Genomic DNA, 125,417 nt, shown 5'->3' on the forward strand with positions numbered 1-125,417 from the left:
GTGCGCCCCGTGACAGCGGGTTTGCGCTGCCTGGGAAGCTCCAGGGCGCTCCCGACCCACCACAGCGCTGCTGGTGCTTGGTGGGGGGAAAGGACAGCATGAGGCATCTTGCTGCAATTCAGGAATTCTAGACATCCCTCTTCGTTAAGCCCAAGCTACTCGCTCACATTTCTGAACGTGTCCATCCTCCCAGGAGGCTGGAGCTTTGTCTGCCTGCGGTCAGTCCAGCTGCAGTAGCAGAGCTGAGGACTGGAAGCTGCAATTGCCCTTTACCCCCCCCCCCCCGCTTTCTTCTCCAGCCAGAGAGATGGTTTCCAAAACTGAGGGCACGTGTTCATGTCAGGAGTTTCAATCCATGCTGGTCCCTTTCCTCATTTGTCCTGGCTTTCTAACACAGCGTCCGCTCTGCCAGAATTCCCAAGCTATCCTTAACTAAACTGCAAAAGGCACTTCGCCCTAACAGCTTCCTGCACATCAGCCTGTGCAAAGGGCAGAACTCAGGGGTCTGGCCGGGCCCATGCTGAGGAACGCTCGGTCATGGTCCCAGCCCCAGAGAAGCTGCCTGCAGCTCGGGGACGGAGCAGGCTGAGGTGCAGCCACCCTGAGCACACCTCAATTTTTTGGCTAGGAAGCTGAGCAAAACCCCCCTCCTGCTTATTCCAGCCATCTGAGCAGGTTTCATTGATGTTCTCGGCAGATGCACAGGCCACAGCCCTGCACGAAAACAGAACCCTTTGCACACACAAATGCAAGTAAGTGCAGCAGAGATTCAGTACAGACACGCCGGGGAGATGCTCAACATTACGGAGCCTGTACGGCTCAGCAGTACAGGGCATCGGGGAGTAAGTTACAGCCATGGAGAGAAGGCAGGAATGAAAATACAGCCCTTCTAAAGACACAACTGACTTCCAGCCCAACCACCTTGGCTTTTCCTGTAGCGCCTGCATGACAAATTGGAAGCTCAGAACTAAACTGGATCCGCCGCAGTGGAAGGGAATAAGTGAGGTGGCCGCGTGGGGGCTCCGCAAGGCTCCAGGCACGCGGCCACGGCGCTCGCCGTGCGCTGGACAGTTCTGCCCGGGAGCTGCGCGCTCCGCACGGCAGCAACGGCGGCTGCACGGCCCTTCCTGCAGGCCGGGCACAGACCTGTCACCTTCCTGGCCAGGTAACAACTGCCAGGGACAGTGACGCCACCAGCAGTTAGTGGGAGTTCCCACCATCATCCCTGCTGTGGTACCTGGCCTGCTCCTTCCAGCATGCATCAGTAAAAGCTCTGGAAGCAGAAAGGATTCTGTGGGGTTTTTTGTTTGTTTGTTTGTTTTTAATGAACTAATACAGAAGTTTTCCAGTAGTTCTTTATTCATAATGTAGGCTTAAGCAATCATTACAATGTAGAAGGGAGACACACTTACAGCAAGTATTTATACCAGTTTAGAACAAAAAACTGCACAGGGAGAGGTCAACTCTCAGTACAAACTAGCAACTAAACCACAATAATTTACCATTAGAAACATTTTATTTTTTAGCTGTGACACTGCTTTTACAATATGCAAAAACACAAACAATAGAACTATCCCAAGTGTTTTGTCACATTCTTTCTACATTGAATTTGGCAACATTTTATATTAAATTTTACTGATTATACTAACGTTTAAGAACTAAACAAGTGAAAAGCTGTACTCAGGTACAGTTACAGCCATTTATTTCAAAGGTTTAAATAACACTTGTAACTATTGAGATTATCTCCTAGCAGGTTCTGTTTATGTAAAAACCATCTCCGAGCCTCATTTGCACAATGCATCAGCTACTGTATCAAGATTGGTGGGCCACACCACAGGCACTACTGTTGATTATATTCTGTAGTAAGGAGCTTGTTTTTCAAAGAAAGGAAGGTTTAACATTTTCTAAGAATCATGCCTTTTTTTTTTGCCTTTTTTTTTTTTGCCTTTAAGCCATGACCAAAAAAAAAAAAAATGTTTGCACCACAGCAGTGTAAAATGTCCTACCAAACACAGCGACTACACAGTTACGAGGAGGTTCACATCCAGTGCAGTTATGTATTAAAGCATAGAGGTTATGGAGCAAGCCCAGAGGCAACAGAAATGTGCAGAGCGTTCGGCGGACGCCGGCCCCGCGTGCGGTACTTGCTGTGGCTGGAGCAGCCCCAGGGCTGGCACCACCAACGGGCTCTGCAAACTTCCACCAGCTCCAGGGGACGGGGACTGCAGCGCTGGCTTGCTTTTATTTTAAGGAAAAACACCCAACTCTTATTAGTTCTATCAACAGTGTTCCAAAAAACATGGGCTTAAAATACAAAAAAAAAAAAAAAGAGGATATAGTGGTCGGACTCCCAGGAACACCAAATAAAAAAGAGTATCGCTCCCCACCCCCCGCCCACCTCCCTGTTCTTGTCAGTATTTAATAAAAGCCAATCAACTGCCATTGAAAAGAAGGTAAGAAAAACAAGCCCCTGTATTGGAAAGAAACATTCGCGGTTTATTCGAACACAAGCTGGTTACACCTGTCAAATTGGTACACGTTTTCTCAAAATATTTGGGTTTTCCAAGGCGCCCAGCCTGCTGGGCACGGTCAGAATAAAAGGCATTTTGATAGTAATAGCTAAGAACTCCCTGCCTGCATTATTTTAAAAACGTTTTCACACTTGTAACTGCCTTGAGCCTGTCAGCCTTGTCGGTACTCAGTGAAGGGATGAGCGGAACAGAAAGCGGCGGTGGAAGGACCAAGCCTACACGTGAAGGCTGCATGCATGTGACTGAGAGTTGCTGCTGTGCAGTCGAAAAGAAATGTGGAAAAAAAACCCAAAGTCTTTAAAACACTCTACAAAACAAAACACTGCAATCCAGTATGGCTTATTCTGATGCATTTACCATGAAGCTACTAGTAATTAATCCTACTAGCCTACTTTTGTGCAACAGCATCTGCTATTTTGATGGCATCTCCCTCCCCCCACTACCCCAAATACTTTACACCAACTGCAGGTTTCTTCCTTGCATTATATATTGCTTTTATTATCATTTTTCAGTCCTGCTTTTCAAACTTCTTAATACTTAAATGAGGATCTAATTCCTTACTGCTTGACTTACTTAAACTTTAAAATAAGTCCCATATTGTTTTTCCTTTAACCTCACTATTACAAGGCGCTCTACAAAAGCTTGCAAAAAAAGCCAAATTCATTAAATCCCTTTGCTGAAGTTAACTACTCAACATTTTTTTTTCTCCTATGATTCAAAACTTTACAAAGAGTTATAAAAAAGGTAAATGGGATTTGGCACCTTCAGAAAAAATTAAAAGTGTAACTTAGATCAAAAAAATGCAGAAACAAAATCATTGATATTTACAAATTAAAACACCAGTGAAGATTAGGTCTTACTATGCTCTTTCACCTTGGTTTCTTTTAGAGTACTGTCTGTTACCGAGTTTCCTAAAAAAAAATTCGCTGATTACGGGTTGGAATGGATAGAGACAGATTCGCTTTTCCTCACAGTTCCTCCTCGGCGCCGACGGCTCCGCTGGCTGCCGGGCCCCTAGGAGAAGCGCGGCGCCGAGCGGTCGTTGGTCGTGGTCTTCTTGAGGCGCACGCCGCGGCGGATGGCGTGCAGCATGTCTTCGCCGTGCGCGCCCGCGCCGGCCTCGCCGCGCTCCGGCTCCGCGGGGGGCGTCGGGGCGCCGCCGCCGTCGCGCTCGCCCTCCTCCGCGTCGCCCTCGCCCGGCGCCGCCCGCTGCTCGTCGGCCGCGCTCAGTTTCTGGCCCGGCGGCGGGTTGAGCGAGGCCTGCCCGCTCCATGAGGCGGAGGGCATGCTGGCGGCGCCCTCCGCGCCCGCCGGGGACTCGGGGCTCGGCTCGGCGCTCTCCTCCATCCCGCCCAGGGCGCCGGGCAGCCCTCCGGGGATATCGGGGACCGTGGGCGTCTTGACGGGAATCACCGGCGTCTTGATGGGGATGGGGCCGGCGCCGATGGTGCCGCGTCGCACGGAGGGCTTGGTGGAGGGCGTCCGTCGGATGGTGGCCACGCCGGGCGTGACGATGACGGGTCCCAGCGTGGTCGGCAGACCTGCAGTGGAGGCAGGACGCTTGGTCTGAAACATTCTGCGATAAGACTGGCTGATGTCACTGTTTCTTGGGATGGTGGAGGATTTGTCAAACTCTTGCTGCTCTGCCTCCTGGTCACCACTCACAGAGAAATAATCATAATCTGAAACTGAGGCCAAAAGACACCGTTAGGAACGAGCTGGAGAAGACAGCTGTGTCGTGTCATCGCAGCACTTGTGTGTACCCTAAGCAGTCTGGAGGTCGGTATTAAGAAAGGTTTCACCTCTAGGAGGAAGAAAGACCAAAATAGTGTGACCAAGATTCAAAAACTAAGTGACTGAACCCAGATGGGAGAGTGGTTTGAACCCAAAGCTGCAGTGGGTCAATGTCTCTGCAGAGAGAGAAGTTGCAACTGCACCTTCAGGACCTCCCCTGAAAAAGAGCTAATTAGGTAACAGACACTCTATGTTTGTTACCAAAGACTTAAAATCTTCAAAAATTGCATCCATCCTGTATGATACTTCTATAGATAAAAATACTTTAAACTGTCTGTGACCAAAAAGCGTATTTTAAAGTGGGGCACCTTGGGGCTTAGGGGACTGTGTCCAAGTGACTTCAACAGCAAATATGCTCGTTTTGTAAATCCAGTCTATCTGGCAGTTCTGAAATCTCAGTCTGAGCCAGGATAGCTGCATCTGGGTCCTTCCTTGCGTACGGGTGCTGAGCCAGGCTGCCGAACCCAAGCACCACCAAACTCGGCCTCTCTCACCTTGCTGCTACTTCCAAAAACAGGTACAAAAGATTTAAGACCTTACTGTAAGTTCCCAGCCAGGCCCACTTAAGGTCTCCAATGGAGATTTCTGCTTGCGTAGGAAATGAAAGCTCGTGAGGGGAAACCAACGGCAGACTCAGAGTTACTGACAAAGCAAAACGCGGAGTTCGTGAGCGCAGCTTTGCTACGACAATCGCCCAGAAAGGACATTGCCATCGCAAGAGGTGCAGGATGCAAACCCCATAACACTCTGCTTACCCATTAAATGTAATTCCAGCATTTTCTTTAAAGCCCCATAGCATCCTTATGCTAAAACTCTTTCTAGTAACGTAGCACAGAATACGGAAGTTCAGCGTGCTCTCTAGCAATCCAATCAGTTCGGTTAATAACCCAGATTGCTTTCAAGCCAGAAAGGACTTCAGGAAAGTGAAGCCCACCCTTTTTCCTCCCACCTTCCCCCCGGCACCCTCCAGGAGAGCAAGGGCGGCAGGATGCTCTTCCCTGCTCCCGAGGGCCTTCGCGGGCGCACGGACGCGGGCACCTTGCGACGGGATGGTGTCCTCGGAGCAGCACGGCGTGGTGGTCTGCGTGCTGTAGCCGCTGGAGCACTGCAGGGAGTCACGGCTGCTGCGCTGCGTGTCCAGCTGGAGGCCCCTGCTCAGGGCCAGGGCCAGCTCCTCGCAGGCCTCCATCTCCTCCCCCTGCTGCGCGCGTGAGGAGACACGTTACCGTCACGGGGCTCAGTGCCCGCCGATTTTCAACCTTCCTCCCTCCCACGCAGGGCTCGTCACCATCCCAACCATACAGGATTGTGCCCAACAACTTACTACAGTTCGAAAAACCTTTTTTGGATGTCTTTGCTCTACAAACGCCGATACACTCAACTGCCCAATGTCCTGTACCCACATGGCTCCCATCCAACCACCCCACTGGGGCTGAAGGCTCTGCCAGCTCACAGTGTCCCAGAAAAACACCCGAGGAGCAAGGAGCTGGCGCACCCCTGAGAGAGCTGGGCCTGTTCAGCCTGGAGGAGGCTGAGAGGGAACCTGCTCAGTGTCTATAAATACCTCAAGGGAGGGAGTGAGGAGGATGGGGCCTCTTTTCAGGGTGGCTACTGATAGGACTAGAGGAAATGGCCGGAAACTGAAGCACCAAAAGTTCCACAGGAACTTAAGGGAAAATTTCTTGACAGTGAGGGTGACAGAGCCCTGGAACAGGCTGCCAAGAGAGGTTGCGGCATCTGTTTCTCTGGAGATCTTCAAACCCTGCTTGGATGCAGTCCTGTGCCACGTGCTCTAGGTGACAGTGTGTGTGCAAGGGGGTTGGACTAGATGACCTCTAGAGGTCCCTTCCAACCTTAACGGTTCCATGGTTCTACGATCCCTCACCCTCGTGGTGGCAGCCGACACCGTCATGCTGCGCGGCCGCTGCGCCTCCTCCGCAGGCACCGCTGCTCCGCTTGGGCCTCCTCCATTGAGCTCCCCGTCGCGCTTCTCCTTGCGCCGCTGCAACGTGTTCACCATGGGCTGGTCGTACGGGCCCGGCTTGGCCCAGTCCTAAGGAAAGGAGCTCGTTAGGGGCAGCCTGTGTTAGTCGGCATCCTGTTACATAGCTTTATTTACAACGAAAGTGCGATTTTAAAGCAAGAGATTTATGCAGCAAATGGGAGATGCCCTTCTGAATCAGACTAGATGTCAATTAATTTTGAAAATACTAAAAATGTTCTATTACGAAAAAAAAATCTCCTTTTCTAAAGGAAACCTAATTGTTTTAATCTACCTAAACTTCCTTATACAAAGATATTTAACATGTTGGTGTTATTATTTTCTTTAGATGAAAGCCCATTCTGTTTAAAGTCTGTTTTCAGAAGCTCAAATGCAGAAACTACCCATGTAAACGGACACAGGGCAGCAAATACACCCGAGCTTCCAATCGCTGACTTCCCTGCCCTAGGTGTATGCCAGCTGTAACACCATGTGTTGTTACATATGTTGGCAGCTTTAAAAAATTAGCCCTAAATAGACTTTTGATACATATTAGAGGTGAAAACTTATTCTATGTAATCTCTCGGCTCTCTGACTAGCTGATTTCTGGTCTGTCTGAAGACAGACTAACTCCACGCTGAATCACTGACACCAAATGTGAAGCAAACTCCCCAGACCCCTGGGCCCATGTTCACTTGGGGCTCTTTTCAGCAAAGTCCTGCAGCTGCCCAGGCAGGAGTACGGCTTCCCTCACCTTCAAAAATATAATAATAAAAGCAGAAGACACATCACCCCACCGCTGGCAGCTGCTGACCAGCTTCTGCACAGCCTTGGGATTAAATAGTTAATGATAGACTATGACCATACTTTAGATTTTTAGTGACATGTCTCAGTGTAGGACATGGGAAGTACAAGGGAGCTCTGTGGAAGGAAGCCGCTTGTGTAAACGGATGCTTCACTTTTATTAAGCCAAGTAAAACTCAGCTTTGCCTGAACAATTTTGTCTTTGTTGGGTTTTGCTGCAAAAAAAAAAAGGAATGGCAAAGTGTTTCTAGCACGGGCACAACTGCTAACGCTGGAGACTGCGATCAGTGTGGCCACAGTGGGGTTCAGTCTCCAGCACCAGGAAAGGGACATCTGGGAGTCTGCAACGAGATACCTCTGGTCTTACATTTACACAAAGCACCCGATCAGGGCAGAGGCGTCGCGATGCAGAGAGACCCTTGCAGATCCAGCTGGAGCGACTCAAAGAAGTTACCAGTTTCTGACATTTGGGATTGTATCTCGAGACACCAGAACAAGCTGAGCGCTTCCAGCCTGGGGTGCACAGCATAAACCAGCATCTGCATCCAGCAGCCGGGGGCGGGCGACGTCTTCCGCCGCTCCAGCTGGCTCTGCAGGAGCGGGGCAGCCGCTCCGGCGGGAATGCCGCATGGCTCCACATACGCTTGCACTAAGCACAGGAGATGCCAAGGACACGAGTGTGTCCTGCACCAGCTCTTGGCACTGAATAGAGCCCAAAGTGCTTTCAACAACGTCATGTTTGCTCCAGACTTTCCTCTCTGGGTGCTGTCAGTTTTAATATCTTTTAGGAAGTACCAGCACAGAGCAGAACATCCAGAAACGCCACCCTCTCTACGATTACCACCATGCAGTGCCCATTCAGAGGGATGTTAAATAGAGCAAATCAACAGGCAATTACAGGAATCAAGAGACAGCAACTGGCGCGAGCACAGTGCTGAGAGGAGGAGGAGGAGGAAGAGGAGGTGAGGACGGCCACAACAAAAGGAACACAAACCTTCCAGCTAGGGATCTTAGATGATGGCAACATGCCTGGCCCAATGGTGTAATAATGAACGTAGTCTGGAAGGAGGGCTGAGGGAGCCCGAGTCCACGCGCGGGAGACAGGCGGGAAATGAGGGAAAGGACCTGCACCAACTGAGGCTACGGATGGGTCACTTGATAAACTACAGTGATAAAACCCATTAGACAACTGGAAACGAAACAAATAAACAAAAAAACAGAAATTAATATAAACAGAATGAATATGAAAATACACTGTGACTTTGATGATCTAGGGAAAAAAAAAAAACTTCTGTATCTTAAAACAAACCAAAAATGCACTTTGCTGCAAATAAACAACAGAAAATTGATACAATGCTGGCTCAGAAGTGAGATATTGCTTGAAAATTGTTATGAGGTATAACAAGTTTCAGACACCAGCGTGGCAGTCACTGCCGCCAGGCTCAGCAGCTCGGCCTTCTGTCCAGGGAAGCAGCGCCCCACGAACGAGCCCCGACAACGGAGCTGCCCTGCAGGCTGTGGACACAGAAACAGAACATCCCCAGCACTGAAAGCATCTGCAGGGGCGGCATCTGTGCAACCGGACAGAGAGGAGAAGCACACGGCCCTCGGGAACGACGTGGCAGCCACGTGATGAAGAGAAAAAACAGCAAGGATTTACCAGATGAGAATGGACACCGCTGTCACTATCTCCCCCAATTTAAAGTGCATCCCATACAATTTATTCCAATTGTGCTCTATTGTTATTATTTTTATTTTTTTGATCAAAAACACGCTCAAATTCCTTAAAAGTGCAACCCAGGCTGCTAATGGGAGAGAGGGGAGAGCCCACAAGCAGCACGGCCTGGGTGAGCGGCCCCTCAGCAGGTCACCAGCTGAGTTTAGGCAGCGTTTCACAGTCCCTTTGAGCGGAAAAGGTGGACAATGAATTTTTATAAAAAATTACCTCCTTGCAAACCCCCAATTTGTAGTACCCACCCCGTCCCATCAGCTCATTTAAAGAGAGTGTTAGTGCAGTTTTTGCAAACAAACACATTCGCTCTGCAGGGAGTGTGTCACAGTTGCTATTCTCATCTCTGCGGGGAGGAATCCTGGCTGTGTCCCATGCACGCTTGTTGTTCGGAGGTTGCTGGGTCTGGGTAATGAGCTAATAGGTTTGAACGTCTTTGAGATGAAGTTTTTCACCTTCTCTGTGGAGGCCCAAGCCCCCATGGTGGAGCCTGAGCTGACTGAGGTGGGGGAACTGCACTCGCTCACTGACTGGCAGGTTTCAGAGGCTTCGGAAGAGGCAGAGCTGGACGAATTCTGCAGCGTAAAACAGCACCGCAACGAGGCAGGGAAAGGAGACACAAGCCACCGAAAAGAAAAAAAAACAAAACACAAACAAAAGAGAGACAAAAAGCACATACACAGAGACACACACAGGAGAGAGGGAAGGATGAGAGAAGCAGAGGGTTAGGGTTAAAAAAAATCCATTATACACTGCTCAAAACCATTGCTAATGCTCAGGAAATCTGCCAGAGCAACGACAAGCCCCTTGCTCAACGCGAGCCCTGGCCAGGCTGCTTGCAAAGGAGGCTGTCGAGGGAGCTCTCGACTCCCCACTGCAACTGCAGCGGCTCAGCTGCGTTTGGCATCTCGGAGCAACGGGCAGAGGGCCCTGAGGAAACCTGCCGTCCAAACATGCGATACGCCACAACCAGCAGCTCACACAGAGAAGCAGGCTGTCCACACCTCAAGGGCACAAAGCTCGGATTTAAGACATGGAGCAGCAAATGCCGCTTGCATCCACCTGAATTTGAATATCACAGAACAGAGAAAGAGCGAATACTTACCCGAGCTGGAGCTGCCCGCAGGGCGCTGTGCGCGCGGGTGCCCCGCGGCAGCACGACACGCTGCGAGCACCCGGCTCACACTTCCCTGCCCCGCAGTCACCAGGAAGGTGCCCGTTCTCTGCTGGGGACACGAAGGGTGGCCCGGGCCTGCCGCCCGCTTCCCTCCACAGCAGAGAGCAGCAGGCACCCCAAAGGAGAGGAAAAGCAGGACACGGAATGCGCAGAGAGGCAAAATGCACCCAAACACCCCACTCCTGGCAAGCTGCTGGCTCCTATGTGAACAACCAACGGGGCTGTTACACTAAGTGCAAAGCTTTTGTATCTCTCCCTCTTGAAAGCAGCACCACTCTCCTCCAGCTGCACCCAGTCCAACTGGGTCCTTTGAAATCATCACAAATATAGGCTAAGTTGTCAGGATAGCAACTAGTTCTGTTTGCTGTCGGAAAAGCCAGCACTAGCACCACGATTTAATTCATTGTAGTCCAAGACCTGAGGAGACCTTTGTCATTTTATGACAGTAGAGATGAATGGCTGAGATTTCCAAAACATGCTCTCATACCAAGGTAGTGTAGCAAAGCCTTGGATCAAGGACTGCAAATTTTGAGAAGAAATCTTATTTAAAGTAAAAAAAGTCACCAGTAGCCTTAGGTGAGATCTTGCTGTGAGTATACAAAAAGCATGATAGCTAGATAAGAAATAATGTAGAGGAAGAACAGCTGCTAACACCCAAAATGCATCCCAGAGCCCACCAAAATCTATGTGGAAAGAAAATATATACATAGGTAACTTCCTGAGCAAGAGGAGATGCCGGTCTCCTGGGATGGGACATCGTCACCGTAAGGATTTTGGGGAAGACTCCTATGGCTGCTGAGCAGCCAATACAGGATCAGCATCTTGAGCTTATGAGTGAATGTGGATTTGGGGGAGTGCTATGAAACTTCACAAAGGTAAAGTCAAAGGGGAAAAATAAAGCAAGTTGAAAGGGTCCTGCCCCGTGCCGAGGAGCACGTCGTGTCTGCAGGTGACTTCACAAGTCTCTTCAGGGTACAAGCAAGCTCAGCTGACAAGGCCTGTGCTCCACGGGCTGGAAAGCGTTGAGGAGAACACAATACAGAAAGAAACTGCAAAAAATGATGACATGCAGCTACTAAGCACAGAAGTGAAAAGTATCTACTGGGGGTACTCTGTGCTGCAGTGGTTTGATGTTTTCTGCAATTTGTCACATTCTTCTTGTTTTAAAGAAATTCCCATTACAGAGGAAAAAGCTCTGAAGATGATCCAAGTGAACCTGACAAACATGAGCTCCGGGAGACTCTGACACAGGACAACTCATGCTCATAACCTGAAAGAACAGCTGAAAAAAACATTGGATTTTGGTATTCTGCACGGGACAGGACAGTGCAGGAGCCTGTGTTCCAAACGGCGGATCAGGCCAGGCTGTTTCTGCAGATGCCTTGATGGTGATAAGTGAGAATTCCTATTTATGAGCCAGAAACTTCAGATTATGTCAAGCAATGGTGGAAATAACCCAGAAATGGGCTAGCAATAGCACTGCATAAAGCAAATGAAGGGGAAAAGACTAAAACTGCAAATTCTGCAGATGCAAGGATTTGTTCAGTTGACTTGATATATGGAGAAAAAAAGGCTGGAAATTGCTAACTTGTTACTGCAATAAAATGGGCTTTGCATCCAAGGACAAATTGGGATACTGACAGCAAAGGGAACACAGCTGCAATATCACCCTTGTGGTGAGGAGCTGGGATGGTTTGTTGGAAGATAGGCAGCTACAAGCAGCGTGGACATGCTCAAGAAGCACGGGCAGACCTACCACTGCTCGCTGGCTGTAGTCTCCTGCCCAGGACCCGCGGAGGAGCCACTGACTCCTCTCTCAAGCCATGGAAACCAACCTCATCACCCCTCCTGGACCAGGGGATGGGAGAAAGGGCTCCCCCAAGCTTCCTATGGCCACCTGCAATGCGCAAAGGATGAACCACGATACCATGGGGAGAAACATCCCAGGAGCAGAAGGAAAGGCTAGAAATGGTGGCAGGAAAACGAGGCTTTCTCGGCTTAAGGAATTCAGACAACCCAGGTTGAGGGAGGCTCCGGAACGGCCAAAAAAGGATGGCAAAAGTGAGAGACCCATGGAGAGGGAGGCAGCAGAATACCGACCTCCTGAAGGAAAGACACACAAGAAGGGCCAGTGAGGCAAACGCTACCCGGACCAGACTGCAGAAACCGCCTCGAGCTGAACCCTGGGGCAGTGGGAGCCCCCTCCAGAGCCCAGGGACACTCGGAGCACCCGGAGAGCCGCACACTCCCCCCGGATGTGGCTCCCGACGCAGGCGCTCGCAGCTCCCGCGTGCCGGGGCCAAGGGAGTGCACGCAGACCAGGGCTGCTAACCATTTTCAAAATAAAATTCATTTTAGCTCTTTTAATCATTTTTTTTCTTTTTTTCCCCTCCAAGGCTGCAGTAACTGCAGTTGTAGTGAGCCCTCAAGGTACCTCTTTGAAGAAGGAGTTAATAGTTAATAGTATTAGCAGAAACCTAAAGCAGCGCGTGGTACCAGCTGGTTCCTCCGGTACACACAGGAGCCTGGTGGCTGGTGTCTCACACAAGGCCCTAGGGCTTGTTCTTCACCTGCCCCCCTGCTTGGGCTGGGACACACAAATCCCAGTGAGGACAGACAAAAAGCTGCATTTTGGGCCAGACTGCATGGTTTTTGTTCTCCATCTATTCTCCCACTAGGCTACTAAAGGACAGCAGCCATCCCATATCACTTGCATCCTTTGGTTGCTACATTTTGCATTTAAAAAAATAGTAGTATTGCTTTCTTAGCCCGTTCCCTTCCTCATACAACAGAGCTTCCTGGGCAAGGTTTCTCCAGGAGACTGATCCTAATGAAAAGGCTGGTCCAAAATCCTTCTGAAATCAGTGGGAGGCTCAGCAGGTACCTTTCAGGAAGCTGTGGACAATGACTGAAGGTCATTATTTGATTTCTCTCATTTTCAGGAACACGTCTCTACCGACCTCTCTTCTCTAATCAAGAGCAAACCCTTAGGAAACTCATTTGGAAAGGAAGTTTAGGAGAAGCAAACACCTGGTGGTAATTAATAAACTAATGGTGCATTTCTGCTTTTGTTTAAGGTCTAAATTAGGAGGAATTCTCAATTTACATGGAAAATGGAATAGCTATAATAAACTATTTCCCCTAGGCTAACTCCATTTTGCTTCAAGCAACAGAATCTTCTGAAATGCAAAAAATCTCATCAGCTTCCTAATTTCTACATGCAGGAACAAATTCACATGTAGTTCACATCCCTCTACTATGGAGGGAAAGCTATTTCAAGAACATTGTAACAATGAAAAAATCAGCAGTCTTCTGCAATTTGACAGCTCCCTTTCCTCCTTTACCAGCTCCTTTCTCTTCATTCAACACTTGCTTTCATCCCCATGGAGGCAGAAGCTTTAAAATCCACCTGCACAATCGTTTCCCACCCTGCTCTCACAACGCAGCTTCTCTCCCCCTCCAGTCGATGATCCTTTTCTCCACCTCCTCCTAACCCAAGCACAGCTCTGCTCGGATCGTACGACTGCCCCCACACCAGGTGATCCCTCCTAGACCCCGTTTCACTCCCCAGACGCTGCGCGCAGGTCGGGCAGCACTAACCAGCTCAGGGAACACCCAGGAGATCACAGAGCCACAGAATGGCTGAGGTTGGAAGAGACCTCTAGAGATCATCTAGTCCAACCCCCTGCTCCAACAGGAACACCCAGAGCACGGGGCACAGGGTGGCATCCAGGCGGGTTTTGAAGATCTCCAGAGAAGGAGACTCCACAACCTCTCTGGGCAGCCTGTTCCAGTGCTCTGTCACCCTCACAGGAAAGTTCTTCCTCACATGGAGGTGGAACTGCCTGTGTTTCAACTTACACCCGTTACCTCTCGTCCTGTCACCGGCCACCATGGATAAGAGCCTGGCCCCATCCTCCCTACAATCACCCCTTAGGTACTTGAACATGTTGATCAGATCTCCTCTCAGTCTTTGCTTCTCCAGGCTAAACAGGCCCAGATCACTAAGCCACAGAGCAGAGATGCTCTGTTCTCCCAAGCAGCCAGTCTGCTGCTCAAGGACAGGCCGCAGGCAACGCTGGCCTTCAACCTGGCACTTAAAGAAGCTGCTCAGCTCCAGGAAGAGAGCTGTCCTGCTCCTCAACGGTTCAGCTATATCCAAATGCATTGCTTAATTAAGATTTGAGCATTTTACAGCAACCTTTCCAAACTTACAGCTGTCTGGCAGGGGAAAACACCTTTGCTCCCAGTGATGCTAATCACAACACTGCAGAACGGAGATTGCACTAATACAGGATTAAGGACAGAGGCTGGTTTTAGAATCCCTCTTTCTCCTTTCCTCTATAGAGGATAATAAAGACATAAAGACCTACTACTCGAGGACTATAATCTTCCCTGCACCAGTTATCTCTCCTTTCACAAAATCCGTATCTTGTTTGTTTAAATCCCTAGTTATTCTTTGCTTGGGAGTTATGCTGAAAATTAAACTGATTTTATTCAGAATCAGATGGGGGAAAGGTGTCTAAAACATAGATGAGAACAAAAAATCTCATATAGCTCTCATGATTGCACTCAGATGAAATGTGAATTTTGTCTCCTGCTTCTGCCTTTTTTTTTTATTGAAAGAAAAGAGCTTTGTTGCTGCTGGTAGGTTCCAATGCATGGAGCTAGCAAACACCATCAGCAAAGCACCCATCTGTGCAAGACATACAGCTTTTAATTTCCTTTCCTGCTTCCAGGGCTTGCTTTGCTGCTTTCCCAGCATCACCAGGAACAAAGACACCGGTGTTTCAGGAACGGGGCAGCCCAGCTCGCTGCTCCTCCCTGGCCTCCAAGCCGCAGCACCGGAGGAAGAGCTGTCAGTCGGTTAGACACACAACACGACACGCGCGGCCCCCGAGCAGCTCTCGGCGAGCTCACGGTCAGGGCTCCCTGCCAGCAGGACACACACGTTTCACGTAGTGCTGAACACACAAAGCGGGACACGGAAGCGCAGCTGAAGCGGCCAGGCCATGGTCTGTTACCTTCCCTCTGCGCAAAGGTAGACAGAGCCGCAGACGTACAGAGCACAGACCCACTTGCTACACCAACAGGCTGCACTTGGCAGGCAACGTCGCGCGGCCGCAGCCTCCTACAGCTCATGAAGAGCTCGGGTGATGTTGGGGTCAGTTTGCAACTTTAGGGGTAGTGTCTAAAATGAAGTAAAGGCAGAGGAACAAGGTTCCTAGCTGGGGTAAATCAGCACGACTCCAACTTCAGGGGTGTTCAGCTGGCTGATATCAACCTAAGTTCTCTCCCCATCTTAAAAGGGAAATTTGCAAAGAGGGACTTTTTAAATTCTTCTTCTTATTCCTCTTCTTCTTATTCATTCATGTTAAGGATAATTGCAAAATTAACCACCCATCTGCAAATACTGCATCACTGTGTAGACTACCACTTTCTTATGCCAGTGCAGTGGATACTATGAAATGCAAAGATGATGCTAGCAAGTAAAACTGAGGCATGTATCTTAAAAATCAACTTCCTTACCTTGTTACTATTCCAGTTTTTATGTGTTCATTTACTTTTTTTTTGCATTTCATTTAGGTTAGCCATAGCCCATCTAAATAAAACATTCATTTAATTAGTCTGCACAAAGTTCTACATCCAGCTGTTTCAGGATGTTGTCTATAAAACACAATGTTGATGTGTCCAGACTGGGGACACTGCAGAAGAAGTATGTGCTTGAAATCAGAGCATTTCTATTAAAATGAAAGAGACAAATAGAAAAAAATAAAAATGTTGAGCTTTCCCTAAGAATATGATCCTGAATGAACCAGGTTGTTCTGGATGATATCCTAAACGTTTCACTAAGTGGTGCTGACTGAATAAATGTTTCTGGAAGGATTGGGGGGCAAGGGGCCCTATATCCGGTCAGAGGTGGTCTAGAAGTAGCCAGCTTGGCAACTGGTGATGCTGAAGTGGTCAGTGTGAAAATTAAAGTTATCGTTGGCCTGCAGCCAGTCACCAGTGTCAACAGCAGTTGTCACAAGACTGTTCTGGCATGGATATGTGTCCATCAAGCAGCAAACAGCCACCAGATCGTCATAAATTGCAACCTGTGAAGGACTTTTAACGAGTAACCTCATAATTACTAATCTGGGTGGGTGAAGTGAGTATCGATTCCCTCCCCTGCCGTGGACTGCCCTCACTCTTTCCCACCTGGATGTATCTGAAACTCAGGCATCTAGGACCAACAGAGATCCCACAACCAGAGAGTGACTGTCCCATCCTGCAGTGCTAACCTTTGAGGGGGCAGCATCAAGATGCCAACGAGAGGCCCAGCTTTTACAGGAATGAAGTTCAGTGAGGTGGGAATTACCTTCAGTGCTCAACCTAACTCCAAGGTACCCCCAAAAACAGGTAAGAGGTTTTTTTTTAAAGAAGGTGTCCAGCTCACGTCTCGTTCCCGTGCTTGCACGTACCTGGTTAGGTGCTTCTGGTGGCATAGGGGATGGCGATTTGGACTGGAAAGCATCCTGGGACATGAATCCAGAGTCATGGGAGGACACACTGGACAGCCTCATGGGGGCCTGCTGAGGCAGATTGGAGCTGCGATAGCGATAGTGTGAACTAGGTGAGTGCGAGTGCGAGCCGCTGGAGCGGGAATCACTACTGTTAACGCTGTTCAGACTGCTGTGAGAGACAAAAGGAGCAGAGAGAGGAAGGGGGAGAGGAAAAGACAAGAGGGGGGGTGGGAGAGACCCATATACGGTACAATTAACATTCCACGTGTTGCTAGCAACAGGCAGCATAAACCGGAGGAAAAACAAAAGAGGTTGGCAAAATAAATTTTTATATATATATATATATGCACATATATATCAGTAAAGTATGAGAAGCAGTTGCAGTATCCTTTGTGAGCACAGAGAAAATGGCACTTTTTACCCTGAACCTCACTCAAACGATCCCACTTCTTTGGAGGGCAGGCCCCAGGAGGCTGAGTCAGGCCCAGCAGAGGAGATGGCTCCGTGTCCTGCCCAGCCTCGACACCGGTGCAGCCTCCACACACCCCTCCCGCTCCCAGGCCTTGTGCTAAGGGCCAAACTCCATGGCGATCCCTTGAGCGGGGCGCTCAACACCTCACAGGGCATCCAAAAGGCTGCACTGGGGCGTGTGGCTTCAGCAGGCACAAGGCTAACAGGTGAGATTGCTGAAAGCAGCCCCAAAGCCCCGACCTTCAGCGTGCCCGTGAGCAGCTTCGCTCGCACGACAGCTCCCGACCAGGACAGCAGGGCCCGTGGAGCCACCTCGCGGCACGTAGGGAGGGGATCAAGGAGAATCAGAACTTCCCAGGTAGGGTCTACGAAAGAAGGGTTCTGACTTCCGAATCACAGGGATTGGTTTTTAATCTCCAGTATCTGTCAATGACGCAGTGATTAATTAGCCACAGTGTAGGAGCTTTTAAAGTCCCCTTCTGCTGCGGAGGTGACCGAGTGGCACTAGCAGGATACATCCATCCGAAGGCAGACTCCTACTCTCGTTGGCAGAACCCACCTTCTAGCTGAAGGGATGGCTCTAAAGGATACACGGGCAAGGACTGCACTTTCTATCCCCAAATTTCGTGTAAAGTGAGATGTACAAGGCTGGTGCAGATGAAAAGGAGCCCTTCATTTTTTTTTATCCATACACAACAGCCTCTTGCCACAGATTTTACTGCACAAGATGAGGTTGATTAGGAACAGGTGATGGATTTTCCAGCCATTTTCTTTTACAGCTTCAGGATATTGCATCTTTAAGCCTGTGCTCAATGCTTTAAATATGTGTGTTTTCACATATATATAAAAGTATTGCAACTTTTTTTTATATATATCTGCATGCAGAGGCAAGTACATACATATAAGTAGTCATGTTCACTTGTTCTGACATGCTACAGGTAACTTTGCTCATACACAGGGAACCTGTAGTACATTATTCATAGAGCAAACCAAAAGGTCATCACTTGAGAGCAGCTACAAAGGTGTTAGAGCAGAATGCACAACACAGTATCTTCCTTTTCAGTAAAAGGAAACAGTGAATGTAGACATCAGGGTCCAGGGGTAACATGCTAATAAACTGTTTTATGAGAGAAAACAGTTTTTACAGAGAAAGCGTCAACAGGATCCAAGTGTTCCAACATATCCGGGGACAGCATTAGACAGCACTAAACAGTCAAAGAATTTGTATCAAAAAAAAGCATTTCCATGTACCACACTGATAGGGTAATCGGCAAGGATGTTTTTCCTTTTCAAACTCTTTAACTTACTAATTAGTAACGGCTACTTAGAATAATCTAAAAAGCTATCATATGAAAAACAGAAAAGGAAATTATGAATGAACAATCTCAGAGCTTAGATCAGTATAGTCTGCTCTTGGATCTGGAATGGGTTCAAGAGAACTGAATTAAAAGCATCTTCAAGTTGTCTTGAGTTCAAAGTTGTTCAGTCATGTCCATCCTTTTTAATATTCTTAGTCACACATGTAAACAGATGAAGACCATGAGGGATTGATTTCATTAAGAGTTCTTATTTAAGTTCTAATTATGCACACAAATCTGTATTACAGTCTGAACCTTCCTCCCTTTGCCCCCAAAGAGGTTAAAATGAAGTAATACCCATCTACTTACCTGCAAACACTGGATTTTCTGGACATGGTAGTACTGGGAGAGGATGGAGGAGTCTGATAAGACCAGCTGTAATCAGAACCTTTCAAATCTAAAATTACCTGATAAAAGATAATCAATAGCATCAACAACTTAAAATATAGATTTTCCTAGTAACAGAAAGAATCTGCTTGTCTCCAGCATTCCTCATCACAAGTTTTCAATGCCTATTAAGCCAGTCTCAGTTTTCTGCTAGAATTGGACTGTATATGCCACTTCCTATGATTCAGCTTCATCCTTGAGTTCCCTAAAACTAGCATACTTCAATGCTATGGTGCTACAGATGGACAGTTTAAGTTTGAACAGAAAAAAATCTTTAAAAAGCACACCTAAGATCTAATTTATTTAAACATTTAACTATAAATATTTCCTTATGCATTTTAAGGGTAGTAGATATTCAGTCAATATTTCTCCTAACACTTAAAATAGTGCAAGCTGAAAGATGAAATACTTTCCCAGTAACAAGAGCTAACCTGTTCACTTGAAGATGGCAATTTGTGTGGATCCATGGTGAGACTTTTCAGGTCATCTGATATGGTTTGTAAATGTGTTATTTCTCCTAGCATTGATATTTCTTCTTCCTGAAGAGACAAATCAGCAAGACTAATGACTGCCTTGGTTTTATAAATGAGGACCAAAACACAATATACAATCATCTTCTGCGTTTTGCTGGTGATTGTAGTCAATCCCAGGGGAGTTGCTTTTTCTTTGTCCATAAATCATGGAAAGAGGCTTGGAAACATTCAGAGTTTTATGCCTACTTTAAGATTGCCTAAGTTCTGAGGCTTAAACATCCTTTCTTGTCAATGAGGTAAGTAAATCTCAGCACTGTTTTGGTCACATCTTCAAAAAAAAGAGTCACAGTCACTGCATTTGGAATAGGTTTATCTCTTTCTATGCAAACTCACTAACGTGTCTTAAGGAGAGAAGATTGAGAGGGGATCTGATCAATATGTACAAATACATGAGGGGAGTATGTAAAGAAGATGGGGCCAAATTGTTCTCGGTGGTTGCCAGTGACAGGACAAAGGGCAAGAGGTACAAGTTGAAACACAGGCAGTTCCACCTCCGTGTGAGGAAGAACTTCTTTCCTGTGAGGGTGACAGAGCCCTGGAACATGTTGCCCAGAGAGGTTGTGGAGTCTCCTTCTCTGGAGATCTTCAAACCCGCCTGGATGCCACCCTGTGCCACGTGCTCTAGGTGTCCCTGCTGGAGTAGGGGGTTGGACTAGATGATCTCTAGAGGTCCCTTCCAACCTACACCATTCTGTGATTCTGTGATTTTAACCCTGCAGGTAAACAGTGGTTAAATTCATACTTCTTGCTGGGTTTAGAGACGTTGACCAAGGCCCTGTGCCAGCGACTCATGCTGGCTCGTAGGACATGAGGAGCTGGCTCTCTGCTGACGGTATCGGCACCGTAGGCTACCACAGAAATCCTGCCGCTACCCTGGCAATTTCATCCAGGTCTTGTGGGTGTGCAGTTCCCCTCCTACCGCTCAGCCATCAGCTTCCTACTTCTCTAACCACATTTTTCAGCTGAGGCTAATGCTCTTTGTGAACAAACACCAGGAATGTTTTACATGGAAGCCTCTTCAGAACCACGTCAGGCTGACACAAAGCCACAAACGTGCAGCTCTGGGCAGCAGACAACCTGGGATTATGAAAATACACTTAAGCTTTTGGAAGGATTTGAAGAAGCTGTCATGTGGGTGGGAAAGAGCTGCCAGGAAACTGCATGGGAGCAGGCCACAATCTGTCAGATAATGTCATTACACACACAGGGGAAGTCTTGAAACAGTTCAGTCCTACTGCTAGAGTAGAAGTGAAGGTGTTTTACATTGAAATGTGATGTTAAGAAAAAAAGAGTGGTGGAAGCTGCATGAGTGGTGCCTCAGGGCCACATCTGTAGGGACTCAAGATCCACGCTAGTCTTTGTGCCCTATCTTTCTGTATGAGTCATCTTGAAAGTTTCCAGAGCCTTTGGTCTCCAAATTACTCCAGGGCCCCATGAAAAAGTGCCCAGCTCTTGCCACAGCGTAGACAGACATGCAGGTAGGATTTTGGGTAGTTTCTACGTCTCTAGAAATTCCAACAAGCTTGTGCACAGTGACCAACGTGAAACGAGAGCTCTTACTATGACAGGCCGCAGCATGGAGATGAAGGCGCAGAAGCGGCCGCGCTCCTCGATGAGAGCCTTCCTGACAGCTTGCTTCTCCGTCTCCTCCAGCAGCAGGTACTTGTCATTGACGTCTTGCAAAGCGCTATCCAGCTGGGGCTGAATGTCACCCCGTCCTGCACACAGGGAACAACCAGGAGGGCATTTTGTCAAATCTTTGGTCTAGAGAGACAAATCCCTTGCTTTCCGTCAGCACTGCTGCCGGACTGCTTTTGCAATTCAAGTTGCAGCCAGTATTTTCCCCTAATTCAAATTAAAAGGTCTTTTTTCATTGAAATTAAACTTTTCCATCATTTTTCCCTTTTACCCTACGAAAGAAACCCATCTCAATCCAAAGAGAGTTCCACCAAGGCAAAAGCAGCGTTTCATGTACGGACTCTCTCAAGCTCTTAGTTGTTACAACCTCTCATGTCATCCTCCCTGACAACCAACATCTTACTGATTAGGAGGCATCCATCACTAATCCCAGGCATTTTCCTCTTCCTTCCTACCGTCGTGCTTGGCAAGCTCCTGCTGGCAACTTTGGGCAGTGTCTGTGTGAGTGAATGAGTCTTCTACACGACATGACAGTAGGGACATTCTCCTGAGTGCTGGACCCAAGATTCAACTGCTTTACCCAAGCAACCAGCAAAACACCTTTCTTCATTCCATGGTTCAAAACAAATAAAAATAACCACTGACATCTAAAATACGCGAGTATGTCCAGTCCTGAATTTGTCTACGAAAAGTTAAAAAGAAGAAACAATATATTGTTTTGCCAACACAAAGCTTCACCTAGTTTACCCTGAGCCAACTCATACATAACACTGAAATTTTCTAGCAGTTAAGTATCTTACTCTGCAACAACTGCTAACTCTGCATCATGCCAAAAACTCATCCCTCTAGTAACGAAGAGCTGCTTAACTCTAGCAATATTGACTCAGCACTGTTGCAGTTAGGAGATTTTTGAAGCAACCTACAACTCTGATTATTTTGAAGAACCTGAGTTGCATAAATTTCTCTCAGCTCTTCCAGAGACACCACAAATGAAGTATGAATGAACAATTTTTATGCACAATCCATTTTATGGACAAATTTTGTGTGTGCATGACTTACTTAAAGCCATGAGCAAGAGAAAGAAAGCAAGCCTGATGCGCGCAGTACAAAACAGCCTGTTCCACGAGATGACTCAAGGTGAGAGCTACCAAAGGCAAACCTTAGCCTTAGCATCATACCTCACACTTATTACTTTCTGTAAACCCAGAGCAGCCTGGAAATGGTAGCAGGTGAAATAAGCTCGTGTTCTTTAACCCTGGATTGTTTATATGGCTACAGAAGATGCAAAACATATTAACTGATAACTAAATCATGCACCCAGTGCTTTGGCTCGGGAGAACTGCTCTAACCACCTCTCTCCAGCATCCGCTGCAGCAACATTTTGTATTTTGTAACATTTGTATTTTACACCTTTAAGTAAATCAGGAAATCAGCAGTCACACCGTCTACCACAATGTTATGGAGCTGAGGCTCTTGGGTGCCTGTGCAGGCAGTGAAAGCAGCTGAGCTCTCCAGGGTGTAATGCAGAGCTCTGAGCCGGCTCAGGTGCTCTGAACGGCCTGGAGGAGCTTCTCCAGAATGGCCAGGATGAGCTTCTCCAGAACGGCCTGGACAAGCTTCTCCAGAACAGCCGGATGAGCTTCTCCAGAACGGCTGGATGAGCCATTCTCTAGAATGGCTAAGATGAGCTTCTCAAGTCAGAGGTTTATAGGGCACAAAACCAGCTCGCTCTCAACTCATTTCGTCTTCTCCAAAACAGCTCTCCTACACACGGGCATCATTCCCCATTCCCCATTCCAACACTCCAACCTTCCTTGGTCTGAATTTGCTGTTTCTCGGGAGGAAAGGTCAGTGTCAAAAGCCTTTGCAGACACCAGGTCTCCAAGCCCTGCTGGCTCCGCACCCGCCACATGACAGCGATGATGGGTTTTCCCCTTGGATTGCAAAGGGAAGGTCACTTGCTTAAGGGTATCCCTGACAACTGAGTGCACTATTTTTGCAATCTATTGGAAAATCTATCGCAATCTCTTTTTGTGGACACGAGGTAGACCTTCATAAGGAACATAAGCATTGATTATTCTCTCTAGTGCAGTAAAGGCTTTAGGTTACACATTTGGAAACATTTCCAAATCCATGCAATTTTTATAATGACAAAAAATAGCTCCAGGACAGTGTCATTATTAACACCTGGATGGCCAAGGTGGGCAAAGGTGGACCTGAAAGGACACTCCTACCCCAGCCGGAGACCGGTTTGAATGACCCATCAAAACACTCAGCTCTAGAGATGGTCAAACGTGTCCACCGTAGTCACTGATCTCTGACCTGGAATCGGCCAGAAATGAGTATCTGCAAGGATGGCTCTGCAAAACACATCCACCTGCACGCAGAGGATGAGTCAGTGACCTGAAACGCCAGGAGAAACGCAAATCCCCTTTTTCTCCAGTGGGAGCTTCAGCGTTGCAGCAGCGAGGAGCACAAATGCAGCACCAGAAGTCACAGCCTGCCCGCAGCCTGCCAGGCCCAAAGCAACACGGGGCAGGAGAGAAACTGCAGCGGTGGAATCACTTCTCAGCAGTATCGACAGGAACCCATCACTACTCACCAAGTGGTCTCACGACGTGACCTTCAGAGAAGGTGCTTCACATCACTAGCATGACATGCAAGAGCTTTGAAGGACTGATGTGCATTCAAAGATCAGTTTTGCAGTGGTCTACAGCTAAAAGCCTCATGCAAATTCTTAAATAACCACAGTTTGAAATGAAACTTCAGTCAAAGGAACATATTAGGGAGAAGACAAAAGGCAAGTTTGATTTTCAACCTAATTTCATGCTTATGTTTCATAATGCAACTTAAACTAGCAAAACTGTCAACAAAGAGCAGCTATGATTTTAAATGCTCTCATTCTCAGTGCGACTGCTAAAGCTAATGATATTATTGGTAAAGGAGATAATGCAATAAACACTGCTGAAATTGCTATTTCCCAGCTCCCATTCTCACCTAAGGACTGTTCCTTGCACGGACACTTCACACATGGGGCCAGCACTGACCCTGCGTAACCACATGTCCATGTCTAGCAGCGCAAACCAGCACGAGCTCAAAGCCATCCGCCCCCAAACCCTTCTCCTCACTGCAGGGACCCGCTCAGCCTTGCAGGAGGAGCGACCCCTTGGCCTCCCACACAGAGGGATGTGATGCTGAGAATGACCATTCTGCAGCAGCTTTCAGAAGGGTGGAAAACCTCATTTGCTGGGGGGTAACTTTAGAAGATAATTCAAGAAATTCAGCAACCAAACCTGGCTCTTTCCAGTGACTGCTGCAGATCTGACTCAGCTGCTGAAGTCCCCAGGGGTTACGCTGTCTGTCTTAAAATGTCCAAGTTATCAAATGAAACTCATAGATCTAATTGCAAAGCAAGAAAACCAAAGCACAGTTTCAAACTAGGTATCCTGTGGCAGGTCCCCGGAGCCCAGCTGAGGCACCTCGATTAGGAACCTCCCTGTCTGATCAATCTAGGCTCCTCCACAGGGCAGGATTAAGCAACCCAGGACTATTCCTACTGCTCGAGGCCTGATACTTCCTCTCAAACACACTATATTTCACATCAGAAGATCTCAAAGCAAGTACATTTTCAATACAACTACTGGAAAAAAAATACTCCAACTTAAACAGCTTTAAGGTGTGATCAAGCAGCAGAAGAGGAAACACTTGTGAGGCCAGTTCCCCCCCTTCCCAGCATGGAGTTATATGTGATTTCTTATCTATCACTTTAGAATGGTGCATGCGAAATTAGGAGAAAGGGATTCGGACCACAGGTTTACAAAAAAACAACACTAAGGACTTGAAGCTCTAGACTTTAAAAGTCATATTGACAATGAGATATTCCATTATTTGAATCACCTTGATGACATGTCTGTACTATTTAGCTTCTCTTGCAACCAGGATATGCTTTAATCAGTCCACGATAATCCCTTTCTAAAATAAACCAGAGATTGGGCTACAAAACCAATTTCCTTCTTTTACAAGGGCTCCAATTAGATGCCAAAAGAAGATGCAAATCAAAAGATGGTTTGTTCATTGAGAGTAGGCCACGTTTTAGTCTCATTAGGAATTAAAGTCTAGGCAGTTAGTGGAGACCAGACACCATAAGGAGGCCACAGCAAGGGCTACAATAAACCAGCCACCAGGGTTACCGCATGGCACAGACTTACCCAGAGCCTCAGCTGGCAGGCGGGTGCGCATGGTGAGAAATGGCAGGACACAAAATTGACACAGAAAGGAAAATAACAAAAGTCAAATGGCTGTTGCAGCACTCCGAGAGCAGTTCAGACATTATCATCAGCTCTGAGACAAGAGGGGAGCAGTTTGGAGTAGCCTACTTTGACTTCTGCTGCTGCTGAAGGCAAGCGCATCAGCCTTGCTCACTGACGAGCTGCTGTAAATCAAACGCCCGGTTATTTATCATGCACTTTTAATCAAGAAATTTACATCAGTTTAGGAACCCTGTTTAGCTTGCAGATTCTTAGGCAAGAACATGTAATTTGTGTCTCAGAGCAAGTGCACAACGCAGACAAGCTCTGCCCGGGCGGGCGCAGAGGAACCCGGCGCATCCCGCCGCGCGGCCCGGGAGCTTGGCGGCTGCATCAGCAACCGCAGAGCCCTGTGATGTTCCCCCTGCAATTACAGCAATAGATTGTTAATTAAACGGAACACTAATTGCTGATGCAGTGTGGAAGAACATCAGAAAGATTAACCACGATATGCACATTTTAATTAAAAAAACTTTATATCAAGCTCTGCATAAACCTGGCTGCCTGTCAAGAGGAAGAGAAGTGTCAAATGACATTCAAACCCGGGGAAGGAAAATGAAAGTCGGAGAGATCTGCGGTCACTGAGTTGGCAACACGTCTTCACTCACGTTCTCTGAAGTGGAGCTCACATTACAAAGGTTTTGGGAGGCAAAAACTATCTCGGGCACTACAAAAATCTACACAGGATCTCTCCCTGAAGCAGATAAGGATAGTTTGCTAATTAGCTCCCCTCCTCCTGAGCTATATCGTATCAACTGCAAAGCAAGGCCTGGCTCTCCCTTCACTCACCTCCCCAGCCTTGACCCATTTGAAGAAATAACCTAGTGGAGTTGGGCTCTGCTCAGAGGTCCCCCCTCTGGGAGCGCTCAGGATGGGGACCATGCAAAGTATCTGAATGAGGTGGTCTGCATTTGCTTAAAAACAGGTATGTTCCTCAGTTATGACTGTGTGGAAGAGTTTCCTGCTTTTTAGCTAAGAGTCATAGGATTTGCACAATCCTTCCTGAGGACTGTACAGCAAGTGTCATGGTTTGTGAGCAACAGAAAACAGCTGCAAAGGCTCCGAAAACATAAACGTGTAATCTCAGCTAAGCGGGAGGAAGGAGAAGAAAAGGCACTTTTGACAGTATTATATTAAGTTAATCATCCTTCTGTTCCCTCAGTTCTGTTAGAAGGCTGGTAAGAGCATGTTCAAACCCATCGAACAAGGCAAAGCACAGGCTGCGCATCGGGATACCCAATACGGACAGGACAGGACTCAGGTTGTGCTGAATGTTTATGGCACTCTGCAGAAACATCTCTGGATGAAGGCAAAATGCAGCTTTCACATATAACAGCCTCGGGCTTCTATTGGCACTGAAATATAATTCCTTTGCAAAAATGCCTTTGGATTTAAACGTTTTTCCCCTCCAAGCCGGCTCTCAGTACCATGTGAAGAGCCCCAAAGTGAAATCTTCCAGATATGCCATGAGCAGAACTGAAACCTGCCTGCTCAGTCATAAACATCCAAGGCCAAAACACAGGTGCACAAGGCCAAAACACATCCAAGGTGCACACCAGACTTCACATGATATGTTGTTATATTTTAGTTAATTTGAGTATTACAATTCGATCCTTTATTTCCCTCTTTTTCCCCTTCCCCTTTTTTTTTTCTTTTCATCTTGTTGATCTATGGAAGTGATAACAGGCAGAGCCAAAGCTGCTGCAACCTTTCCTCCGAGCTCAGTACAGCTGCAATAGCTTCTAGTAGCACAGGAAGCCTTGACTCAGCATAAAACCTTCACATGCATCTGGTCCTCCAGGCTCCTATTTAGACAGCATGGATTTATATTTCACAAGGATTTCTTACTGTTGAAGATAGCAAAAAGAATGATAATTACCCCTGAAAGGTCCTTCAAAATACAGCACTTAGATTTCCACAAAGATTTGTCATTTTATCACTTAAACTCCAGCAAGCTTCCAAAAAGGACCCAGAGATCTTTTGGGTTTCCAAAGACTGCTATTTTCCTAATCTCTTCTTGCTTTGGAAGTATTTTATTGCAATAAAAAGAAAAACTCAACAACAACAAGAAAACCTGACTCTGCAGCCATAATTTCTAAAAAACGATCTCCAACGCTGGGCCTGAACGTTGAGCTTGGCCACCTGGGATCGGACCAGACAGACCATGCGAAGCTGGAGAAGGTGCAACCCAAAGGTCCCTGGCCCCGTGGTGCTCCGGGGTACTGACCTGCCCGCCGGGACGAGCCCCACGGGCCAGGGAGCTCTCCCCAAGCCCCAGAGATGCAGGAAGGAGGCAGGAGATGCCATGCGAGGGGTAGAGCAGACGCCACAGCCCGATGCACCAGGGAGGGAGGGCACCACCATCCCAACACATGCGAGGGAGAAGGGCAGGGCTGGGTCTCAGCTTCCAGAGCTAAAGCTGCCCAGAGGGAATCGCTGCCCATCCAGTCCCAGCAGGAAGCTGCCTTAGGAAAAGCCTGATTTTTAGTAGCATGCACAGTATTTCACCAAATCCAGAGCCTGGCAAACATCTCACTTGCCCACAAATGATCGTAAGGTCTGTTCAAAACCATTTTAACAAGCATTAGGTAGGGAAGAGGTCTGTGGGTTTAGAGGTCCCGTAGGTGAGTTAGTAAAAAAAATGAAGAGCAAGACAGCACTCGAGGAAAAGCAGAACAGAAGAACAAGTCTGACCAACAAGGAAAGGGGGGAGCCAACGACACAGCAAAAGGAGCATCCATGCGCTCGGCCACATGCAGGGTGGCTTCCCTGGAGGCTTTCCTGGCCAACAAGCTCAAGCCTCCCTTGTGCCCCAAAGCAAACTCAGTTCGAGAGAGCTATCATTTTGTAAATAAACCCCTTCTTGGTGATGTTTTTGCCTCAGTGACAAGAGCAACACATTGCACCACGTAGCACATCAAACAGGCCTGCCAGAAGACACACAGCAACGTCTGCACAGTAACATCTGACACCGCTCTTACAAATCCAAGCAAATGCTTTCCTACTTCAAGGGAAGGATCAAAAAGGCAAAGAAGGGAAAAGGGACTGCTGCTTTCTTCCCTTCCATATTTAACTAGCCTGTCAAAAGGTGGATTTTCCTCCCACTTCCCTCCCATGTGCGCGGGGACCCGCCGGCCTGGCAGGTTTGGGTGTTGTGCTCCCATCTGCAGCCCTCAGCTCCTCCAAAGGTTCCTGCAGCTCCTCCTCCTCCTGTTCGTGTTGGCTACCTGGGCGCCTTCATCACTCCTGTCAGCCCCAGGCGCCTCTCTCTGCCCCGGCCTTCCCTCTCCCTCAGCTCCGTTCAGCTTCTGCTCTGGACCCCATTGTTTCATGCTCTGGAAATACAGGAGCTTCCCTGATAGCCCTGGGAGCATCTCCTAGCACTGCACTGAGGGAAAGGCTCTAAGAAATAATGCAGATACTTCAACCGCAGCAGGGCTGCCATAAAAACCATGGCAAAATGAGGTCTATTCCACTCCCCACTTGCAGAAGTTTAATCCTGAAGGAGGACAAGACACTGGTGGGCCAATCTCCTCTTGCTTGGGCATGGCATGTTAGCGAACACAGAGATGAACCCAAAAGTGTTAGGAGAAAGTACCTCTCCTAAGTACTTCAGTCCACTTGCTTTAGCTACTGCTGCCCACTTGTTCACCTATTGCTATTAACTATTGCTTTAACCATCTGGCCACTTATAGAAACAAGCTCCAATTTAATCACTGATCATTCCCAGGACATGGACACACTCTTCTCAGTTCCCATCTCACCAAGGGATTGCTCCTGTTATAGCGGGACAACACAGGTCAGACCAGAAAGGGGGAAGGAAGGCAAAAGGGGGAGGGAATAGCATGCTCTTAAAGAGCATGTTAGTCAGAAATGACACAACTCATCACACAAAATGGTGAACAAGTTAACAAAACAACAACAAAAAAGTCTCATCGCACACACACAAAAAATACAACCGCTGAGGACAAACATTCTGACCCAAAATACTGGACTTTTCTAGCAACACGCAGACAGACAGGCTGGGCACAGGCAGCTCAGCTCCTCCCTCCCATCAGCTCCAGCTGTGCCCTTTCCTCGTCCCTGTTACAAACCAGCTCATATAGGGGAGCAGTTTGCCAGCTGTGTGGCTCGATCAGGGCAGTAACAACTCACCTACCTGGCAGGACAGCTAGGGACCGCTCACCTATTCCGGACAAAGCACAGGTAGGTCTAAACTGAGAGGCTTTGGAAAGGTCGAACACTGAGGCTGGCAGTTTCCTGTTTCTCTCATCCCCAGCTCACAGTTTCCAGGCAGGAGGGGAAGCACAAGCTGCACCCCACAGCCCAAGAGCTTTAAAGCTGGTAGGAGCCCTGTGCCAGCAAAGGGAACGAGCTCACTTGCTTCCATACGAGGTCCCCATCAGCTTTACAAAGCCTGACAGGATTTACACCTTGCTAAATGACACCTTTAGGAATGGGTAACACTGCAAATACCTAAGTGGAGGCATGTTTCCGTGAAAATGATGAAGAAACTCCTATGACAAGGTGGTGGTGGGAGAGCAATAGAAGCATGAGGTTCAGCTGCAAAAAAAACAAAGATCCCTTTGTGGAGACCTCCTTTTTTTTTTCCTACTCATCTCTAGGTTTCTACAGTTGCCAAGTGCCCTCCCTGACAACATCCCACCTTCTCACTTCCTAAGGAATGAGATAAGACTTAGGAGATTACAGGCTGTAAAAAAGTGAGGGTGGAAAGGGAGAACAGAGAGAAATGTTAATAGTTACAGAGCATTTACATAATGGCTTTTTTGTATTATTCCAAAAGATTCTAGAAGATTTTAAAGGCATCTGCACGAGTGGTGTTACAACATCAATGCTCTTAGCAGGAATCAGCAGCAAGCATTCAGCTTTAAAAAATGACTGACTCTGTACAAACAGCTTCAAGGCTTTTGTAAAAGAACATTAGACAGCAGCATTCAGATACGATTGAAGTGACACACAGCAATTGCACCCTGCTATTCACGTCCATATCAGTAGTACATAACAGGGGACCAAGCTATGGGACTACAAGGTCCTGTGGTTGTTCAATCTGTGTCAATGAGCACAGCAAAGAGGTGCTTGAGAGCACAAGTATGGAGCAAGTTACCTTTCTTTGCTTTCTTCTGCAGCTTCAGTGTGTCAGACGATTTCTTTTTTATCTCTTGGCGGGCTTTTTTGTATTCTAAAAAAACACACAGTCTCTGTATCAATACATCTGATATTAAAAATCAAGGTTTTTCATAGAAAAGGCTATACTTAAAGATATTAGACTACAAGTTTTAAAAGGATAGCTGTTTTTAATCAAAATAGCTTAGAAGTCATGTTTTGTAGTGCCTATGGCTAAGTACGGAAGCGCAGTCATTAACTGAATCTTTCCCAAATAAACAAAGCCTCTAGAGAAATAACAGCTGAGGGCACGGCACAAAATGGGAGTATTTTTTAGTTGAGACACTCATCCACTTTCAGGAAAAGAAAATGGAGGTGATGGGTTTCTCAAAACATCTGTGCTCAAAAAGCAAGATCCCAAAACAGCAGGGTGGAGAAGATCCTACAATCCCTATCCAGCAGCAAAGCCAGGCAGAGGGAGAGGGTGCTACAACTTTGCCCAAAGGGTCACATTGCCAGCTCTGCACATGAAGTGGAGCATACTGCAGCTGTCCTCGTTTTTGCACGAGCTGCAAACCCCAGGAGCATTAAAAACCCAGAACAAAATATTCCACCTCTGCCTAGGCATGCTAATAGTACCAGATATGAAAGTTGACCAGGAGTGACCACAAACAGGGCCACTGTAACCAGTTAAAAAATAATAATAATAAAAAAGAAGATGGGAGGTATGTGTGGGTGTTCACATACACACACTTTAACACTGGAGGTCGCTATTACTGCCTTTCTATAGACGGAAAACCAGAAGCAGGCTGGTGGGGAGAACAGGAAGGGTGCCTGGACCTCCTGGACCTTCAACACCCAACTCTGCCTCCTAAACTCTGGCTCCTGAGCTGAGCTGGCCCTACATCCCCATGACAAACCAGCACAGCGCTGCTTTTCCCAGGCAGAGAAAAGCCTGGAATTTTTGCGGGCCAGTGATGAACTGGGAGCAGCTTTTAGCAGCAGTGCTACAGGGCCATCACCCACTAGAGCAGGGGTTCTGCAAGGCTGGAGCTGTCTCACCACCAGCTCTGGCCATGCAGGACCCTTCTGCCCCTGCAGCAGTGACCAGCACTGCAGCTCTGAGACCTCGTGTGCTGCGACCCCAGGGCTGGATCCCTCCAGATAGAAAATACCAGCCCCAAATGCTTGTCAAGGCTGTGCTTTCTCTGGAGAACACTATGGCTGAGACATAATGTGATCTCACAGTAGCTTCTGCTGCACCCCAGAGATTTGTGGGGATGGATGTGGCATCCTCTGCACTATGGGAGACCGTGTAGTGAGAAAACACTAACAGAATTAAACACGACGACTGCCGAGCAGCCTAGGAAAAAAACCTGTCACTTGGGGTCCTGCTAACTGTGCCTTCAAAATAAACGTCCACGAGTGAAAAAGAACTGTCAGGCACTTTTGGATGTAGTGCTTTAAAAGATAAAAGTTGCTCTACATATTTAAGTACATGTCATTCTGATCCCCAGTATAACCATTAAATGAGGAAGCAAAGCTGGTATTACAATCTTACTCCAATTAAAGAATTCTTCCTCTATAACTACCTTTTGCATGGTCTTTATCCAGTTGATTGGCCACTTTCTTCCACTCTTCCATCTGTTCTTGAAGTGGGTTTATCAGACAGTCAATTAAAGCACTAATTTTGTTGAAAAAACACAAAGAGCAATCAAATCCTGCAGATGCCCCTATTCTTTTATAGAGAACCAAGGTCAACACTGGAGTATTTTTACTTTTTGCTGTGACAGCTACTAGTGTCACAATGCAAATATCAGAACATAGAAATGCTTAAGCTGGAGAAACCAAAAGAAAAGGATTGGATGAAGAGAAGTCCCCAGCACAAGATAAACCAGAATGACTGTGTAGCAGATTGGGGCAGGGAGGAACTGAGCCTAAACCAGGAGTGACCACAAACAGGGCCACCGTAACCAGTGGGATTGCACTCATTTGGTGCTCTGCCCAACCCCCTGGGGCCTGACGGGCTTTGTGTGCCCATGGGAGTTACACACGTACACAGGACACGCACAGGGGGCAGAAAGCAGCTGCAGGAGCTATGAGCACCCTGCCCGGCACGGAGCGTCACCTCTCACCAGGCAGCGCCCGAGCATGGGGGCGAGTCAGACTCTGAACCCAAGTGGCACCTGGCACCGCTGCAGCAGCTCGCCCTGCTGCTGCCCTCACACTTGGTGAAGAGCTTAGAGCCCCAAAACACACATGGGCAGGACCCTCACCCCACCGCAGGCTGTTCAGCACTGACTGGCAACCTGCCAAGGGGAACTGGCCGCATTTGGAGTGGTTTGAGGTGCTGAATCCAAACCCCAGACGACGCAGTGAAATGCACTTGAGAGGGAGAGGAGAGAGGCTGTTCTCACTGCACCAGGGCCGCCCAAGGTCTCCGCTGCGCAGGCGCCGCGGGCACGAAGGGGAGCAAAGCGTGGGCTCCGGCGCCAGCCGCTCACCTGGAGAACTGCCTCAGCTTGGACTCTATGCTCCGGTGTCTCATGCACATCCTGGTCAGGGCAGATCCGATCTCGCGGGTGCCACCTGCAGAACGAGACGTGAGGAAGGTGAGACGCTGGGAAGGCTGCTCTCCACCATGGAGACGTGGCAATCCAGGAGAACACGCCACGTCTTACAGAGCAGCCCACGAGCACCTGAGCATCTGCAAGCAGGTGGGTCATCACGGCTGCAGCAAATCTTGTGTTTCGACCCCATTCTCCCATAAATAGATTCTTCAGCCTATGCTCCAAAAGGATTTCACTTTTCCAAAATGCATCAGCAACCCCGCTCCCTTGTACACTAACATAACTGCATCTCATGGTCGCTCCAGGCCAGGAGATGGCACTGTTTGCTCTGCACCCTGACTCCCTTCAGTTCCTCTGACAACCGCATGACAGGAGCAAGTTTTAGCAAGTCTTCCTCTTCTAGAGCTTTCCTTTCTAAACCCACAAGTTCCACTATTTCCTACTGTGATCAGCATTTCCAGCTTTGATCCGCACATTAGATTTCAGTATTATTTTGCTTTCGTTGGCTTTTGCTTTGCTAACAGCTTAGTTCCCCTCTGCAAACCAAATCTATTATCAGAGATCATCATCAACCTTTGCACTGGGCCCTTCCAAAGTGGAATATTCTATAGAACAGTGAAGATATCAGTGCGTATTTGAAGGTCTCATTTAACTATTAAAATAACCTGCGAATTATAGCATACAGTATGATACCTTTTTTAGGTTTTGCTAATTTATTTTCCTTGAAAAATGGTATGGTACAAGAAAAAAAAAAAGCACAAAACCCAAACCTTTGATATCTTTAAATATTTTACTTACTGTTTTAAACATAAAACCAGGAGTTACCACTTTCCTGCATTCTTGCAGAATTAAATTCGGCTCTGGACAAAGACACTAAATAACTGGGGCGGATTGTGGCTACTGGGTATTTTTCATTGATCAAAAATATAAACACAAATTTCCAAAATTGGAAAGGACACAAGCAGAGGAGCAAGACCATTTCTCAATGGAGAGCATACCTCTGTCCCAAAAGATGGGTACTTTTCCTTGGGGACATGCAACTTGGGGCTCAATTAAGGCCTCCAATAGCAGGTATCAAGCAAAAGGGGCTAAGAAGTGACCCCAAAAGCCCCCAAGGATGTCAGCAGAGCAAATCTTGACCAAATTTAAGTGTAATGCAATGAGACCCGCACTGAAAAACTTCAGTTACACTTCAGTTAGGACCTGTCCATGGTTAATTGACATTGCTTTTCCAACCCCACCGTCAGAAAATAAAGAGTCATTTTAGAACAATAAATAGGAAATAAGACACCATGTGTTTGAGAGAGGAGGAAACTGGGGTCAGTTGCTATTAATATTAAATTGCAAGCTAACAATAATTTAACTGAAGTGTTATATTCACAGACTATACATGAATGGACAAGGTCAGCAAAACAGCTATACAGTTACGTCTAGGGATTGGCTAAAAATAGACACACTGGTTACTTTTTTCTTTCTTTTTCTTTTCATTTTTTTTTTTAGTGTTCTTTAGATCTTTCGTAACCTCATGTTATCCTAAAGAGTTTATAAGAGCGTGGAAATACCAGGTACTAGTTATTCTAGGAATGAACGCTACCCCAACAGAGTGAGGGAAGAAGGACAGGACCAGCTTTGAAGAGTTTTTATTGCCCTTTTGCAAGGAAAGTGTTGCAGAAACCTGGCTTTGGAGCATGCATAGGAAGGGCTCTGTTCACTGCTCTCCAACTGTTTAAGCTGAGCTGCTTTGGCTCTTCATTTTCAACATGAGGACGGGATCTATCTGCTTCTCTTACACACTGCAGTAGTCCATCCGTTGAGGCAAACGACACTGGGGAACTGTGTACAGTATAAAGCCAGGGACTAAAACCATGTTCACGAGAATTCCCCACTCAGACAAAGTGGTTTAACAAAACACCCAAGCGGGATCCCAACGCGAGTGATGACAACGGGCTCACCTCTCAAAGGAACAGGTAACTCCACAGGACAAACGTGCTTTTGCTCTCCCTTCCATGCCTCTCCCTACTCCTGCCTATGCCCGCGAAAGGCCCCAAAATTTCATTTTCATGTGAGATGATTAACAGAGAGCCTGGGGGCCAAGGCACTGCAGTGACTGACTCCGAGGCCACACGGAGGCTCTTTCTGCGCTTGTCACCCAACGGCGCCAAGAAGCAACACGGAGGGCCGGGAGCCAAGAGACTCCATTGTTTCACTCCAGTCATTGTGTTTGCAGTCCACAACGGCCACGTATGAAGGGAATGACCATCTGAGGGAACGCCCGGCTGCCCAGCTCCGTGACCTCAGCTCCCTGCAGTCACCCTCTTATCTCCCTCCTCGGCCTCAGTGTCGAGCATCCCCAGGCAGCCGGAAGGCAACTGCCTGTTGGGAAGTGCCTTGAGGGCTCCCACTTATTAACCAGCTCATCTTCAGCTCCATGGGCAGAGTCCTGAGGCACCAGCACCTCGCTCATTGCCGAGAGGGGCGAAAATGATGAAAAATAGGTGTAATGTTTTTGTAATTTCAAAGTTATCAGAAAAGGCTTCCATTTTACAGCAGAGATTAAAGCAGTAGCTGAGTATCGGCCAGAATACAGCTCTGAACGCGGAGGCTGTGACAGGACAAGTAGCGTTGGGACATTTTAAGCTAATGGTCATTACTCAACCCTTACCCAAACTCACGCTGTGAGAAGAGCAAGCGCCTCCACTGCAGACTATGCAGGGAGGGACCATCACCCTGCAAACGCATTTATGTGGGTGGCCCCAAGACACCCCAGGATGATGGGGTCAGCTCTGAGGTGGACAGAGAAATGAAGAAGAGGAGGGTGTTTGCTCTAAAGTGCCAGGGACAGACACAGGCATTATAGGAAGTGCCACTGGGATGGCAACCTAGCAAACGGCCCTATGGCAGTATTTCATGTTTCAGGGTATCGAAAGCCTAAAGATAAGGTTTGTAAGCTGGAAAAACACATCAAGAACTGCATGCTGCAGTGGTGGTGCCCAATGGCTACCACATCAAAACAAAAATGATCCTTATTCCTACAGGTGCTAAGAGCCTCTCTGAGCAGTACCCAGCAAGTGTCTCCGAACGCTGCTGTTCCAAACAAGCTAGGAACTGTTTCCTAAAGTATTTAAAAATAATTTTAACTTAGACCTCTTTCAAAAAAACGAATCAATGAATGCAAATTAAAGGTCAAAAACATCTAAGTATTTTTAAATAGTCAAATTTAAAAGCCTTAAATGACAGCAGCAGGCCGTGTTGCATCCCCGTTGCTGTCACTGCAACAGAACAGATTGTTTGCAGTGCTCAGCAGAACGCCCTTTTGGTTAAGTTACTTGGAAAATGTATTTATAGGAGCCTGATACTAACTTGCATTAACCAGGACTCGCTGCAGTCCAGATGATCCCAAGAATAAAATGTGCTAGGTTCCTGCTTTGCAGACAACGCTTGCATTTGCCCATGGAGGGGCCAGCAGGGTCTTAAATTTCATTTGCACCAGTTTTCCAAAATTAAAAGAGGAAGAAGAGGCAGTTAACTAAGGCAGTAAAGAATAAGTTAAGACAAGAGGAACAGGAAAACAGAAGCAAGCCCAGGCTCCAGCCGGCTCCGGCAGCTGCCGGCTTCAGGAAGCCCTTAAAACACGTCCAGCCAGCACGTTAAAAAGGGAAACGCAGGAAAACTCGCCGGAGTTGGCACAGCTTGTGCCCCTGCCGGGCAGCGCAGCACCCTGCCGAGCTGCTGCGGAGCAGCAAAGGCCCCTGCTAGGATGGCCTCACGAACCAAAGCCTCCAGCCCGGCCACGCCGCCGTCAAGAGCGCCAGTTTGTTTGGTCCTCCCGCTCCTCTCCCGTTGGCCAACGCGGCACAGGCCGCAGGATTTCCCTTCGGGAGGTTTCTCTTTGCAGGTGCTTGTTGCTACTTTTTATTAATAGCAAGTTCCTCATCAACGGTTTAATGCCACAAAAATAAAGCATCACGAGGAGTAGAGTTGCTCAGAAGAGCAGACACTGAACTTGCATTTCCCGAGGCTGTTTCCACTCTTTGCTCCAATTACCAAATGCCACAAGGTCTGACGAACATCTGCGCTGCCCCTACCTCTCCCCATTCCTCTTTGCCTCTCCGAGACCGCTCTGTGAACAGCTATGGAAACCCCACGGGCCTAATCCGAGCACATCCCGCTGCTGTGCTGCCAGTGCCGCCAATGGCTCAGGGGCAACGCCAGGCCCCACGCTCCGAAGTGCCTCCCGAAGCCATGCGAGGACGAGGACAGCCCAGAGGGACCAGGCAGTCCCAGAGCCCCGGGTTTTGGGGCCATTTCTCACCATGCAGCACCCAGCCCTGAGCCGTGACATCGGTGACACTTAAAGAAAGGCTCTACCTGACGGGGATACTCCCCACACAGCCCAAAGACGAGGGTCTGGCTGAGCAGACTTATCTCAACCGCGACCCAACGGTGGCGGCTGCTGAAATGCAGAATCAGGCACAGCTGAAGCAAACAGGTGCAAAAAGCAGAACAGCAACATTTTTTTTCTGTTTTTAATTAAGGTCAGCAGATCTAACCGAAACCCCAGAGCAAGCAGCGCTGTGGAGGAGGCAGGCCTGTTTTTGCTCCTCGCTCTCCTCCTTGGCGTATGGAAGGGAGGACGGCGAAGGCACAGGGGGAAGCAGGACCACGTAAACCTGCCTTAGGAAATCAGCAGCTTGAGACATTTTATATAAAATCGGTTATGCCTCAGTTTGCTACGAAGGGATCCAGCGACACCAAGAAATAAAGCAGACCAGGGCCTGCGTAAGCCAGCACGGGGCCTCGCAGCCTCCTGAGGAGCCCCGGGAGGGATCCCCCTCTTCGGACACCTCCCCGGCAGCTCCGAAGCTGCTGCCGCAGAACACGGAGCACTCGCTGCCTCTTTAATCGCAGGGCAGATAACACAAAGCCTTTGCAAGAATCCAGGGCACTAATTTTGTAATTATCTGGATTGCCCTGAACCTCTTGAAGCTTCACCCCGTGCTATATTTAAAGGCAGCTGCTGGGCTGCTCAGCATACCAGCTCTCAGACAGCTGACCAGCTTTGCCCTCACTGCGAGGTCTTTTTTTCATTTTTTTTGGCAGCATCCCACTTATTTTCAACTTTCTCCACTGTACTACAGAATTCTGCCTTTTCACATTTCAAGGGAGAATACTGGCACATGGGTTTAACACCAGCTGGCCATGCAAGCCTGCAGTGCAAAGGAATTCAGTGCACAACACTGACCTCAGTTAAAAATAAATAATAAAAAAACACCTGTTATATAAAAAAGCAAAATGGGGACAGCCATCTCCAAACAGAGACACTAGAGGCTTTACATTCCTGTCCATAAGCTCAATAAGGTATATGCTGAGGAAGATAGAGCTTAACACCAAAGTCTGAATCCAAACTATTGAATCTGGAAAAGGACCCAGCATTTTCTGCTTTACTCTCCCCCGGTCCTTGGCTGTTTCACCCACACAGATTCGTGTGCTCTGCAGGCAAACTGCTGGTTATGCTACAAATCCTTCCAACAGCCTAAACTGTCACACTGAATTCAAAGCGTGTCCGCTTAAACCACGAAGAGCAGGGCGGGAAAAAAAGCTTCAAGAGTTCTTTGATTCACCAAAAAGAAGAGTATGTCTTGCAGAAAACATGAAGCGAGAGGCACAATTGCACAGTGTTGCGAGCACGGCACTTTAGCACAGATCAAGGCACGCGGCTGTGCTCACTGGCATGCAGAGCCCACGCATGTGCTTCCCTCTTCCCGGCTGGATTTGTCTTCCAAAGGGAATCGGCTGGACTGTGACACAATCCCGACTGCACCTAGCTCTGCTGCACACCTGTGCACCAAGCTCGTCTGGTCGATGTGTGGAGGGTGCTAGAGGACTGTGTAACCCTCCTCCTCAGTAAAACCAACTGCAAAAAAGGCTTCAGGAAATCAGGGTTCGACTCAACAAAAGAGGCTGAAAAGCCAGAGAAAGAAGAAAAAAAGTCAAAGTATGCACTTTGCAAATCCTGAAATTTAAGTCTGAAAGGGAAGCAGAAGCTATCTTACTTCCACAGAAGTTGCTTTACAGCTCTGCTTTTCAACCTTTTTAGCCTTTGCCTCACTGGAGCACAAAACCCTTTTGTGCCTGCCCTACTCAGCAGATCTCAAAGTACTGTTGCTTTTCCCACTGAGTCCTGCTTAATTTGTAGTCTTTAATAACTTCAAATCAACTGCGTCGGGTAGTTTTAAGTAAGGCACAGAGGGCTGCTGAAGTTTCTTAGTTACAGCTTGCAAACTACGGAATGCCCTTCCTTAAGGGATGGGCCTCCTACAGGGGGAAACCCCTTGCTGCCTCCCTTACTCCCCTCCAAATATTTGTGCAACTGGTTTGGTCAGAGGTCCTTCCTCTCAACAGCTCTTACAAAAACCCCCGTAATCGTAGAATATCTCCAGCTGGAGGGAATCTCTGGAGGCCATCGCTTTGCTCCCCCATTAAAAGCAGGGTCACCTTAGACCAGGTGCTTGATGTCCTTGTCCAGGGTTGTTCTGAAGGTCTCCAGAGGTGGAGACTCCTGGGCTCCTCTTCCAATTGTTGATTGTTGCCATTGCTGTATATTTTTTTCTTTATCTAAATATCCAGGATTCACTGATGTTTTCCAAATGCGTTTTTGGGAGGCTGCGCTTCTCTGACCCCCCTTCATCAACATACATGAACACGTAACACAACAAATTCATGCAGGAAGTGCAGCCGATGAAGCTTGTTCAAACACATCCGTGTATTTTTCCTTTCGTTGCATTTCTCAGAGTCTCTCAAAGAATAAGCTCATACTACTAAAAGCTTCAGCTGTTTGTAGGCGGCAGCCGGTCACTGGACGTTTCTGGCAATGCGCTGAATCCATCTAAATCTCGCAGCTCCACACACGCTCTGCTGCTCCCTCGATCTACTGGAGAGGCCTCATCAGCCGCCGCCTGCCCACGCAGCTGGCCATGACTTACTGCCGTTCAACTGTCTGTTAAAGACGGGAGGAAGTGTCGAAGCAGGCTGGGGGGTTTCTGACCTATGGTTTAAGTGCTGTAACCCACAGGAACAGCACATAAATTACGAGTTGAAAGGAAAGTGCTCAGAAAGGGTCACCTCCTACTCAGGATTTATTAACTATTTCCCTGGAGATTGCCTTGATTTAGTACCACATAACCTACATTCCCACATTTCACAGCGATGTCGCATAAGAGGCTTCCCTGCATCCTGCTCTGCCATGGAAAGCAGGAATGATCCATGATCCAGCTTCCTCCTAAACACGGTCAACGTGAGAAACAAGATGCTCTGAGAACATCTGTGTGCAACCGGAGGGATCAGAAAAATCCCACGCGTGTAACACGGAGCTGGATACGCTGGGGAAGAAGAGCCCTGCATCACTGAAAGTCATCCTGCCATGTGCTCTCCAGCAGAGCTGGTAACATACAGACCTTGGGCAAAATTCAAGCTATGCAGACCAAGAAGTCCAGCTTTGTTACTGCTCATTGGCCGCTAAACAATATCCCACGTACTCACACTCAAAGCCTGCAGCGAGAATTAATTTATTTAAGGGAAGCTTCTTGAAAGGGACTCAAATTTCCTCATATTATTTTCCCCACAGTAAGGTGCAGGCCGACAGATTTTGAGGAACTGTCAACCCACAGGAGCTCAACAAGATAACATTCTTGGTCCTTGCATGCCCATCATTTTCTAGGCACTACAGTGTCAACGCAGGCTAAAACTTTCACAAATTCAAAGCTACAGGTAAAGCACATCATGCTTTTCACATCATCTGTAAGCATAACTCCTACTAAGATTTAACCTTTCTCCTGCTTGGACAAACGCCTCCCAGCCAACTAAACCACACTAAATAATGAAACATGCATACTGGTAACCTGTTTACTTACCACAGCAGGTCAAAAGCTAAAATGAACCTTAATAATGTATACTGAAAACAAGAATTTAAAAGGTCTTTCTTTTAACATGGTCAGCTTTAAAGTTATGCTCTGGTAAGCATGATGCGTCACCAGTCTTAATAGACTTCCAGTGCAACAGCAGCTTCTGATTTATTTCCTCCCATCCCACATCATTTTTGGAGCCCATTTCTATTTCAAGCATCAGTACCCAGTGTTTTCAACATCTGCAGGTTGCCAAGCCAGCTTATCTATGGAAAAATGGATATGAGTTATTCCCTAACATTAAAAAAAGAGATGTGTGAACTACAGCTAGTCATGCTTTTTCTATGTATCTATAAATAAAGCAATTTCAGCTGCTAATTAAAGCAGACAGGTTCAAGTGGTGTAAGAGCACTAGCGTAGCATGTTAAAGCTCTAAATGTAAAGAAAAAGGGAAACTCAAACAAACAAAAAACTGTAAGAGAATAAGCTTTTTCACAGAGTCAAAGAATGGTTGAGGTTGGAAGGGACCTCCAGAGATCGCCTAGTCCAACCCGCCTGCTCAGGCAGGGTCACCTAGAGCCCCGGCTCGTGTCCGGGTGGGTTTTATCGCTTTTCAGTGTTTTCCACAGCGTGGGGTGAGGCGGGAGGAGCGGACGGGGAGCACCCGTGCGGCAGGCGCCTCAGGAAGGCGCCCGCGCCGCGCCCGCCGCCACAGGCCCAGAGCGCGCGGCGCAACGCGGCACTCGGCGGCCCCGCGCGCTCTTCCATTCCTAACGAATAGTAAGAATAAACGATTCTGTTAAAAGGCGCCTGAAATTTTTTTTTCCCTTTGGAGGAGGGTATAATCAGGCCGTGATATTAGCAGCTCTTCTATGGTTAAGAAAAAGCTCTTTGAGGAAAGTATTTTGTCTTGTTAATCTGCCATTTCCAAAAGGATCAAAGGGCTGTGAAAGGCGTTACTCGCAGGGAAGATTAGAGTAAAACAAGAATGAGGTACCTCAGTTGGCAACGCAGGATAAAGCAGCACTGCACGTGGGAGATACTCTACGCAATAGTCACTTTACAATCAGGAGATGGGTCAAAATCCTACCACGGCGGCGACAGGAAGCACTAAAAACCCTTTTGAGACTGATGAAGTTTAAAGGTTAATAAAAAACAAATCACACTCAAGCAGCTCCGATTTATCTACAAATAGCATTTTACAGCAATGTGCCAAAATGCAAGCAAGCTACAGGCAGATTCGGAGATGAAATAACGACGAGGCGCACTGAGTTCCAAAGAGAAATATTGTGTTATTTGCTGTAAAAAGAAAATAAAACCTAGCACTGTTTTGAAGCATGCAAGAAGGTGATTAAATCCACAAAATAAGCATGATAGAGCAGCAGCAACTACTCTTTCAATATGCCCCCCTTGCTGGAAGGCAGCTAAAGCAGCCGTTTGCAAGGTCGCTCCTTTGGATGAAGTAAAGCAGGAGATTTCAGCGGCAATTAGGAAATACATTGTTCTCTCTCCAGCCATGATTTCCAAACCTTTCCAAATTCAAGTATTTGGGCAAGCTCAAAACATGCCAGTGAGCTATCAATTTAGTACAGCCAACATTTCCAAACGGAAAAAAAACCTTCCAGACTGAAGTCATGAATAGTCTTTAACCCAGTCTCTAAAATAGGCTATTTTTTAAAACTTTATAGCAGGATATGCTTCCTGCCATAAAACACCCATATGCAGAAGATATTACAGGAAACTTCCTTCAAAGTCTATATTTAAATTGGGTTATTGGGATGACAATTTCTTGCTGATGTCTAGTAACCTGGTCACTGATTTTCTATGCTGAAGATTTATATCCTCTAAAACTGTTTGCTGATATTTTACCTCCAAGATTTCCTCTACTGACAGAAATTTCCTCCAGGAGGGCTGCCAAGGAAGATACCTCCCATCCCAGTGACTCAACAGAGTGGATCTGATGCGATATAAGCGGTAGGAATCACAAAGAAGAGCTTCTTAAAAGGAGCCCAGCATTTTCATAAGAAAAGTGTATCCTTTTTAATCTTTACAGCTCTTTTACAGCACAGGATTCTCCAGCCGAGCTCTTCCCTACCTGGACTTGCTGACAACTGTGTTGGGACCAGAGCAAGGGGAATGACAGTCTGGGGTCCAGGATCAGTCCCCCATTCACCTTCCCAACCGGCTAACTCCAAAGAAACAATATCTATTACTTTCTGGATCAACACAGTATTCTCCATCGATTCGAAAACCGGACCCAACAGTAGAACTAGGGTTTTGGTGTCTTCAGGCACAATCAAGGAAAACTCCCTTTCCTAAATGATGCTTCTTAGCCCAGTGAGCAACGAAGGACTGTTAAACCCCAAAACTCTACCCAGCAGTAGGTGTTTCAGCTCCACTTTTACACTTGGAATTTACACTTGGAATTCCCTGATAAACAAGAATGAAGCCCCTAAATATCTGTGCTTCGAATCTGAGGAGGTTTTATTCTCCTTAGCAGCCCAATTCCACACTGCGGGTCTGGAAAAATTTGACCAAAACCCAGGTGACGCTCACCAGCAGCTACCTGCGCCACAGGAGCAGGCACGAGCTGTGGAGCCTCCTCTGTGGCACGTGCACCTCCAAAGAGCATCTTTCCCATTCCCTTAACACCTTCAAACATAACACAGGGGAAGGCAGCTGTGCTATTACAATCACTGTGCCTATGACCTTTAAATGTTTAACCAGCAATCTATTCTTCGCAGTCAAGATAAAGCAGCAGGTGATTAGCTTTGCTGCGAGTCGCTGTGCCCCTGTAGTGCAATAATTCAATTAGACACTTTAACAGCCTTCAATTTTGTGCGGGATCTGTTTACCAGGACCGTGCTCCCCGAGCTGCAGTTCTGCTTTGCCTGGGGTCACGTCAGGGCAGCAGCGCCTGCGAGGAGAGTCTTGTCCCAAACCCCAGATGCTGCCAAGAGACGGGGCTGATGTTCACGGCAGAGGCACGAGGGGGAAAAACCCTTTGGTCACCATCTATGTCCCATTTCACACAGCTTGCCAATCTCTTGCTGGCTGCAAGCTTTAAGCTCAGGTAACATCCACTCATTGCTTTAGATCCAAAGATCTCGGGTTCAAACTCCACTGCTGCCAAACAGCAAGATTTCCACAGAGAGCAGGAAGGAAGTTTTATTTTACAGCCTCTACCTCTATCAAAACCATATTTAAATAGCCTTCCCTTTCCTGAAGCACATGACTCCATTTTGAAAGAACTTATTAAATATATAGTTATAACGACTCTGGATGTAATTTTAAGGCCACATTCAGTGCAGTATTTTTTTTAATCCAGAATTAGAATTTTATTAACAGAGCAAGGAGTTTCAAGGAAAATATTTACATCACAAGCTCCAGCATGCATGCACTTCACAACGCGTGACTTATAATGGTGTATTCTTCTCCTTTAGGAATAGCTGCATTAGCATAAGCACATTCAACCCAGTAAAACTGCATGTGCATTAGCTGCTGCATCACTATTCACACAGGTGCTGGAATAGGGTTCCTATTTAATGTGTGCAAAAATACTGCGACATAAGGAGCCCCAATTAGAGCTCTGCAACACTGCTTTGCAAAAGAGCACCAGCAGAAAGACAAAGGCATCTCTAGGTCTACAAACAGGAAATTTTTAGTATTACAGGGTTAAAGAGCAGAAACACTTGGTCATTTTGGCCTCCAAAGGAAAGTAAAACAAGACAAATCATCTTACATAGCAAGAAGTTGGGAAAAAAAAAAAAAAGCCAGGTAAAGTCATGCATCAGTTTTGCAACTAGAAAGAAAAAAAAAAGATATACCATCTATTTGGCTTCTGAAGTCCAAAATCTCCTATTTCTTTTGTGAAAGGGCCTTCAGCACAGCTCCTTATCTACCCTGAGCTACTTGTCCTTTGGCACTTGCAGCAGCCGCAAAAGCCCAGCTGCAAATGGAGCTTTTTCAGTTTTCACTTGCAAAATCACTTCTGATTTTCAAACTCCTCAGTATTCTGAGGAGAAAAACGCAGCGAGCCACAGCGAGCAGCCTGAAGGCCCGAGTGCTCAGAGATCGCGGGTCTCAAAATGGGACGGCTGAACGTGCGCCCAGGGACCCGTAACGACAACTTCTGCTTTCCCTCCCCTTCTTCATTGAATGGAAAAGCCAACGAGACATGTTTTCATCCCCAAAACAGAGCAATGAAACCAGGTGCCTGGCACAAGCTAGTTCTCCCGAGAACACTCAGGTCAGCCCCGTGCGCCATTGATCCCCCGGGATGTGCTCGGAAATAGGGCCAGAGAGGTGATATGTTACAGCAAGGATTAGGATAGGAGATGACAGATGAGCAGTGGGTAAGGTTGAGATCTGAGGGGTCCAGAAAGGCTGGAAAAAGAGGGCACCTGCATCCCAAAACCGCTGTGCTCCCATGGACAGCCTTGAGCACTTTCATCCCCTCTGCCACCCTTTTCCCTTCCTATTTCAGGATTTTTGTTCCTAAAAGAGACAGGGCCCTCCTGCCATGTTGCCTCAGGTATCACAGCCCTACGGGAGCCTTCGGCAGGCAGCATTTTTCCCAATATGGCCCTTCTGCTGCCAAGGCCGTGTATCCGTGCTCGGACAACGTGTCCGCAGCACAAAAACAAGGATATTCTCTTACGAATGACCAGAAAGGTTATAGAGATTTTATCAAACAAGCCTTTTCAGGGGTGGTTTCTTCGTGCCCCTCTCCAAGCCTCAAACTAAGCAGCTTATTTTCCAAACCACTCTGAACTTCTTACCGGCTTTCCAGCCGCGGACACAGAGCAGTACCAACAACCTCCCCTCAAATCACCTCTAATACATTCCTGCTCCAGGAGGTCAGTTCCCATCATAAATCCCAGAGTACAAGCACAAGCTGCACGATCAAGACTATAAAAACTTGCCAACAGATTCATTTACCTAATACGACCAAGCTGTTCAAGGATTTTTCTTCCTCAGACCCTACAGTACAGAACAAAACACAGGCAGGTCCTCAGGAAGGGCTAAACTCAGCGCTAGGGACACACTAGCAAGGGGCGCACAGGCCTTCTGGCTACTTCATGGCCACTCATGGTCTTCCTGAAAACTGCCCACGTGCACGAACTCGAAATGCAACCAGCGGTTCAAGGAGCTGCCCCCGGCAAGGGAACAGGCAAAGTAACATGGGCGACCCGGCCCAGGAGAGAAGGAATTTGCTTGGCTCCCGCAGCGCCCGTTTTCCAAGGTATTTCCCACTCGGATCAGCGCCTGGTGTAGACAAGAGACGACAAACCTGGTTCAGCTCACGTTTAAGGGAGGCCCGGCAATTTGTGAAAGAACCAGAGCTAAAAATAAATCCAGGTGACCAGAAGAAACCCATGAACTCAACACGAGGCACACGTAAGAAGATTTATTAGGTCTCACGCTGCAGCAGTGCCGGGAAACACAACGGTGCCCTATTTTCTACACAGATAAACTCGTAAGTCGGGGTGAGTTGGCTTGGGGCTGAACAGAGCGTTCAGGAGGTCACCAGCAAAAACCACGTTTAGTCCTTCCTCACTGAGCTTCTTTCACCTGAAAACAGGCTAAGTTGGTAGGAGAACAGGGAGAAGTCCCTCAGTGCCCCCAATCAAGGGCTCAACAAGCAACGTGCTCAGCTGAACTACCCTGCAGTGTCAGAGCCCAGGACACACATTGGACACAGCAGTAGGCGGTGATTACACGAGTGATAAGAGCAGGTAGCCTTATCTCCAAGAGCTCCTTTTTCCCTGGAGTTTGGGCTCTGAATGCTTGGAATGGAGGCAGGCACTGCAGGAATGGGTGCTGGTGTCGCTGAGAGCTGCGGGCCGGCCCGCTGGACAAGGCAGGGTCCTGGGGTGGCCGCTTGCAGGGTAACCAAGGGAAGCTCTGAGGGACTCTCCTACGTGCCAGGCTTGCTGCCTCTCCTTTAGGCTGTAAAAGGCTTTGCAAGAGCTTTTCATACCTCGCTCTGTACAAGCTCTCTGTAGCTGGCCACGTTCAGAGGTCGCCCTTTCCAAACAGTACTGATGATCACAACCTTTCCCCGAAGCGCCACATCGCTGCCCAGCAGCCCTTTGTGCAACCCGGCTTTGGGGCTAAACACACAGCAGCAGCACAGCCTTGGTCACTGCCCTCGAAGACTCGGTCACGCTCCTGTTGGAAGCGCCAAGGCCATATGGGTCAATCCAAAGGTACATCCGCAGCTTTGGTTCACAAGCAGGTACCTCCTTTAATGCCAAGTGTGGTGAGGGCTTTCCGGGGCGGGGAACATCTCAAGTAGGAATAGGATGGCAGCCAACCATGGAATCAATTTGCACCCTGGATTCACGTCTTTGAGCAGCCACAAGTGGAGCAATATTCAGTCACTGTCTGTTTGCTCCTAGTTAAACCACAACCAAGGTACACGTGAAAATACGCAGGCCACATTTCATCTCCCTAAATCACCTATTTCCTAATAAATTCTGGACAGAATAGTAGGTTTTAGTGGGTGAAAAGCAAAAGGAAGGATACCAAAGCCAAACTAAACCTTAAGCAAACATTGTAATTGCCCTTCCCTTCCAAATACAGCTTTTATTTGCTGATCTTGTATCCCAGTTGTGAAAACTTATCTGGGATCATTAGGGAGAAACTAGATGGAAATGATAGTTCTGATGTCTACACACTTTTTCCATGATGAAAAGGGTCTCTCTGCAGCTTGTTCAGACAGCAGCTACATGAGGTGAGGAACATCCCAGGTCTTGCCCACATTCCTTGAATCTATCCACATTCCTTGGATGCTCCCTAGTACATTTCCTTGCAGTATCTCTTATTTCACAACAGGTCCTCCTATCTGTACAAACCTTGTACAATGAATGTTTGCAAAGGACAAACAAATCTGACAGAACAGGGTGCTGCTCCCGACCAGCTACTGCATAGCTGGGCCTGGATTTCTCCTTCCAACATGGAAAATGCAGGAGAGGGAACAGGACTGCTCACACAGATGGGCTGGAACGAAGCGAACGAAGGCAAGGGGGCTTCATAACGGCCCTGACTTAACCACCAAGAGCTCCTCTGCGCTTCGCATTATTGATCATCCTCTCCTAATCCCATGATTGAATGCCTGGGGCAAACCAGGGTTCATATTATATACAGATAGATAGCTATTTAAAATCATTAACAGAGATTTATATCTCCGAGCTAGTCTTCCATTCCCTGGAGAAACCAGATGGCTGCATAGTAAGAGACTGAAAGCTGCAATAAAATGAAGAAATGAACTTCAATAAATCATTAAACGAGGGCTTATAATGTTTATCTGCAATGTCATGTCCTCATAATCTACAAAAGCAGACGTGCAACTTTGCTTTTCTTTTATCAACTATTAAACAGTCATGAAGATATTACAGAAGATTAAAACTTATTTCTAAGTGCTGAGCATCAGAGGCTGCAGTTTCTTTTCATGAGAGGGAGGATATGTCCCTCCATTCTGCGCAGGAGGAAGTGGAGATAAAATCCGTGGAAACAAACCCTCAAAGAGGAGGCTTTTAACATGGTATTTATCTTCTGCTGATGTTTTGGCAGCTAGACATGCCCAAAACACAGCTTAAAATTTCACTTGTTGATTAGTAAGACAGCTCCATGAGAATAATTTCTTAAATTTTGTTCTGTTTTCTCTCATTTTTCTGTCTTCCAACACCTTGCACCCCCACACTGAAAGGGTGACACTGGCACAGCTGGGCACAGCAGCATCGGGGCTGGCTCAGGACTAGCATTCATTTGTTCTGCTGAACTGGCCCAGCTCTATCCAAGTCAGACCCAACCTGTTCATCTACAAAGAGAGCTAATAAATGCAGAGATTATGACCAAGGCCTGCCCTTTACTGTTTTTTTTATGTAGTAAGGACGGAGTTTTGCATTGCTCTTCGTGCCCCTGGTGGCACGAAGGCAGCACTCCTGCCGTTTCTTCTCCCTGCAGACGGTGATGCCAAGTGTGACTAGGTGTTAAATCCAGCCTGGCAGGGCTGCACTGGGAGCATGAGCGCCAAGTTTGGACCTAAGAATCTGCAAGCAGACCTCAACTCTTCCCTGCGAGCCACTCCAACTACTGCTATGCTCAAGGCCTTGAAGTCTATCAAATTAACAAGCTGTAGCCCACTGTGGTTCACAAAAGTTCAGCTGCAGCTTACAAGAAGATGCAGAATTGGTTTATTTCCCTTAGAGGAAAAAAAAAAAAAAAAAAAAAAGAGAGAGGGTCATCAAACATGCTGCACAATATTTAACAAGAAAAAAAAAAAGAAAAAAAAACTAGGAATTTAACAGGCTTTGCCACCTAGATCTGTTCCTGAAGGCAACAATCATGACATGATCGTTCTGACAGCTGTGACAAATTAGGCTTCCTTTGCCTGAGAGCCAGCCATGTTCATTTAACTGCAATTACTGGCACATCATGATCCCCGCTCCGGAGAATGCACCCAGTCATCCCGCCAGACAAAGCCTCTTGTCCCGCTTCAACGGCCTTCTGGAGCACGAGGCGGCCTTCGGAAACACCCGCGTGCTCATGCCCAGCCACGGCTTCCACGGGTGCTCGTTGTGGGGCCCCTGCTCTTCTGCAGCCAGCGCAATGGGAGAAGCTGCTGCAGGCCCCCGAAGCTTGAACCTGCGCGTCTGGCTGGGCAGTGAAGTGCTCACAGGAGAGTGTGTTATCTTAAGGTGTTTATTCTGTCTGCTTTAAGCCAGGGCATTTAAAAATAGCATTTTCAAGCGTGTTTGTTAACATTTTTTTATGCTTGTCTTTATGCCGAAGTTCAGTAACATATTTGGACTTTCTGGGATCTTATTTTAGAGCAAAATCCTGCTCATAGACTTACAACTTCAGAAGAGCCTCCTCCTCATCCCCCTTACGGTTCAGCCCCACCAGAGACAACAGCTTTGCCCCGCTGGCCATGCACCCCCAAAGCATTTTTCTCTGCTGAGCATATTTAAAGAGTTCTCGTATACAGCCACCCAGTTTCTCACAAATTCGTAGATAACGTATCTTTTCTGTGTCCGACGCACTGAATTATGCCCCAAAACATTATCCTTCTTCCAAACCAACTTTATTTCATCCCGAGCTCGCGTGTTCTGCAGGCAGCAACGCAGGAGCCCTCTCATGCCTGCGGTTTCCAGCCACCAGCTGCACTAACAGGTGGTTTCTGTTTTTCTTCTCAAGAGAAAGTGCCAGTCGCTATCTTCAGTGGAATGCAAAAATAAAACCCCAACAGCCCGCGGAGGCATCCAGGCCCTGGGTGCCCGACACGGAGCCACATTCCTTTCAGCAGCAAGCGGGAAGGCGCTTCCCGCTGCATCGCCACGGACAAACCGGCACACACAGCCCCGCGGGGCGAGCTCTGCTTGGGGACGCGCGCCCCACAGCTGGGTCAAAAGCAGCACTTGGGACCTGCTGCATGGACTTCGCGGGATACTTGTGGGGGCTGAGGGGTCTTTCATGCCAGCAGCTCATTTCTATCCAGGGAAAGACTTCAAGAATTACTGCAGATGGTATTTTTTGTAAATTGCAGCGAGCCAACATAGCTCAAAATCCTCCAAACAAATAAGGGGCGCCAGAGAAGAGGAACACAGAAGACTTCAGAAAACAAGGGGCAAAGACATGAAAAACATGCAAATAGATTTTTGATTTAAAAAAATCCCCAAGGACTACAAAATAGCCCATGACTAAAGCAAAACAGCTAAAGCAAACGAACAGTGAGACATACTACCAAATTCTTCACAGGAGCAGTGAGCAGCAAGGCACCATACTCCCAAAAGCCAAGTTCAGAACACATCTGAGTTCATTTCTGATCTTCCAAGACTGAGAAATGCATTAACTTTTATTCACTGAGTGCAGTCCTGCAGTTTTACACTGGCGTAAAAATTCCAGCTTGGAGTCCTTTTCATCCTTCCCTGTACAGCGGCGCTTTGCAGACAGCCCATTCCTCACAGCGGCGCCCGACCGCAGCAGCTCGCGCGCTCGGAGCGCAAACGCAACACAAGGAAGACAAGGGCTGCCCCAAACCTAGCTGTGTTGCCCATGTTGGTGGCGCACAGGTCATGCAGACAGCTCCAGGAAAGGCTATTTCCCTAGAGGGCACCTCTGCAAACCCAAGGTTAACCTCATCACCCACCACGCACGTGTTGGGGACGCTTATATGACGGCAGGAGCTGCAAGGAGCACCACGAGGGGCCCGTCCACACCAAAGAGGTCTCCAGAGAGCCTGGCAAGCAAACCAAGAACTGTCTGGAAGTTCAGCTAACCTATTTCAGACACTCCACCCAGCTGTTCAGGTTTTTAAAAACTCTCCATTTTAAGCCAACCCCACTGAGACATTTTGCAAACAAGCCCTTGGAAGAGCAAGCTCAGAACTGAAAGCCCAGCTTCCCTGTTTACTTATTGCAGTCACTGAAATGAAAGCTGGGGTGACAGATGGAGGTGCCCGCTCTGCTTGCCTCTGCCCACCCTGGCGATACAGCTAAACCACAGAGATGAACTCGGTCAGATGGGGGTGGCTGCTGCAGAGCCCAGGGCCAAATCCACCCAGTCCCTCCCCACCAGCCCCAGCAGCTCTCAGGGAGGAAAGAGCATTTGAGGCTGGAAGGGACCTCTGGAGACCTCCTAGTCCAACCCCATGGTCAAGCAGGGTCACCTAGAGCACGTTGCCCAGGGTTGTGTCCAGGTGGGTGATGCTGAAGGCCACGGCCGAGCTCAGCGCTGAGGACAAGCCGCATCGCTGCGGAAGAGGAAGAGCCACCACGGTCAGCTGGACCGGGACCCGCGTGGGCGGGCGAGGAGCTGCAAAGGGAGGAGGCTCCTTCCCCAAAATGCAGCGACGCCGCGACCCGAGCTCCTGCTCTTGCCCAGAGACCATCACTTACCCTATACTCACTCATATTTTATACGACCTTCCAATCTGGCAATCCACACGTCTCACATAGGGGTCTCCCCATTTGGGGACCAGCGACTCACCTTCTATGATATACATATATAGATACTTAGATTTTTATTTTATTTTATTTTCCCGAAGTGATCAAGTTTTACCACGAAGAACCTCGGGAGGTTTCTGAGGGTGGCTCTCGGCTCATCACAAGCTTTTTGCTCATTTCAGCAGGTGGACAGACAGCCACACAGGCAGCCATGGAGCCTTTTCCACGACGAGACAGGCTGCACGGAGACTAGCAGCTAAAAATATCAGTTAATGGGACACTGCTGTAATATTAAAGGCATTTTTTATGCTTAAAAGCATCCAAGGCTATTCCCTTGTCAATAAAAATAAGGCAAGCTTAAAATTCAAGAGGAACCCAATTTGCCACTAGGTTTTCCAGATTTTTTAAAAATAAAGTGTTCAATTATTTATTTCTGGGGAGAAATCAGCCCCCCTCTATCCCACTTCCCCCACTGAAAGAAAAATAAAATATAATCAGTGTCCACACACAAAAAAAACACCCCCAGGCCCCTTGGGCCTGTTTTGAAGCTGCTATTTAGAGTAAGCAACATGGGCATTTTCTCTCCTCGTATTTATAATGAGGCTCCACCATCCCCAGGAGCGAAGGCAGAATGAAAATGGGTCACATATCTAATTAGCACTATTGAAGCGTGAAGCCCAAACATCCCTGAAATGTAATAGATTTTTTTAATAACTGCAGCTTCATTAGAATATCCCACAGTCACCTAAGCGACATGCCAGAACCTTTAAAAATAAAAATAAAATTAAAAAATCGTGTAAAGCAAGTACATATCATGCCGCTTTACTACTGGGGAAGGGGGAAGAGAGCTCTTGACAAAATCTAATCTACTGGCTAAAAATAAAGGCATCAGTCCACCAGCCTAGCACAGACTGTTCTTTAATCATATTTAAAAAATACATAAAATCTAGAAAACCCTGTTGACTACAAAACTAGCATACAGAGGCATGGTTGACACTGCTGGATTGAGCTGCAGTTTTGGAAGTGGAGTGCTGGATGGAAACCGTGGCAAATTCCAGCTCTTATCCAGGAAAGAAACATGGGGGAGGAAGAAGAGTGCGAGGAGGAAGAGCACAAGGAGATCGGCTCCTGAGTCTGCGCCAGGCCCAGCCTCCTGCACCCAACTCCTGTTTGCTTGGGGCACACTCATGGCACTGACTCTACGGGGCCGGCTCCCTTGGCCCCATCCGCGGCGACGCTGCGAGGAGCTTCCCCGCTCGGATCCCCTCGCAGGGCTCCTCGCTCCGCTTCCATCAAAGGCAGCCGGCCGTGAAGGCCACTCGCACGTGGCACTTGGGAAGCCACCGCAGCCTTCTGGAAATAAAAATAAAGTGGAACAAACAAAAATCCAAAGGGAGAATTAATTGAGCCTGCAGCTGCCTGCTCTACATATCAAACAGCCCCAAGTTCCTGCTGCTGCACAGGCCGGTTTGCTAGGAGAGAAGAGGAGGCAAAGGCAGCACCAAACGAAGCCAAACGTTTACTCCGTGACTACGTTCCTGCCCCGCGGGCGACTGTATCTTTTGTGAGACTTGGCACGTGAGCGCTTTGATGCGTCTCCTGCCCTGATTTTGCATTTCTGTTTCTTACACCGAGGCCCCTTTTCTGTCCTCGCGGCACCCACTGCACTTAAGTGCGACCCACAGGACTCTATGGGCAGATAGGAGAGCTGCCAGATTAAACCAGAGGGAAACAAAAACACAAAATGCTTTGATTTTACAGACGCTTACGAACATTTATACAATCTTTTCTTCAGCGGGAGAGTGCAGACACATCATCAGAGCCAAGGGAAGCTCAGCGTAGGGCAGAGCAAACCAGGCTCATCAGTGCTGACTGAGGGGCCCAGGGCCCCCAGTCCAGGCCTCAGATTATTGCTGCTGGAGCCATTTGCACTGCAGCTCTTCTTCTGTAACCCAAAGTTATTCTTAATGCCTTCATACCAATACCAATGTTAATGTAACGGCTGTTGAAAGCCTCAGCTGCTATCTCCATAGGGTTTAGGTGGTACAGTGCTACAACATACCGACTTTTTTGCCCAACCAATAGCACAGCACTTGGTTAAACCTTGCTCCAGAAGGATAACCAACCTGCTCAAACTCTAGCATCCAGCACACACAGCTTGAAAATTTGCCTTTTTATTGAGGTATCTCAGTAGATGCGAACCCACAGAGAGTTTTGTGCCGTGTTTTATACGAGGATCTCTGGGTCTGAGAAGTGGCCCTGGGGGAATTTAGCACACAGGCAAGGCGGCTTCCACATGCTCCCCACTGGGGACACGGGCACTTCACGAGGGTCACCCAGGAATGAAGCGCAGAGCCTCCGCGCCACAAGAAGGTCTCATTTACTGCGGAACAGAAACAGTCGAGGGGAGGCTTTCAGTGGAAAATGTGATGAGAATAGAAATCAAAACGGTAAAAGCCCTGTCAGCACATTTTATAGACAGCCATTTTAATGAGGAGATAAACAGATAAAGCTCTCAACCCATATATGGAGTATTTTATTTGTAAAGAAGCTAACCAAGCACATGGAATTCAATGGAAAACAAAGGCCGAACAAAACATTTTCTGACAAGCCCTAAACTTCATCTGAAATATGTCAGTTTGCAGGCCGCTCTTCCTCACTTTCCCTACCAACACCTTTTATTTTAATTACTGCCTCCTTCCAGATACCTGGCTGGGCAACAGTTAGCAAGTAGAAACAAAAGCCAAACCACAGTCGTGTCCCAGACGCCCCGGCCTTGCTGCCAGCGCAGAGCACCCTGAGCTGCTGCCCAACCCTCCTCGCGCGTCCGCGGAGCAGCCCGGCCTCACAGAATTCCCGACCGGCTCCTTTGATTCAGCCACACTCAGCAGCGCGCACGGGAAAACACATTTAAAGCATTACATTATGCAGTGCTGCAGCACAGGCTCCTGTGCTTCTGTATTCTGTAATACTTTTAAAGTGTTCTCCTGCAGTTTTGGAAGAAGGCAATAATACGAAAAAAAAAGCCTTAAAAATGTAGCCTTGCCTTTCTTCATAATACAATCATGACAGAATCACAGAATGGCTGAGGTTGGAAAGGACCTCTAGAGATCATCTAGTCCAACTCCCTGCTCCAGCACGTGGCACAATGTGGTATCCAGGCAGGTTTGAAGATCTCCAGCGAAGGAGACTCCACAACCTCTCTGGGCAGCCTGTTCCAGGGCTCTGTCACCCTCACAGGAAAGAAGTTCTTCCTCACATGGAGATGGAGCTTGTCCTGTCCCTTGTCCTGTCACTGGCCACCACCAAGAAGAGTTTGGCCCCATCCCCTTTACATTTTCCCCTCAGGTACTTGTACATGTTGATCAGATCTCCTCTCAGCCTTCTCTTCTCCAGGCTAAACAGGCCCAGCTTGCTTAGTCCTTCCTCATAAGATAGATGCTCCAGTCCCTTAAACATCTTTGTTGCTCTATGTTGCACCCTCTCCAGAAGCTCCATGCCCCTCTTGTACTGGGGAGCCCAGAACTGCACCCAATACTCCAGGTGCGGCCTCACCAGAGCTGAGCAGAGGGGCAGGATCCCCTCCCTCCACCTGCTGGCAACATCCTCCTGCTGCAGGACAACAGAGACCTTCCACAGGCTTCCACTGCCCGCCGGAGCCAGGGCCCGGCCACCCAGTTTGAACGCAGACCTCCCAGGTGCCGCGACGAGGCCTCACCCTCACCACACAGTCACCGGCCGCGCTCCCTGCCGCCCCTGCCGCCTTCCCACGTGCGAAGCAGCCGAACTGCCAGCAACAGGCGAGCCCTTCCTCACGGCTACGCGGAGCACTCAAATCAAGCTTCTATGTGAAAAGTGGGTGCTCAACAGCCAGCCAGGACTATTAAGCAGCAAGAGCAGTTTCTTCACACAAAGATCCATCTTCAAGACAGGCGGACTACGAATTATCCCCGTGAGGTGGGGACAGCTTTTTGCCCAAGCCTGCAGTTGAAAGCCCCATCTTCAGAAGCCACATGGCAGGAGTTTTCTCTCCAACCTCGAAGTCTTCTTGTGTTTGGAGCCTTCTCTCCAAACTCGAGTGCTCCCATCCTAACCTGGACTCATCACTCCTATTTGGCAGATGGCAACTCAACATCTCGTCCCCTTCCTACTCCCCATTGGGTCGCGTCTTCAGAGGAGCCATCTCCTTTCAGTGAAAAGCTCTGAACAGCCACCAAAGAAAGGCTCTCCATCCTCCATATGATGTCCTCCCGGATATCTTGCAATGCCTTAAAATTTTATATGTGATCTTTTCAAAAGTAAATGATTTATGGGCATGTTCAGCTCTTCAATCAATGAGAATCTACCACTGCAACTTTAAATATTTAGTATTATTCTATCCTTCAGTTTTTAAAAAACAGCACACACATAGCTATGGACTCCTTCCCATACAAAGGGATACATATCAACAAAAAATGCAGCCTTTAATTAAGAAGGAAAACAAGAAAACCTATCTAGTATATGAAATCCAACTAAGTGGCAAGCCAACAGAGTCTCTATGGTAAAGAAATCTCATTGTTCGGGGATTTTTATGCTTCAGAGATTGTATCTCATGTTAGCAGAAAAAAAGAATCCATATCCTAAAGAGCCACAGAAACCCATTGCGCAAACACCTGCACACTTGAATGTGTGATGTTGCTGCCAGACTCCTCCGACGACCTACAAACTTACTGCACGTTCCATGTTCTGAATTGTCCTCCGGGACTATTTTCATTGGCAACATTCAAGACATGTAAGTGTCACCATGCAGGAAGCAACACTCTCCTGTAACCTGTTACCCAGGTTGTAACCATGTGCAAGTCTCTACTTTGAAGCAGTCAGGAGGACTAGACACTGCCCCCTGCATACAGTTCTATGCAGAAAAGCAGAATTAAATAATTGCCCTATGGCAGGTGCAATAAATTCTAGCATGGTTCCTTGTTTGTAACAGCTGGGCCAATATGATATCTAGTCAGAAAGGGTGATGATGAGAGCAGCTCCCACACAATCATTCAGGTGCCAACATGGCAAGGTTCCTGCAGCAAAAGCAAGGGACAGAGCCAAGGGTGCAGAGCTGCTGGTAACATGGTCTTTGCATTACCAAAGACCTGTCTGAAGGTCCATTTTGCTGCTGCTTCTCTCAAACTTAACTTGCGCCTAAATGCATTTTCAGCACTGTATAATACAGTCTGAATACAACCCTTTCCATCTGGATTTCTTCAAATAGCTAGTTAGGAGGGTATTCTTCAGAAACTACGGTGTAAGGGAACATTTCATGGTTTGTTTTACAAATTCCTTCTTGTTTCTATTTTGCAGAAGCAAGCTGGGCTAGACTAACAAGAGTCGTGCACTAAAGGAAGCAATAAATTCACAACCACTTGAGAGTCCTGAGATTTGAATAGCCACCCCAGAAGTTTGGGGCTCAAAAGCATTCCTTTCACACCAGGGACCTCTGAGTACACAAATTCCTATGTGAAATTCTCAGGCTGCTTTGTGCACGCCATCAGATAAGACAAGAAGGACACAGGCTGTTTGCAATAAGCCTCTCCAAACGCCCTGCTTCCTGAATGGCTGCATGAGTTAACGTGTACCTCCCGAGGACGGAGGTGGACGCCTGGGCTTGCACAAATGTTCGCTCCTGAAATCACAGAATAAGCCCAAATGGATGGGAAGGCACAAAACGAAACACCCCATACTTAGCAGACGTCCAAAAGCAGAAGTAATGGTTGTTTGTCCTACTATATCCAATGACGTGACTTTAATTCTAAGGCATCTTGATCAACTATCACATTCGCCACCACAACCTATTTTTAAGCACACCATAAAACAAGCGGTGTCCAAGCTAGAAAGTATGCCAAGCATTAAAAACAAAAAGCATGGGATTTAAAATTCTCATGTCTGTTTTCCCCACCGCCACAAATGGCAAACTCTATCAGAGCAAGGAGAACGAGCCCAATGTCAAGAGAATCCTAATTCACTGTAAGAGTTGACCAATCCATCTTAGTATGAATTTGTTTTGTCCCTTAGTCTTAACTCCAAATTATACTCTCTAATGCTTGTCCTCACTATTTTTATTTGAAAGCTGATTTCAGCTGATTTCACCAGCCTATGCTACTTAGCAATTTTTGAAAAGGAATTCAACCGTTATGCACTTTTTTCCCCCCTTAATTGGGCATTCCCCCTGGTCCACGGCATTCCTCTCCCTCTCCCATCAGGAGAGGAATTTGTTAATGTACTTCGCTTCAGTCCCGCTCACTTTCATAGCGTGTGTCTACAGCAAAGAAGTTTCTACGCTGATGGCGAATTTCCAGCACTTGCTTCCAGGCTGCTCTTCATGAAAAATACAGGTATATTTGTTAAATATTATATGAACCAGAGCAGTAACTCAAAACCAGAAACAATTACCTTTTCCTGGGCAACACTCAGCAACCCCTTCTCCTCTTCCCTGGCCTGCCAGCTGCCTTACGGCCACCAGCCCCATTCCTCCTTTCAGTCACCTCTTCACTCCCTGCTTTCTCATGGTTTAGTCTTTTCCCAGTTTTCTTCTCATCTCTCCCCCTTGGGGTTTCTCTGGGGCTTGTGCCGAGCTCACTCCTCACTCTGCTGCTCTCTGCACTCTGCTCAGCTTCCTCCCACAGGACCCAGCTCCCTCCAAAATAATTTTATTGTCATCAGCTGCAGGGCAGCGTCCCCAGACCCAAGTTTTCAGTATTTTCGACCATAAACACCATTTATATTTCTTGGCACCAACGACTCAGATTACAACAGGGAACAGGGCTGAAAACGACAGTCAAACAGCTTGGACCACTTCCATTTTTTGATGATGTTCAGTCATTATTAAGTGAAGTATTGCCAAAAAGGTAAAAAGGCCAACTCAGACATGCTCTAGCCCCATTTCCCAGACACTGCCGCCACCTTCGGGGCAGACCCTTTCCCCAAAGTCCTTTCTCCAGGCCATCCCATTCAGGTTGCGCTCATCTCATGGAATTTTTTTGTTGTTGTTCTGAAAAGCAACAAAAACGCTTTTTTCTTTTCCTCTCCATCCTGGCAACTCAAGCTCATATCTAGGCTTAGTTTCTGGTGCTGCAAATACCTCCTGGTTCACTCACGCTTGGCCTCTCATCCCCTGGGTTAGCTCCACTGGCACACCGAAATCAAGGCTCCTGTATGCCTTGAATCATGAAAAAGAGCTTCCAATGGGCTCAATGCTGTACAATCTTGATCCAATCCAGGCCAAGTAACCTGCCATCTATCAAAATTTAGTCAAATAGGTCAAAAGATTCCTCAACATTACTATGACTAAAAATATTCCCAGCTATTTCACAGGAAACATTCCCTGTCTGCTGCTTTTTACTTTCAAAGCATGTCGTACTAATAGCAGCTCTGATACTAGCACATGGAACAGGCCCTTTTAAAGCTGCCAGCAAGTTTAAACAAACAAATTGCACAAGCTGAATTTTAAGTAATAAAGTTTCTTCCCAGAAACAAATACTGACATGAGATACAAAATATGAAAACGTCACGCCAAGGCAAACAGTCGACGAGACAAAACAAAGCTAGGCAGGAATGGTTTCCATTTTGGCATAAAGGGGGGCTGCTTTGTGCCTGGATCCGTCCTGGGAACTGAGCTCTCCAGGTAGGTGCCCACCCGTGGCCACGGCTGGGGGACCGTCGTGTCCCCTGCGGTGACTCGCCAGGTAGAGGCTCCTGAGCTCTTTCCCAGCACTTTGAGTCATTTCCCACGAGGCAGATGGACTATTCCCTCGCAGGGCCTTTCACAGCAGCTATTACCCAGGCAGATTACAGATGCCAGAAGTGGACAAGTGCTCCAGGCAAAAAATAGTGTGGGCAGCTTCAATGATGGAGACTTACTTTGATGTGACCTATTGGATTAGCTGTAATCCTGGTGTGACTAAATGTGTTATTTGCAATCTTTACTGCCCATGGAAGGAAATTTAATGATACTCCTGCTTATTTTCCCCTCTTCCAGAAAAGGGCTGGGGAAAAATAGGCTGGAAATGTATTGCACATTGCTATTTCACGCTCAGCTGTTCGTTTTTCCCCTTGTTTGAATGCTGAAGTAATACTTAAGCTTTTAAGAAATTATTAAAAGAGCAACCCAGGCATGCTGGCCAGTATTTCCTCTGCATGAGATGCATTCTGCTGTCCTCAACCTCATGGTGCTCAAAAAGCAGCTCCGTTTGCCTCTGAACACGCTGCAAAGGCAGCATGGAAGCTTCTTTAGGCAACGCCGCGCGCTCCCTACCACGAGCTCTGCAAATTAAACCGCAACAACAGGAGCCTGGTCTCTGAGCACCGTCATTGCATTTCCAAGCCAAAATCCAAAAGCTCCTCATTTCCACAGCAAGCTCTGGCAGAAGGAAAAGTAACCCACGGTCTAAAAATAGCAGTTCAAGCGTGCCGAATATAGCGCAGAATTTTGTGCCGTTCGTTACATGACACGATGGCTCCAGGCAAACGCTGCGTTCGGGCCCTGCGCGCGACGCAGGCAGCAGCAGGGCAGCTCACGGCTCGGCAGCTCACGTCTCAGCCCTTCCCATCCGCGGCTGAGCGGCACTCGAGCTCAGCAGCAGGGCGCTGTGATAATCAAGGTTGCTCCATCAGATGCTCCCTACGCGCTCACATTACATCAGCGAGTCAAATGAGGACACCGTCATTTAACTTTCTCCTTAAATTGACACTCTGCAGAAGAAAAGCGCTTTTCCAGGCTGCTTCTTCCCTGCTCTGGGACAGCCATCACATTCACATCCGTAGTGTCTATGGGACTCAGGACCAAGGTTGTCTCAAGGATGTCCTCTTTTTGCCCCAGGGCTCTTTTATACTCCCTTCAACCTGCATGTTGGGAGCCGAACAGAATGAAGTCATTCAAACTGCTTGATTTTCACAGTCGATACACAAAGGACTGACTTCTCAAGCACCTTCTGTCTGTATTTTCCAGGATTAACCTCTGGAGCAGAGGGCGGGAGCATCGTCTACATTCCCCGGCTTCATCCCCAGCGTGTTTTGCTTGCAAACAGCTAAGCACTCTGCCATTACACAGGAGCTACCCAGCTAGCTGTAAAACCCAGGACCGCAGGAGCAGCAGCTCCTCAGCCCGGGCAGGTGTTTCCCTGCTGGGTGCTGTTCCCAGCCCACGCGCTCGGCATTCCTCGGGAAGCGCAGCTGCTCCCGGGCACGTCGGCAGCCCGCGGAGCGCAGCCCGGCGCCGCTCCTTCCAGAGCTGCTTTCCAGCAGCGCCCGGGCAGCACGGGAGCGCCAGCAGGCCACGAGGTGGTTTAGCACACGGGGAAAAGGCACCCTATGAAAACACTCTGTGGATTCCTAGGAAGAAACCTTTTTCTTTCTTTTTTTTTTTTTCTCCAAGTATTAGAGACTTAAAGCAATGGGAAATTATATTCCTACAGACCTGCGGGCAGTTGCACCCTCATGTCAAGGCCCAAAGGTCTTAGCTGCATCCTCCTGTCCCCCTTACAGAGAAAATCAGGGAGAAAACCAGTTGTGCCCTATATGTACCTCCATAGGAGGACGTGCTTTGTTTAATTGTTTAGGCTCAGGCAGCAGTTTAATTAAGTAGCTCTTACCAGAAGCCATAATATTTCTCCAGTGTCCATTTGCCCACATCTAGCACTGTGAGTAAGGTGAACGTGGTGCTGCGTTTAGCACCAGCCGCCCTCCACGTCGCTCCCCAATGAGGCTCCCAAGGGAGCAAACCCCAGCGCGGGTCTCTGCGTGTGACCAAACGTCTCCTTCGTGGGGATGCAGAGAGGTCATCACCAGCCACACGGCCGCTTCTGCAACCCAGCCCTGACGCCGAGACTGAACTCGGTTCTGGTTCTCAGCTGCTTGCACCTTGCACAAAGTCGAGGTGCCAAGCCAAGGATCCATCCGCATGAGCTGCAGGAAGAAACTTCCTTTCTCCCGGCGAATGGATCTTCATTCCGGCTCAGGTCGCTCCATTGGCCAAAAAGCAGCTCCATTTGGGATCACCAAAGCACGAGGGCAGCAAAGCTTTGGTACCTCTAGCACGCAGCACGTCAGACATTTTCTCCAGGCTGAGGAGCAATCCCTCGCGCCCGCTATCACCGCCAGCACGCGAGGCTGCTGCAGCCTCTCGAGCGTCTGGAGGCTCTTCCTGCCATCTGCTTCCTTCCTCCACGGCGCTGCCGCTTTCCATCGCTGCTTCCTCATGGAAAACCCTCTATTTGTGTGAATCCGAAGCAGTATTTTCAGGTGGGCTTTGCATTTTGAGCCTGCCTTCACCGGCTAGGACAGCGCCACTTGCTTCATGGCAGCACTGTGGTCACTGACAGGCTTTGCGAGGCCACAGCACCAAACCAAGGCAGCTGGAAGGACAGCAGCGACGAGGCTGCTGCCCAAGGCCATGTCCTACTTACTCCTAAAAGAACCATCAACCAATTAGCAAGCCAATTAATTAACAGCAACGGAGCAAGGAGATCGATTGGCAGCAGGACCTGCTGGAATCTGGTGCAGGACGGGATTTTATCAGTGCCCTCTGAACGCCGCCGTCTACGACCCGTTGTCAGAGGTGCCTTTTCTGCAGCGCTGAGGTTCCCATAGACCCACATCCGTCTCCACTCCCTATGGAAATCCTGCCCTTTCCTTCCCTTCCTGGCTGAGGACTCCACCGTTTCAGCAAACAAGCCGCCCTAAACATTTGAGTTTCAGGGCAAAGAGCCCCGAATGCAACAAACAGCCCCTCGCGATTACAGCCAAGTCTGCCTTCAAGGGCTGTCTTGTCCCTAACGCAGGAGGTGCACAGACACACAGCAAACTGGGCTTACAGCAGCAAAAGGAATCCAGTGACTCAAATTACATGTAACACTCTTCAAAAAATAATGAGTTAAAAATCCAAGTAATTCATTTTCTGCAGCTACCAGCCTTGAGAACATAAAACTGGGGGTAGGGTGGCTGCTTAGCATTCATTATCCATTTTGTTTTACAGCGCAGCCCTCTTCCAGAGAAGGGAAGAGAGAAATTTTCAGAGGAAAAAAATAATCATTTTCATTTAAAAAATTGGCTTACAAAAGGGAATGTTCACACTAAAAATGCCAATACAAATTCAGAAACAACATAAACCACATGACACTAGTATCACATTTGTAAGTAAACCCTAAAAATCTGTTTACTATCAGTCCTCCGACAGCAAAGAGAAACCCAAAAGTGCCCCACACCAGGTAATTGAGTTTTAATACCACCACCTCTAAGTAATCTCCTCAGACAACCCTGAGCCAATCTGACCTACATGTTTTAAATAACCTGCTGCTTCTGCTTTGTTAAAGCACTCAGCTAAGACGTGGAGCTGTCTAGTGTTTCGATTTGAGTAAGATCTGGCCCCAGTTGATAAATTCTGGGAGACACATCCTTGCGAATGGAAGCTTCACAGGAAAATAAACTTCATATAGGCAGAAGAAGAATTATCCATATTCCCCACTCTTTGGGTCCTAAGCCTCTCAGTGTGACAGAAAATGTGACCTTCTGCAGCAAAAAGAAAAATAAACAAAATATCCCTCTTTCTTTGTAAAATTTACCAAAATGAATGAATGAATGATTTGGATATGTGCACAATCACACTTTATGTTCGCAGCATCCTGCAAAGAAGCCCTTTAGAAAAGCCCTCTCTAAAGCAGCAAGCAATTAGCACAGCACTTCTAACTCCTGAAGGGTGGATTTGCTTTGGGTTCAGATGTTCGGAGCGGGTTACGCAGGCTTGCTGGCTGCCTGCATTTCCCTTGAGGGCCATGATTAACATCAGGTTAAAACCCCACCTTCAGCATCGGGGAGATAATTGAAATCTAGGTAGTCCCAAGACTCTTCTCAAACCGAGGAGCTGCTAAACCAAAACGTAAAGCTGCAGCAAGATGTTTATATTAATTATACTAACCAGTCACCAAGGGGCCCTATGCGAAGGATGATTTACGGCAGCGTTTAAATGATGGCCTGTAAAGTGCTGTACCTCTTTCCACAAACCGAACAAGCTGTTGGAGCTACTCCAGGCTGCTGGTATGGAAGCACAGTGGCTGCTTAACTCCCGAAGGGACTCACTCTCTCAAACAGCATTTTGCAGCCATTCCTTTGGCAGAGCGCGCAGCATTTCATGCTTTGTTTCATTTTTTTCCCCAACCAACACGCTGCCTTAGCAACAATTCCAAGGTGCTGCATCCGCTGAAGATGCCTACGTAGCTAAGATGATGATTTTTCAGGGAAAAAATATGCCTACAAAGGTGTTTTGAAAAATAGCCCTGCTGCACTGCCCTTTGTGCCGCCTTCCCTGTCAGCGCTCTCCCGACCCAGCCTGCTGCAATCCCTCTGCATGAACCTACCCGGACAGTCACTCTGACAGAGCGGGTAAATACCTCCCCCCCATGCGAGTAAATCAATTTATTTGACTAGGTGCAAAGTTAATCAACTAGACTAAAAGCTGACCTACTTAAAGTTAGGGGGGGAAGTACGTGACGCTTATTTTCTAGCGAACAACATGCAATCCAGCACCAGCACATGGCAGGTCAGGCGCTCTAGATACGAAGGAGGCTGAAGACTTCACTGAAGGGCACACGCAGCGGTAGAAGAGTGTTAATCTCAGCAATGTCAAGATCATTCTACCCCAGAGCACTTAAATGAAGTTTGTAGTCTTGGGGGTAAAAAGTGGAGCAGGACTAAGGCTCTCCCTGGAGCGCAGACAGCATCATGGAGCTCTTCCAGCACAGGCAACGCCAGTGACCAGCACTTCTCCCCATGGATTGTCTAGATTTTCTCAGAGATCTTCAGAGTTTGTGCTTTTTCACAAGTAGACGGGGAAGGAAGGAAATAATACAATCCAGAGGGGAGAAAAAAGAGAGCATGAAGTCATGCACACCTCTATTTCACACTGTTGCATCTACTCCTTTGTAAACTCCCCATCCTGCAGCAACTATGGCAGAAAACATTTAGCAGCACCCACACTCAACCAGAGCCAACAGTTACCCCAACACTTACTGCCACAAGGTCTCACTTCAGTGATATGAATTGACTCAAATCATTACTCCAAAGGTTCAGAGAGGGGAGAAGGATGTTCAGCTTTCCACGTTGGGGTTTTTTTGCTGATGCACCTGGAACAAAGACTGGCACTGGGAGAAACCTGCCCCAGACGGAGGGTAGGGATTTGCAGCTGCACAAGCAACGCGAGCTCAACTAGAGCAGCTTCCACTCAACATTGCAGCTTCTCTCTCTCCAATTTGGTTTATCATCTGCACCACTGGGTTAAGGCAGTCGCTAGGGAGTAGAGAGTTTTTTAATGACAGTCTCCTGTGGAAGCACTTACAGCAGCAACTGCAGCTACTGCAACCCTGGTAAGTCGTTTCTGCAGTTAGTGCCAGCCTGCGCACACAGGGGTGCTTGGAGGCTGCAAGTTTGCTGGTGCAAAATGCTCTTCCTTAGCGTCGTCAATCCGAGTGTCGCAAGCCCAGCTCCTTTCAGGTGAGGTACAATGTCATTTCTAATTAACAGGACTCAAAAGCAGCAAATAGTTCCAATTACGAGCAACAACAGAACAAATGATGTCAGCTTTTGTGAAAAGGCAGCTATGCCAGAGGCAACGCATTGAGCAGCTACGTTGCATTAAACATTCTCCAGAAGAAAAGTTCACCTGCTCTCTATTAATTTACTCATTTGATATTTAAGGACTGACAGTGCTGAAAAATGTGTCATTCCGTTAGATAAATAGCTGTCCTGCCTACAGGGGAAACATCACTGCTGTAATGGAAAGGGACTCCAGACCCGTGCGCTGCCAGCGCGGGCCTGAGCCCAACAGCTGCTCCGAGACCCGCGCGGCCGCCGCGGGCTCCGGCTGCTGGAGCGGGAGCACCGGGAGCTCCCAAAAGCGAAAAGCAGCTCTCAGCCCTCGGAAGAACGTGGGTAATGCGAGAGGAGAACCAGCTGCAAGAAGGGGAAATGGAGGGAATTTCTGGTGTGGAGGCAAACCCTGCAGGAACGTCTGCTCCAAGGAGCCTGCTCAAAGCGAGAGGATGGGATGGAAGCTGCTCTGCTTTAAAAGGTAAATCAGGACAATTCACTCCTGGCTCTTGCAAATATTTACTTTGAAGGTAGTCCAGGATATTTCCACCCAACACATACAGAGAAAAATAATTTGTTTGCATTTTTATTTGCTCCCAAGAGACGGCTTCCCTCTCCATTAGCAAAATAAAACAACCTGTCATTTTGGCTGTACATAATTCATTTTGTTTCCAATTTCCCCCCCACTTTTCCCAAAGGCTCCTACTGGAACAAATTCAGTCTTGGACGACTTCAGCTGCATACTCTCCCTTCAGTCTCTGCCATCCCAGTAATCTTGAGGGCCTTCTCATGTGGTGCCGTCACACAGCTCAGTGTGTGTCACTAAAGGGTACTTGGGATGAACAAGTGTCCCCGGCCCCAACAGGGATGTCAGCTCCTGCCATGTGAGATGAAACCTAAGCAGCAGGAAAACAGATGCTTGGGGTGACTGTGTGTGTGTGTGTGTGGGGGGGGGGGGGGTCCAGCTACTTAAAACGCAGCCAGGGCAGTTTCCAGCCATTTTATTGTGTTCATATATTCTGTGATAGGGTCATCTTTTCCATGCCTGCAAAGACAGCCCTGCTACTCCCTGCTGGCAGGGCAGTATGCGAGATAAGAGATCCTGGCTATTGGGTTGCACGTTCAATATTATTTCCTAATCCTTCTGGTCAAGCTGACCATGACGGTCCTTTTTTAGTCTGGATTTGCTTCCCGGCATGTACCTATTCCCAGGCGCATGAGGAGCACTGGGCTGGATATGGTTGGAGCAATTTGCCAATACCCCTCTCGGCCCTTCCCAACTCTTCTGTCTCCAAGCAGCTGGTTGAGGGCCAGCCCCACCAGCTGGCCCTCGTGAAACTGCCTGCGTGTGACCTCTACACGGTGTCCACCAAGCCAAGGAGCAGGCGAGCAACCCAAGGAAGAGCACTAAAAATACTGGTGTCAGCCACAGGAGCACTGCTGAGAGCTCCCTTGTTCCACCTCAAAGACCTGCTGTGCCAAACGAGACCCAACTCCTCGGTTTGGGCCATTTTGAAATGGCAGAGCAGAAAGAGAGATCTTTGCTGCTGGTTTTTGTCCCGTGACCAAAACAGAGCACGACAATGTAGCTCGCAGATTGGATGGAGCAAAGGCAGGAGACACCACTCGATAGCTTCGTTGTGTCGATGCGATGCCACCCCGGGATGGGCCGTGCTCCCACTGCTGGCTAAAAACAGGCTCCATCTCACCAGCTCACCAGAGGTCTGGGCTGAGGAAACAACTCACCTGGTCCTTCTCTCAGGAGGAAATACCCTGCAGGCATAAACCGCACAAGGCTCCTATGGAAACACGACCAACAGCTACGGTAACCCGGGCTCGAGTCAAAGCAGATGTTTAACTCTCAAAGAATTAAAAGAAAACACAACATTAAGGAGGGATGGAAGCTGGAAAGGAAGTACAGGAAAATAAATTTCTAGTCCAGTTTCAGAGATTAAAGGGGGAGCACAACAGTTAAGGCAAGGAGGAGGTGACACACAGACACTAGACACAGCATAAAAGCTCCCTGCTTCACTAAAGTGAATGCTCTCCAGCAAATCGAATCCTCTCTGCATTCCCAGAAAGGCTGGTTAGGTCCTTTGCCAACGGAGAAAGGCGGCATCATTCTCAAGGTTTAGGACTTTGTTTTTAGGATTTTGTTTTGAAGATGAAAAAAAGATGAACAAGTGAAAGGGAAAACACATTAAAAAGCACCCCCAAGTGCTTGCGTTTGCCATGAGTCTCGTGCAGGCATTGGTGCGACGCCGTTATGAACCAGCACCTTCTCCCACCAACCACAGGATGCTCCCGTACTCAGCAACTAATCCCCCCCAAAATATTTTCTCCTACTGCCACAGAGCTGCTCAAAGGTGATTCCAAATCCCAGACCACCCTGATGCTACAACACACACTAACACCGAGACCTACGCACCAAACTGCCCATCTCCTGCTTGAGTTGAAGTAAAGTTGAGGGTTTTGACTGGTGTTTTCCTCCTTGCAGGAGGCTGGTCATGACCTTCCTCCCCGTCATCCTCCACAACGCTTCTGTTTTGGTGGAAACACCAACCTCGCGAGCGAGGCACACAAAGGAAGGGGTTCTTTTTCGGAAACAAACCCTGAGAGGAGCCAGGAAGAGCCACAAGCCTTAGCAGCTGCTCAAGCAAATCCAACATGCAGGCCCAGGCCTTCCTGTTGGCCCCTGGTGAAACAAAACGAGCCCCTGGAGGGGCCCCCTCAGCCCGGGACGGGACCTGCCCGGAGCACAGATGCAGCAACAACAGCACAGAGCCTGAGTATCAACATTACAGCCTTTTCAAGGACAGCACAAGAAAGGTCATTTTAATACATGTTGTTGGCCAGTGCTGTGAACCACCTCCAAAAACGCTCTCCGATGCCCACATCAGGTCTCCTCCTTTCTCGTCCCATTCTGGAGCGGGGGAAGGATGACAAACGTTTGGAAGTTGCGGCTATCCATAAGTGTCGCAGCTTCCCGTGCACATCAAGTTGCAGCAAGTCTCAGGGGGCCTTTAAAGGTCCCTCCTTCATAGGCCCCGAAAGACCCGGCCGGGCGGGCGCACATTGCTCCCCACAACCACGCGGCTATCAAGAGGCATCTTTGCATTTTAGAGAGGCACAGGGCACCCTGTGAAGTTACAGAAACGGGTGAGTGGTGAACTTCAAACTCTACTCAAATCCCTCGAGCCCTGCTGAATGGAAGGCTTCGACTGATGAAGGAGCAGCCGTATCGCCGGCTCTGTGCCAAGCAGTTGAGGCACTTGCTCACTCACCACCCCAAACCTGGGCATCCTGCACCCCGTTGCTAGCAGATACCCCTCTCACCAGGGCACACTCGAGTGAGACTTCATGAAGACCTGGAAGGTAAAGTGCCTGAAAGAAAGGAATAAACTGTTTAAGGAGCAGTGTGTACCTTTCTCTACTCAGGGCAGTCGCACGAATGCTTTCCTCTGAGATAAAGCCTTATAAATTAGCCCAATACCAGCTCTCGGGAGCAGAGACTAGGAGTGAATGCTACTTCTCTCCAGAATGTCACAGGTTACAACCTGCCCAGGCTCACAGAGCGACGGACGGTGCTTCCAGCCTCCCGCAGCCATCGTGACCCCGAGCCACAACCAGCCCCCTCAGGGAGCCCTGACCCAGCAGACCATCGCACATGGCCAAGAGATGCGACTCCTGCTGAAAAGTGGCCGCCTCTTTTCCTTTGACTCACGATAGCAGCAGGATTTGGCAACAGAACCACGGCTAGAAGAAAAACAGGACCAAAATATTTATGCAGACGGCTTGCGAAGTCTTTTGGAAGCTCTGCAGACACTGACTTGAAGCCAGCGTCACCCGCACCGCTGCCAGGCACAGACCCAAGAGCAGCCAGGCTCGAGAGCCACTAGGAACCTCTAGCTGAACCGGGCACCGCGCTGCAGCTTTGTCACCGGAGCAAAGAAACTACGTCCTGCCATGCACCAAAACCTTCATGTTTTCATTACAACTCCACATAAGGAATCAAAACTAGGTGTAAAAACAAACAAACAAGAGAATTATCAGGAGGGAAGGTGTTTTTTCCCTTAAGATGAACACTGAATTTAAGCTTCAGTTAAGAAAAGTGAGGGTAAAGTGAGGTAAGATGACACTGTGGAAAACCATAAAAGCCCAAGTGGTAACTCCCTGGGAAGAAAGTAAAGCAGGCTCAGACTTTCCAGGTCCTATGAGGGAGATTTTATAAAGTCATTGGCACAAAGAAACATTTTCAGTTGCTCAGTGTGGTCAAGACAGTCTAAATCATTTATAAGGGGCTATAGAGAACTGTCAGTCCCCAAATTAATGTTTGGAGAGATGGAAAAATAAATGCACCCTCCAGCCTAAGGTGGCTTCTCTCACAGCAAGCACGAGGAAAACAAGGGCAGCATTTTAAAATAACTGAAATATGAAAATATTCACTTCCTTGTCACGAGTGTTTTTACACTACTTGCTGTGGTAGCAAGCCAATGCAGGAACAGTTCTGGAATAAACATCAGTGCTATTTATCCTGGTGCTTTCTCTGTTTTAGGTGTAAACACATCCTCTAGAACCAAATATTGTGAGAACTACTCAGACATATGTGTGTCTTACCTGACCTTGCAGGCATCTAAATGCAAACAGTTTTACTGAAAACACATTTTAAGAAAGCCAAGATACCAAATCTACACAAGTTACACGCACTCAATAAGAACATGATTTGAAAAAAAAGTGCAAGTTCTTTTTAATATGTATTTATTTTCTGGCAGTTAATCAGAGCAGTGAACTGCATTACTTTTAAGTGGCTAAGTCAAACGTGCTCACTGCCCCTTAAAGGGCAGACAGCAACCTTCAGAAGTGAGCTGGGCAACTGGAGCAAGAGCATCAGGATACACTAAACCACATAAAGCAATTCCCACTAGCCTGTAGCAAACAAAGAGGACGTAGATACAGAATTTTAGTCTTGGTAAAATATTGCAAGTTTGTGTTCTTTATGGTTTCACTGTTCACTGTGGTCTTAAATTTAAAGCATTTTAAATTAAGTACCCAACTCCCAGGAGGTTACAACTCTGAAGACAGCTGGTTTTGGCCATTTGGCAATTGGAAATACCTGCATTTTGGGAGAATTGCCCAAGTTTAGCTTCTTACAGCTATACAAGTATTTTCCCTGGGCAATTTTTGAAGTGATCAGTTTAGCAGGCCAAGGACAACACGCTTTCATGCAAGCCCTACAGCCTATTTTAATCCTACTGTAGGTAAAAGCCAGCAGTGCTTCCTTACGCTTGTCTGACAACAACAGGATGCAGCTTTCTGAGTGTAAGCGACTGTTATCTACATCCAGGGGCTGTCTCCCCCGACACGTTTCGTGCTATTTCAGCACTAATGCTCGGATTGATGCACTCTGCCTGCTCCATCGTTAAGCCGTTTCACTCTGGTTTCCCTCCTGGGGGTTTACTTTCCTCTTGAAAACGCTGGCAAGAAAATAAAATGACCTCTCAGAACTTAAGACTCCTATAGTGATGTCCAATAATTGTAAGGTAGAAATCTCATTTTCAAAGTTATCAATTTCTGAAGATAGTTCTTTTCCTTTTGCAAATCAGTTAACTGAGCGATAAAAAAAAAATTACTTTTTTTAAAACACTCTGAGAATTGTTACAAATTGTATCGATGGTTATCAACTACACTTATTTATGATATTTGAAAGAAAAGTAACATCATATTCCAGAATTATTGCCTAGTTATTTGGTACTGGTTAAGCTTGAGAATTAAATAAGAAAATATAAAGTCCTCAGTGACAATCTATTTGAGGTGAGGGTGACTAATTATGCATCCAAAAGCTGCTTCATTTAATATCTACTTAATGCCTATTCCCCTTGAAAGAAAAGAAAATGTCATGCTTGGACTTTGGAAGAAAGTTTTCCTGGCCATGAACCAGAACTTCATGATACAGTATTGCAAAAGGAAAAAAAAAAAAAAAGGGCTGCTAATTTAGGCAGCAGAAACTAATCTGCTGCTTTGCAGAAGAAGCCAAGAGGTTTCTGTTAGCAAGCCGTGAAAATGCACAAGGACACCAAAAGCTGAAGTCAACCACAGCCTCCAGCTGCAACACTAGCAGCTTCCTGGATCCCTTCGGCACAACTTCAGCTCTGGAGAAATGTGTAGAGAGAGCAGCGAGGGGAAAGCAGTCACCCGAATCCCAAAATGAGGTTTCACTTCATTCTACTGGAACATGAAGATGTTGGAGTCAACAGAATTTTGTGGGTGTTGGGGGGAAGAGAGTCTAAATTCTACACAAACTTGAAAATGAACCTGTTTTACATCAAACAGAAAGGACAACTTTCCTTCTGCCCTCCTGAGCTGAGAAGCCTCCAACATAACCTCCGAACAGCTTTCCTCAGCACGAAGCTCAGCAGCAAATACAGCCAGTCCCACGTGGAGAACGAGAGCTCTGGCTTTCTGGCCAAGCCCAGGTTGTCTATCGTGTTGCAGAATTTAGAAACCCATTTTAGGTTGTTCGACAAGAATCTGGAGCTAAAAGCAGACACCTATTATACTTACGCGGGTGTGTAAATATAGCAAATATACTTCTTTTGTAGGGGTGTGCCTCTGGAAAAAGATGCACGTTTGTTACTGGTTGCTTCACCGGAAATACAAAATGTAATGTGCTGCTATAATTAAAGGAGTAGGGCAGAAAAAATAAATAAACCATTTGTTTAATTCTTTAAAAAGCTTGCTCCAACTCAATTCACATACTTGTTAAACCCTGACTTCTTTCACCCACACATGAGGTTATGTAGAACTTGGCGATTTCTTATTTTGTCTCTCTTTTAATACAGAGATAAAATTTAAAATACAGAGAAAATACAGAGAAAATTAAAATGCATGTCTGTCTTTTTTTAGTTTGAAGAAGAGTGAACATGCACTTTTGGGTGGAAACGGGGAAGGAGAAGTCAAAGCCATTTGCGTACTCCTAATTACACAGCAACAGGTTTCTGTTCTGTTTCTACAAAGACTTCATGACAACATTTCTCCCAAGACGAGAGATGCAGGACCTCAGATTCGGCACTACTGCTTCTTTAGGGATGTTTACCTTATCTCTGCAAATGGCATCAAACAAGGGCGCACCAGGGAGAAATTTCTGAATTTTAACCTGTTCCTCCTATTTGCTCATTTTTAGGAGAGTTGCTTTGCAAGGTGCGATAACTAAAGTGATGCTATGTATGATCTCTCTGGGTTTGGTGCACATCAGTGCAGCACGACGCCTCACACAGCTTAGGCCAATGCCTCTTCCCATAACACTTCTCCTCCAATTACTGCTATTCCTGTCGTGTGTCGAAGAACACAACCCAGGGAGAATTTTCTTCTTTTAGGCACTGGGGAGCAAGTTGATGCTTGAGGCAAGTCAACAGAGCCACGTGCAATGGGTTCATTGGCAAGTCGAGTTCTTCCACGTTGCGCTGGAAGCTTCCGAAGCTTCGTTGCGGACAAAACTGCCGAGTTTCAACGCTGGAGTCTTCAACACCCTCCCCGCCTCGCTCTGCCCCTCGGCCGCGGCAGGGCCCACAGCAGCACCCAACGCCACGGCGCGACGCTCGGGGCAGCTCTTGGCGCGCGCTGGCCGCCCAGCTGGGCGACCAACCCTCCTCCTCCGAGGATGAGGAAACGCTGCCGAGCGCTTCCCCTCCTCTCAGGTTTAGTCACTGTTTCACAACTAAGCACAACCTTAGGACATTTAAAAATAAAACAGTTCAGCCATCAGCTTTCTCTTCCTCTCTCCCCAACAATCAAACATATGTTTGGTAATTACTTAATTATTTAAAATGTGTTTTACTGTGCCTGAAGTATTGGTTTTAGGAGACTACAGGTATTTCCAGAAGACACAGGTGTACTCAAAGTGAGCAGCAGTTAATCACAGATCCATCTTTCACCTCTTACTGGGAAACACCGGACGATTGAAACTGTGTGCTAGTGAGAAGGACCTAACATGTCATTGAGAAAAGGAAATGAAAAACATCAGGTATTTTTTAGTGTCATAGAGACTGCACTGAATGTAAGCAGATTTTACATGCAGCTATGAGAAACAAAGGGGGAAAAAGGAATTTTGACACACACACTAATTTATTCCTTGCCATTTTTGGGGAGCCATTTCATAAACTCTGGCATCTAATACAGGTTATGGTTCCTTGGCTACTACAGGATTCTCCTTTTTGCCTTAATTTGGTCTGCGTTTAGAGACCACACAAACATTCTCCTCCTCGAAGCACTTGTTTTTCAGAGCTATTATTAGACCTGAGGAGCTGGAGCAGATCTGCCCCGCGCGTTCCCAGCCCAGATGTGCGGAGCGCGGGCAGCCCAAGCCAAGATTCCAGAGGCGCCGACGAGAGGGCCCCCCGGAGATGAAAAGGCCGCTGTCCTCGGCCTTTCCAGCCTCCTCCAGGCTATTTAGAGGCCCGTGACTTCATCCGGGTTCGTTCTTGGAGCAGCGCAGATGTGCTCTATCAACTCCGAGAGTTGGAAAACAGTAAGTAGAACTAAAGGGGGGAAAAAAGGAACTCTTGCACTCAGCATTTCAGCAGGACAGACACAGAACATCATCAGGCTTTGCTGTATTATCATCATGGGAGAATCTATGTGTTTACATTCATATTTATGCATTTTGTCCAATTAAATTTGAAGGGATTCCAAAGCCAATGGGAAAAAAATCTATAGCTGGAAAAACATTTTGCTCATGTTCTTAGCTGGCCTGAACTGCAGTAACAACTGCTGTCTGAATTAGCAGCGAGCCTTTCTTTTGACATGTATGTTAATGAAAGATGGTAATTGCTGGGGGGCGGGGGGGTGTTATTCTATTTTTAGAGCAAGTAATGTCACTTTTACACAAAGCATCCTGCCTGCAGAAATCACAGCATATAAAAATTAAAACAAGTGCTGTTTCTAACGTCAAAGACACTCGCAGAGCCAGAAAATTGACTTGCTTGGGCCATAGTGCAATTTTTAAGTGTACAAAAGAAAGAGGGAGCAGTGCAATTCCTTCTGATTTTGTTGCAAGCTTGTAACGCTTTCTGCTATTAAAGATCAAGGGAAAATACTTTCTAAACCAACCTAAAAATTCTCCTTTCTCTATGACTTTTTCCTTCACTTCCACACTTCCAGCTCCCTTGCACACCCCGGAGTCCCATCTGCCACCAACTTGAAAACACAGACACATGCAAACATACAGCAGGAGGATCCAAATTTGTGAAGAATTCGAGGATTTGCCTTGGAATGCTCCTGAACACCAGGATCCTGCCGGAGGAAGCTGCGCTGACTCACGGCTCAGGCCATAGTTACACACAGAGCTGCACAGCTCAAGGGATGTATTCTCCATGCACCATCCTTAATCCTATCGGGGTACAAATTAACAAGGAAGGCTCCTGAATTACAAAATGCTGCATTTAGAATTGCAATTATTATGCAGCTCAGGTTTCAGCTCTTCCTTATTCCAGCAGCCACAAAAATCCACCATATACTTTAATGCTGCGTGTGTTACAGAGCATGACTTAAGGCACATGCCATTCAGTGGAAAACATCTGACTCCACAGACGTGAACACTCCCTCCCATCTCCCTTTCCTCCCTCACTTTGCCACTACCACTCCAATGAGGTTAATTAAGAAAAACCCTCTTCTAACTCAGCTATGAAGGTACTAAGAGCTAAACACTGGTCGAAGCTTTTGCAACCAACAAGTAGCCTAAGTTTGAGTTCCCTTCCCACAAAGCTGCTCGGCAGGTTTATAAAGAGAACCCTGTACTTTTTGACTAGAATTAAACATGTTTGAACTATTGGGGACATCTGCACTAGTGATGCCTACCAGAAAACTGAGCTGTGGTTTGCATTAGTCCAAATGTAACACTGCTGCTTTTACAAAGGCATTAAGATCCTGAGATAAAAAAAAAAAAAGCCGTGCTACTGTACCAAGCCCTGCACTGTCATTTACAATACAGAAATATTCAAAAATTTTAAGTGACTGGTTGTTATTTTTACTGTACTAGGAACAGCAGTTCTTGCCCCAAGGCAAGGCCAGCCCCACGCTCTGTATTCAGCATGCTGGCACTGCCTCAAGGGTCTAGCAACCAGAAAGTTCATCAAAAAACACCCTGTTAATTATTTACCTCCAGTTTACTGAGCTGCAGTTGCATTACGGCTCAGCTTCCACGCTCCCCATCCGGCTCTGAGCACATTTTAGGCTGCTCTGGGTTTGCTGGTATTTGGCATTTTGGTGGAGGTGAGAAGAGAACCAGCCACGGAACCTCCCTCTGCTGCCCTCCACACCCGGCCAGCAACCGGCCTCACCAGTGCTTCAAAGCTCAGAACATGGAGAATAAATGGATCTGGCACTAACTTTCTGCAGTGCATCCCCAAAAGGTGTAAAACAAAGCACTGGTCCTCAATCCTGCGACCCACAGCTCCGTAGATCTGTGCAATTTCATCCCCATCCAGCAGGTAAGAAGCTCCCCTACTCACTCGGGTGCCCACTAGTCTCACGTGGCACAGGCAGCAAATCCTGTGGAGGGAGGGTATTCCAAGGAAACCACATGGCTTCCCAAACCTTGCTCTTGGACAGAGCTGATGGTTCAGGTCCCACAGCCACAGAGCTGCCTTTCCTCCACGCATGCTGGGCTCCCCAGCTCTTACACACCCCCTTGCTCCACAGACACTTTCCTGCTTAGCACAGACAGGAATCCAGCCTAAAAAGGTGGTGGGCCGGTTATTCCCACCCGCTAACGCGTAGGAGCTACACGTTCTCTCCGTGAAACCTCAGGATAACCCACCTGCAGGCAGGCAACACCACTAGCGTTTTAGGTCCCTTTGCACACGTATGCTTTAGCATACACGAACTGAGCAGCCTGCTGTACAGGCTAGACGTACAATTCCCAGGAATTCAAGATAAACCAGACACGTTCCCGCTCTCATAATAAAAATGCAGCACTTCTTACTGAAACGCAGGCTCTGCAGTGAATAACTATGTCAGGATCAAATGCGCAGCATAAGAAAGTGGCCGTAAGACATTATTTCCAAAGCCACGTAACAGAAGTGCTCCCTCCCAGTCTGCAGCTGCACCGGGGAACGCGCACGGTCTGAAGTGCTGCCTGCACATAGGGTGGACACGTCCAACCGAGGCAGTCTGCACTGCAAATCAGAACTGCATGGGGCACCTGCTGCCAAGCGACCTGTTAATTCTCCTGAGCCTGCTTAAATAGAAAAATTGCACCCTTCAGAAAAGAAAAATATTTTTCTCATCTAGCAGCAGTGGAAAACACATAATTCAACAAAGAGCTGCCCAAATTGTGAGACTATCTCCATAAATATGTATAATTCAGTTATGAAATGACTAGCTTATCACCCCTTTAACAGATAAGCAGATACAGAGACATTAGCTTGTTTACATTGAGTGCTCCTTGCTTTTGTCCACACAGCTGAAATTTCCATTTGCACAAACTAGTATCGTTTCTTTTTCTGTAAGTTTGAGAGAAGAGCATCTCATCTCTCAAAATTAAAAAAAGAAACTGCTGAATATACACAGCATTTTTTCTCTAGATGAGGACGACAAATACAGTTTGCAACACGTTACACTATTTCTGCTCCCGGAGCTGCTTCCACTCCTCGGCTTGCAAAAATAAGTGTTTCAAAGCGGAGAGCAGTGAATACAACTTGCCCTCGTTTTGTACCATCCAGATTCACAGGAGCAGCAAAGGCTTTGCAAACGTCTCCACATTTGAAAGGAAACCAGTTTCCTCCATGCTCAGCCTGTTCTTGTAGAGCACATGAGGAGGGCGGGAGAAAGCAGCCACGTGCTCAGACTCGAGGATGCTCCACGTTCCCTCGGGAAGCCGCCCGCACAGGGAGCTGCTCCCGCTCTGGGTTTGGGAGCACCCTGCAAGGGGCTTCCCGGCAGCCGCAGCGCTGCCCCCACCCGCTCCGACACCCCCTCGCCCACGCCTTGACTGCTGGAAACTCCTCCTTGCCCTCTGGAAAGAGCCCCGGGGCTCCAGGCACTTTGTAAACACGCCGACCTGCTGCAACCGCACAGAAATTCAGCAGCATTCTGGGGCTGCTGTTTAAAATACACAGCGGCTGCATCACCGACTTAACTACGCTAAACGTCACTATTTTTAAAAAATGTGATAGCCACCTTAAGCATTATTAGCTTTAAAAAGTCAGAACACAGACACAAAAGCTATAAACATATAAGGAAACAAAACAAGACGTTGTTCTCCTCCTCTTTGCACAATCTTACACAAACAATACCTCCATTTTCTTCCATTTCTCTGCATCTTCTAGATGGTAGAAGATGAACATGCTTAAAACAAGACAGGGAGAAGTACCTGAAAGATTAAAAACGTTGGCCAGGGCATAACCAGTAAGTTTCCTCTCTTACCAAGCTGATGCCATTTCAGCTTTTACACATTCTTTTGAGTCTTCTGGCTAAACATCATGACTACAAAAGCACCAGGAAAAGTACCTTTAATTCCCTCCGAGAGGAGGTCCCTAGTAGGACCTTATGAGCCCGGCAGGGATAACGGATGATCTCTTCCCTAAGTTTTGGCCTAGGGTCTTGCAGCTGGCCAGCTGGAGTTAGCAGCTCCTGGCCAAGGCGCTGCATCCCAGGCCAAGGCTCAACACAACTGGTTTCCCTGAGCACCGAGACACCAAATGGGACAAAAGGAGCAAAGCCTTCACAGAACCATCATTCCTGTCCTTCCAGGGTGCACCACGAGCATCCTTCTCTTTTGCGTCTGCAGAAGTTATGCAAAATCCACAGATGAAAGACCTCGCCAAAAGCCAACGTCTGTACTTCACTTAGGACTCGAGTCAGGGAAGGCAACCCAAAGCAAGGCTTCTTGTGGGTACTGCTTTGGTTAATTTTTCTCTTTTTTCTTTTGCATATGTTTCATGCAGAGAAGATGGAGCCGGAGGGTTTTCCGCTGTGTTTCAGTCCCGGCGCTGGCCCTTTCCCACGCCGCTCCGCGCTGGAGGGCGGCGGGCGCCGCTCGGCCCGGCCTGGTGGCCACAGACTGAGCACTGACCAGTGCTCGGCAGGCAACCAGGTGAGGGGATCTCGCCACCGCTCTGGCCCTCAGCAAGGAAATCAGCTGTGAATCACCGTGGTGCTTTGAAACCCTGCTATGGTTTGTCCCACAGACTGGGACCGGCCATGAGAAACGAAACTCAAATCAGGGGTAGGTTCTCCTTTGTGGTCAGCAACGCCATAAACACCTGGGACAAAAGCAAGGTGCAGGAGACAACCAGGATGGGAGACGAAGCAAGAAGGGCTGCGTTCAGATACAGGGGCACCCAGCTCACTGAGAAACAGAAAGGCAGGGGGACGAGGAACCCGAGGCCTCCTGCCCCAGGCCTTGCCTGCACGGAGCCCGAGCGGCAGCCACCACAAAAAGAATCCACCTGAATGTGCATTAGATGATTCTTAACGAGACCCTAAGAAACCTTCCTCAAAGCTCACACTGCTTTTTGTCCCAAGGCTACCTGTCCACGTGTCAATACCGAGGTGACTCTTGATATTTAGAGCATACTAGGCCATCACTATTTAGCACTTCTACAGAAGCTTTTCCAAACAGATTTGATCAACTGCTAAATTATACTAAGAAAAAAAGCCTCAAAAATACTAAAATGGTCTTCAGCCTAGCTAGAAGTCAGGAGATGACCTAGTAAATTCTCTCCACAAAAGCAAACTACCTGTAGAGCTTTTCTAAAAAGGGCTGGACCTTTAGCTACAGGATTGCAATCTAAAACCACCTTATCAGAACACAAAACAGGAGGCAAATTGCCACAAGAGAAGCACTCACTGCTCCATGGAAAGGTCTTTGTCTAAACATATTGCATCTACGAAATCTTAATATTGTGCAATTAAAATCTGAACCGGCATGGACAGGGAAGTGGAGCTCCAAAAACAAGGTTTTCAGGATTGTCTAGTTTGACACCTACTTTACATTGCAGGAACGAGTTTGTCTGCCTTTATCCTTCCTCTACAATCACTGAGATCTGCGTGCGTTAAGAGCACCCGGGCTTTTTAGAGCTCAAGAAAGAATGGACTAGTAAAACCATAGCTAGCCTTAATGCCTCTCAGTCAAGAATACTGCATTTTGTTCATCCCTCTCTGTTGCTGGTTCTCTGCAAAACAGGCTATTCTTCAAGCTAAACATTTATGAGTCATCCAACTTAATGCAAATATGCTGAAAATGCTGCAGGAAACACTCACTACCACAGAAAGAAAGGAAAACCCACAGAAGTTGAAAACAAAAAACCACAGGTAAGCTTCTTTCCAATGAAAACAGTACTGCCCTCTGTAAAGTAGAAGCGAAACACGGAAACCCACGAAGCACTGGGAAACAACAGTTACCCCAGACTTTTCTATTTATTTTACAAGAGAGCAAGGCTAAATAAATAAATAAATACAATCAAGCTGCTGTCAGTGGGTGGGATATTCGCTGTGAACAAGGCACCCACCTGCATAGCTCCACCACCGTTTAAGTAGTTTGGCGCATGTGAAGCAGCAAACATCTGCAATTGCAAGCAACACTACCCAAAAATAACAGGCTCTGTGAACACGGTGGCAGGAGTCTCACAGCCTGCGTTTTTATTGCAGTCGCTCTGCAGAGGTTGCGTGGCATCTCACATTGCATCTCCGGAATAACGGGTACTTCAATAATTCACACAAAGATTGGCTTTAAGACCAGAAGAAATTCTTGTTGCTGTAAACAAAGGTCGTGTTGACCAGATGGGCCTGGAAATGTCTGGGATCCCAGGCTTGTGGTCAGACGACCACTTCACCCCTCCATCCCAGGGGATATTCAAACCTCTGCAACCCAGACCTGTTCTTGGAAGTCTTTATTTTACTTTTTTCCTAGACAGAACTAAAGCTCCCTTTACCAAGAAACTATTGCAATTATGTAAATTGCTATTTAGTTATTGTTTTTGGCATGGTTGCTTTAACGAGACAAAAAAGAAAAAAAATGGGTCTCGCTTGGAGGTCATAGATTGTATGCATCTACCTATTGAAAATATTGTTTGGGGCAAAATATGTCAGTATGAGAAACAATGTAAGGAAGAAGCTCCTATTTGCCTTGGGTCCATTCAACCTTTTCTCCTTCTAACTGCTGGAAGCAGTGAATCAAAGGTAAAATGAACTGACTTGCCCCAGTTTGTTTCCGTGCAAGTTAAAGCTGTATCATTAATGTTTAATGTTTACTCTCATTGGTCACGAGAATCCTTTTATGTGCCAAATGCATTTCATCTAAGACGACATTTTCTTTTAAAAAAGGGAAAAAAAACAAAAAGGAAGAAAAAGAGAGCGGGGGAAGGGGAAAAGAATAAAGAATAAAGCTATTCATATATTCTTCATTTTCTGTGAATACACAAAAAGCTCAGATTTCCGTGTACAGCTTTTTTATTATCATTATTAATATTAAAAGTAATACCTGAAAATAATTTAGAATCAAACTGGGACTAACTTGGAGTAAACCGGACTATTAGCTAAAAACCATAGGTAGCCTCATCCATTGTGATCATGCCCTCAGAAACAAATCTGGCACTGAAGTCAAAACTTTGGCCATTTTTAGTATGCAAGAAACCCTTTAGAATGGTGTTAGACAGGAAAAGAATTCCAAGATTACTGAATAATCTTATTTTTTAACCTTAAAATACTTTAACCCTCATTAACCGACCTCTCCTCAGGGAACAGAACACAGACTTCTTGCCAGTTTAGTCCAAAAATCCCTTGGCAATATTCAGGATGGGCAGATGGGCAGCAGTCTTTGAAAGCCTCCGTTTGTTTATGAGAAAGCCTATTAAAGCTAATGCAAAGCCTCAACAAGAAAGCTCTATTTAAACAAAGGTCACATACTTGTGTAAAAATCCTCACTTCTGCACTTTGTGCTCATTTATGCTGGTACAGAAAGTCATGCTACCTTGGTGTCTCATTCATTTTCCTTACGCACATGCCAGAAGTTCTGCACCATCATCACCCTATTGGATAACCTGCCCCAACCCTCAATTTTGGGAGCTGTACTAAGTCAGTAGGGTTCCCAGCGACCAAGGCACCCTGTGAAGAACAAGGAGGCTTTGAGGGCCACTTCAGGGAGAATGCTCAAATCCTCACGAAAATGCAGCCTGAGACAAGTGAAGTTCTTAAGTCCCTGCTTAGGGCCAACCTCCAGCTTACAAAAGGAAGATTAAAACCTGTTAGCAAAATCCCTTATCCACCCCGAAGGCATATGGTGGCATATGAAGCACGCGGATGGGAAGGGGCTGCAGCATCTTGGTACATGCTCAGTGACCGTCTTCATCACGCCAGCAGCAGGCAAAACTTCAGCTCAACAGCTCAGATGTTGCCCTGATTGCTCCCCAAACTGTGGTTCCTCCTGAACGGCAGCTAGAGAAAAACAAGCAAACTCTTTACCTCCGTGCCCGTATGACTAACACGCTGAGCTGCTGCTCTCCATGCGAGATAACCTAAATTTGGGAGGAACGTGCACTCAGCAGCATCGGAGGGAAACACGGGCTAATGCTCTGCAGTGATTTTGCAAACTAGGAGAATGAACATCAGGCGTAATCCACCATAACGTGCTTAGCCATTTATTTACTAAATGTACTTTGGGTTTAATTTATTTATCAACATTCTACATAGATTTAAAAAAATCTTAGCCTTAGACCTCATTGCCCGCCTCTGCTTAGTACGTGCTTGCAGGCCAAGGAGATTTTTTTTACTTCTTCAGAAGCACACGGAAGAATGTCATTTCTCAGCAACATTATCTTCTGTGGTTACAAAACTGTAATACAAATTGTCAATCTGGCCATGCCTTAGAGTGGTCCAAATTCCAACATTTCAGAGGTATCATTACTCAAAAAAAAAAAAAAAAAAAAAAAAAAAAAAAAAAAACACCCACAACCCCAAACGAGGTGTGAAATGGGCTCCAAGGCAGCTCCTCCGTATCAGTTTCCATGGCAACCCTTCCCTCAGCACCGGGGCTCCCGGCAGGAATCCATGCGGACTGCTCCTTCCCACGGCAATAAGGGCTGCGGGAGAGGCCGGCCTGCCCAACTTCCCTCATCCCGTGTGAGACGGGGCTGTATGGAGGGCGAGTCGCACGTTGGTTTGGGGGGGACAAAAAATAAGAAACCGCTACGGAAGTCGCCAAGGCCACGGAGGGGCTCCAAGAAGCGAAACATCAAGGGAATGGGGTTATTTTTGCTTTCAGTAGTAGTTCTGCAGGTTGGACTTCATCAAGCACGAGATGGGAAGGGGAAGAGAGAACAACACACTTCTCATCCGGGCCCAGTCCTTGTTTCCCAGGGAAATTCATGAACCAGCGGGATTTTCCCCCTAACCTCTCCAAACGAACCCAGGAGACTGAACATTGCGGGTTTTGCTACCTCAGATCAGGAAACTGCTTTGCTGGAGACAAGGAGTATTTGGGGGAGGAGGGAAAGGGGGAACAGCTTGCGCAGCAACAGGGACAGACATTTGTGCTGGCAATACCCGCTGAAACATCATGCAAGCAGGCGGACAAGAACGTGGAGGGAGCTGCTCTATTTTGGGTGAGACCCTGTTGTCATAGGATCATTATGGTTGGAAAAGATCTTTAAGATCATCAAGTCCAACCATAAACCCGTCCACACCATGTCTGCTAAACCATGACCCTAAGGACCTCAGCTATGCGTCTCTTGAACACTGCCAGAGACGGTGACTCCACCACTTCCCTGGGCAGCCTGCTCCAATGCTTCGCCACTCGTTCTGTGTGGAAATTCTTCCTAGTGTCTAACCTGAACCTCCTCTGGCACAACTTGAGGCCATTTCCCCTTGTCCTATCAGTAATTATTCTGGAGAAGAGATTGACCCCTGCCTCACTACAGCCTCCTTTCAGGTAGTTGTGGAGAGCAATAAGGTCTCCCCTGAGTCTCCTCCAGACTAAATAACCCCAGCTCCCTCAGCTGCTCCTCACAAGGTCTGTGCTCCAGACTCTTCACCAGCTTCATTGCCCTTCTCTGGATCCACTCCAGCACCTCAACGTCCTTCTTGTAGTGAGGGGCCCAAAACTGAACATAGTATTCAAGGTAACAGCACGTTCCAGTTGTTAGCACGCGCACGTTCTGCTTTCCTGGGAGTGGTGGGTACGCAAGCACAAGACACATCGCAGCACCAAGCGCATCAGCCAGCGGCAGGGACACTAGTTTGCATGGACACATGCGGACGCATTCGATCCATTCGATCCGTTGGGCTGACATCTCCACAAGTGCACGGAAGAGCAGCCGCCTGGGAGGCGGAGTGTATGGCGGAGAACAAAAAAAACCCGCTAGATCCGTTTGTTAATGATGAGGCAGCTCTGGTGTTCTGGACACACTGCTCAACCCCCTTCACAACCCTGGAGCTTGTGGCTTCATATTTGTTTGCGTGTCTTATGTTACTAAAAACAAACAGGATTTCTGTCCAGCAAGGGAAGGAACAGACTTGGGCAGCTAGGGAAGATGTTCCAAGTCAATGGCTACATTTTCAAATCGCAGCCCGTTGCATGAATTACCTTGCTCAGTATCCTGATGTAACGAAATGCAGCAAGCGGCTGAAGGGACCTGCCGGCAGGGCCCGCGCCGAGGTGATGCAGGGGCCTCCTAGACCTCAGCAATGGCTGCACAACGGCAGCTGCCAGCAGCAGCTCAATCCTCCCCCAGCACGTTGTCGCGCGGTGGAAGCTGCGTGCCAGTTGACCAAGAAGAGGGCAACGTCCAAACAGGCATTTTGAGAGAGCAGCAAGGCCCGAGGGATGAGGCGGCCGGACCACCTACAGCAACTGCTCTGCTGCCTCCAAGGCCCGCAAGGCAGCACGCACTGCCCTGCCTCGCAGGGAACGTCACTTCATCTGGACTGACTTTTTAATACCTCCCCACGAGACATTCCACCTACCTTTTCATCCAATGGCAATAAATATAAATAAAATCTTAAATAAAATGCAAAGGAAATGGATCCACAGCAGTCATTACTCTCTAACTTGTGACGTTTAAAAAGAAAAAAAAGAAATAAAAGCTGCAGCAGCTCTCTTGTTGTGGTTACTGCAGAATTGTTGCTATGTGCCAACTAGCAATTTATCACATCAAAAGGCTGCTGGAATTAGCCTGAAAGGGGATCTCCCACCACAGGAACATGCACTACACTGGGAAAACCAACCACCAAGCAAAACCTCAGCCTCCATTTTTAAATCCATATCCCATTATCCAAAGGATGCCTTTGTCTCCTCACTTCACGCACCATCTAATAAGGAGGGAAAATTTTTAAGAGGAAGGAAATTCTTTGAGTTATTTATGATTTATCATCATCATTTTTCAAATTGGATGCTTAAGACATCAGAAGTTCAGTTCTATTTCTAAGCCTGTGAAAGGTCTCTGGAGCTACAAAACCAGCTCCTGAGGTGAAGGAGCTCAGGTGGAAGATGCCCAGATGCCCACACAGATGCAAAGTCACTGGAGAGTCAGGGACAGCACCTGGGAACAGGGATCGACCCACCCATCCCCAGCCTGTGCCAAGACTAGGGCCCTACGTTCTTCTCTCCTACAAGCACTAGAGCTGCTCAAAGAAGGGGAGGGGAGACAAAAAACCACAACTAATACTGAATATATGAAATATTAACTCTCTCCCCTTCCTCCTCCTCCCCAAACTCCCACCTGAGATTTCTGACTCAGATTATAGCATAGATTTACATTTAATCAGAAAGGAAAAAAAAAAAAAAAAAAGGAAAAAAAAAAAGTTCCTCTTATCCTGATACTCCTGCCCACTCCTTGGATGAGGCACTAAAGCAGCTTATTTGCACCTCTTCCCCTCAACCTCATTTTTCTCCTTCACAGAAGTTACACTCCTGCATTCACATTTGGCTCTGTTGCCAGTGTACTCAAGCACCTGCTTCACGCCTTTCCTCCTGTCTCTTAGCAAGCACCTCAAGTCCAAAAAAAAAAAAATCCCAAAACACTGAGTTGTAGGGCAAATGCAAAGTTTATTCATATACCACATTGTACCCTGCACTATGCACTAGCTGATGACACAAGGTACTGCAGGAATTACTTTAATCTATTGCACCAGGAATGTCTCCTCAACTAGGAGCCACCAAAGCAGCACAAATGTTGCCAGGGAACCTGAGCTAGCTTTTGATCCTAAGGGGAAAAAGAAAAACAAAATTAAACAGAATTCCTTAATGCTGCAACACACGCGCTCACCCAAGGTAAAGATAATGGGAATATCTTCCCCACTTAGGATCCCTTTTCATCTCCCAAATATAAAATCTGGCTGTTAACGAACAAACTAATCACATTTCCTGTGTTTGGGATTATCAACTCTGAGTTCTGGCCAGGGAGACTTTCATCCTGTTTGGGCTGTGCCAGCCCAAGGGGCTCCCATCAGCAGCGCAGCCCTCAGAGCGCAGTGCTCGTCCCAAGCCTCAGGCTGGCACGTGCTAGAGGCCAAGTGGAGGAGAAGAACGAAGAAACGGAGAGAAAAACCAGCACTGCCTAATGTGTGATGTTGTACTTCTAGTGCTGGAAAGAAGTATTTCCATGTCCTGCTTCTCCAAATGCAACGAGTTGTGACAACAAGTATCCTGCTTCAGAGACATCTGCCAACAGTTCCGAATTAATTCTGTACTTTGCATCATCTGCATGGAAGCCCAAATGGTTTGTTGGAATATTTTTCTGCCTATTACCTTATATTTTGAAATCTGCAAGAAAAAGTTTTGTTTTTCAAAGACTTCATGGGAGAAGTAAGTAAGTGCTAATTACAAAGTCTTGTCCTAACTGAAAGGAAGCTCTAACAAAGGTCTCATTATTTGAGTGAGAACATCAGAAGTCAAGGGTTTAACAACAAGAAACCCTCTCCTCTACGGTCAGCTTTGTTTTCACTCAGGATTTACAGAGATCATTATCACAGCTGCGAGCAGGTATTAATATTTTTGCAAAACATTACCCATCTTTTCCATCCCCCGCTATAGACAGCTGAAAATGCCTTTCTTTTGCTGTGGCACCAAAGGTTCAAGACTCGTCCCTGTGGCTGCTTTCAGCAAGCAGGGCCCACTCAGAAGGCCTGAGCACATTTATCTGGGTGTAATCAGGTTTAATTATTTAACTAAAAGCATCAAATTACATTGACACTGCTGAGCGCTCGTAACATCTAACGGGACTGAGACACCCCGTCCCTTGCGAGGGCACCATGAAACAGCTACGCTGGTTTGGTTGGGGCTGGCTCCTGCGCCAGCTCTGTGCAGTGGCACTGTGCAGCTCACTGCCCGTCCACGGCCGTCCCCTGCTGTCCCCAAACCCTGTCCCCCGCCTGCTGCCATCAACTCCGGCTCCTCTCTGCAGCTCAGCATTGACTCCAAGGCCTTTCTGGCACCTGGGAAGTGAGAGAGATGGAAAGCAAAAATAGCGCCGACCGGCAAGACACACGTCCACCCACCAACAGTGGGAAAAACTCAGCTCCAGCGGGGCTGGCCAAGCTGAAGGAGGCAGCTTCAAACAGCATCCTCGCCAGGCAGCTGACCACGGAAAGCTCAGCGCGACGGAGCTCTTAAAAACGATTTAATTAGTCTGCTAATATCAAACACGCCTATGTATATGTAAAACACTTCGATATGAATGAAAACTCAAAAACCCACAACAGTGGGTATCAGATGCCTCATTAACAATCACACTTTGAAGATCAATTTTAAGCTTCAGGGTAAATCAAAGCTGCTATATAATCCTTCCATAAGTTTTAATTTACACCTGTGAAAATGCATGTAGGCAAAATTGCCTATTTTATGGAAGTGGCTGGCAGGGTTTTAAATAAAGAAGCGCGTACGCCTTCGCTTTAATATCCCACATAACACAAGCAGAACGGTTACTCCTCACCTGCTTTCTCAGGTCCCTAAAATCCAGTGCTTACTTACAAAAGCCATCCAAAAGCAGAGCAACCGAGCAAAGGCAGAAAAATACCAGTCCACATAAAGCAAAGCATTTACAGTTTACATATCTTCTTTAACATATTGCCCAAAAACCCACTCGCAATACACCTGTAAGCAACATTTGGGCCACACAGTTGGTGTTGCTTTTCCAATAGAACCAGCTTTTAACGTGCAAATATCAAGCAGTTATTAAATGAAACTAGATGTAAATTTGTCTTCCCTGCCTCAGTCAGAATTGATGCAAATAAAAACATTCAAGATCTCACATACTGAAAGCCTTAAGTCACATGACGAATAATAACAACAACAACAACAATAATCCACAGGCAAAAACCTTCTCAAAAGCAAAACTTTGTTCAAGTTCATAGGTAGACTGAAGCACCTATGCTTAATTTTATCCAAATTAATCAATTAAACCAAAGTTTTAAAAGTATTTCCAGCTTAAGAAAGGGCCTGAAGTAATACCAGATTCCACTACAGACCAATGAGTTCTGCCACACTGTGCATCAAACAACATCTGAAGAAAACAAACTGCTGGGCAGACATGCACAGGGTGTGAGAACTCCAAAGTAAAAACATGTTCGAAGTAATTTCATGTTTCAAAAAGAACAGCACATGCTGCTACGTAACTTGCATTAATAGAGAACCTGTTAAATGGATTTTGAGCACAGCAGAAAATCCAGGGCTTAGTTTCTGTAAACATTAATATCTTTCATGCATTGCAAAGAAATAGCGATCTTCAGCACTGCAACTTGAGCAAAAACAGAGTGCCCCAACCAGATCATCCCTTTTTACACAGTCAGACCCACAGAAGTAAAACCTTTCACATTAGACTCCCCAAGGCTACTTTCCTTATACTTCTCTGTGTCAGGCTGACATCAAAAACTGATTAATACCCAGGGAAAAAAGAGCCTGAATTCTAGGTTAAGACACTTAAGATACAAAAGATAGAAAGCTAAGGATAGATATTAAGTTCTGATCAGAACTGGTCAGGAAATTTATCTCTGCTGTTGCAATAAGAATACGCTGCCTGCTTCACATTGGGAACCATCCTGAGCTCACGAGTCACGAGGGCAGGAAAACGGGGCGAAGTCCAGGCTACCTGGCATTACCACAGGCAGAGCTCCCACTACTGCCTGTGCTTTAGCTCCAGATGGGAATGCCAGTGTAAAATAATATTATTACTGCTACAGAATTAGCAGTAAGGAAGAAAACTATGTGGAATGAAAAATGCATCAAGAGGGAAAAGAGAAGTAGGGGCACACAGGGCCAAGGTGTCAGTGGCACCAGGGCTGGAGCTGATGAAAATCCTTGGGCATTTGGCGTGTGTCCAGGTATTGCTCCCTCCTTGCCTGCGTGCAGACATGTACGTTCACGCAGCCACTTTCTTCTCTGAAAGCTAATGCTGATGGGCACAGATTAGAGAGCCAGGGAGCTTCTGCTGACTGACCAAACGCTTTCATCAGCCCCATCGCTGGCTCTTCTAGTAACACGTCCACTTTCAGCACAGCTACAAGCTACTGCAAATAAAATACAGCACCCAGCTTCACAACATTTCCATCACCCTGCAGGGCACCAACACTGAAACAGGAATGGGTTTCAACATCATCTTATCAAGCTTTCCAAAACAGCACTGGACTCATGCAATAACAACCTGTAGCAATGATTCAAAATGCACCAGCCCTCTTTGCCTTTGCCATGGGCAAGAGTTGTGCAACGCTGCCCATCTCCTACTCCCGCAGTTTATCTTTAACATTTGGATGTGTATTTAAGAGGAGGATGTACCCATGCACAAGAGCTTACAAGTTGTAAATTAACTTTGCTGAGCTGGGTTAACATGTTAACTGAGCACCCCCAGAAGAGTCTGAAGCTGACCCAGGTGTTTGATTAGACAGCAAAAATCTTCTATGAAGTAACAGGCTGAACTTAGTGCAAAATTGTTCCAAATTAGATAACTCTTCAAAGAGAAAATTAAGAGCCCATTAAAATCCCCACATCAGAGAAGGAAAAACACCAGGTTTGTTTGGGTTTGCTTTACTTTCTGGAGATGATTGTTTATACTAACAACAAAATACATATTTTAAAAATGAGTCTTGCCCGTTTTGTCACCAACTTCAAGACATAAAATCCCAGCCCAGCGTAAGCTAGAAGGATTTGTATTTGTTGAAGGCCCCATGGGCAAAACCCCAAGGATGCTCCAAGACAACAGACCACCTCTAAGCCAGCACTGAAGGGGCAGGAGCGGAAGTCGGTTTGGGAGGCACATCAGAACCACCAGGAACTTGGCATTTGGATTCTCTGCCCAGAACATCAGCTTCTAAAAATAAAAACAAAATTTCCTTCTATCCTCTTGTCACGGGAGGCAGGAACACAGAACAGAGGAGCTATACACATTTGGCCAGCCACGATTTACAGAGCTCCTTTTGTAAGGGATGGGCTCTAAGAGATAAGAGACGAGACACGACACTCGCTGGACCCCTTCCAAACAACGCAGCAGAAAGAGCAAAATACCCTTCAAAAACCCAAAAGAGCCATTTTTCTCGGAAAGGAGGGGAACTGCCATCATCCTGGTGGCTGAATGCAGTCCTATAGCCTTGCCAGCACAGCCAACACAAGGCTCATAGGTTTTGATTGCAATTTTGTTTTGTTTTCCCTTTGCAAACAGGGAGAGGAAGGAGAAGCAAGTACTCACTGGGAAGACATGTCAGAAACCCAGCTGAAGCCATGGCTTGGGTCTCATCCCAAGTTTATTCCACTTTCTGCAGTGTTTATTATTTTACATGAGTAGATGCTGCATCATTTACAGAGGGTACATATAAAACGAAGGAACTCCTTACCAGAATGTAAATATTAGCTTTAGAAAGGAATAAAACAAGCCCACATGGTTCCTGGTGCTCATGCTATGGTTTAAGACCTGCTACAGCAGCTGCTTAAGTCCCTCTTAGCCAGCAACAGTGGGGAACAGAGGCCTGGGCGAACTCGCACACGGATAAGGAACACGCACACTGTGCATCAGCCAGGCTGCTTTTATCCCGTCAAGTCAAATGCCAGCCATGTGCTAGGACCAAAGAAATCAGAACACAGAGCTCCTGAGGTTAGAGGCAACTCGCTGCTCCGCACTGACACATTCCCTCGGGAAACGCTCTCCAGCAGCAGAGCCCGTGGGACGCAGGGACCGTGCGGAAGGTCCCACTGCTGCATTTCCTCCGAAATGAAATTACAGGGCACTGCAGTTATCATCCACAGACCCCACAGGCTGGTATCAGTTCTAGCTCCAGCAGCCCTATGCTAATTTATGCCAGCTGAACATCAAGTCTTACAGCTTTTACATTTACTTAAGGTACAAAAGTGTCAGTGAATACAGATTTCAGTAAATCCTGCTTTCTAAAATATTATTCACCAACATATAATTCAGATGGTAATTAAGAACTGCTCACATGATCGATGACACATTTAAATTACAGGTTTCCAGCATCTTTGGTAAAGAAAAGACAATTTCCTTTTTCACGTGCTGCTTTTTCAAAGTGCAAGTCCATCTAACAGATGTCTCACAGATCTGCTTGTCAATGTAACAAGTTAGGCTTTTTTATTTTTTTTCTTTATTACGACAAATGGTATGAGCCACACAGCATTCTGTTAAACTCAATATTGACACATCTGCTTACCACGTGTATTAGTAGCCATGTCAGCCACTTTCTGAAAGGCATCCAAAAAGGCAGCAGCTGCTACTACTGTAGTCCTGAAATGCATACAGATAACAAAACATTAGCAGTGTCTCATTGCTGCTGATTTCATTATTGCCAAAAACATTTAAGCTTATAAAGAATACCAGTGTGAACTTGCAGGGGTCACAGAAAATGGCCTCTTTCATGGCTGATTTTCGCCTTCTCCCTCCCTCATGTCTTAATCTCTCCCCTGCTTTGTGTTCGGGCTGGGGACTTGAGGGCTTCCCTGCTAATTCGGCGCTGAATTGCCCAGGACAGGTGCTGTTTCAAAAGAGCACAGCCCTTCCCCTTCTGGCCCGTGAACTAGTATTAAGTAGTCAAACATGGCAAAAAAAACTAACACACATTACACTGCACCCATTAAAGGATGAATTTACAGCCACTGCTGTTTCTGAGGAACACTTTTATTTTAAGGAACAACATGCAAGCCCCTCCCTTTATTGAAATTCCTGATCAAATGTTTTCCTGAATTTCTCATTTGAGGAATAACAGCATGCCTTGCAATAGGGTGAACTAGGGAATAGTGACAACTAGGGCAAAAGCTTCCCCACTTCAACAGCAGCTTCCTGATTTCTCCCGACAAGCCCACCAGGAAGCCCAAGGACTCTCCCATCCAAACTGCTAACCTCCCTCTCCCTCTGGATGTGAAAAAACTTGGAGATCACACGTCTATTGAAGCAGAGAGCCAACGTGAGCTCCAGTTTTCCAACGCAGCTGCTCTAAATAGAGCTTAGAGCCCCTGAGCACCTCAGCTCAGTACCAGACTTGTGATGGTTGGCAGCCTGGTTGGCCCCATTTAAATGAAACCAGGCCAGGGCTTTACACATGAAGCACTCTGCGTCCTCGCCTCGGTTCGCTCGTGGTTCTCTTTCCACACATCTTCTGTAACAGTAATTTTGTTTTTTTCCCCTCTCACTATAACAGTCCTTCTAAGCAAAATCCTGAAGGAGAAGGACTGTTGTCTTTTGCTTCAACAGTTCCTTGGCATCCTCAAAGAACCCAGGAGACCTGCAGGAAGGCTGATCCCCGGGCCAGGAAGGACCACAGAGCTGCATCATTAGGTCAGATTTTACCAGAATCTCACTCCAAATGTGCTAAAACACAGGGGACATAACTGGCAGCATAAAAAATGGCCTACTGACCACAAGATTTGAATGCAAAAAACAGGCTTGAGGGGATGTGCTGGAGAGGATGCATAAAGGGCCCCTAATTTCCCAGGCAAAAAAAAAAAAAAAAAAAGAAGACAGTTCTCCAGATAACTACCAATATTTAGCCCCAGAGCCAGCTATCTTTTTCCAGGATTTTCCTTAACAGTATTTGTGTACTTAATCTTCCAAACCTGTGGGTCATGCTGTTATTCATGTACTATGCTGTTAATAATTAATTATACTGCTAATAACAAAGTTCCATTTCTCCAGTAACAAGATACAGGAAGGGCAGGTTGCAGCTCAGGTGACATCTGCTCTCTTTTGTCAGGACACACAGAAAGCAGCCAGCAGGAAAGAACTCACATGGGCTGCAAGGAAAGGGCAAATCCTTGAGCCGAGGCTTTCGAGCTGCCTGCTCACACAATCCTATAGCTACAAAAAGCACTACACTGAATGCAACACCACAGGACTAGAAAATAAAACTATTTTAGTCTAAAGGACTAAGGAAGTTCTGCTTCTCCCTCTGCACACTCACTCAATGGGATGGGATTGCTGGAAGAGCACAACCCACCTGCAAGTGTTCTATTTTAAACACAGCATAGAAGAACAGCACCTTTCAGCTGTTCAGGGCAAATGAGCCCAAACTTCAGTTTTGGAAACAGCTCACACAATGCAGAACCACAAAACATCCTGCCAATAACCATACCTATAACCACCACTGCTGCTGAGAAAAATGCTCATGCTCAAGGGAGCCTAGTGGACATTGTGGTTTGGGGAGAGCCGTGAAGAAATGGAGTTTGGATTCGTGTCAGTAGCAATGCACGTTACAAGTGAATTCTGGAGGTAACAGAATGGGTCACAATGTGATACATATGGTGCTTATTAACAAAAATCTGTGCAAAGTTATATAAAGTGCCATTCGCAAAGTAAATCCCAATAAAGTGAGCTTTAATGAACACAAGTGAATGATTCAGCATGGGAATTCCCTTAGTTTTTAAGGCAGAAAAAAACATTGCTAAGACAAATGGAGACTCTATTGAATGTTTTGCGGCCTCTTTTAATAGAAACCAGCTGTACTCAATGCTGATAAAAAGACAACATATGTCTTCTAACTCCAAATGTCTGTGTTCTCCGAACAATAAACCATCTTTTTCCACTAGGATCTAGGCCAGTTAGCTCAATTTCTGCTTTTTATTATGATGATAGATTCTGTATTTTTCTAAAATACATCAAAAACAGCAGCAGTACCACATGGAAATTATAAATAGGGGTGTTGCATATATGAAATATGAAAAATTTTACTAAGACATGCTAAGCAAATTATCCTGCTGGAAGCTGCATCTAGTTTTTCTAACACTGTTTGCACACACATGGATTTGGAGGGGATCTTGACTGTGCAACACAACTTACCGAAGCTGAGACTGCAACTTCCCAGCTTTATTTATAAAATCTTCCCACACTGGGTAGCTTCCCTGCAAGAAAACAGAAAGAATAATGAATACTTAAATTGAGCATTCAATTTTTGATACCCTAGATTCAAAGTTTATACGAAATAAGCAGCACAACTAAAACTTGGTTTATTAAAACCTCATCCATTAACACCAAAATATAACAATTTATCTGTCATGTCTTTAACCACCAGCCGCAAACAGAAGCAACGTAACTAGTTCTGATTCCATTAAAGGGGCAAGTCCTCTGAGGAGCCTTTAGAGTCTTCCCAAGTAGACACACTAGGGGAAAAAGAGGGATTTCAACTGAAGCAGCAAAAAGAACCTCCCTAACAGTCTGCAATGACCTTGGAGACAACTGCAGAACTGAGGCTGCTAAAGCAGCGTGGCGTTTGCAGCACATGAAGTTTTCCTCTTGCCTTAAATTTCCTGTGATTTTTTTCCCCTGGAATATAACACTAAATCTATAGAATATAGACACTAACTTTTTTTTTTTTTAATCCTTTTACAGACCAGAGAAAGGTTAACTTGTAGCATAAGTGCAAATTTCTGTTAACACAGAAAATGGTGGCAGAAAGAACCCTGGAAATTAGAAATTTCCCTTTAATTAGAGTCTAAAGAGAGGGAAAGAAAAAAAAAAAGGAAAAAGTAAAAAGAAAAATCCAGGCTTCCTCTAGCACAGGTATAAGTCTTGCTGTTACCAGAGCAACGACACAATAAAACACAGATAAGCAGCTCCTCGAGGCTGACATGACCAGCTCTCTGCCTGCCTGGAAGAGCCTGCGAGCAACTGCATTTGCTTGCAGCAATCTGCATCCACCTCGATTAACCGCTGCTGCTCCTGCTTTTGAGCAAAATGAAATCGTCGCTGTCACTCCCACGATGAGAGCCTGCACCTCGTTTTGGGAACTATTAATTTGGGTGCTTGGCACCTCGCTGCCCTGTTGCTGAAGGATGGACCCAGGTGCAAAGCGACTTCCCCATCACAGGGCACTGCCTGGGGCCCTCACCAGCACTCTTAAAAATAATGCATGTATTGAAAAGTCATTTAGAGGAATGCAAACCAGGTTGCCCTAAAACCTCAGTATACCTGCACACTGAGGAGAGGGAGAAGAGAGGATATTATATGTTGGGGGGAAGAGCCTGAATATAAAGTGTTTTGTGCTGAGTGAGGACTGCCAGCCATTTAAAGAAGAAATGGCACAGAGAACAGCAGGGCCACGGGCTTTACCGGCTTCTCCAGCAAAACGCAAGGAGGAGGACACAAACGCAGGACACCACAGCATCCCCACGACGTCTCCACCTTAGCACTATGTTATCCTGCCGAGCGTGCCGGGTGGCACACGGGACACCGGCCTCGCTTGGCTGCGAAACCTCAGACAGTGCTACCAAAACGCAGCTCAGGAAGAAAACATATTTTTACCACGTTGAGCCCAGAAAAATCAGTCAGAACCATCGCCTAGCATTTCTATGTATTTATTCTTTGTATTCTTTGTGAATGCTGTTCTAAATCAAGCCTGCATAAATAAGCTATAGTAGCTCACTGAAACCCACTGCTAAATTGGCTTGATTAAAATCAATGTAATCTCTTCACGTGGACATTCCTACGCTGGCCCAAGAGCAGCTGATCTCATTTCAACCAGGAAAAACCCAGTAGTTTGTTAATTCTGTCATATCTGAAAGACCTCATGTCTTTCAATTGTTAAAGAAAACCCTTTTCAGCAGTTCTGCCTGAATGACGTGAATGCCTGCATTATCTCTTCAGCCTGCAATACTTCGTATTTTCTCTCTGACTTCTCTCCTATAAACTTAGACAAAAAATATAAAATGAGTTTTTATTTTATGTGTCCCAGTAGAATTGGCTGGATGATTTTTTTTCTTTTGGAGCCAAGTCTGCAAGTCCATCATCCTCTTCCCACAACATCCTTGTGAAAAGCAAAAAACCCCTCAATTCGCACCAAGAACGGCGGGACAACGTCAGGCACCGCGAGATTCCCGTAACCAAGGGGTTCCCTCCACAAGGCCTCCTTGAACATCACCCTGGAGCAAGGCAGTTCCTCCATCCCTTCCTTTCTCACCTACACAGCTGGAATAACGGATCTCACATCTGGAATAACAGTTCTTCCTTTGAACAGGGCGGCTATGAAGAGAAATATGGTGGTGGTGGAAGCCCCACACTTAAGCCACAAAACTTAAACCTCAGTTTAACGCATATCTGTGGGATGTACAGTTGCTTTTGGAAGAGAAATAACGCATTTGAAAATACCATGATGTTTCCCAACACTTGCTCTGAGCCTTCTGCAACTTTCCATTTCAAATAGCTGGTTAAAGGGAATTGATTTTTCCCCCTTTAAGTGTCCAGGTTACTCAGGCCCCAGCGTGATCTTCCTTTACCCTTCACCTCCTGCTCCTCGCTTAGAAACCTCGCGGGAAGAGCCCCTCTACTCCTCTCCTTGGCTTTTCGCACGTTAAAACAGAAACCCGCCACAATACCAGTGTGTTCAAATGGTTAAATGGACTGTTCCCCTCAAAATAACATCACCCCCAACTAGTTCTGCAGCACCACACGGCAGGCCCGCGACAGCCTTGCCGGTAAAATGGCCGCCTCCATCGCGGTGCCACGTCGAGGCAGCAAGGCCACAAAGCGCAACTGTCACCCGCGCGCCTAATGGCATCCTGCGGTATCGGACACGGCACAAACTCACAGATGTTACAAAGAAAAAATACCCACAGATGAACAGCACAGCTTTCACATGGAGACTGTTGCTTTTCCAGGGAGCCTTCAACAGGAAAAACAGGAAAAAGCAGAGGAGAAGGGGACAGGAAAACACTGACAGCCTGAAAAAAGGCTTCCGGGCACAGATGTCTCAACACGTGGCAAGACGCAATGGCTGAAAATGGATTTCCTCATCCTGCCAACATCTTGCCCTGCAAGCCCTTCTCTTCTCTGAAATTACCAGCAGACAACTGGAAAAAAGGGTGCTTGGCCAGTCACAGTTGCCAAGTGCGACCCAACACTACTGCGTTTCTCCACATGATCCACAGGATCCACACAATTCGCAGCTGAAGAGCTGGGCTGCCTAGTCCTTTACTAAGCCATGAGAGTTCTTGGAAAACCTGAGCGAGTAGATACGAGCATCACCTTACAAAGGTTCAAAGTCCTTATTCTCTGACCCCATCAACACTCAAAAGGTTTTGCCTGTTGGCTTGGCCTCCTTTTAGGTTAAAAATAAACAGGTCAAGAACCTGTCTCATGTGGTAAGTTCCATTTATTCCATAACCATTTGCTGGAATAGTCTCAAACTTCCAATGCACAATAGGCAAATTCTGCTGGTCAGGGAGACTTCATTTTTTACAAAAAATGCTGAGGCAAGCAAACCATCTGCTTCAGGGCTTACTTTGCCTCATTTACCTTCTTTCAGTTGCATCTTAAATTCAAAGACAGAACTGCACCAGCAAGACCCAATACTGACTTCAAGAGCACCCTACAGAGGTGTGGGCTACCAGCCATTCTCCTCTGGAGAAAGGCAAGGAATGAAACACTCACTTGAAGCAAAGAAATTTCAGATTAGACAATTCTTCTTAACATCCAAGGAAAAGGATAGCTGGACTTCAAGATATCATGTTCTTAGTAAGTAACACATCCATAGGGATGTTCCAGGAAAATTCAGTGCTGCCAAAACACAAGCAAAGGGGCTACATGATGGCCAAGCCCCTTCAGTATTCCTAAACTAAGGATATTGCCACACTTAAGGGATCTTAGGGCTTAGTTTTAGCAGCCGCAGAGACTCTTGACTCAAGCAGAACCGCGCTAGGCCAGGAATGAAGAACCATTAAGAGTCAAAGACATTAAGTTCACTGCATTTCCCAACAAGGCAAGACTCACATTCCTGGACAGAAGGGGAGGAGGCAGGTGAGAACTGCAGGTCTGACAGATCTGCAAGCAACTGAAAGTAAAAGCCAGTCAAAGATCAGATTAAGATGTAACATTTAACCTGCAACTACCCTTCAGGAACAAAAAGAAAGAATAATTAAAACTGAACGTCAATATAAAAGCAGGACCGAAGACACTTTACATACTCTTAAAAAAAAACGTCAATTAGCTCTTTCTTCTATGCATCACAGACCTTCCTTGTTTAATATTTTCAGAACTGTTTGGTTTTCAGTCTAAACAGAGCGCAAGGACTCTAGCAAAGGCTATCGTAGGATGTGGGTAATGGCAAATTGTCTTCATAAATCAAGACAAAGATCTGATCACAGAACTGCAGAAGAGGAAATCCACCCCCACCAAGAAAAAGCAGAGACATTTCAGTTAATTCTTCTCTCCCAAAGCCACTTGAGGAATGTTAAAGATGGATGGGTTCCCGCAGCTCCGAGATATGGCAATTCCTAGGAGGGAGGTGCTTATTAGACTTCATTTTACTTTTTTTTTTAATGTTGGTATTAGAAATTAAGAATTTATTAAGATGGCATGGGACCTGCAAGGGTGTCTGCTTGCTCAGCCAGTAAAGCCCCATGTCAAACCTACGTCACCTTCAGCCTGATTTCCCAGCAAGTCTGGGACACACAGACCATGGCTCCAAAGCAGCCACGTTGTGGTTGAAATCCAAACCAGATTGGGTAATTAGCAAACAAAAAAGCTATAGTTGTACTGTGAGAAAATGTAGCATGCACAAACATACATCCTCCCTGTCTCGAAACACCGGAAGTTTTTTAGGGAGGGGGGCACCACGAGTCACAGCTTCTGGGGAACCTTTTATCCCATGCTACATTAAAAGAGCTGGACATGGAGCTGTCATCCATAAGAAGCCTTTAGTTCCACATCCTTCCCTTCAGGTCTCAGCAAGCCCGCGAGCCTGAAGAGCAGATTTCTCCTCGGAGACTCATCAATACAGCCTTTCATCCGAGCACATCATTAAGCGGCCACTGTGCATATGCGGCAGCTATTTTATAAACCCACAATATTTCAGTTGGATCAAAACCTCAGATAATTAAAATACTGAGAGGCACTCACTCAAGTTAATGCCTACGTGGTGCCATCTCAAAGAAGAGCTCACAGCCCCGTGCTCCTACCTCCATGATCACTGCTGGCGTTTCATCACTTTTCCCCAAACCTCTCCAAAAGCACGAGAAATCCTCATTTCTAAGTGCCTCTTGCTCGTCTCAGCAATCTCCATCACACCAGCAGGGAAAGAGAGCTCTGCAACCCGAGAAAAGAAGTCTCTGGTCCCAGAGCACAAGTGTCCCAGCAGACCACGGTCTCTTGAACTACTTCAAAGGGAAAAAGGCAGCAACTGGGTTGCAAATTTTAGTGCTTTGCTTTCTGGAAAGCACTAAACTTGGTGCAACGACGTTCATCATAGGCTATTTTCTCACCATTTTGCTCACGAGAAAAGAAACAACGTTGTTTTCCAGTGCCAAGTTATACACTTTGGGTTGACTGCAGACAATTTGGGTAGGAAGCAACTCATCACAAGATTTCATTAATGAAAGCCCCAAGCAGGCCACAACTAATAAGCTCTTACACAAGAGCTTTACCAATACTAGACAGCACATACCTGACTTACATGACAAGAAAACCTCAGGCTCAGGAGAGAACCATGGTGGCAGTTTATGGAGAAGAAAGAAAACAAGAGAATTTGGGCCTTTTTATATCATAAATTAAGTTCCTCCAGTTACACAATCACTGCATTTCATACACCAGCAATATCAGCGTGCACAAGTTAATTCATGCAAGTGTCCTTTTTTAAGCTATTCAAGGCAGTTTATGACACATTGCACACCAGGTAGTATCCTAGAATTAAAATATACTGCACAACACTACTATGCTATCTATGTGTTGAGCAGCACAGTGAAAAATGCCGGACTTATGTACAGCCTCGCAGCACAAGGCAGACAAACTCTCCATAATCTACCACCCTGTGATTAAGGAGCTCCAATCACACCTCTCCACCTAGAGAGGCCCCGTAATTTTAGCTACAGAAAAAAAGTCTAATAACTTTGTGTTGAGCTTTGATCATTAATTTGTTTGCAGGCAGAGGAGATGATGTCTACAACGGGTTATAAGGGGAAAAGGCAACAGCAGTGTCTTAAGCATCAGCAAAGTGAGGGGTGAGTGTGTAATACAGAAACAGGTTTACACCAGGAGCTTAAGAGCATCCCCTTATTAGCTCTGTGCTCTAGATGTGCTCAGCTCCTTTGTGTCCTGGGGGAACAGACCAGAAGCCACCAAACCTGCAGCAGTGTCTTGCCTTCCCGCAAAATGGGAGCCATTCTTAGGAGCTAAGTCACACACTTCCAGAGCCCTTTGAAGATGAAAGGTCCTATGGTCCTAACCACAAAGCGACCAGACATTTTGTCTCCAAGGCTGCAAGACAGCTCAGCAGCCAGCCCGTCTTGGCCCTGTCGGAAGGAGTCAATCAACATAAAGGCCACCTCAGACACCAGCACGCGGGGCATCGCACGGCATCACGGCAGCCCTAACGCTGCACTGGAAAACACACCCTCAAGGAGCCAAACACGCTTCTACAGCAGCCTCTTTGTGGCACCAAGTCAAAACCATCTTTGTGTGCTTTAAAGGAGACCAAAAAGTAGACCAAATTGCACTCCTTAGGTACGGTTCCTATTCTGATCTACGTCACGCAATCCCTTCCGCTCCTCTTCAGTACCACACTGCCTCCGGGCAGACCACGGACGTTCGAGATGCTCCTCAGGGGCTGAAAACAACCTGTAGAGCAGGAGATACTATTAGAGGAACGTGCCAACTGCAGTGACTTCTGGACTTTGAGAAGACCCACCTAACTTTTCTTGCTGTTTTGTACTGAAGATCTTGGGGCATATTCCACAAGTTCAGACCCAAGGAAGCAGCCAGTCCTTGGGGAACGTCACTCTCCAGCACATATTAAGTACCAGAAATCTGGTTTACACAGACTTATCCTCCAAGATTTGTTCAGCCAACTGCTTTATGCTGCACTGTCAAACCCTTTGGACACTTGCAGCACTGCAAACCTCCCCATGCAGCCCTCAGCATCCTGCCACATCCAAAAGGCACACTTCACAAAGGCACGAAGAACTCCTACTCCATATGCCAGAAAAACAACCTGGCCTCGGGACACATATAAGAAATGCTACTTGGTTGTATAAACCATGAGGACCCACAAAAAATACTTGGATCAAGGAAGGGCGTGTCCTAAAAACCATTTTCCTGGCTGTGTGGAGCTGCCGTAGTCGAGCAGGCACCGGCAGCTCCCCTCCCGCAGCACCGTCCGTCCTCCCGGCACGGCACGCTGCTCCCTCGCCCCCGAGATGTTTACAGGCAGGGAGCGCAGCTGCGCACGGGCGCGGGGAATCTCGGGCAAGCAAAAGAGCTGTCTGGGCAAGCAGGCTGCTGGCAGGCAGCGGGGGCACATCAGTGCCACCAGCCAGGCACAAAACGTGTTGGTGGTAAAGCCTTGAAAGCAAATTTTGAGAAACGTTCAGCTGCATGGAGCAGAAATTACCTCATCTCATGCTTTTGGGGGCAGGAGAGGGATTTTTTTTTTTCCTGGATTGGGAATAAATAGCACACATAGGAGACAAGGACATCTCTTAAGGAAAAATTTCTTAACAGTGAGGGTGACAAAGCCCTGGAACAGGCTGCCCAGAGAGGCTGTGGAGTCTCCTTCTCTGGAGATCTTCAAAACCTGCCTGGATGCCACCCTGTGCCACGTGCTCTAGGTGACCCTGCGTGTGCAGGGGGGTTGGACTAGATGATCTCTAGAGGTCCCTTCCAGCCTTAACGATTCCATGATTCTATGATTCTTCTCCGAGCCTGTACCTGCACTGCACCTTTTACTTTCTTAACTACTGGGCTGAAATAGACCTTGCAGTCCCTGAACTCCGCACTCCTCATATCCAGAGGGGCCCCCAGCCCGCAGAGGAGCTATCATATTGCTGCATGTCAGAGGAACACAAATTTGCCAGGTTCTCCTAGCACGCAGGAGCGCTGAGGACTTGCAGGAGTAACAGGCTCAGCACTTTATTTTTTGCTAACAAACTTCTTTCCCCGCTCTCTTTACATGATTTCTTCTGACAAGCACAAGGCCATCTCTCGTCAGCAAATCTAGCCCACTAATCAAACAGCTCTTAACGTGACCACCTTGGCTCCATCTTACACAAAAGGCAAGATGAAAAAGCTGCTTACCCCCAGTCACATCTGAAGGGTAGGTAGGAGACTGCAGAAACTGAAATATTTCTTATGCCCCCTGTACGTTCTTTTACTGTACATCATATGTTCTCGCTCTTTTGCTTAGACCAACAGCTTTGAACAGCTGAAAGAAAAACTCTGGTGTGTTGTGGCCCAGGAGAGCTCGCCTGCTGCAATGGGCAGGAGAGGGGCTACCTCTCTGTCAAGATTAAAACAGCAGTAACTGCCACAAGCGAAGGACAGATGTTACTGAGATTTCAGCTGGAATATTATTAATAAGGTGCACAGGCTAATAAATTAAAAATACAATGTCCCTGCCGGCAGCTACATCTCTAACCTTCACTCCTTGTGGGAGATCTGCTCTTCTGCTTCAGCCATGGGATGAAGCTTGGAGCCCTTCGCATATCGGCACATCCCTCACACACAGCAAGGGGCACGAATCCATTAAAAACCAGTAAAAACCAGCAGAAGTAAAGACCCAGGAGACATGGGCGGGCATGTTCCTTATTTGTCTTCCCACCTTGGTGCATCAAGTGCTGCAGGCACACAGGAAGTCCCTTCCCTGCCAAAACTCATGCTCAAAAAATGAGGAGCCCGTGAAATGACATCAAACAAGAGGTGAACCTCAAACGCCGGTAATTTCAGAGCTTCCAGGTGCATTTCCCTCCTTTTCTTTTTTCCTTCAAGATAGGAGGGAAGGATGCCACTGCAAGGATGCAATGCCCTAATGCAGGGTCAAAAGGAAAAGCAGAATTGAAGAGAGTATTTTCTCTTCACCACCTGGGAAGGCACCATCTTCCCAGCATCCTGCTCAAAAGGCTCTCACCAAGAGTCATCTACACAGATTTGCTTCATGTGACAAGAAATACTGAAGGCAGCAGCACATTATGGCACCTCATTTCCCAGCTGCCAGAAATGCATTACGATCCAGTGGGATTTAACACTCCCTTCCAAGGAGGAGCTACAGAAAGTACGTTGCGTTCACAGGGAAACTGCCCAACACTGGAACACAACGCCCCAAATTACTCCTGCCAGGGCACCTATGGCTCAGTTGCTGTTGTTTTAATGAACTTCAACCACGTTGCAAAAGATTTTGCACAAGCACATAACAAATGACAAGTGCGATGTATTTGAGGAGGCAGCGCAGGGGACACCAGCGCTTTGGGAACGGGCAAAACCCTGCGGCAACCAGAGTTTCCCCCCGTCTTTATGATTCTTCGATCTGATGTGGAAATGTCAAGGTGTCGGAGCCCAGTTCCAGCGCACACCTGCCACGTCCTGCTCCAGCTGTGGCCCTGCCACAAGCAGTCCCGTCCAGATGTGCTCAGCACTCACAGGGAACAACCCTGGCCCTCATTTGGCACTGAAGACACGGATTTCCTTCTTGGGAAACAGAAGCTCCAAGCATTGAAGTTGCCATACAGATGTGACAGTCACTACTCATTTTTACACATATAACTCGGTTACAAAGTGCTCTCCCCATCACTGAGCTTTAAACTTAATTATTTCCGGATTTGTTTTGTTGGGTATTAATTACGTAACTATATTGTGGTAGAAGAAGGAAGGAAATTTGGGTTTTCTAGAGAAAAATTGTATAGGCAGCTTGAGTGACCGCAGCCAACAAAATGATCTTGCTATCAAAACGTGATATATTAATCACCTCAGCACACATAGTCCTCATTAGGTTTCAAAGTTAACGCACTCTTCCAAAAACCAGAAGCAGTCACATCGCTCCAACCAAATCCTGTTTCGGCAACTTCATTGATGCCAAAGGGAGCTCACGACCAGCCTCAGGCTGAGCTGTCGATTGGCGGGCACAAAGAAGGAAAAATCGGGCCACATGGCAACGAGGAAGGGAAGGCGGGTGCTGCAGCAGGGCCCTCAGCGCTCAGGTCGCAGGGACGGGCATCACCCGGGTGCATGGGGAAGACCCTGGCACGGAGCCTTGGGCTCTGCCATCCCCTGCCCACGCAGCCGCCCTCAAAAGGCCCTTTTCCACGTTACCGCCACAGGTACGAGCAGCGCTGAGGGCCGGGGCGGCCGTCAGAGAGGAGCTGCTTTAGGGAGCCGGCACCGTCCTTTGTGCGCGATCCACACGCAAGCCCAGCGCGGCCGCGTTTATTTGTTCCACCCGTGCTACGCAAGCAGACTTCCCCCATCCTTTTCCAGTTTTAATTCTAATATTTCAATTTGCACACCCACGACGTGCTCCCAACCCAGCCACCCCACGCAGTGCCTCCGCAATCTGCGCTTCACAAAACAGGTTCCACCAGCGAGACGGATTAAAATAAAAATCACACCTGTGCCCGTTTCCAACGGGCGGCATTCCCTTGCAAGGGGGGAAAAGCAAACATATCCAACGTGCCATTTGCTCAAGAGCAGGAAAACGTGATCACTTGGGGAAAAGCACCAGGGAACAAGCGCTGTCTGCGAGATCCCAAGCGCACCCTTCGCCAGGAGCCGGGCATCTCCTAGGGGCTCCATGCACCAAGCGATTCCAGGATTTGCAGCCGTTCCCCATTTTAGGGTTTTTTTGCAGATGCTTTAGCTCAGAGAATGAAGAATAAGGAGGAGAGCGAGGACTGCAGCACCCGCGTCCTGCCCGCTCCCCACGTTTGCTCCTAGCAAAACCTCCCCCGGAGGGGCAGACCCATGGGAAGCACATGCAGACCCCGGCCAAAACCCAACGCCCAGCGCCAGCTGCTTCTCCTGGCACCCCAAAACGCGGGAGAAGCTGCTCAACGCCCCCATCTGCACCCTCCTCCTCGGGGCTCCCCAGGGACGCCGGGTGCTCCAGGGTCCCCGCGCCAGAGCGGGCGCTCAGCGCACACCCACGCAGCAGCCCCGGGTGGAAATTGCCTTATTTTATTTTATTTTATTCAGTGGCACCTGCGCGGCGGCCTCACCCCGCGCTGTCGCATCCCGCCTGGCCGCGGCAGCAAAGCAACGCGGCGAGGGGGGGAAAAACAGGTGAATAAGGGGGAAAAAAAAAGAAACAGAAAAGCGACGAATTGCAAAATTGATAATTAGGAGAAAACCAAGACGCGGGTTTGGAAGGCGCTCCCCCCCCCCCGCCGCCCGCTGCGGTGGCCGCGGGGGGTCTCCAGCGTCCCCCCCCCGTCCCCTCCGGTCCCCGGTACCTTCATGTCGCTGATGATGGTCTGGAAGAGGCCGCCGAGGGCGCCGCACTCCTTCTCGATCACCGCCTCCATCTTCTGCGCCGGGCTACGCGGGAGCGGCCGCCACCCCCAGAACAAGGGCAAAAAAAAGAAAAAAAAAAAAAAAAACACCCCCGCCAAAAAATAAAAATTCCAAAATGCTAAAAAAAAAAAAAAATAACAAAAACGCGGGGCAAGCCCGACGCGGCGGCTACCAAAAGCAGATGCACCTGAGCGGCTGCCTACGCCTCTCCAATGGACATGGAACGGGAAAGGGAAGCCCAGGCGCGGTGCGGCGGGAGCTCCGCGCTAGGCGCAGCCGGGGCGCGCGCCGCGGGCCGCCCCCGCGCGCGCAGCGGCACAGCCCATGCTGCCCGCCGCGCCCGCGCGCGCGCAAGGGGAAAAAAAGGCAAAAAAAAAGGTAAAATTGAATATATTTATATATATATGGATGTACGCCCACGAAAGCACGGAGCTATGCGTTAAATGAAGTGGCTGCGCTGCAGCGGAGGCTCCGTTCGGCCCCGCGGCGCAGCGCGCAACGCGGAGCAACGCGGAGCAACGCGGCGCAACGCCCCGCGCGCGCCCCCGCCAGCGCGCGCGCGCACCGCGCCGCCTCGCTGCGTCACCGCCCGCGGGGGAGGGGCGGGGCGGGCGCCGCGCGCCGCTGCTGATTGGCCCGCGCGGAGTGATGGGCGGCGGCCGCGGGAGAGGCGCGGGCCGCGGGTTCGAGTCCCGGCGCCGGCGGGCCCGCGCTGCGCCAGGGCCCAGCTCCTGTTCTCTGTGCACGGAGCCGAACTTGGGCCGTTTCAACCCAAAAATGTCAAATGACCCGTGTGCCCCGAGCTGAGGGAGTAGAACACTGCAACCGGGAGCACCCAGCAAAGGTGAAAGCTGCTGAAAATGTAACCCCAGCAGAGTGACAGAGCACAACTGACACCCGCGGATTAAATGAGTACTAAGCAACAAATCTTCATAGAATGATGATTTTCAAACCTCAAGAAACCGTAACACATGAATTATTAGGCAAACGGTGTAAGAGAGTGTAAGTTGCAAAACCACTGTAAAGCAAGCACAGACATCGCATATCCAGCACCTAGAAAGACCTTACCAAAAAATGTTCAAAATGTACCAAAAGGGGACATTCAAGGGGAATGTTCCTTCTGTCAGAAAGTTCAGGTTTGTTAAAACCTGAAACATTATGTTTTCAACAGGCTTTTCATTCAGGGGGCAAAGAAACAAAATGAAACACTGCAAACAGAAGTTTTATTTTTTATTTCATTTTTTTTTCAAAAACTGTTTTGCTAGAATTTCCTCATATATATCACTTAAAATACTGTTTGTGTTGGTTTTATATTTTAAAAATTTTGTTTGCTCGCAGGATTAATAGATATAGAATAAATCAAGAACATATAATTTAAAGTCACCAAAACAGGGCTTTGGTGGCTGAAAACTTTTTCTTCCTTTTTTTAGAAGAAAATTTCAGACTTCAAATTTTATTCTGCTTGTCAGGGACTTTCAGTTCTAGAATTTTCTGCAGAATGGCAATTCAACTTTAGCCAGCTGTAGAGTAAGAATTAGCATTTTCCCTCAAAGACCTGAGTCCAAATGCTTGTTTAAAGTGCAAATGAAAAGGAGTTTGGTGATTTTGCTCGGGTTGCCATCTGTCACATTATTTCTGGGATCTACTTAACTGATTGATGGCAAATCACTTCCTGCAAGCATTATTTGCAAAACCTTTATGGTCAAAAGCTATTTCCGTGCTCATGAGGCATCATTACGAGGGAATGTTTCATTACCAAGTGATGACATTCTGTAAAATATCCTGTTGCACAGCAAATGCCAATACCACTTCATGACAGTTGGGTGGCTGCGTGTATCTCATTCGGCAACCCCCAACAGATGTCAACCTCAAAATTTGTCAACAGCACCGTAGGATCCCATATTCTGACATCCTTCGGCACGCTTGGCCGTCTGCTGACACTGAAACCCCAAGAAGGCTGATGGCTGGGAACAAAAGTGTTTTTCTAGAGATAAATAGGAAACCTGAGCAATGATGTGGTTGCTTTGCCTGGCCTGGGTTGTTCTTGCTAGTCCTCGCACACTGCGTATCAAAGTATGAAAGATGGTCAGAGGGAACCGGGACACAAATTCAGGAGGTTTGAAGGTTCTCAGCCCACTCCAAGCTCTGCCATCAGACTCGCCTTGTAAAACAGGAATGTATCCATTCACATTTCTGTGCTTCGCTTTTATCTGCAAAACAAAAATCCTGAAGTTTTAAAAGCATCTTAAGGATTCTCACACCCGGCACAAGTGTGAATTTTCATTGTGGTCAAGTCAAATATATACTTTGTCAATGTGCTATAAAAATGGTTAACTGGGGTACTTAATGTAGGGCCTGATCTTAAAAAGATTTAAGCCCTCTTGTGAATGTGAGCAGCCCCATAGCAGACTAGATTACACACGCACTTAGTCTTATCAGATTGAAGTCATAGAGCAACAATCACAAAAGGTACTTAATCACCTTTAAATTACAGTGTTCCTAATTTAGCTAATGTTATTCCCCAGGGAAACATTGCCTCATCTAGCATACAATCAGGAAAGAATCAAGGGCTGTTCCTTCAAGTGGTTGACGGTTCAAAAAGAGATAGGATACAAGAAAAGGGTTGCTAAAGGCTGAAGTATTTTACTGAATTATCTCTTCAAGAAATTGATGCAAATGAATAGCATAATACACCATTAAACATACTTGGAATGTGTCATCCTCAAGCTTTCCTAAAATAAGCTTGAGAAACAAATGTATACTTTTTTTTTTTTTTTTATGAACAAGTATTCTCACCCTGTTGAAGGCTTTCCGATAGTGATTTATATTTTGAAGGCGGTCTGTATTCTCCTCTTCATAGATTTAGGAGAAGGAGCTGTGCACTATGTCCTCACCACTGTGCTTTAGTCATCGAGGTGCTCACCAGGTGCAGTTGTGCAGATGAGATCACTTCACCATGCCCCGCTGGCTGCAGGAGTAAGATGGCAGGCGATGAAGAATTTATGTGAGCCAGCAGGCCCCACTTCATTACAATTTGTAAATAATAAACTCTCTCTATCACTAGTGAAGGGTCTGTATTACATCTAAAGTGAGTTGCTTATTCACTGGTCATATATGCAGTTGGGGACCAGGTGAGGGAGGATTCACATTTTTGTGGAACAGCTGTTTACAGTTTCTGATCTGAAAACATGAGAAATAACAATTGTGTTTCAATTTGTGTTTCTCTGACTTTATTCAGGTTATTTGTGTGCTTCAATTTGCTTTTAAATAACTAAGCAGCATTGCTGTAGTGTGGGTACCTCTGCAATAGTTTCTGCTTGCTGGCAAAATTACAGCTGCTATTGCTTTACCATGATTGATCTCCACAGAACTGCTCCATCTAAAGCCCACAGGCAACAACTGTGCAGTGAAAAAAAAAAAATCTATGCAGTCTCATTTTCAGCTGTAAGCTTTTTTCAGAAGAAAAATACATTTTCAGCACAGCCTAACATGGTATCTCATTCGGTCAGGACACGTTGAGGATGAGCTGCTTATTTTTAACAGAGTAAATTAATCTTCCATTTCTTCCCCACACCAAGCAGGAAAACAAGTCCTTCCAATGGCTCTCTTGACTCACAAGGTACAAAGGATCAGTATCGGGCCTTCCATGCTGTCAAGCACTGCAGATTGGCATGGTGATGTTTTTTTTTCAGTAGTGGAAATTTTAAGTGTTCTTGCTAACATTTTCCATCTCAGGCAGACAGATTCAGAAAAGGTGCTGAGACCCATCACTGCCTTCAACAAATACTCCTGTCACCTGCCTTAAGACTGTTGCATGAGGAGCTTTTATAAATGCCAGCTGGGATTCCTGTGCCTGAGATTATTCTTCCACTAGGTCTATGTCCACACCGCCACTGAGAGCCTGTTTCCAAGCTGCCCATGCTGAGGACATAATTATTTTGCAAGAAGATGCTTCATTTTCTTCATTTTCACATGCTAAAGTAATGCATCTTAAAGTCACACCTTAAATTAATTTGGATAAAAATTCCTGAGTGTCCCTGTGTGGATAAGCAATAGATTAAAAAAACAATAAAAATCAGATCATACTTGCAGTTATATACATGCTTAAGGACTCCGAAGAAGTGACTTATAATAGTTGTCACCTTTTAAAATAGTTTTTGAGCTCTTCTTTCAAGCAACATCAACTCTGACTTCAGCATAATTACACATATAAATCAAAGTGCCTGTTGCATTACATTGCCTGCATGTGCACTAGTCCAAGCCTTTGCAGACATTTCTCCCTTTCCTGTAACCAGGTGATGTGAATATTTAGACAATAAAATTGTTAACGAAGATACCAGATTATGGATCAGAATGCTCCTTTCCTTCTCACTAAGCAGTAGTGTTTAGTAGTCCAGTGTTTTTGAGTTCTCTGAGATGTGTAATAGTGGTACACACAGAAATCTGTGTTGAACCACCACAGCACATGGTCATACAGCACGTTATGCAACATTTTCCTCTATAAAAGGGGAATGTTATCCTGCCAATCCATAAATCCAGCTTTCAAACAAGCATTACATTTAAAAAGAAATGGTTTAGGGAGAAAAAAAAAAAAAAAAAAAAAAAAAGAACATACTCCAATGGGCAGACTTCCAGCTCTGCCTTATATAGGCATAGTGTAGAATATTCACTTTTTTTTTCTCTCTCTCTTTAGTTGGGTTTAGTATCTGAAATTCTTATGAAACCAGCTTGAACACTAATCCTTTTTTTCACCTGGACACCTGAGATATCAGTGAGGAGAAATCATTAGGTGTAGGTTTCAGCTATCTGTCCAAGTTCAAGTGCTGCTTTGAACTCCATTTTAAGTAGATAAAATCAGGCTGAAAGCCTGCTACCATAGAGTTGTTTCAAAAAAAAAAAAAAAAAGAAGGTCAAGAAATGTCAGAATTAGAAACAACAGGAGCCCCTCCAATGAAGCAAAGAAGATGGACAAAAAGAAAAATCTGGGCTGCTTATCTAAATACTACAGGCAGACCAGCACGTCCTGGAATTTGGGACTAAAACCAAAGAGAGCTGACATGAGGACACACTGCAGGGAGGGACAAGAAAAACAGTGAATGGTGCCATTGTGTGACTGTTTTAATTAATTTTTGTAATGAAGCCAAAGCTCTAATTTACCACATCCCCAAAGTAAATAGGAAAGGTTATGACCTTAATTTCAGAGGTGGGGAAGGAAAACCTAATTGATAAGTAGTCAGCTGTCACTCATTATTGCACTGGATAGATAAACTCTGTGTGTTGCCATGAATAGTCCAGATTCAGCAGTCTAAGTGCTAACGACAGTTTCAACCTCTCTCCTCTTCTTTCCAAGTGTTTGATTAGTAACATTTTGTACTAGTTTTACTGTGGGAATTGCAATACTTCCCAATCCTGACTCTGAATAAACCAGTCTAGGCCAAGTAATATTTTTTTCTTTGGCCCCTCAGTGGATAGATGGGTGAAACATTAGCAGAATACAAAACACACAGACATATCCGGGAATCCATCCTGCCTTCTCTCGTTGTTAGCTCTGAGTACCAAGTGGATAAATGCCTATGCAGGACTTAGTAACAGAGAGAAAACATTTGTGTGAAAGATCTACACGCTGAAAAGGTGCAGAAGCCACATATTTTCTAACTACAGCCACTAATAAGTGTTATGCTTTTTAAAATATGCATTATAGGCTATTCCAAAATTGCCTCGCCTCCCATCAGTCAGATTTAGCACAGCTGCCTGCACAGCACAACAGTGCCGTGGGCCGAGGGAAAGGTGCCAGCACAGATCTGAGATTTGTGTGAGGTCCTTTCCACGGATCAAATGCTGAACCTCCGTACGGCCCAAATGAAAAGAGCACAATACTGACCGCTTACCAACAGAAGTGTTTTATACTCTGGCTCTTTTTGTTCTTTGACCTGTAATGACAGTTTGAAGAGGAAGTTATCCAGTATCAGAACATGCAGGATATAAGCAGAAATGTTCATAGTAAAAAATGCTGCTCTCGCAAGTTGTGCGATGTCCGAAACAAAGGAGTGATCTGTGTGAGGCCGAGCAGTGCCGACAAAGCGCACTGCTGCTGGCCAGTGGGAATATTATTAGATTAACACCTATGATGTGATAACTACCATCCAAAACACACAAAAAACCCGTTCTTCCCCAAAATACTTGTTAACAGTGTTCCCTCTCTCTCAGCATATGCAGGAACACCATTTTTTTTTCCTATAAGTACAAACATTTCTTTTAGCACTCTCCTTTTATTCCTATTCCATAATGCTACTCAAAATCCTGATTTACATAGTGATCTCATCTATGGTCTGTCTTTTGCCCTTTCATTGGGCAAAATGAAGGTTAGGTTGCCGGTCCGCATCCCAGTTTAACAGTTTAGAGCTTTAGAACAGAAAATTATATACATTCTTCTGCCACGAATAAAGATCATCGGGAAAATTCACATTGTGCTTTCAACAACCAAGAATAAACATCATGAATGACTTTCTAACCTTCTGTCAGTACTGGAAAATAGCAGCTCTTCCATCTCCTGTGGCTGTCAAATCAAGAGTGGACTGTTCTCTTTGAAGGACGTGTTTTAACAAAACACAAATTAGTGCAAGTCCTTATGAAATCCAATGCCGGGTGCTACTGGGCAGGATGATCTAATGGTCTCTTTTGACTTTGAAATCTATGGCTGCATGAATCAGTCTCTGAAGAAGACCCAGGGTTTAGCATAAATCTTGAGAGACAGATGCCAGTCTTCCTGATGCTCAGGGATGAGATATATAGGGATATATAGTCCCAGTGGGGTTGAAGCCCAGCAGTGGGAAGGAGAAAATTCTTGTGATAAATGATTGGTGCATGCCCAGCAAGCCATGGGCTGCTCTCCAAGCTGTGTCTCTTTTGAGGACAGCAAGGTTGTTGACAGAGATAGATCTTTTGTTAGGCCAGAAAGGGTTTTTGGTGAAAGTAGACACATTAGTTTTGGTTTTAGGGTTGAGAATAACTGCCCTGGGTGGCTAGAAGTTTGATTGGCAACCACTTCCTTTGGCCATTTTTATCCGAATCCTTTGGCAACTCTTATTCTCAGCCTATGCTCCGTAGAGCAGGGATTAGTGAACAGGGCCTGTTTGCATTAATTCTGACTCACCAGGACTGCGGCGTGGGGTTCCCTCCCACCAGCGGATGGAAAAGGGGAGCAGATTTCACGCTCTTTAGCTGCAAACGAGCGCTTGGCTCTTCAGTCGATGTTGGCCTTCAGCTCTGTAAATCTCAGTCATCTGCAAAGAATTGCTGCACACTGACCTAGATACTCTTCTGCAGAGCTGGTTTGGTTAAAAGGCCACCATTCCCCTGCTCTGCTACCTCCTAGCTTTATTATTATTATAAATGGCATTTTCCTCCTTTTCTTTTCCCTTTTTTTTTTTTTCCTGGAAAACAAAGTTTCCTGGGCAAATCTGTTACCTTATTCTTTCCTTGATGCTTCCCTTCTCTACTTTCTTATTATTTTGCTTTATCTCAGGAATCTTACCACTTTTCCACCATACACTGTCCTCATGGGGAGACAAATGTGCCACCTCTGCTCCATTCCCTTCTTTCCTCTGATCTCCGCCACATGCTCCATAGGACAACAACAGAGAATTGCGAGGGCAATTCATTACCTAAAATGAGAATCACAGAAAGGGGATATTCCTGGATCTCTGAGAGCAGCCATCTGAGATGGTGGAATTGCACTCTAGTGTCTTATTATTAATAGGGCATTCGGTCCAGCTTGGTGAGTAGGACTGGATAATAGGAAAGTGTCCTTAGCCTCTGATTTTTACTAGATAGGAAGTTAGAGGGAAAGAAAAAGCTCTAATTGCCTCTAAAATTTCATGATAATCAAGTTAAATTAGCAAGTCTCTTTTTTTCCTCTAAAAATGAACTTTAAAGGCGTATCTGGGATTATCAATGAAGGAGAATATTTATCTATTTAGTCTTTTTGAAAGGGAGCGTAGGGGCAACAGCAGCGTAACTTCCCAGAAAACAAACTTCTTTCTTCTGTGCTTCACGTGGCAGCTTTAGACCTTCAGAACATCTTGCAGTTTAATGAAAGCACGAACCTGCTCCACCACTGCCTCCCTCAGTACTTTGAGGAGAAAATTGGATTCCTGCACCTGTAAGCCTTTTTGTTTATAACTTGCTACACTATAGACGGCTTCCTAATAACATCTATACACTTCATTCTGCTCAAAGCCATGTTGAGCCATGAACTGTGTTCTCTGCTTCTCCGCGGTGCTTTCGTGTGATGTTAAGTGAATCATTCAGGCTAAGAAACTCAAAGGCATTGAACTCTGCCCCTTGATTTCCTACCTTCAATATAAGCCTGACTGAAGGCCATGGGTAAACAGACAAGGAACTCCACAGAAATCGAATTTCTCCTATCATCTCATTCATTTCAGTATTAGACATAGCTGAAGCCAACCAGTGTGTCTAATCATTTGTAGATTTATTTATTTACTTAAAAACAGCATACATATCTCTTTCTCCTCCTTCGGTCTCAGTTGAGGTGAGAAATGTTTGGATTACAGGGCTCTGTAGTTTGCCTGGTTTTGTAAGTGCTTTTGTCTATGAAATATGAGAGACCCAAACTGAAGAAAAAAGGAAGCTGAGGAAAATGATCTAGCATTCAAATCCTGGTATGATGAGGCGTACGGTTATGTTACCCACATTTATCCACATGCAACATCCAAATGTTATCCACATTTCATGAGGGAATTGACTCCACACACCGGATCCCTCTCCCATGTCTCCTGAGGAGGAGCTTTCCACACTGACCAAGGGTGAAATGACCAAGGAATTTCAGCCTCCAGGAGCCAGACAATCTCTGTGGGAGGGCACCAGAGCTCTGGGGCATCCGAATAGCGGAGCAGAGACCTCGGTTTCGGCTTTGTGTTCAGCAAACCTGAGGGAGCAGCCCTATAGGAGATTCAGCCATAGGGTATGACAGGAACAGAGATCATTAGCTCTCCATAGAGCTAATTCTTGTAGGTTGTTCAGATAAGTGGGAAGAAAATACTGCAAGGCAGAGCAATAAAAGTCACAATTCACTTGACATGATTTGCAGGGCAAGGTGAATAACCTAGAAGTCAGGGGAACAATGTGACTTTATTCCCAGGTATATAAAAATGTCTCTTTGGAGCCTGATAATTTCTTAAGTTAAAAAAAAAATCCTAAGAAGACCAGGGTTTTGAGAGAAGTGAGGGATTCCCTGAATTTTGGTGGCATTTTTTCAAGAAGGGGAAAGCCAAAATGAGATGAGGTCTGACAGCCCTGGCCCCTTTGGCCCCTAGTGCTTTTCTTCCTAACCCCATAGCAGTGTTTGCAGGTGTGCCCTGCTGGCGTGGCTGTGGCATGGGCTGCTCTGTGGGGATGTCACCCCCATCCTCACCTCCTGCCATTGCGTTTTCCTTCGCCCCCAACCTCCTGTTAAAATGAACTTTCTGTTACATTCACAGACTCACTGGGGCCAAGTCCTCAACCCCTTGGCAACCTCTGACTGATTGGTGGGGGGAAGAGGTAGGGGAAAGCTGTGTGCAGGCAAGACTGGGGTGTGGGAAAGTCTCCCGGAGGAACAAGGGACATGAGAGGGACTGCAGCTATCTGAAGACTTCAAGGCAGTCTCTGTGGTTAGGGACACGAGTTGGATTTCATCATAAGATGACTGGGAGCCTTGAAAGCCAGCGCCTCACTGACTTCCAGCAGGATTCTTAGGTGGTACGTGGATATAATGCCCTAAAAGTTTAGGACCTGCTTCTCTCCCACGTCATGCCACCACATTTACGATGAGCAGAGTCAAACAGAGCTGGATCCTGCTCCAGGACAAGCAAGTAGGAACTTCTTTTTATGTGTCTCCCACAAAGAGTTCTTGAAGCTGAAAATTCATTTGCTTTCTCTCTTTCACCTTGCAAAGCTTTTTTTTGCAGGCTGCAAGAAAGGTCAACATGATGTGATTGGAGATTTTGAGCTGGATTATGTTTCCACCAAGTACTTTTGAATTGAGAGTAAAGACCATCTTTGGTCTTTTTTTGAGGGAAAGTGTTATTAGCAACTTCTATACTGAAATCAATGGAGTAGATATCTCACAGAGAAAAAGCAGATGTTTTATTTAGTTTTAAGTACACATCCAGAACACTGCAGTGGCACCAATGGAATGAAAAATTAGGAAATGAGAAGCCAGTGAACTGGTTTGTCTGTCACCTGCCAACCATTGAGCTTTCAGTTGAATTCAGCAGCTTTTCTCTTAGAGGCACCAAGCTTTCCAAGTAATAAAGTAAATGCAAAGATGGCAGGCAGTGCATTTAAAATATTTATCAGGGCTAGTGCAATAAATAAATTCCATTCCCCATTTCTATTTATGAATATCCATAAGCACAGCTAGATAAAATAATTTTACAAGGAACATAATCTTATTCTATTGTGTTGATCATGCATTGATTGCCAATGCAGTCTGAGGTAGTGCTGGAAATAGGAAATGCGCTTCCAGGTTTTGTTATTTCTCCCCCACTGTGAGCACTCGATGGCCTTGCTTTCCCTCCCTGTCCCATCCCTCCATCCCGGGCAAGGAGCTGCCTGTGCCAAGGCGGAGCGGTGGCTTCCAAGGCATCTGCTCCACGCCGGTGCATGAACACGGCTCCTTCTGCTCTCCTGTTTGCTGATATCCCAATAAATCCCAGCTTTTGGAACATGCATTTTTCAAAGCAGTGGTGGTTATTTGTAACATCGTGGTCTCTGTAAAGGTTGGCTTTGCTCTGCCAGTGCAACTATCTTATTTCCTCAGAATTCAGTGCACTTTATGCCATTGATGCCTGTGGCAAATCTCCTAGTTATGTTGCTGGAATCAGCTGCTGTGATAATAGCTTATTGTATATGTAATCTGCCCACAAGACCTTAGTGGATATGGCACTGCATCGATTTAATTGATATGACGTGGTTTCCATGCATTGATCTGCAGCACAACTCTCTCAGCTACATTTCATCCTTGAAACTAAACCAGACTTTTATCAAATGATTCTCTGCCATGATCAAAACAGAGAGGAAAAAAATCCTAAAGAGATCAGTTCTTACACCAGTAACTCGTGCATTTCACAAGTGGTAGGAAAATTTCTGTCTCGAGACACTGGGGCTTTCATCTGCAGGTGGGAGCTGGGCAGCAAGAGCAGGTGCCTGTGATGCTGCCAAGGCCCTGTGAGAAGCTGCATCTCTGTCTGCAGCAGCGGCTCTGCGGGCACCGTGTGCCCTGCGAACGGCCGCTGGTGCCAACGCGAGCAAAACTCACCAGGACCACGGAGCGGCCACCGCGCCTGTCCCGGAGGCAGGACAGCGCCCAGCGCATGCGGATTCTGAAATCCCAAATTCCCCATCCTCACAAAGCACGGAAACTCCCATTTAACTGAAATAGCAAGTATCTTTCACCAAAATAAGAAATGATTTCTATTTAATCCACAGCTTAGCTGTGTATGCCCTGGCTATCAGAGAGCCAGGCTCTCTGATGCCAAAATCAGAGAGCCCTGGACAGTTCTACAGGTAGCACCGCTATTGAATGATAGCTTGTAATCAAAACTGCTTTGAAAAAGGAGAGAAAATCTCCTGCTTGGTGTCTAAATCAGGCTCTGATTATCTGTGGTTAAAGGTAAGACATTCATGAGAACCAGACTGTCCCTGCCTATCACCCGTGTGCTACTTTCTGTTTGTCCCTCGTCTTCCTCTGCAGCAGCGACTGCCTGTGACAGGAGGGAGTTGGTAGATAAGGACGGATTTGGTAGGATGAACATTGGGGAGCAGGGCCTTAATCAGGACTCGCTTGGAAAAGGAAGTCTCTGCCCAGTGCTGCTTCACGTGGGGATGCCAAGCGGGGAAGCAGGCACATGTGAGGCCTGTCAACATTTTAAATCTAACCTCAAAGCAGAAAACTGGGTGCTGTTGAACGGGAGAGCATTCCCAGGCCGGAGGCACAGCCTGCTTGTGAGCTGCTTTGGGCTGGAAGGATGAGGCTGCAAGAGAAAGGGAAGGTAGGAGCCTGAGGGAATAATCAAGAGCTTCTCCCCAGAAAAGGATGGCGGAGGGAGGCTTCGATTCTTTCTTCTTCTACACAAATTCATTTCCCTTTCCTTGCCTCTTCTAGTCCCTTGGGAATACATTACTATTAAAGCAAAGCTCCAGGGAGCTAAAAAAAAAAAAAAAGTCTGTAGGGATTCTTTGGAGGAAAACTTGGCTCCAGTGAAGTCAACAGGAGTTTTGGAATCAGCTTCAATGGAATTTCACCTCTGCATCCTTAAATCTGCTTTAAGGTCTTTCCAGGACCTTACAAAACGTTGTGTGTTTAACACGGACCTTTACATCATGATTGCATAGAGCTTGATACAGTCCTGTGAAATTCCCCGTTCTTTTGTGATAAATCACATCTTTCTCTCAAGGGATAAAGACAAATAGATATCACCTCTATAATCCTCTGAACTGGACAAACAGCTTCATGTGTCACTGGGTGTCATGGCTAGACCTTCAAGGAAACTCCTGTAAATCAAATGCTTCCACAGAGGTGGTTTATTTGAGGGACAACCAGAATATTTCGGTGATCCAGATACCATTATTTTTGTTGTCCCTTTCCACAGGGAGTTGGCAACCTATTTATCTTTGGGGGACCACGACCAGCTATTCAAGTTTTGCTCTGTTGAACTAGTGCTGCGTGCATTTTGGAAACAGTATTTGCTCTGAGCCGCAGATAGAGCTGTGCCACAGCCCACATCAATGAAAAGCTCCTGTGATTTTTTTTTCCTCTTCCATTTTCAAGGCTTTCCATGAAGGCCGTGCTGTGTTCTCACTCATTTCTATATTTTATTGCTGAATGGAATGCTTTAAAAATGCCATTAAGGAATGCATTGCTCACCCAGTAGGATCTGCACCACATTTCCCTCCCTCTTTCCATCAGAAGCAAGGGGGTGACTCAGCAAAGAGAAATGGTTCTCAGTTACAGACCTGCTGCCCTTTCCCTCTCTGAGACAGGAATGATCAGTGCAAGAGCACAACGACCTTCATTCTTAGGTAGGCAAGGTGATCTTTTATATGCTATACACCTTTATATGCCAAGAAGCATGATGAAGTGATGCTTTGTAGACGTTGCATATATGTGCTGCTCTACCATCTCCAGAACCTATCCTGGCCTGGTTTGGCTCTGCGCTTCAGGACAAGAAGCAGTGGGGCCAGGAAGAGATTGGTTGTGCGAGAGTGGGATCCCAGGCTGCTCACAGACCTCCCCAGTTCTGCTGCTGACTCACTGTGTGAAGCTACAAAGTGAGATAAATTCGCTGTCCCCTATGTTTACAGCCTGGAAAAGCAACCCTGACCTACCCAGATTTAAATAATTTAAGAGCCTGGGTAGCATCTTATTAAGTGCATCGTTGTTAAAAAAAGGGAGAGAGGAGAATGAGGGAGAGAGACAGAATGAGCTGGGGAAAAGCACATTCAGTTCTCCTATCTGTAAAAATAACATTTGTTAAAAATGTCACTCGAGCACTTAGAAGTCAAAAGCTCCACTGCCATCTAATTCTCACAATCCCTACCTGCTACCCCAGGACCCTGTGTCTCACTTAGCATTAGCCAAAAAAAAAAGTGCTAATAAGCAGCCATATTATCCCAGGAAAAGAGAGAATCTTGGTGAAATGCATAGGAAATACTAGTGGGCAGTTGTTGTTAAGAGCAAATCTCAATAGAAATATTTGCAAAAGATGGAGGAGGTGGATAATAAACCAAGTGTGAGCACAGAGAATGTCATGTCAAAGTCACTAGAGCTGGTTTTGTGTCTTCAGCAGGAGGCAGATTGGGTGCAAGGTCATTTTGTAGGCTCAGTTTTCTATGAGCAGTTCTGAAGGTGGATGGTTTAAAAGTCCCTTTCAGTTTATGGCCAGAAAAAAATGTCCCTGCCCTAGATATTACAGATGTTTAAAATTATATTTTGCTGGCACAGCCTTGTAAGAAATGTCCTTAATGATACAGGTGCTCGTTTCTTTGCTGCCATGAGCTAAAATGTGAAAATGAGCATTCCTCTCTAAATAACTAAATAAAGACTGGCTAATCTCTGGTAAATTCTTAATAGTCAGTGCCAAAGCTGTGGTCTCAGTAGGCTATAAGAGCTTTGTCAAAGGGCAAAATGAATTTAGAGCCTAATGTGTGACCTCCATTCCCAGGAGAGGCATAGGTGGCATGTTACATACTTTAACACACCGCTGTCTTCCTTCCAGATGCTGCCTTGGTCCAAACCGGTGTGTCCTGAGCTGGATGCCTAGGTGAGCACAGGGTAAGAGGAGCGTTTCCAGATTTCTGTGGAGGGAAGAAATCATAACCCAGCAGTCCTGTTTCACCTTGCGGTCGGTCCGTGATGTCTCAGAGGTTGCCGGCGGCAGCCAAAAGGAAGGAAGACATCCAGAACTCCAAACCAGCCTCATTTCTATTTGGTCTCTCTGATTTTACGATGCACTTGCTGATTTCTGTGAGAGCTACACACTACTCATGTGCCGCTACGGCTTGCCCTTCATTTCAACGATGACAACTGCCACAGGGACATTTCCTGCTTCAAGATGCACAGATCCTCTTGCACAAAAAAAATTCCACAGCTTAAGTCTGTTTGCTTATATTTTTCCTCTGTGTACATAACCTATTTTTATCTAGTTAGGCAGAGATCTTTTCTAGCTATCTCTACTTATTTAAAAAAAAATAGATTTGGGCTTAAAGTTGGCACATGTCATATTGGTCTCACTGTTTTTGTGTTTTGTTTTGTCTTATTTCCCTTCATTCCTTGCCTCAGATCCCCTGTGGATTCCAGCCCACATTCTCCTTCCAAATATTGGAAGTCTGTCTAGTTTCAGTCATGTCTGCCTCTGGTCTGGTCTGATCTAGGCCCTCCCTCCTTCTCCCCTAATTAATAAAACCTTCTCATAGCAGCCAGTCACCGTTCTGGTGGCTCATTTCCAGCTCTTAAACTTACAAACCCATTAATAGCTCAAAAGGTTTGAAAAAGGGATCATTAAGGGAATACATTTGCAAATGTAGAACAAAGATCTTATTCTGGGGTTTCCTTCAGACAATTACTTAGTGTAAATAATAATGTTTGGCACCTGCTTTGCTCTCATGTAGAAATCTCAAAGCACTTTACAACTATGAATTCACTAAGCCCCTGTCAGCTGTGTGCAGATCAGCACGAGGGCAGCTCTGTGCAGCAGGGAGAGGAATGATCCCTGAGGTTCTTAGACCGACACCCTGTGCTGATCTACTAATGTTATTATTCTTTTAAATTCACTGACTTACGCTTGCTCTCTCTGCGACCGCGTGGATGTACCTCCTCACTTCAGAGGCTGAAGCCTGAGTGAACTGGACCTTCAATTCAAATTATATCAAAAAATATAGCACAGGACGGAAAGGTCACGTTCAGTGGACACCCTGAGTTTCTCATTTTATTCTGAAGCCATCAAACATTATCATTCATCTATAAAATGCAACACAGTTTCACACTGATGCCGAGATTTTTCTTCTATTTCTTTAAATTCCTTTTCAATATTCATGTAATATAAACACCAGAGTATAGGGCTCATGAGCTTCATCCTAGTCATGCTCTACAGTGACAAACTGAATACATTTTTGTGCTAATTATGTTTTTGTTCTTTCCCTTTGGCTCTGATGAGAAAACTCATTCCTGCAGTTAGTGTTTAAAAATCAGCATTAAGTGGGAAAGTTATCGCATCACTCCTGGAAATGTACTTCGATTCGAAAAACAAAACACAGAACATTTCTTATGGCTTCTGTCGCTGCCCCAGAAAACCAGGATTCACCTAAAAATGACACCCCCAAACAGGAATCAAGCTGAGAATGCAGCCCAGTCAGCTTGCCATGGCTTTTTTTGTCCCCAAGTTCATTTTTCTTCTGCTTTCCCTGCCAACCTTCAGCTATAAGTGTCATTTTGCTGCTTGTCACAACAGTGCAGCTGTGATGGGCGCCTGTTTGCAGTTTCTTTCAGTAGAAAGGCCAGTGTTACCCGGACAGTCACATTGACTCAACCAAGCAAAGCCATCCACCTTCAGCCGATACAGTCTGACACTTGATGAAAGCACAGCCTGGCCAGATATTTCAAATATATCCTTTCATAACAATTTTTCACAAGATATTTTCTCTAAATTTCCAGCCAACATGCTCCCAACAAATGTCTTTTTTATAGAAGGAATGATTTGCTTTGAAAAGTTTCTTCTTGCTGTGAATCATCCTTTCCATTTAATCTTTACTGTGGGTCTTCATAAAGGCCTCAATTCCATTTCGCTTCTCCTGAGCTATCAGAGACCTGATTTTGAGGATTCCTGGCCATACTCAGGGAGCACCATGTGCCCAGGATACCTATTTTACGTAGAAGTGCTCCTCTTGGACCATGATAAAGTCCCAAAGACCAATTTCCATGCAGTTTCCTCTAGAAAACAAGACAAAATTCAGTAATTATATATGAATCTTAAACCAAGATCTTAAACCAAGTTGAAATATTAGGCCTCCTTTCTGAAAATTCAGGTGCGTCTTGGTGTTTTGGGAATATTCTCAATGTGGAGGTAACAGAGTGGTAAAATGGAGACTCAGAGACAGTTGATAGAGTTGAGGGAAAAAGAGAGCTAGAATTACAGGAATTTATTTGGAAGCAAACCCAGAAATGCCCCATAGACACCTAGTACATATCTAACCCTTATTAAGTTCCACAGAGATTTTCTTCGGCTTTCCTACAGAGCTTGAGCAGTCTGGTCCTCTCAGGGTTCATGTCATGACTTATTTCAGAAGGAGCTCTCTTATCCTGCTATTCCTCTAATGTAATGGTACAGAGCACCGTCGCTTTGCAACCATGACAAATTCGGGAGAGAGAGTCACTAAGATCCTTAAAAACAGCAGCAAAATACATCCCTGCTGCATATGCTGGACTGTGTTCATATGCTTTTACTGTGGAGCTTTTTGCCCCACACTCAGGGTCTTTTTCTTCATCTGAAATGTGCCTACGCTTACACTGAGTATTAAGAAGTCTGCAACAACCTTTGTCTCTTTCTCCATCTTTGGTCCAGGCATGTCTTCCTTATCCCTGTACAGAGGCTCTTTGGAGCAGAGTCCTGTTGGATCCGTAGAGGTGTCAGCTGCTTTTTAGGGCATACAGAAATTATGGCCCAGAACAGGGCCAAGTTGCTGACAAATAGCAGTTGTAGGTGCCAAGTTGCTCATGGCTCTCAGGCCTCTTGGCTGCTCCGCTGGCTACACCTGCACCACTGAACGAGGGCCAGTGCCCTCTTCTTGGTCCTGGGGCCAGCTGGTGTAGTCTGGCCAGGTCTATATTTTAGATTCTCCTGGCATGCACTCTGGGTTTGCAAACCTCCTATTAGCGGTACTGCACCTGACTGAGGCTAGTTAGCCTCTACCTCCTCTACCTTTGCTTAGGAGAGCAAAATAATCATGTCAGAGATCTTTATAACCCTTTCACTATCTTAGCCAGGATGTCCCCATATCTGAGCCTGGTCTTCAGTACTGTTCATGCCAAACAACTACTCACTGGCTTTGTCAAGCATTTCCTTGTGCCGAGCATTTTCTTTTTCCAAGAAGAACTTGTTTTTTCCCCTGCTCTATTTGTGCTAAGTTCTGTGCATCCCCACCTCAGCTCACAGTTTTCAATGCCCATGTCCCCTTCGCATCCTCGCTAGGGAGGTAACTGCTATCAGCCTCCATCAACAGTTGGGAGGCTGGGAAGTGGGGAGGTATCTGCAGAGACATGTGCCTTCACTACGACCGAAGAGTGATAACACTGGGAGAACTAACAGAACTATCTGATCCAAGGTGATCATAATGGCTCGTAATTCAGCACTTAGCCAGATAGATGAGCCCTGCCTGATTCCCTGCTGCCCAGTTAGCTGGGTCTTCTGACAACAGGCTCCGTTTTCTTTTGCGAGGTAGAGGAGTGTATGCCAGGCTTTTGAAGGTCTAAAGAGCCTGGTGGATCAGATCCGAAATAGCTCTCTAAAGGTCATGAGGGAAGTCAGGAGGTAGTTATGCTCTCCCAAGTAGTACAAAGCCACTGGAGCATGTTCTGCTCAAATATAATACGTGGCAGAGCCTTTGAGTTCTTTGAATTTTCCTCCTTCTGTGGGAACAAACAGGATCAGCTACAGGCACATTACCAGGGTCGTATCTTCACAAGAAGTCAGGAAGAATCCTGAGGGAAAAGGAGCCTCACAGAAGGACAGAGAAGTGTTAATACAACCTGTCCCAAAGGTCTGAACTGGACCTTGTACTGTGTGTGTGTATTGCATTGTATTACAACCCAAAAGCCACCAAACAGTTTCTGTGGTAGTGATGCTCCTCAGAAAGATGAGGAATTTCATCATGGAAAATGGAGTGGAAAAAAATATAGGAAAGTAGAAGAAAACAGGGATGTGTCTGTTATCCATGGCAAACGTCAAGTAGGACCTTGTTAAGAAAGGACCAAGAGGGAAAATGAAGAGAACAGATCCCTGGCAAGAAGAAGGAGGTAGGAGGAGTTGCAGCAATTCCTTGATCACGAGTGGGCTGGGAGGATATCACACTGGAAGTATGGGAAAAGGAATGGAAAAAAGCAGAAAAGCCTGATCAGCATGGTCTCTGCTGAGAGCTGTTAAGAAGGGAACTCCATCTAATATTCTCTTAACTGTTGCTACCTCATGTAAAGATAAGAAGCTCTTCCAAACACAGAAGTCCTCCAGTATGTTCCCCACCACCACTCCTGACCCTTAACTCTTCAGCAGCCCTGGGGGACACACTGAATTGCACAGCAGGTCTTGAGAGAGCTGTGGTGTGTCCTGGACATCACAGCCCTCGCAGGTGTCTGGCATGTTCACGATGTGGGTCCAGCTGGGGAAAGTTTGGGATCAGGCAATCGCCCCCTTATTAACACAGGGTTCTCCACTCTCTCTGCTTCCTAAAACAGCAACATAGAAAAATATTTTTTTTTATTTTCTATTATGCTTGGCTCCTGGAGTCTTATTTTATCTGTTACATCCAGTCTACTACAAGAGGCAGGTTCTGTATCTTGGTCTGCAGTATGATTTTCTCTTTGTCCTTTTGGATGACTTTGCCCAAAGGAGTGATAATAAAGAAATGTGAAAGCTGGTGTCAAAATAATTTCTTTGAGCCTGGAATATAATTTTTTCATTATTCTTGACATACTCTTTTTTTATTTGTGTCTCTTCCTCTTTCCACTTACATACAGTATTAGAGCAAAGTAAAGCACATAACACAGATAATTCTGCTTTCAAATTTCTTGGCTAGCATTGACCCACTTTCATGTGGCCATGGAGGAGTATATTCCTGCGATTTAGGAAGATGCATAATTTTCCATTCGCAAGTGTACAAGAGCATGGCCCTTTGAGTCCTGCAATGAGGGGTTCCTCTGCCTCAGCAGACCCAGAAGCTACAGGAACATCACAAAGGCAATTTCATCCTGCAGCTGCAAAAAAAAAAAAAAAAAAAAAAATTAAAAAGAGCATTCCATATTGCAGATTTTCCAGAATATACCTTTGTTTCTTCCTTTCTGCTGGCCTGCAAGCATGGTGTTTCCCAGGGAAGAAGGGTGAACTCAGTGCTTCACGCTCCCTGTTTGTTTGGGTGGGAAGCTGGGACCTGGAAGGGCCTTAGGAACAGATTCTCTACTTGTACGAACGTAATGGATGTTTGGTCTTTCCCTGTGGCATGCTGTGGTGAAGAGGGGGAGGAGGAGAGCCCGCAGCAGGGAACGGCCGATGGTGCCCGCTCCGCAACGAGGCGCCAGGGCCCAGGCCCATCCGCGCGGCGCCCGGAGGCCTGCGCCACACGAAGCCAGGCGGCAGCTCCGCGAGGCTGCAGAGGCCGCGAGCAGATCACGCTGCTCAGCTCCGGTCCCCAAAGGCTGTTTGAGGAACACAGCTCTTCTTGCAGTGATACCATTTTAACATATAACCACTAGCACACTCAGAATGGTGATTTCTCCCATTCCTGGCCCCTTCCTTATCCTGTATTTCCTCTTTTAGACCCCACTGTGGGAAAGCTAACCAGCTTGTAGACATATTCAAGTATATTTCATATGTTTATCAAAAGCAGGGGCTGCTTTTGGATGACTTGTCTCCTCAGGTTGGACAGATGCCACCGCTTTGACATTTACGCTTCTGAGATACCATCTCAAAGCCTGTGTGCCAGGGGTGACATCTCAGAACCAGATGTGGTTTGGCTGAGCTGGCACTGTAGCTCTGTTGCAGGGCATGGCTGCCTCTCCCAAAGGCTGTGCAAGGCCAGCATTTTTGTTCTAAATT

At 46.7% G+C, this 125,417-nt stretch overlaps 1 protein-coding gene across 15 annotated transcripts; it reads right to left on the minus strand.

Moving 5' to 3' along the window:
- Positions 1 to 3,544: 3,544 nt before the first annotated feature.
- On the minus strand, positions 3,545 to 105,076 carry MTSS1 (MTSS I-BAR domain containing 1). 15 transcript variants are annotated; one of them, XM_088533314.1, is made up of 15 exons: positions 104,994 to 105,076; positions 93,631 to 93,692; positions 91,013 to 91,086; positions 32,845 to 32,929; positions 31,933 to 32,024; positions 30,342 to 30,416; positions 20,832 to 20,989; positions 19,170 to 19,277; positions 18,661 to 18,758; positions 16,481 to 16,691; positions 9,295 to 9,414; positions 8,105 to 8,299; positions 6,211 to 6,378; positions 5,364 to 5,523; positions 3,545 to 4,219 (listed from the first exon to the last, which is right to left on the minus strand). In XM_088533314.1, the coding sequence occupies exons 1-15, from the start codon at positions 105,063 to 105,065 to the stop codon at positions 3,546 to 3,548; spliced, it is 2,352 nt and encodes a 783-aa protein (XP_088389440.1). In that variant the 5' UTR covers positions 105,066 to 105,076; the 3' UTR covers position 3,545. The 15 variants fall into 15 exon arrangements, with proteins under 15 accessions (XP_088389440.1, XP_088389439.1, XP_088389438.1 ...); XM_088533313.1 differs by having other exon boundaries at positions 16,481 to 16,688; positions 20,832 to 20,986; positions 30,327 to 30,416; XM_088533312.1 differs by having other exon boundaries at positions 20,832 to 20,986; positions 30,327 to 30,416.
- Positions 105,077 to 125,417: the final 20,341 nt, after the last annotated feature.

The sequence above is a fragment of the Tinamus guttatus genome, unplaced genomic scaffold, assembly GCF_059628265.1.
Source record: "Tinamus guttatus ecotype Peru unplaced genomic scaffold, ASM5962826v1 Tinamus_guttatus_pri_ptg000492l, whole genome shotgun sequence".
Taxonomy (NCBI): Eukaryota; Metazoa; Chordata; class Aves; order Tinamiformes; family Tinamidae; genus Tinamus; species Tinamus guttatus.

Excerpts from the sequence above, each read along its gene's own strand:
- MTSS1 (XM_088533312.1), bottom strand. The coding sequence starts at position 105,065 with ATGGAGGCGGTGATCGAGAAGGAGTGCGGCGCCCTCGGCGGCCTCTTC. Across the intron at positions 30,417-31,932 it reads GGATAAAGACCATGCAAAAG|AATACAAAAAAGCCCGCCAA; the intron begins GTAGTTATAGAG and ends GTGTTTTTTTAG. Across the intron at positions 8,300-9,294 it reads CTTGGGCCTCCACAGAGAAG|TTGTCTAATGGGTTTTATCA; the intron begins GTGAAAAACTTC and ends TTTCGTTTCCAG.